Source organism: Notolepis coatsorum, assembly GCF_963971535.1.
Source record: "Notolepis coatsorum genome assembly, chromosome: 5".
Lineage (NCBI taxonomy): Eukaryota > Metazoa > Chordata > Actinopteri > Aulopiformes > Paralepididae > Notolepis > Notolepis coatsorum.
In genome coordinates, this window is record NC_140169.1 from 18,321,945 (window position 1) to 18,466,123 (window position 144,179).

A 144,179-nucleotide genomic window follows, 5' to 3' on the forward strand; every position below is an offset into this window, starting at 1 on the left:
TCTCGACGCCAGAAGAGGCCGAGGCCCTCCTACTCAAGCTCCGCGCCTCCCTGATCAAAGGCGGCTTTGATCTCCGGCAGTGGGCCAGCAGCGACCCTCAAGTACTGCGCAGCCTCTCCCCAGAGAACAAGGCAGCAAGCAGCGAGACCTGGATGGCGACCATCCCAGGTGAAGCCCAAGAAATGACATTAGGACTAGTCTGGCGCTTCAAAACAGACTCGCTCCATTACAGACACACACCCCTGACCAAGGAGCAGGGAAGGTCGATTTCACTACCGACCACCAGACGGAGTGTATACAGAACACTCGCCAGACAATATGACCCGTTGGGATGTATCTTACCTTACACCACCAGGGCAAAAATGATTGTGCGAGAGCTGTGGGACAAGGACCAGGGCTGGGACGACCCCATACCCGACCACCTTGCTTCCACATGGAGAGAGTGGGAAAAGGAACTCAACTCGCTCCCAGGTGTCAACATACGCCGCAGCTACTTCCCACCCACAGTGCGGCTGGAGACGTGCCAGATGGACCTGCACGTCTTCAGCGACGCCTCAGAAGTAGCCTACGGCTCGGTGGCTTACTTGCGGGCCCGAGAGGAGGGAGGAGAAATACATACCGCCTTCATCCTGGCTCGTTCAAGGATAGCCCCCCGCAAGCAACAATCGATCCCGCGTCTAGAGCTCTGCGCAGCCCTAGTAGGAGCGCAACTCGCCACGTTAATCCAACGTGAACCATGACCCCACGACTTTGTGAGTTGACTGACCCTTACAGCGGACCTTGAGTGGTAGACAGTGCGGTCAATCTGTCTCTGCTTAGCTAATTAGGTGGGACTAATTAGGGTGCGGCTGTTGTGAAGGATCAGATTAAACCGAATATATATATTTATTTATGGATATATATTTAATAGTATTTGTATATCGTTTGATATCCCTTGTATATTCCTTGTACATATACACTGAATATCCCTTTAGTCTACTAACAGCCCATAATAGTTTCATTCTCTCATTGGACAAGAACTTGGCGCCAGCAGCCAAGCCCCTTGGTTCAAGTTCAATCGTGCCGACGAACATGTCGTTACTAGCCCGGTTCCGCGTAGGAATACGTCTGGCGAAATACGAATGGTACTATTTGTTCACAGCGCATATATATATGGCGCAAGTAAAGTAGAACTTTCTTTTAGTCCCTTAGCCCTTAGTTCTTTACCCTCCAACCTAGTGGCAAGACGTTAAGCCTCACCCACGATACACGTGTGGTGCAGTATGGTCAACTTGGCCTCAGAATGGCATTGAGACATCGTGTGGATTAATAGTTGAATTGTCGTAGTTTGGCACTATACCGTCGAGTGGGACGTATTTCTATTAAGTTAATAATAGTCTATTATGTATGGTGCATCGTTCGGTTAGAGTTATACAGTGAGTAGTACCCCCATCGTTTCCTCGCGTTATCTAGAGTCTTAACCAGGCTGGGCAGACCACGTGTGGTGCTTTCATCCGAGGAGTTCTGGGCAAGGACGAGTGGACCTGCACATTGGATTACCTTACCCGGACGACGGCGAGCCCTACACGGCTTGGATTATCTACTTGCTTTGGGTGCTTTGATTTATGCCATGGATAACAGCCAACACTGGTGAGTGTTGGAACTACCCCCCGAGAGGAGTCCAGGTGAGACGGCGCTCTACCCCGAGTGAGGTCGCCTCACGTCTCTTCGTTGTGGACCGGCAGCTACCGTCTACAAGAGGGCCCAACTGTATTCATCTGTGGACCAAGGTTCTGTGGGCACCGTGTTCAGCACTCTGAATTCTCCCAAGAAATCGTTGGCCAGATGGGATATCGCCAGCGGCTCTCCTAACCCCCCCCCCCCCCTACTGACTTACAACCAGCGGGACCCCCTTTAGTGTATCCAGCTATAATCATTAAGTACCATCGCTATAGTTCCCTAAAGAACCAGGTTGTATACTTGCTTCCTGCGTAACCAGAGATTGGACATTCAATGTTGATTTGCCTACGAATACTCATTTGCCTTACAAGTGCATTCAAATCATAAATGTCATTAAGTGAACGTTGTATATACCCTTTGCTATATATTAAAGATTCGACGGATACATTTGTGTGGACTTGGTTTCATGGTGGGAAAGTGTTCATCATATCTATATCATGTACTGTGTGGCCAGTAGTTAAAGTACATAAAGCGGTAGTGGTTTAATGATACCATACTTATCAATACAGTCAGGGAATTGTACCCCTCAGTTACACTAACAGTACCACGTGTGTATCAACAGCAACGTCCATTGAAGTGAACGCTAATCACCAGTGTCTAAGGCAGACCTGGGCATTGTACGGCCCGCGGGCCGCATCCGGCCCGCGGGATGATTCTGACCGGCCCGCGAAAGATTACATGATAATAAAAAAAAATAAAAAATAAAAAATTTCTTTTTAATTTTTTTTTCTTTTTTTTTACTTTTTTCTTTTCATGTCAACGTTCACACGCACAATATACGCTTAGGAGACATGCTCAGAAGATGTTGGTTCTCTTTGGATCCACCTACATATGTGAACAGACATTCTCAGTCATGACATTTACCAAGTCCAGGTACAGATCCTCTCTCACTGATGAACATCTGGCAGCTGTGCTTCGCATCTCCACCTCAGACATGCAACCTGACTTTGATGGACTTGTTAAAGCTCAACAGAGACTGGATTTCTCACACTGAATGAAACAAAAAAGAACTGAAGAACACTAAAATGTGGAAATATAACAAGTGAAATGGGACACTTGATATATTTTTTTCTTAAATGTTTAATATAGGCATGTAAAGTAAAAAAGGCTACAAAACGGGGACACTTTTCTTTACACAGTTCAGTGACATGTCTTGTTTATTTTTGCTATAAGATGATGTGATGTCTTTAGAAAGCTAAGAAAATCCTTGTTTCAATAGAAACAATAGAAACTCATTATTAATGTTTCACATTTAGTTTATCATTTTGGAAATAAATTCTATTTGAATAAATGATATTTTTGAAAGCTAACCTCACCTTTTAATTGCCAAATAATAACATACACTCTTACCAGGGGTCAAAACAATGCCATTTACTGCTTTTTATATAGAAATAAAATGTATATTATGCATAATTGAGTTTGGAATTTTGGCCCGGCCCCCCAACATATTTTCAGTTGCTCATTCGGCCCCCCGGGAAAAATAATTGCCCACCCCTGGTCTAAGGGGTACCCCAAACAATTTAAGCCGGCTTAGGTTAGGTTTTCTTTGATAACGTGGGCCCCCAATTATTGGTTATTTTTGTTATTGGTTTATTTGACTGTTTGATTCTGAGACTCCCAATGTGTCTACGTTCTATGCCTGGGTTCCCCCAGTACAAGCAGGGTGGTTTAATGTATTGAGCACTCGGTGCCTATGGTGGGAAGAGCTTTCCCTACATTGATTACAAGAGCACCCGGTGCCATATGAGTAAACATTAACGTTGTAATGTATAATCTGCCCAGGCTTCACTAAACGTAGATTTAATTGGGATCATTGTGTGTCTCTTTCTTTGAGTTCCATTTGCTATTTTATTCTCTGGGTAAATATTGTGACGGCATAATTATTTAACCCTTACACCCCATTTACAGAATAGCATTTGAAGGGTCTATACAGGTGGTCAAGGAAGGGTACTGCTTAAAGGGAAGCCCAATAATACTATTGAACTGACAGTCACTGGGTGTGGGAGGGCTGTCGGAGGTACTGAGGGAGTGAGGGTGTGTGGGGAGCTACTGCTGTCCGCCTTGGAAGGCGAGGGAGACCAGAGTACCAGTCCCCAGGTTAGTAATTCCTGGGCCCCATCCACTCCAGCTGCAAGCCCTCCAGCACGACGTTCCGGGCCAAAGACGGGGGTACTTATAGGTCCAATACTATAGTATCCTACTACCCAGTGTCTGTGTACTACTACTCCCACAAGCAGGGATAATCCACCCTTCTACACTAATAAGACACTGCTCAGTGGCTTCCTCTGCTTTGTTAAGCCTAATCCAATAATCAAGAGGATTCTCACTTGCATATGATTTGACTGCATAAAAGTCAGCTAATGGAAGATCTGAGTGAATAATATCACCAAAATGTTGCCTCAGAATGGTAAAAATAACACCCACATCCAAACAATAACACTGCGCATCCAAACTTTGGTGACATCCCGGTCCCTCCCCATTAGTTTGTTCATAACCTCCTCAACCTGTTCAGCGTCAGTACATGTTTTTTTCTTTTTGATATACGTCCTCATGAGTTCCTTCCACTCAAAAACAGAGCACTTATCTGAGCTGTCCCCTCTCAAATAGGGTGGGGCATTTGCATCTGAACGTAACACAAGATTGATTTTGGATGCATCAAGTACAGTAGTACCACATTGGTCAGGTTGGAAAACCTGTTGGGGGTTTTGAGAAGCTAAAACAGGTGAAGACCCTGAGGTTGTGTTCTGCATTAACGTCATTCTAATGGATTCCCCTATTTCTGACCCAATGGACTTGATAAAATTGGCCATTTGGCTGGGGGATGTTTCATACTGTATCACAGGGTGAGGGGACAACCGGGGTGAAAATCAAAGGTGGGGCGTTTCCATCAGAAGGCCCCTCTGTACTCTCCCTCCCACCACTAGGGGAACTTGACTTGAGAACACTTGACTCCCCGGAGTAGACTGCATGACCGGTGTGTACATTAGAACCCCTCTCCCTCTCCCAACAGTCAAACTCCCAGTACCAGGAGAGATCCCTTCCATGTTCAAAGTCTCCATCAAAATGGTACTTTTACAGTATACTTATTTTTGGTAAAACACACAAAATCAATAAGATTGATGAAAGAGACCATAGACCAATATTATTATTGTTCAAAGGATTCAGCACTTTCCAGCATCCTCATGACCAGGCAGCGAATGCAGCATCCTCATGACCAGGCAGCGAATGATGACGTCTCTTCAGGAACAATGGTGGTCGGCTTCTGCTAACCAGTTGATCCGGGTCACAGCACCAGTTTGTAGCGTGATCCGCTCTGCGTTGTGTCTTTAAGGTTTTTGGAAGAATACGCCGACAACAGGATAGCCAGTTTGCGTCCAATTTATTTCTGCGATCTGTTATCAAGCAAACACAGCACAAACAATAATGGCGTGAGCTACAGTCTGCTGCGGGTGCACTCCACCTCTGCTCTCATTTAGTTCCAGACAAAGAGACCGCAAAGAAGCGCGAAATGCGCGTGAACAGCAACTCAAGGTACACTTATTCAGTGTCGTGTACTACAAACATATATACATTTAACTCAGGAGAAAACATATGAAATAATAAGAAAGTGTAAATCAAAATTAAACTGAAATACAAAACAACGATTCATACCTGTTATCAAGCAAACACAGCACAAACAATAATGCCGTGAGCTACCGTCTGCTGCGGGTGCACTCCACCTGCCATTGTTAACAGAATACTAATTATTACACAACGGTACTTTTGCTGTTTGACACAGGACAAAATAATAATCATCACACACATGAAAATTGCAGCACCAAAACTAAAACATAACTCACAATTACAATGTAAACATAGCGATTCAAACAAATATCGGACCACCAAAAATGCGTACCTCTGCTCTCATTTAGTTCCAGTCAGAGAGACTGCGCACTTTCTCAGTGAATTCCCTTGACTCAGAACCGGTGAATCCATTATGTACATTAATTAAAATAAACTAAATACCAAACCAAAAAGATGACCTATAAACTCTAAACCCATTATAAAAACCAAATGGGATTTCGTTTGGAGAATCAGTAACTCAACATAAGGAAATAAATGTATATAATCTAAAAACCAGGAAGTACGGTCCCCCAAAACATTAAAGTGGAACGTGCCCACTTTGCACATTCAAAATAAAAGTGTATCCGTTTTAAACTACTCATTTGAGATGAAAATTTAAGTTTCTGTTTATAATCTAGCATAACAACATTACTCTGCTACACTAGCATAACAACATTACTCTGCTACACTAGCAGCCCACGTGTGGAGCCGGCCCCATACCCCAGAGCCGCTAGCTTGGATAGCTGGTATGCTAGCAGCCCACGTGTGGAGCCGGCCCTATACTTCAGAGCCGCTAGCTTGGACAGCTGGTATGTTAGCAGCCCTTGTGCGGAACCCACCCCATGCTTCAGGGCCGCTAGCTTAGATAGCTGGTATGCTATAGCAGCCCTTGTGTGGAGCTAGCCCCATGCTTCAGGGCCGCTAGCCATCGGCGTATTTAGACCACTATCAGTAGGGCACGTGCCCTACTGATGATCATCTGTGCCCCACTGATAAAAAAAAATAAAAATAAATTTTTTTTTTTTTTTTTTTTTACAAATGTTTTTTATTTTCCCTTTTTTAACATGATCAAATGATCATTTAACATGATCAAATAATTATTATAATATTTTTTACTTCGCTTTGAAATATTATAGTGAAATATTTTGCACTGCATTTATCTTGTTGAAATCCTCCAACAGGCTCTTTTTTGTACGTTGACTGGTTTGCACACCAATAATACAGTGCAATAATAGAATAGTAGAATAGATAGTAAAATTATGCAATAGAATGGCCAGAGTAAAATAGTGCTACAGTACAATCAACAGCGGGGTGTATTAGAAGGCTATGGTGAAGAGGTACGTTTTTAGCTTATTTCTCTCTTTTGATATTTTTATTGTTTTTTTAAAAGATTTTTCACATACAGTTACTTACATTACAAAACACACATTGGGACAGAAGGGGGGGGGGGGTTCCTCCAGTTCATCTATGCCATCATGTCAGCAAAAACAGATCAAAAAGAAAAACAAGCAAAAAAAAGGAAATCTAACCCAGACAGGCACTGCACAGTACTGCACTTGCCTCAAGCCCATTCACATGTATGCATACTTATATATTATTTTTTTTCTATCCAAAGTCTGTCCATACAATGGGGCATTGGGCTTATTAGCTTATTTCTGAAAATATAAAGAGATCTAGCTTCCCTAATGTCCATAGGTAGTGTGTTCCATAACTTTGGTGCATAGTTAGCAAAGGCTGCATCCCTGATTTTCTTTAGACTGTGGCTTGGAACCTTCAATAGACCAGTAGTAGATGATCGCAATGTTTATACTTTGTATATAAGGAGGAGGACCTTGAAATCAATTCTAAATGTTACCAGAAGCCAGTGTAGGTTACTTACTTGTAACTTCGGGTTTGATCCAAGGAGTAAGTTGCCCCATATTGCTCTGTAACATTTCTCTTTTTGTTATAGGACCGACTAGTAGGATTTCAGTTTTGCCCTCATTTAATTTTAGGAAGTTGTTCGTCATCCATTTGTTTATTGCTAAGAGACAGGCGGAAATGGAGTTTATAGCTGTGTGATCATTTGGTTCAGCGGAGATGTACAATTGTGTGTCATCTGCGTAACTATGGAAACATACATTGTGCTTTCTAATGATGTCTCCTCAATGTTCAATGTTCAATGCAATGTTCAATGCAAGTAAAGCACTTTAAACTTTAAGTATGACTAAATGCTTTCTTGACTATATATATAGTAACTGTTCCAAAATGCATAGATTTCTATGTATTTTAGGGGTTTGGGTGGCTAGCTCTTTTTAATATAAATGTCAGATTGTTTTATTTATTTCATAGATTTCTATGCATTTCAGGAGTTTGGGGGGCTGGCTCCCCAAAATAATTAAATAACATAACCCTAACCTAACCCTAAAACCGAAATAAAGTTAAAAAAAAAGATAGTTACAAAATCCACCCATTTTCGCCCACAAACCGGCCAAAACCGGCCAAATTTTTTCCGCGGTCACGGTACGCGCTCCCGCTTCATACTTTTTGGTGCCCTTCTATGCCCTACTGAAGTGCTGGGTCTAGATACGCCCCTGCCGCTAGCTTGGATAGCTGGCATGCTAGCAGCCCTTGTGTGGAGCCAGCACCGGGCTCCGGCCCCTCAATCTCCGTCGCTCGAGGTCTGCTCCACCGGGGGCGGTCTGTTCCTCTCAGCCGGGATGTTCGTCATGCTTTTCCGAATGAAGTCCTCCGCCTCGGATGGTGACTTGAATAGACGGTTGCATGACACAGCTCCTCGGCCCGTCTTCACCTTCAGCTTTGCCGGGAACAATAGGTATACCTGAACCGCCCTTTCACGGGCGAGATCCATGGCTCTGGCAAAAGCTCTGCGCCGTCTCGCTGTGTAGTCACTCAAATCTGCGGCGAATCTGGCCTCCTTTAGTATATCCTGTCTTGTCTGGAACCTCAGGCAGCAGAAAATGAACGTGCGTGGATTTGTACGCTCGCTTTTCATCAGGGGAGCGGCTCTGAAGATCCTGTGCGCTCTTTCTATCTCAGGGCAGGCTAGCTTCGGGAACCGCTTTGGTATAATTTTCTCAAGGAACTTAATAGGCGCGTCCTTCTCAATCTCATCGGGTAACCCGTATATTCTAACATTGCATCTCCTGCCACAATCCTCCAGATCTGCCGTCTTCATCTCGTAAGCCCGCAGCTTACCCTCCAAGGACGATATCTCCGTGGAGTTGGTATCAGCCACCTCCAAGACAGTGGCTAAGCCCTCCTCCACCACGGCTAACCGTGTATCTATGTTAGCTACCGTCTCCTGTAGCGCATCCACCCTATCGGTTAGCCTAGCCGCGATAGCCTCTATTTCCTGACGGAATATAGATCTAATGAAGTCCTTATCAACAGCGTTCAGCATTCCCATCATGGTCTGTGTCTGTTTAGACATGTTTCTAACGTAAAATAAAAGCGGATGGTATAAAAATAAAAACGTAATCAATCTTAATGTGGCGCGGTTGCTGAGCTCCCAAAAAGTCAACCCGCCATGCGCTGCTGACCAAACCGGAACTCCTGCTGCCCCCACACTTGAACACAATTCTGTCTTACTGAAAGAACCTGTTTGTGTATTTTGTCATTAATAATGTTTAAATACTTATACTATCCTATCTGCCTACCTTTTGGATGCCTAAACACTGCCCTACCTCCAAGAAAGAACCTGGTGAACCTTGTGCACTTACCAGGACACCTTTGTAATGACTTGAATCACACAACCTTGGAATAATGACACAGATGAAACATGCTATAAATAAATATAAAGAGTATATCGATCAAGATTGGTTATATATTACATGAAATTCAAGCACAATCTACTCTGGATACAATTATAGGGTTAGGGTTACACTATGGCTGACAAAACATTAAGCAAAATGTGGGGTTCACTCAGGAAGTCCAAAGTGGTAAGGCTCCTGGAAGAGACGGTATCCCACCAGAAATGTACCTCTCTTGTTGGGACATAATTGGATCCTTATTACTAAATATGATTTTATACTCAGTCAAGGAGGGGAACTTCCATAAGAACGACAATATTGCACTCATAACAGTCCTCCTTAAAAAAGACAAAGACCCCACGAGTGCGGTAGTTATAGACCCTTAAGCCTCCTCGGAACCGATATCAAATTGTACTCTAAGGTATTAGCCATCAGATGACAAAAGCATATGACGTCTTTAGTTCATCCGGACCAAACTGGCTTCATAAGAGGCTGCTTGATCACTGATAACATAAGACGAATACTGCACGTACTAGATGCTGACAAGGACAACACCATACCTAAGGCGATGCTGTCCCTGGATGCAATGAAAGCTTTTGACAGGCTGGAATGGTTGTATCTATGGGCAGTATTAGAAAGGATCGGGTTAGGTAAAGGTTTCATTGATATGATTAAAGTAGTATACAAAGACCCATCGGCCATGATTACAACAGGTATAATCACCTCCGGAATCTTTCCGGTATCACGCTCAGCTAGACAGGGTTGCCCTCTTAGTCCCGGACTATTCGATCTATCATTAGAGCCTTTAGCACAATATATAAGACAATCCCAATCCATAGAACCAATCGTAATCAAGGGCACACAACATAAAATTAGTTTATATGCGGACGACGTAATACTGTTCATGCAAAACCCCAACACCACATTGCCTCATCTGCTCGAGTTGATTGAGGACTTTGGAGATTTATCAGGATTTAAGATAAATTGGCCGAAGTCGGCTTTCCTTCCACTTAACGCCCCTGCAAAAAAAATATAACCCTCCCAGTAGAGATACCTATTGTGAGGTTTCGCCTGTTCCCTGGACCTTTAATTCCCTGTCTCCTCACCTCGTCAGCCCCCACCCTTGCAATGTTTTACTCTCCTCTGCTCTTCACTAGCCCCCACCCTTGGACTACCTTTCGCAGCTGTTCATAGTTTATGATTAGCGCCCCAGAGGGCTTTAAATAGCTGGACCTCCCCTCCAGTGCTGGTCGGGTCGTTCTGTATGCTGGTTCGGTGTTCTGGACTCTTTATCTTTATCTGTGTTCAGTGTTCATGGAGTCCTGGACGTTACCATCACCTGCCGCGTCTCCGGCGTGAGACGACGTGCCAGCCATCACCACCTGTCGCCGTTTGCCTGGAGTGGGACACCGTCTGCGCTCTCTAATCCTCTACGGGAGGTTTTCCAGTGTTCCCACTCCAGACGTCAAGCCGGTGCGCATCGCTTCCTATTCCACGGGAGGATGCGTCTCTTTGCCCCGGTCCCCCGGGACCCCGGTGTTCCGCGCTGCCCGTCTGCAGCATCCAAGGGGGGATCTCCGTGCCAGGCCGGGAGTGGTGTTCCCACTCCAGATGTCAAGCCGGCGCGCTCCCACTCCAGAGACGTCAAGCCGGCGCGCATCGCTTCCTATTCCACGGGGAGGATGCGTCTCTTCGCCCCGGTCCTCTGGGACCCCGGTGTTCTGCGCTGCCCGTCTGCAGCTTCCGAGGGGTATCTCCGTGCCAGGCCTGAAGTGGTGTTCCCACTCCAGACGTCAAGCCGGCGCGCTCCCACTCCAGACGTCAAGCCGGCGCGCTCCCACTCCGACGTCAAGCCGGCGCGCATCGCTTCCTAGCTCCACGGGAGGATGCGTCTTTTCGCCCCGGTCCCCCGGGACCCCGGTGTTCCGCGCTGCCCGTCTGCAGCATCCGAGGGGGGATCTCCGTGCCAGGCCGGGAGTGGTGTTCCCACTCCAGATGTCAAGCCGGCGCGCTCCCACTCCAGACGTCAAGCCGGCCCGCATCGCTTCCTATTCCACGGGAGGATGCGTCTCTTCGCCCAGGCCATCCGCAAAACAAAGACTGGTTACTTTCAAGAGCAGTTTAGTCTCAGTAGCTCAAACCCAAGCAGGTTTTGGAAAACAGTTAAAGAGATGGAGAACAAACCCTCATCCTCCCAGCTGCCCACCTCCCTAGTAACTGGGGATATGGTAATTACTGGAAATGAGCGTGTGGCAGAGGCCTTTAATAATCACTTTATTAAAGCTGGGGGCCTGTTTGAGTCCATGGCACCCCCTGCCCCACCATCCAACCCATGGGCGGAGTTTATGGGGGTGCAGGGGGTGCATTGCACCCCCTGGTGGCCGGGGGTGAAATTGCTTCTTTTTTTTTTTTTTTTTTTTTTTAAATCAAGATTATTTTAATTTTAATAAAATTATAATAATTGTGAGAAACAAATCTGAATTCTATTATGTTTTGTTTTACAATACATTCATTTTATAGTAGTAATCATGTCACATTATAAGGCGAACCTTCTGTAGTGTGGCAGTGAAAGGGTTAACGCGCGGCCAAGCACCACCATTCGCAGCAGCAGCAGCAGAATGCCCCGCGCGATAGTACATTGTAACGCTTGTACAAAGCCACTTATTCTGAGATGATAATTAATGTATCTGGATAACCAATGCACGGATTTTGTCGAGGCAGGTAGCGTTATTTCTGGAAAATTGATATCTATAGTCTGGTATATTTTTCGTCCACGAAAAATGGAGGCTGTAATAATTATTATTGCTCGAGAGTCTCTATGAATAATAATAATTAGAGCCTCCATTTTTCATGGACGAAAAATATACCAGACTATAGATATCAATTTCCCCGAAATAACGCGTATACCTGCCCCGACAGAATCCGTTCATTGGTTATCCAGATACAGATGAATTAGCATCTTAGAATAACAAATAACACTTAAAAGACAAATGCAACATCTTTTTCTTTTCTTTTCTCCAGCGCGACCAGCACATCTTTCGTTGGATTGGCATGTCTAATAATGCTGTTATTAGAAAATGTGAACTTTTGTTTGTACAGCCTTTGACAACCTACTGTATGCATACGTGTGCGCGGCTGTGCGCTTGGCAGAGTGTTGCACAGTATTTTGTTATTTTTGTATGTCATGTTTGGTACAGTAAAGTGGTCTAGTGGAGCAGCAATATACTTGTTGTGGTCTTTTTATTTTAGTATTTCCTTCTTTATCTTTGTCACTTTGTCAATGATTAAGAGTAAGTCAGTTAAAAATGATCCCCCGTAGTGCTGTGTGTGTGAGTGTGTGTGTGTGCTGCTGTACTACCTAAATAAAATAAAAAATTAGGGGTTAGGGCATTGTAAAAACGCTAAAATAATAAAATAAAGGTCAAAAAAATCGTGCGTGCACGCTGCGCGTGCGCACGGGTATCGTTCGCCAAGCAGTCGCACCCCCTGGCGTCAAGTTCAAACTCCGCCTATGATCCAACCCCTTGCCCCTCAGTCCTACAGCGCCACCTGCCTCACCATCCAACCTTAGTGCCCCATGTCCAGCCACGCATCGCAGTTTTGCACTGCAGGAATTTACTGAGAAGGGGTACTCAGCAAACTCGACCCCAAGAAACCTCCTGGCCTTGACGGGTTAGACCCCTTTTTCTACAGAACTGCAGCCCCCATCATTGCTGAACCTATTTCCCATCTATGTAACCTGTCCCTGCATACAGCAGAACTGCCCTCAGCTTGGAAAGCAGCCTTGGTACGGCCCCTGTTCAAAGGAGGAAACAATACTGACCCCAACTGCTACCGCCCAATCTCAATTTTACCCTGTATAGCAAAAGTGCTAGAGAGGCTAGTTTGCAAACAACTCACAAGCTTTCTAGAAATCTACAACATACTTTCGGAAAACCAATCTGGCTTCCGCTCAGGGCATGAGACTGCTACAATGAAAGTCCTCAATGATGTCCTCAACGCCCTTGACTCCAAACTCTACTGTGCTGCCGCCTTTATAGATCTGGCTAAAGCCTTTGACACTGTAGATCATGAACAGCTTTTGAAGAGACATTGGTGTTACTAATCACAGTGTAGCATGGTTCGAGAACATACCTCTCTGATTGCACTCAGTCAGTAAAATCTGACAACCTATTAACCCAGTCCCTATCCATCTCTAAGGGGGTCCCCCAAGGCTCCTTACTAGCTCCAATCCTCTTCTCCATCTATATAAACAAGTATAGGCCATGTTCGCTGGAAACTCCCTAATTCACCTATATGCTGATGACACAGTCCTGTACACCTCTGGTCCCTCCCCGGTCCCCGGATGCTGTCCTGAAAACTCTCCAGGAGAGCTTTCTAAAAATCCAAGCTGGTTTCTCCGCCCTTTGCATGGTCCTAAACACCAGCAAGACCAAATTTATGTGGTTCGGCCACAAGGGTGCCTCCCAGACTGACACCATTGTAGCCGCCAATGGCAAAAAGCTTGAACTGGTCACCTCCTATAAATACCTGGGAGTGTGGATCGACACCAAACTCTCCTTCTCTGAACACCTAACTAAACTGCAGGCCAAAGTCAAAGCAAGGCTTAGCTTTCTGTATAGGAACTGTTCCTCCTTCACTATATCTGCTAAACCCACCCTGGTCCAGATGACTGTCCTGCCGATATTTGACTTTAGCGATGTAATCTACCGATTGGCCCGTAAAGGTGATCTAGAGCGCTTAGATATCCTATGCACTCCGCCATTCGCTACCAATACCCCCTACAGGACCCACCACTGCGAGCTATACTCCATAGTAAACTGGCCCTCCCTGGAAATGAGATGCAACATCCACTGGCTGGCCTTTGTTTATACCTTACTCACCTAGTCCACCCTCGTCCACTCCCGAATTACCACACCCGGTCAGTCACACATATCCTGGTAAACGCCCCCCATGCCAACTCCTCACAAGGCCGTTCCTCCTTTCAGTATGCGGCAGCTGATAGCTGGAACACACTACAAAAAACCTTAAATATGGAAATGTTTATTTTAGTGCTGTCAGGCGATTAAAAAAATGTATCTAATTAATTACAGGATTTGTAATTTGTAATTTGTAATTAATGAATCTAATTAATCACATTTTAATCACGTTACCATTTTATGCCTGATATTCTATATTCTATAATCATATTTCAAATTATGTGTCCGGATGGCAGAATTCAGTACTGTATCTACAAAACCTTCTGTTTAATCATCTTCCATCTATTAATTTGCTTAGATTTTTCAGGTCTGGTCAATTTGAGCATAGTGTTATTCACAGTCAAAGATCAAAACAATTTAATTGATATTCTCATTTGGTTTATTACAATTTACTCAAGCCTAGTAACAGACACAGTATTTCTAACACTGGGAATACATTCCCTGAGATCCATAGATGTCCCTAGAATCAGATACCAAGAACATGCTAATAGACCATATAAAAAAGTCAGTAAATGTGTATTCTACGTTCTTATGGAATGAATGAGATAAACAAAAAATGTAATTTTTTTTTAATTCGTTTTTAGTTAATTTTCATAACGTGATCATTTGCTGTGTAATTAATTAATCTAATTAACGCGATAAACTGACAGCCCTAGTTTATTTCAATTAGATTGTTTAAGGAAACTTTAACAAACTCCCTAGAGCACACATGTAGCTGCTTCTCCGTGAGCTAACATCATGATGCCACTATTGTTCTGTTGTCTGTCAGTTCAGTTGTTGCTCTGTATGTATGTATGTCCTGCCTTTTTAATAATGTTCCTTTTGTAGTGCAGAGAGATGAGAGTCGGAGACGGTGGCTTGAGGCAGAGCGAATACCATTTATTAAGCACAGAAATACAACATGCTACTGCTACGTTGCTTGCAGTCGACTCTCGGCACTACACTGGTGACCCCGACGTTGGTCTCGCTGAGGTTTCAGAGACCAAACCGAACATGGCAAACAATGCCGTTATTCTTCGATTGCCGGAGTTTTGGGAGCAGTCTGCGGCAGCATGGTTCGCTCAAACAGAGGCGCAATTCGCCCTACAAGGGATTAACGACGACGCCACGAGATATTACCACGTCGTCTCGAGCCTCGGGAAAACTACAGCAGCTACAGACTTTCGAGCTGTCGCGATCAGAGCGAGCCCGACGCCTGTTCGATATACGAGGCCTGGGGGACAGCAAGCCTTCGGAACACATGGAGATGATGCTAAATCTGCTAGGTACTGAACAGCCTAATTTCCTGTTTATCTAACTGTTTCTCAGGCACATGCCGCCACACGTGCAGACGGCACTCGCCAATACAGCGATCACTGATCCCCGTGCGTGCTTTGGCAGAAGAGGCAGACCACTTCTACCTAGCCACTCGACACTTAGCCCCGGGGCTAATGGCCTCGACACGCGGTTACGCACCGCAGGGGGGAGGGGCGAGGAAGAACAGAGGCACCGCTGCCGCAGGCCTGTGCTTTTACCATGCACGTTACGGCGCGAGGGCGCACGTTCCGGCTGCTTTTCATTAGAGACACACTCTCCGGTTGCAAATTACTCTGCGACACCGGAGCTCAGAGGAGCGTCCTGCCAGCAACAATAGAGGACACCGCCGGCGACAATAGAGGTCCAGTGGCGGCCGCCACTGGGGGGCGCTAGGGCGCCGCCCCCCCTCAGGCCCTGCCCTGGTTATATGAGAGAATAACAAGAAAAATAATTTTTTTGTTTTTTGTTTTATAGCCCTATAAATAATATAAACATGTTTAAAATGAATAATATTTACTCATTTTAAGTATGTTTGTGTTTCCAATGCACAATATAACGTTAATAAATAAAATAATAAATACTTGTTTTCTTGAACAGGAAGTGACTCCCTTTTTTTTTTTTTTTTTTTTTTTTTAATTTCTCGGCCCGGGCTAGACGCGATAGCGCTCTGAGTGCGCGTCACTGTGTGATCGCTGTATCCGTAGCAGCCAATCAGTGCGTAACGCGTTGTGCGTTGAAATATGACTATTATGTTGGAATCCGGGCGCGATTTGAAGCGGTCTAGGCAGCAACTTCAAGAATTTCTGTAGCCGCATTTCGCGGAGACGCTCTCTGATTGGCCGACGCCAGTATTTTTTTCCGTAGCAGCATTTCGCTGAGACGATCTCTGATTGGCCGAATCCACTTTCTAATGTTCCAATTCTAGCTTATTCTAGGTTGGTGGTAGATAGTTGTTGTTGTTGTGAGATGTAGCTGTTTGTCTTAGAGCGTGACTGCAAGTTCTTTAGACGGTTAAGCTTAGGCACTCTTTCAAAGTTGGTTAAGGTTAGAGTTTGTCTTAGAGCATGGCGATAGAACGCCAGGTAGTTTGCAGTCTGTTCGACGCGGAAATGGACAAAGAAATCAAACTACTTGTTGTGTGGTGCTAACTGCTAACAGCTGACAAGCTATATGGCAGTCTGGACAGTGGACTGGATATACATCATCAACAGCGGATTATACACTTTATCAAGAACAGTCTGGGGAGTCGGGACAACAGTGAGTGGTGGACCACGTAAACAGTGAGTTAATTCGGTCTCTCTCTCGCTCTCTCTCTCGCTCTCTCTCTCTCGCTCTCTCTCTCTCTCGCTCTCTCTCTCTCTCTCTCTCTCTCTCTCGCTCTCTCTCGCTCTCTCTCTCTCTCTCTCTCTCTCTAATTTCGCCGCGGGTAGAGCATAACCACTCAGACAATGAATGGTAACTTGTTTAAAATGACAATATATACAGATGTGTTTCTTATTGAATCGATCTGAGAGAGAGAGAGAGAGAGAGAGAGAGAGAGAGAGAGGGAGAGAGAGAGAGAGAGGGAGAGAGAGGGAGAGAGAGAGAGAGCGAGAGAGAGAGAGCTGTGCGTGTTTGTGTTGGGCTATTGGAAACGTGGTTGCATTTGACTGACTGTGATCATATATTGATCGATGGCAATGGTGATAATATTCGCCAATGCGTGCCTTGTACATGTTTGCAAAATGTTTGGTATAGCGCCCCTAGTGGCGAAGCATCCACGAGCCGCCACTGTAGAGGTCCACGCCTGGCGACCGCCAACGATACCCCTATCCGCACCTACGGTATGAGAACCGTGGAACTGTGTTTTGGGGGCCAGCGGTTCATGTGGGACTGCGTCACGGCCGACATTTCGTTCCCACTCCTCGGGCGGATTTCTTTGGTGCACACGGGCTCCTTGTGGACGTTAGACATGGCCGCTTGAGAAACGTGCAGACACAGGCTTCGTTTGAAGGTGTCCGCGATGAGGCGACATACAGTGGCCTTTTGACGGCTTTCGCCGACCACAAACCCCTCACGTTTTCTGAGTCAAAGGTAGCGGAGCCGTGGTCGGCACGACAACAGCACCAGCTCAAATACGTTTCCGAGTGCACCACTTATATGCAGCACGTCACCGAGAAGCCCAAAGTAGTCGCGGACTGCCTCTCCGGAGTCGTCATCGGAGCGGTGCAGCCGGACCTCGACTACGTCAACAGGGGCTCGGATCCAGGCCCTCAGGACTGCAGATTCCAGTCTACGCCTGGAGGACGTCGCGATTGGTGACTCAGGTGTGACCTCTCCACCGGACATCCTAGCCCACAGGTCCCTAAGGACTGGCGAAGGCTCGCCTTTGAGGCGGGGTACAACCACGACAAGATTAAGCCCGTCCACATAGACGTTTCCCAGCCCTTGGAGCTGGCCTTTTCCCCCCGCCGAGGCCGGCCGCCGTTACCCCGGGACCCGCCAACGACTGAGTGACCTCGTCGACGTCTGTGCCCCCGGGTGTCGGGGAGGACGCGGGCGCTTGCACCGCCCCTCCCTCCTCGCCCCCGGTTTCCCGCACATGCCGCGGCCGGGTCGTTGTCTCTCCCCGCCGTAGAGATTTTGACCATGGGTGAATTCTGGTGGGGCTTGTGTAGTGATTGTAATGGTACATAATTCACCCACGGAACTATTGTTAGTTCCGCCCGAACATTCTGGAACATTTGTGATGATGTCATAGCCGAACATTCTAGAACATCGAACATTCTGGAACATTTGTGGTGATGTCATAGCCGAACGTTCTAGAGCGTTGGTGATGTCACCGTATGATGTCATGACCAATGTTCTAGAACATTTGATATTCGGCAATTCTCTCAGAGGAGTCAGTCGACTGCAAGCAATGTAGCAGTAGCATGTTGTATTTCTGTGCTTAATAAATGCTATTCGCTCTGCCTCGAGCCACTGTCTCAGACTCTCATCTCTCGGCACTACACTTTGTGTTTTATTTTTTATTATTTTATCCCCCATCCCATAGGGGGGCTTTTTACCCCCAAATAGGCCGTTATTGAAAATAAGAACTTGTTCTTAACTAACCTGCCTATACAAATAAAGGTTTGGTGATCATGTTGTCCTTGTGTGAATAGTAGTAGTAGTAGTAGTAGTAGTAGTAGTAGTAGTAGTAGTAGTAGTAGTAGTAGTAGTAGTAGTAGTAGTAGTAGTAGTAGTAGTAGTAGTAGTAGTTGTAGTCATAGATATCTATAGTCTATGGTAGTAGTAGTAGTAGTAGTAGTAGTAGTAGTAGTAGTAGTAGTAGTAGTAGTAGTAGTAGTAGTAGTAGTAGTAGTAGTAGTAGTAGTAGTAGTAGTAGTAGTAGTAGTAATAGTAGTAGTAGTAGTAGTAGTAGTAGCCAAGACAAGCTGGATGTAGCCAATTACTTAAACATCTTCACAAACATAGCCACAACACTGGTAAACAAACTACCCTCCCACTCAGGGCATTATGGGGTAGAACACATAGTAGCATACTACAAAAACCTAGGGGTCCACAAAGACGACTTCAAACTTGAAATGGTAACAACCGATGAGGTACTCAAAAAATTGAGCGCCCTCCAACCTAACAAGGCCACTGGCCATGACAACATCCCCTCCAAATTCCTCAGAGACGCAGCAGCCGCCATCACCCCAGTCATCACACACATAATAAACCTCTCTATAAAACAGGGGCACGTCCCCAAGGACTTCAAAATTGCGAGAGTGACCCCTCTGCACAAAAAGGGCAGCAAATTAGACCCAGGCAACTACCGCCCTGTTTCTATTCTTACCTCCATCTCGAAAGTCATGGAGAAAATTGTCTACGAACAGGTCGAAAAGTACCTGGCGGAAAAAAATCTAATCTACGAATTCCAATCTGGCTTCAGAACGTCCCACTCCACTGACACATGCCTCCTCTATTTGAACGACCACATCAAACAAGAGGTGGACGCGGGCAAATACTGCGGCATGGTCATGCTGGACCTACAAAAGGCCTTCGACACTGTCAATCACTCCATTCTAATGGACAAGCTAAAAGCAATTGGTTTTGATAGCTTATCAGTGAGCTGGATGCAATCCTACCTGGAGGGGAGAGAACAGATGGTAGAGGTAAACGGTACTTTATCCCCCCCCCTCACAGTGAGCTGTGGTGTTCCACAAGGAAGCATACTAGGACCGCTACTCTTCCTAATTTATGCAAATGACATGTCGTCAGCCTGTGACTGCAACTTGTTCCTGTTTGCGGATGACTCAGCCCTGCTGGTCTCTGACAAGAACAAGTTGCAGGTTGAAAAAACCCTCAGCTCGGAACTAGGCAAAATCTGCATATGGCTTGCTGATAACAAACTATCATTACACATGGGCAAAACAGAGTCCATTCTCTTCGGTTCAAATAACAAACTCAGCAAGACCGATGGCTTCTCAGTTACAGTGGGTGACAATATTGTCACAAGGAAAGACGAAATTACCTACCTGGGTTCCATCCTAGAGGCAAATCTTTCCTGTGACAAAATGGCATCCAATGTAATAAAAAAAAGTCAACCAACGAACTAGATTCTTGTACCGGATCTCCTCTCTGGTAAACAAGAATACCCTGAAGACTCTGGCAGGAGCACTCATTCAAGGGTACTATGACTATGCATGCACCTCATGGTACCAAAGCACCTCAAAGGCGCTTAAAACAAAATTACAAACATCACAAAACAAACTGGTCAGACTACTACTTGACCTGAACCCCAGAACCCACCTCACCCCTGCCCACTTTGACAACCTAGGATGGCTTAAAGTAGACGACAGAGTACAGCAACTTGCAATGGGCCTGGTCTACAAGATACACTATACGACCGGGGTGCCCATGTACATGTCAAAATACTTCCCAAAGGTCAGTGAATACCACAACCACTACACCAGAGGAAGCTCAACAAATCATGTTAAACCCAGATTCGGCTCAAACAAGGGACTAAACACGTTTCGCAATTATGCCACAACAATGTGGAACGCCCTGCCCAAAGCTGTAAAGGAATGTGAATCCCTGCTCACATTCAAAACCGCTCTTAAAGAGCACCTACGGGAGGCTGCAATTCGAAACTGGCCACCATAAATGCCCAAAACCCCCACAACCTCCTAATAGACAGTCTCCTCCCCACCGCATGTATATATTCCCTCCCCGCCGTATGTATATTTCTCTCCCACCCACCCACCCCCTCCTAATGTACAGTCCCCTCCCCATCATATGTATATATACTCTGTCAGGATCTAGGGGTAACAGTACTGTTACCTTTTTCTGTGTTAACTCGAACCTTAGTAAGAGTACAGGAGAGTGTTATCTTCACTCTAGGGCCGAAGTGGTCATGTACAGTCACGTAATTATTAACGTACTGTCTGGACTCCGGGGTAATTCCCTCTTGATGTGTGGTGGTGACAATAAACCACTGGAAACCGTTATCTTCAGGACTGTGCATTTATTTCCATTATATTCTTCATATCATGCTGTTGACTAACGTTACATATCTCACAACAAGCTACCTGCTTCTGTTGTTCTTCCTGTGTACACACTGTCTCATCACATTATTCGCTCCTTGCGTAGCTGACCTGTATGCGTGGGTGCCTCCCTCTTAAAGGAACAGACCATAATCTTATAACACTACCCCCACTCTGGATGGCAATTAACAATTAAATATAATAACATTCCAGCACCCCTATGACTACACACAAAATATCCTAAACAGATTACATAGACTTTTTTTCTTTTTGAACACCCCTTGAGTCTCTGGAGTCCTTTAGGGTCACAATGCCCAAGAACGTCTCCCCTTGACGGAGTAACAGTCCATAAGAAACAGTCCATAGGAAACAGTCCATTATAATCCTTAAGATAGTTGTTTCCCTTGAGAACAGGGTGAAATTGTGGAAGGTAGTGCAGTGTTAGGAATTTAAACAGTCCACCTCCTTTCAGTGCTTCTGAGGTTCCAACACACTCTGAAAAAGAAGCATGAAACACACCTACAACGCAACGAATACAGCCCCAATATAACCACAGCTCTAACTCAATATTAAAGGCAACCTCCCAGTATCCTCTCTAGCTTCTAACTGAGTAAAACACCTGCTTCACCTGTTCACCCCAAAATAATTGTATGGTCTCACTTTTCTCACCGTAAACAAGATCACCACCAAAGTAAACTTACTCATGATGCCACAGTGCCTCAAGTGTTTTTCTTTAACCAAAACAATACAAAGTCTTTCAAACAACAAACTCCTTTCAACTATTTTTTTCTTTAAACAGGAGTAATATAACCCTTTTTTTTTTTAGTAAGTCACCCACTCTCCATATTTATCTGGAGGTCTCCTGGTCCTGCTAGACCTGCCCCTGGATGTTTGGCACTGAGTGGAGTCCATAACCGTTGCTTTTTGAGTATGTTGCACTGCACTACCCCCACTAGCATGAACCTCCTCTGTACTCGAGGAGACTTGGGCTGTGTGTGGCGAAGAGGGGAAAGCAACAGGGCTCAAGGGAATGTCTGTAGATGACTCTGCTTCCTGTCCACTATCACTCCCCGCCGCCGTATCCGGAAACAGATTAGCCAGGAACAGATCAGAGTCGATGAGGCTGGTATCTGGAATGGGTGGTAGAACCTCAGCAGGGTTCCAGACTTGTGCTTGTTCGATGACCCAGACATTATCCAACAGGGTACGGGAGTGGTATGGTTTGAGTTTGTCATGGTGCACTACTTTGACTTTTGCCTTAGGCCCCTTTTTGATGCGGTACACCAAGTCGTCCAGTTGGCCTAGGACAAAGTATGGCCCCTCGTATGATGGCAAGAATTTCCTCACCTTATCTCTTACTCTCTTGGTGCCTTTTACTAGGTGCCAGACAGCATCACCTGTGTGGTACAGAGTGCGGCAAACGTTCTTGTCATATTGCTTTTTGGCCCGTTCCACAGACTGACCTAGGGCATCTCTGGCGATCTGGTAAGCAAGCTCCAGCCTTTCACGGAGCTGAGTGACATACTGTGGAGGAGTCTGGGCACTTTCATGGCCGGGTGGCAGACCAGCCACCAGGTCAATTGGCTCAGTCACTTCCCGCCCAAACAACATCATGTTGGGGGTAAACCCAGTGGAGCTGTGCTTTGTTGCCCTATAGGCCATTACAGCATAGGGAATCATGATATCCCAATCCCAGTGGCAGCGTTCAGCTGTTGTGGCTAAGATATTTTGCAGAGTGGCATTGAAACGTTCAACCTGCCCATCAGACTGTGGCCTGAAAGAAGTGGTGCGCGTCTTCTCTATTCCAAGTAGTTCACACATTTTCTGAAACACTTGTGATTCAAAATTGGTGCCCTTGTCACTGTGCAAAGTCTGAGGTGCTCCAAAACGACATACCCATTCAGAGGTGAATACTTCAGCGACAGTTACAGCCTGCTCATCTGGTAGGGGATAGGCTTCCACCCATTTGCTGAAGTAGTCTTGAACTACTAACACATAGCGACTATGACGATCAGTCTCGTTGAGGGGGCCCATTATATCCAGAGCCACTCGCTCCATAGGTGCTCCAACGCGGACAGTGCCCATGGGGGCCTGGGGTGTCTTAGAGGGCCTGGCTCTGGCAGCACAGCTAGCGCATGTGCGGCACCACAGCGTGACATCTTCTCTCATACGATACCAGTAGTATCTTGTCTGCAGACGGGTGAGAGTCCGATCCACTCCAAAGTGACCCCCCACAGGACCATCATGCATTTGTCTCAGGACATCTGACTGGTACATACGAGGTAGTATTATCTGAGGGTAGAATATGGTTTCCTCTGCACAATAGAAGCGTCGCACCAGAATACCTTCTTTGAAATACAGTCTTTTCCACTGACTCCAATATGTTTTGGTGGCCGGGCTATGAGGTGAGATCTCCGCCCATGAGGGACGTTCTGTTCCCTGTTCCAGCGCTTTCCTGATGGGAGTGATATCAGGGTCAGCTATCTGAGCCTCCCTCAGCTGCTCAACGGTCCAACCGTGGAATAATTGCGCCTCTGTAAATCAAATCAAATCAAATTTATTTATAGGGCCCGACAACACACGTTAATGTCCCCATGGGCCGTACAGGTCTTCTTTAAACAAGTCAAGAAGACAACATAACAATAAGTCAAGAACAGAACAAGAACACTAGATGAATGCAAATAAATGAAAGAATGCAAGCACTCCCAGACATACCCCACGCGAAGGTAAGGAAAAACTCACTAAAACCTAACAATAGGGAAAAAAAGCTCCACAGGCAATGTGGAGGAGAGAAACCTTAGAAGGGCCGTTCAAGGGGGGATCTCCCTTCTTAGATGTCGGTGATAGTAGTGTTGCAGACGGACAGTTGGTAAGCATGCACTCATGTGTGTGGTGAAACACAGATGAGTGCATGCAATAGCAACTGTACATTTTGAAAAATTTAAGATAGAGCTAATAGCGATAGCAACTGAACATTTTGAAAGATTAAAGATAGAGTTGATAGCGGATCTATTTGAGGCACAGGGGCGGCGCAAGAGGGTCACGTCCTCCCCGTCTTAGTCACGGGACATTCAACACTCCGGTCGTTGCTCAGGGACAGCCGGAGACAGGGGGAAGGGGGGTGGCGCTGTGAGTCTCTGTGAGAAGAATCCTTTCTTCAGTTTGTGAATTTCCATCAGACCTTAAGTCCTCCACACCTGTGCTTCCCATTCCAGGGGATGGGGAGTCCACTACCCCCACTAAGCTCAACTCTATGGGATGAGCTTCAGTAGTTCCTGCTGTCACACTACCGCCCAGGTCACACTGCACAGCCTGATGTCTTGACTTTTCCATGTTCAACAACGGGTCTGGCACTTTGCAAGGGCAGAACTGACGACAAGGCCTTCTAGACAGAACATCGGCATTGCAGTGCTGCCGTCCCGTTGTTGAACATGGAAAAGTCAAGACATCAGGCTGTGCAGTGTGACCTGGGCGGTAGTGTGACAGCAGGAACTACTGAAACTAACCAAAATGCACAGTCCTGAAGATAACGGTTTCCAGTGGTTTATTGTCACCACCACACATCAAGAGGGAATTACCCCGGAGTCCGGACAGTACGTTAATAATTACGTGACTGTACATGACCACTTCGGCCCTAGAGTGAAGATAACACTCTCCTGTACTCTTACTAAGGTTCGAGTTAACACAGAAAAAGGTAACATTGGGGGCTCGAGTCCGGGATATGAAAAATCCTGATTTCATCAATGAGTTGTAAACTATGGACACGTATAGTTAGCTCATGCTAATAGACGCACGAGGCAATTTCGTCAGTCAATGAACTGAGTTGAGAAGATGACGGCCCATGGAAGTAACGTTGACGGGGAAATGACCAACTATGAAGAGCAAGTGATCAACTACTCTAACCCATTCATGTTAACCCCCACAACTACAACCATGTACTCTCAGTCTGATGTCGCTAACCTGAGACGTGAAATGAAGTACCAACATGGACAAAGCCTCAACCCGTTCATAACAGAGGATCAGCTGCCCCCTACTGGTGCAATGTCAAACCCATTTACTGCACGTAATAAGCCATTGATAATGGCCAGTGACAATTACCCACATGCTCATCTGTCGTTGTCAAGCACAAACCCCTTTGCTCATATGAATGATCAAAGTATGAGAGACAGTGGCATTGAAATGCAGCAAAGTCATTATGGAACTGAGCCTCCCCATATGAATATGTTGTATGGACAAATGCATTCAATGACCATAGGAGATGCAGCTACCCATAACATTAACCCCTGCATTGCTGCTAAACCAGCAGCCTTTATGGAGAGCACACCTATGAACAATGTGACAGTCTATTCCCCACATATTGAACCTGCAACCCTGCTTTCCACCCCTGTGACACCGGGTGTGTGTTCCCGTCAGGTGCAGCCAGAGGGCGCTGTACACCACAGGCAGAGTACACCGGTCCATGGAGGTAATGAAGCTGTGACTTATGGCTATGATCAGTCCCATCGCAGGCGAGCAGGCTTCCATCCAAGTGGCCGGCTGCCCCGGCGTGTGCAGTACAACCCGTCTTCAGACAGCGAGGACGACAGTGTTCAGCGAGAGAGGATTCCTACACTACAACCGGGTCAGTATGATGGCACCACACCATGGAAGGACTTCTTGCAGCGCTTTGAGAGCTGTGCTGAGGCTAATCGCTGGTCAGAGAACACTATGGCTGTCCAGTTGAGGTTCTGTCTCATAGGTGCAGCAGGAGCAGTGGTCCACCGCAACCCAAGGTCAGCACGCTGGGACTACAGAGACATTGTTGAGGAGGTGGAGGTTGCTTATGGCCCATCATCAGAGTATGCAGTGGCTGTTGCCATCGAGTTAAGGCAACGAATCCGCCTGCCAGGTGAGGCACTACACATCTTGAGGGACGACATATATGAGAAAGTGTCTATTGCATACGCTGACCGTTCTGAAAAGGAGCAGGATGCAATCAGTGTTGAGGTGTTCACTAATGCTATGGGGGACGCCAACATTATTCAGAAGCTCCTAGAAGACCGACCTCGCACATTAGCCCAAGCTTACGACATTGCTCGTCGTTATGAAACTACCAGGAGAGCAGCTACCAGCGTTGCACAGCTCATGCAGACTGGAGCACGGAATGTAGCTGAGCGGAGAACCAGAATGGCTATGGTGCGCGATTATGCCCACTCTGATGAAGCTGAGGGAAATAATGGTGCAGCACCAGCACCCACAAAGCAGAACCAGAACCACCCCGCGCAATACAAACAAAGGAGACAAAAAGATACAAATTGGGATAGCATCCGCTGTCACAACTGCTCGGGTATTGGACACATGTGGCGTAATTGCCACTCTCTAACAAACCCAACTAAGCTGCAGGCGGACACAGTTTTGAATGTCTCCAAAAACCAAAATGCACGCAGAGGGTCCAGTGGTAAAGGTGAGAGCCCAGAAATGTGTATCCACCTGCTGATGTATGACATGGAGATTTGTGCCATCTTAGACTCTGGGGCAGGGAGAAATGTGCTGCCTTTGCGATACTATAATTCTATCCACCCGGAGGTCAGACCACCTATCCAGCCATCAACTGTACAGTCCCTGCATGGCATTGGTCCTGGGAATGTCCCTGCTTTGGGTGAAGTTCACTTACCTGTTCAGATTGGCAGCCAGACTGTGGGTGTAGATTTCATACTTGCCGACCTGCCAGGCAGTGCTGAGGCCATCCTGGGCCATCCATTCTTAGAGCAGTCAAGAGCACATCTGGACTTTGGCAACCGAAAGATTGTGTTGTTCGGTGAACAAATACAATACTTCCATCCGGACAACAGGCCGAGAGCACATGCAGTAAGAGTAGCTCGCACCACAGTTCTAGCACCAGGACGTGAGTACATTATACCGGGAAATGCTCATTTCCGGACCCCTGTGAAAGGAGAGGTGATGCTATGCCCTACAAAAGGCTTTGTTGAGAAGCACCGATTGCTGGTGGCCCGGGTCTTAGTAGGAGCCCAGCCCAGTAAGAGTATACCAATCAGAGTATTTAACCCAGGAACCACTGATGTTACCATCAAGAAAGGAGCTGTAGCAGGGTTTCTCCAGTCTGTTGAGATAATGGAGCCCCCTACCATCCCGGACGAGCCCCCAATGTTACCTTTTTCTGTGTTAACTCGAACCTTAGTAAGAGTACAGGAGAGTGTTATCTTCACTCTAGGGCCGAAGTGGTCATGTACAGTCACGTAATTATTAACGTACTGTCCGGACTCCGGGGTAATTCCCTCTTGATGTGTGGTGGTGACAATAAACCACTGGAAACCGTTATCTTCAGGACTGTGCATTTATTTCCATTATATTCTTCATATCATGCTGTTGACTAACGTTACATATCTCACAACAAGCTACCTGCTTCTGTTGTTCTTCCTGTGTACACACTGTCTCATCACATTATTCGCTCCTTGCGTAGCTGACCTGTATGCGTGGGTGCCTCCCTCTTAAAGGAACAGACGATAATCTTATAACACCGTTTAAATGTCACAAATGTATCAGTACTAAATACCTATATGTCCCTATGCCATAAATGTCGGAAACAAGACAAACGTCTTTCTCAGGTCTACATCCCCTTAACAATTGTATGTATTGAGCCGTACTGTATTGTACCCATTCTGCAATCTGTTAAATAAAGTTTTCATTCATTCATTCATTCATTCATTCATTCATTCATTCAGTAGTAGTAGTTTTAGTCATCACACAATACAATGCACAATAATTCCAGACTGTAAATAAGGTAAACGTTCTTTGTTTTGGCAATTACTGAAAAGGTACAGGCTGAAGCTTAATGCTTATATGCCTGTCCTATATTCGTATGAAAAACGAACTTTCTATCTGATTGTGCTTGATTTGAATGATCTCACGCAGAGCAGACCTATTGGACCTTTGCTGCTGTGTGATTCTCACCACGCCCCCATCAGGTAGCATCACGTCACCACACGCTGTGGTCCTAGCTTTCAATGCTAGCTGCTGTGCTGTCACTAAATGGAAACTGTTTACTGTTAGCTACAAGGTGAGCAATGAGCATATCTTATTGTATTGCATGTCACTCACGGCGGGCTAGGGGGAAACCCTATCTGGTGGGATATTTTGTCCAGCTGGTGACGCTAATACGGAAATATCAGAGTTTGACTTTGATTGTTTTGCAGGAACTTAGCTTACGCTAACTAGCTAACGTTTACCCAGTAATGATAACTAACGCATGCTAATGTTACACCCCAAACCACACCATCGATTCCCCATGCTAACTAGCTAACGTTAGTAGCGCAGGTAAAAACTGCTTTTACAATGGTACAATTATAGTCCGTTTCCTTTTTGGATTTCTAATCATCTGACTGGCCCTGAATTGTGTCATCGTCACACTAGTTGTACAGTGGAGGTCTACTCTGAAAAGTCAAGCCTTCCCGTTCTTCTAATTCCTACTTGAAGGTTGATTGATTGCTTGATTGATTGAATGGGTACAATACAGTACGACTCAATACAAACAATTGTTAAGGGGTTGCAGACCAGAAAAATACTTTAGTCTTGTTTACATCAGGGTCCCCCATTTTCAATTCATCATGACATTTTACATACAAGAGAAAGAGATCATAAAATATATACATTCGAGGGGGAAGAAACTGTGCAGCAGACTTCCACCTAGGCTTAATCAATAAGTCAACTTTATTATCCGACAGTGGGGAAATGTATTTGGCTACACCATGCCATACAAGGAACATCAACATACATACTAAATAAATAAAACCAGTTTAGTACTGCCATTTCCCAGTGCACTCGTAGAAGACTCAAGTGTCCCTCAGTGGCGTTTACAAAGATGTAAGTCCATTTGCTCTGCTTGAGACTTGAGAGCTCATTGTCTCTGATGTCCATGTGAATGTGCCTCCTCAGCTGACCATGCAATGGATGTCACCAAAGATTTGTGTAACCCTATTACCCATGAGTTTGGTATAAAGCTCTTCCACTGAGATAAGGTCCATGACCTGACCGGTCCGTCTTACTGCTCCTTTCAGTTTGGTCTCGTCTCATGTGTCCTCATGAACACGCATATAATGCCAAAGGATAGGATGTGTTGGAGAACATCATTTTATAGAGTAGTTCTATGAGGATTTTGTCCAGATTAAAATAGTTGTATATAAAATACTGGTGCTGTTGAAGTTTGCTGTATTTTGACTGAGTATATTGGGTGAACTTGAGTTCAGTTGGTCATCAATCACCAACCCAAGGTACTGGTAGCCTACTTGTATTCACCCTTTAAATTGATTCCCATCAGATGGTTGTGGGGGCCTTTTTAAAACATTGACATTATCTTAGTTTTTTGTTTTATAATAATTTAATTGAAGTCTTTATTTGTCATGTAGATGAACACACACACACGCACACGCATGTATTGGGTCGCCGATGAAATGCCTCTGTGCTTGACCCATCCTGTTGTCCTTCCCCCCAAGGGTAGCCAGGAGCAGACATGGGCTGCAGCGTGGGCCGCGCCTCGGGGACCAATCCAACTGCTCCTGTCCGTCTTTGTCAGGGACGCTACAGCATTAGCAATCTGTTCTGCATGTTTTTCCATTGGGTTTATCTATTTTTCTGGAGGGGAAACCCTTGTGGGCACAGGGGGAACATGCAAACTCCACACAGTAAGGCCCGGGAGATACCCCACCTGGGTACCTGGCAACCTAGTCTCCAAGCGGGAATCAAACCCAGGACCTTCTTGCTGTGAGGCGACCCTGCCGCACACTTTTTACATTGATTTCCAAAAAGTTGGAATCACACCATCCAGGAGAACTTGAAGGTGGCATCTATCCATAATGTGATTATTGTACTGTATACCTGTATGTCATGTATTGTCATAAATGTCATGATATATGATCTGTATATCTGTATGGCCCCCGTAAATGTCCAAAACCCCCCTCCCACCCACCCACCCCCTCCTAATGCACAGTTTCCTCCCCCTCGAGTCGTATGTATATATTTTCTGTTAGGATCTCTGTTTAACAGTACTGTATATTTGCATATCTTGTATGTCACAAATGTAACAGTACTGTATACCTGTATGTCAGAAATGTCATATCTGTATGTTGCGTATGTCATTATGAATTGAAAATGGGGGACCCTGATGTAAACAAGATGAAAGTCTTTCTCTGGTCTGCATCACCTTAACAATTGTGTGTATTGAGCCATACTGTATTGCAAAAGGGGTTTGGCAGGGTCTACATATGATTACTGGGTACAAGAATAAACAGTCAGCTCAGAATGTGGACCCCCTACTCCCTGACAAGCTTAATGAATTTTATTGCAGATTTGATGTGCACTCAGGTGATCAACCTAGGGTAGCTGATAGAATGGGTCCTGTAACCCCCCCCCCCCCCCTTTGTAGTCGAGGAACACCAAGTCAGAGCCTTACTCCGCAAACAAAATGTTAGGAAGGACGCAGGGCCAGACAATGTGTCTACTTTTACCCTGAAAAATGGTGCTGACCAACTTGCTACTGTTTTTACAGATCTTTTTAATTGGTCTCTCAGTCTCAGCACACTTAAAGTCCTGGCATGCTATAAATCTGCCATAGTCATACGTACCTGTGCCCAAGAAATCTAGCACTGCTTGTCTGAATGATTACAGGCCTGTCGCTCTGACCTCTGTCATTATGAAGGTGTTCGAGCAGCTTGTCTGTGATCATTTATCTAGTATTGTTAAATTAGACATGTATCAGTTTGCTTATCAGCCCAACAGGTCTGTAGGGGATGCTGTATCTGTGTTTACACACCATCCTGCAGCACCTGGAGGCCTCTGCCACTTATGTACGAATTTTGTTTATTGATTTTAGTTCAGCGTTTAACACGATTGTGCCTTTTAAACTATTTGAAAAACTTAAATTGCTCGGAATTGATGAGTCTGTGCTATTTTATTCTAGATTTTCTCTCAGACAGAGAACAAGTGGTTAAAGTAGGTAATTTGTTCTCTATATCCAGGACCTTGAACACCGGGGCCCCCCAGGGCTGTGTTCTCTCTCCTCTGCTCTACTGTCTATACACTAATGACTGTGCCTCCCACTCTGATTCTGTCAGATTTTTTAAATATGCGGATGACACAACAGTAGTGGGACTAATTAAGAACTGGGATGAATCGGCCTATAGAGCTGAAGTCGATAGCTTTGCTGTATGGTGCAAGGAGAACGACCTGCTTTTAAACATCTCTAAGACAAAGGAAATTATAGTTGACTTCCGGCGCGGGGAGGCAGTCCACCCTCCTCTGTACATAAACGGCCAGCAGGTGGAGAGGGTAGACGGTTTAAAATTCCTTGGCATCACCATATGTGATAATTTAAAATGGGAAGTTAACACCAGCCTCTTAATTAGCAAAGCCCACCAGAGGCTCCACTCCCTGCGCCAGCTTAAAAAGTTTGGTGTGTCCAGGGAGGCGATGCTCAGTTTTTATAGAGCCACTGTGGAGAGTGTCCTTACCTTCTCAATGACTGTGTGGTATGGAAACACCACCGTCCATGATAGGGGACATTTAGAAAGAACTGTACGCACAGCGTCAAAAATTATCGGCTGTGAGCTCCCCTCTGTGGCCTCCATTTATGCCACACAAATCCGGCGGAAAGGGGAAAAGGTGATCAGGGACCCTTCCCACCCTGCTTACGACCTCTTTAACCCCCTTCCCTCTGGCAGAAGACTCCAAAGTCTCAGGTGCAGGACATCCCGTTTTAAAAACAGTACATATCCCGAGGCTGTCCGTCAGCTGAACTCAAGTACAAATGTACAGGCACTTTGCACAACAAGGGCTATGTAACTGAGGGGTACAATTCCCTGACTGTATTAATCAATATACAGGGGATATCAAACGATATACAAATATTATACATGGGATCTCAGGCAATAAATATATATATTCGGTTTAATCTGACCCTTTGTAACAGGCTAGCACCAGCCAACATGCACTTTAAGGCAATATGCACTTTAAAACTGGAACACTGAGCAATTTATTTTAGGTACTGTAGCATTTTTTCTTTTTAATTGTTTGTGTAAAACTTTTTATTGTGGGGATTGTATTCTTGTGTTTTTATATTGTATGTTTTTAACATTGTCTGTACTGTATGTGGCACCAAGACAAATCCCAATCAACCGTGTTGAAATGGCAATACAGTTTCTATCTATCTATCTATTGTACCCATTCTGTTAATAAAGTTTTCAATCAATCAATCAATGTTTGTGTATTAGGCAAATCCAAATCTCTGTATCAATGACGCTACATTATATCTTTTCAGGAAACGGAGCAGTTGACACCTTCAGTGAAAGCCTTCGAGGCCAGAGCATCACGTGATCTGCTCATAACGTAAAGGGAGCAGAAACGGACATTGAGGAAGTGACGACAGGGGGAGGACCGCTCCTGTGACTGGAGGATCTGAAGAAGGAGGAAGTGACGAGAGGGGGAGGACCGCTCCTGTGACTGGAGGATCTGAAGAAGGAGGAAGTGACGAGAGGGGGAGGACCGCTCCTGTGACTGGAGGATCTGAAGAAGGAGGAAGTGACGAGAGGGGGAGGACCGCTCCTGTGACTGGAGGATCTGAAGAAGGAGGAAGTGACGAGAGGGGGAGGACCGCTCCTGTGACTGGAGGATCTGAAGAAGGAGGAAGTGACGAGAGGGGGAGTACCGCTCCTGTGACTGGAGGATCTGAAGAAGGAGGAAGTGACGAGAGGGGGAGGACCGCTCCTGTGACTGGAGGATCTGAAGAAGGAGGAAGTGACGAGAGGGGGAGGCGTTACCTGTGCCTGTAGGATCTAAAGAAGGAGGAAGTGCCAAGAGGGGGCAGACAGATGGCTGGTTTTCTGGATAATTTCCGCTGGCCGGAGTGCGAATGCGTCGACTTGGGGGAGAAGAGGAACGCTGTGGCGTCGATTGTCTCAGGAGTTCTGGTTAGTGGTCCGAATGTGTCTGCACGATTTGACCATTTTGCAATAGAAAAATGCAAAACTGCAATAGAAAAATGCAAAACCTTTTCTCAAGTTACTTCCATCTCTGAAAAACACTTTTATTCATGAAATACAATAAAATCTTATAAATAAAAACTTTAGTGTACATGTTTGACAACGTAGAGAGAGAGAGTGTGATGTAATAGGTTTGAGTTTGAGCGTCCTAAGTTGCCTTAGTTGATGATGTCACACCAGGATGTCATTGTCAATACAGAGTTGGAAACGGGATAAACGAATAGCCAATAAATGTGAAGTTATCTTTGCCAAATTGAAATGCCAAAACGATATGATATATCCATATCTTTGCGAGGGCCTGTCCAGTGAACTTGACTTAGTTTCAGTAGCTCGTCACACGAAAGATCAATGGGGCCCTCCTGCTCAGACGGTGTGTGTCTGGCAGCCTGTTGCGTCATGCAATAATTGGCTCCAGTAAAATTTAAAATATTTCAGAAATTGTTCAATGAGCCCTTATATGTGGCTACAGATGATGGGCTTCAAATAATTCTTTGCAACAGTCTGTTCCTCCAAAAAACCACCAAGCAGAGTAAATACCCCCAAGGGGTATTATACCCCTCTTAGGGCTGGGCGATATAACGATAACGATAATTATCGCGATATATTTTAATAATCGATATCGAAAAGGGATTTTTTTTTTTTTTTTTTTTTTGTGACCTGCAACAGGGCAGTTTTAAAACCAGAGACAGTGGACAGACTTGTCTTTCTTGCCTGCAACTTAAAGTAATGGCTTTGCTTGTCCAAATGACAATACTGACCAAATTGAGATTTATTTTTCTCTTGTCCATTTATTTTGTTTGCTTTCTAATTTAAAATACAGTTTGAAACCGTCTGTACACAGTAGGCTATGTGTGCTAGCAGAGCTAGTCTCCAGTCACGAGTCACGGTGCACATGTGCAGTGGTTTGTTCACCAAAAAAGCACCAAAAGATAGAAAAGAAACTAGTAGAGCCAGAACTGTTCAACTCCCCTGGAGCCACAGCCAGCAGGTGACGACAAAGAATTGCTGCAAAATAAACATACATCTGTTGTTTAAAAACTTATAACAATATCGATAATATCGAATATCGAGTGATATGATATTGTTATCGATATCGCTATCACAATATCATTTTTGGCCATATCGCCCAGCCCTACCGGCTCTCACTCCGCTCCAATCACAGACGTCGTCTACCCAGCCTCTTCTTGGTCTTCCACTTCCTCTCTTTCCATCCACCTTGCCCATCACCACCTTCTTGAACATCTCCCCGCTGGATCCTCTCAGAACGTGCGGCCCACACAACTCCATCTTTCTCTTTTTTAACCTCTCCAGCAGCTGTCCTCCTTGCATTCCTGCTCTTCTCAGTACCTCCTCATTCTTATTCTTATCCTTCCATGTTATCTTCAGCATCTTCCTCAGCGTCCACATTTCAAAAGAGTCTATCATCCTCTTTGCCTCTTCATTCAGCGTCCATGCTTCTGCTCCGTATGAAAAGACTGACATAACATACGTTTCCAAAATCCTGGGCCCTCATTTATCAACGTGGCGTACGCACAGATATGTGCTTAACCCGTGCGTACAACCATTTCTAAGCAAAGTGTGGGATTTATCAATTTGAACGTGAACTTGACTTTGTGCTTATGTCTACGCACAGCTCTGAGCATGCTTAGCTGACGCCCAGTGGTAGAATATCGTTACTACGGCATATGCGCTCCTCAGTTCATGCATTAGTTTCAACGCGGAAATAAGCTTTCGTGCATTACTCCTGACACTGGCGCGTGTTCTGTATGAACCGTAATTCATTATAGTTCATTGTGAAATAGCGACAGTAGTGTAATTATAATGAATTACACTATGATACGGCGGCAGTTACGCAGAACACCTAGTGTAACTGCCGCCGTGTCATAGTGTAATTCAAGTTAAGCTTCAGTATGATGTCATATAGTAGAACAGGCTAGAACCTTCCAGAACTGCGCTCCACAGTGTATAAATAGAGAGAACTTACAAGGGTTCTCTCTCATTTCTCAACCACCATCAACCACCTAGCCCCTTTCGTGACTGTGATGCACCGAGTGAATCCACAGTCACTTGCTCCTCAATAGGAAACCAACCTAGATTTACCCTGAATGACTGGTTCTGACCGAACCGTTCGTTATACAAGAATCACAGAGACGTTTCAAAGGTACTCACAGTTGCAGGAGGGTTTCGGACAGAGATACAGGATGGTTTGAAAGCTCGGCGTTGCTAATAAACATTTTAAATATTTTTTTATAAACTGGTCAACACTGCATTATTTCCGGCGTTGTGTGCATGATGCGTATGCGCTGTGATCACATCAGGCAGCCAACGCCGGAAATAATGCCGTGTTGACCAGTTTATAAAAAACATTTAAAATGTTTATTAGCAATGCCAAGCTTTCAAACCATCCCGTATCTCTGTCCGAAACCCTCGTGCAAATGTGAGTACCTTTGACATTTCTCTGTGATTCTTGTATAACGAACGGTTCGGTTAGAACCAGTCCTTCAGGGTAAATCTAGGTTGGTTTCCTATTGAGGAGCAAGTGACTGTGGATTCACTCGGTGCATCACAGTCACGAAAGGGGTTACAGAACGCCCACCTCCACCAAACGCGATTAAATATTGTTTCAAATAAAAAGCAACATACTATTATTTTGTGTCATGTTTCCAAATAAGATTGGCCACAACGAAATGCTTTCTACTTCAATTTGTTGGTTAGAATAGATTACCTCGCTCCGTTGAAACTTCACTGAGACTAACAGTAAAAGACAGTATTTTAATAATAATAATAATAATAACAATAATAATAATAGAGCTTCATTTTATATAGCGTCTTTCAAGAGACCCATGCAAGGTCGCTTTACATAGATAGGGGGGGGGGAAATAACAAAGTAATAAACATAGTGGACAGAATGTAAATATGATGATGGGATTCAAGTTCATGTTTGTATTTATCACATAGGCAGGCTACACATGGCGTATAGGCTACATCATACATGGCAGTGAGATTCATTGTTCTTGTATATGCTCTCGTATTATTGTTTATATAGGCTACCCAATACTGACATCAAAATAGATTGTATGCCTCTAGAAATCATATGCAGCAGGTAGAAAATGTACGGAAAATCCGTCGCGATTTGGAATACAATTGAGGAGAACTTTAATCCCTGGGTATTAATCGAACAAAACGGAAAAAGGCAGTCATATTCCAGCATGGGCTTTATTAGTTAATATGGTCTTTAAGAGATATCATATCCGACATCACCGTACGTATACATGTCTGTCAGCCTGTCTCGTATTTCTCCATAACACGCAATTCCCTCGGGTCAGTCCATTATTTCACATCCCATGGGGGTGTTTCATGACCATATATGGATAATCGGGGCGGTTCTGGTATGCAAATACTTAAAACCATGCACGAGCTCAAGCTTAGGAGCAAGGTGATATTTATGAAGACAGGTGTGCGTAGGACCTGTTAGGGGTGGACAGTATGGTCTAAAATTTATATCACGGTATAATTTGAAGCATAGACGGTAACGGTATATATCACGGTATCAGTGTTTCCGTTAGAATAATTTTTTTTGCCTGATAGGCAGGCTATATAAAGAATGACATCCTCAAGGCATGTAGATTTATAATATTTTAACTTAAAACTAGGCTACTTTTGCGTATAAAGTCATTATATTCCAAATAAAATAAGTCCCGAGTCCGTGCTGCTCCCATTGCAAACAGCCGGGCTGGATGCTGGATTTTGCTAGAAGCATATGTAGCTGCAGAGCCGCAGAGCCAGCGGCGCTTTCAGGTCTGGTCACAGCTTTCAGCCGTTGGGTGGGGGGGCGCTGTTGAGCGGACCTGACCTGAAAGCGCCGCTGGCTCTGCGGCTCTGCAGCTGCATGCTATTCGCAAATCCACTGCTGCAGCCGTCCTCCCGGCTCCAGCTGCAGCCGTCGTTATCATAACACTACACGCATATCATAATGTTTACAGCAAACTGTAGTTGATCACCAGGTATGTTTTATTAACGTAGAATAATTCATATAAGAAAAACGATAGGGACATCTCTTACCTTTCTCCACTGGTTAAAAATGCCAGGAACTGAAATTGAAACTTGCTGTGCGCCGCTGTGATATGTGTTTATTATGAAATGACAATTGCTTGTTGACACGCCCACTGCGCGAAGCCTCCTAAATAACTTTTTCCAGTTTGCACATATCTATTATCTATGACTAATTCTATCTATTTTTAGGGGCAAATGCGATTGAAATAGTCGCGCTGTGGTTATATGACGTCATTGCTATTTTAGAGCTGCTCTACCGGTTACACGGTATAGTCAAAATCCATACCGTAGAGCAAATTAATACCGTTTATACCGTATACCGTTTATACCGTCCACCCCTAGGACCTGTGTACGCACGTGTGATAAATCCCGTTTTTTTTGTGCGTGCACACATTCAAAATTCTGTGCTTACGTATGAAAATAGAATACTTTCTACGAAAAATTGATAAATGAGGGCCCTGGTCTTCGTTTTCCAACTTATGTTTCGTCTCAATAATTCTTTATAGTTCCAGAATGCGCTCTTTGCAATTCCGGTTCTTCTCTTAATGTCCATGTTAGCTCTTCCCCCTTCACTGATCCAGCTTCCAAGTTACATTTTCTCCATCCACCTGTATTTTACAATACCTGTCCTAAATTAATCAAATCAGCTTTATATGCTTGGCCTGGAAAGTCCCCCCCCCCCCCCCCCACATTGTGCGTCACCTTGTTTGTAGAGCTATATCTATATTCTATATTATAGCTATGGATACAATACTATGGTCATTTGACAGTAACTATCTTCTGTCCAAGATGCAAAAAAGAATGCATTTTCTCATGAATACGTTTGCGCGTTATGCCGTGGTGAATATAAGTATAATTTCGGAATCATCCGGGCTAAATCCTGGGAGGCTGGCTATAGGACACAATGTGAATTCTACTAAAAGCATTGGCGTTTCGTCCCTGGACACGCTACTATTTCCAAATCAAATGTATATAATAGGTATTATGTTTCATCATGAAAGGGGGGGGGGTCGTTTCTGATGCTTTGATTGCCAGTAACGGCATTCGTTATTACCACAACACACGCTGATTAGCTGGATCGGTATGAAAACATAGTCCTTACCTGTGGTCAGGGGTATTCCAAAAAGAATATTTCAATTGTTTGATCGCCATCTGGTCCATCTGATGCATAGCTGTCAACATTGGGATTTTAAAATAAGGGAGATTTCCCAGCGAGAGAGGGTGGGTTTCAAAGTGCAATAGTCACTTTTGGTGAGTTGTTTCTATACAATTCACTTATATGACATTTAGGTATGACACAGGACTACAAAAACATTTAGTATAGAAATGTGTCAACAGACTAAAGCAGGGAACCACAATATTTTGCATACAAATTATGCTGAGCAGAATGTAATATCATAACTGTCTATTATTGTTCTTGCAATTGAGCCAATTTTCCTTACTGGTTCTGAGGTGTGTGTTCAACAGAATGTAGTATCAAAAACACGTTCACAAAAAGTATGGGTTACTGAATGCTGAACTGCACTGTTATAATCACTAAGCCATTATAAGACCTTACCTGTGTCCCTGTATCACTTGTCTCTGCTGCCCTTTGACTAAAAAACTTCCCTATGTCCATTTTACTTTTTTTTCTGGTGGCATATTTGAGTTAGTCACCTAGTAAAAGTGAGATAATTGACAATATCAAAACATGCTAGGGCATAACAAAAAATATTGTTTGTTTCCTGTTGGTTGTCAGTTAATGCCATGGGTAGGTAGGGAATTTTTTTTTTTTTATTATTATTCTTTCCCACGGCGACTATTGATAGGGAATTTCTTTATTTAATTAAAATGTTCACAACAACATGGATGCATGTACGCTGCCGGCATGTTTAATATCCATAATACTAAAGGTTTGACTAAGATTTCTATGAAACTTTATTCTAAAAAAAGAAAATCTTTATTTTTTCTTTTTTATTTTTTTAAACTCATAAAATATATTGGGTCACACCTAAATCGGCAGGGTCGGTCGGCAACCGGAAACAAACCATTATTTTTTTAGGCCTAGGGTTGTACCGAATAGTTCTGTTGTGGAATATTTAAAATGAGCCATGACAGTAAGCTGTAGAAATTGAGATAGGGTCAGTTATAGTATAGACAGGGCCGCCTGGGAGAAATGCGAGGCCCTGTGCGAGATTTAAACGCGATATATATATTATATTATATATATATATATTATATATATATATAATTTATTTTTTTTATTTTTTTTTTTTTCATACAGTCAACATATTCTTAAATAATAGCGCTGCCCGAGGCTGGGCATGATACAGTCAACATATAGCAAGAGAGAGAGCGAGAGAGAGCTCCCGTTCTACAGTCAATATACAGTGTACAGAGAGAGAGAGAGAGAGAGAGAGAGAGAGACACATTGGAAAGAAATTGAAATGCTATTTGGCCCTAAACAGAGAGTACACAGTGGCAGAATACCTGAGCACTGTGACTGAAGATCCTTGACTAGGTACAGACTCAGCGAGCACAGCCTAGCCATCGAGAAAGGCCGCCATAGGCAGACTGTGTGTGTTAGAAAGAGAGAGAGAGAGAGCATGTGTGTTTGTCGTGTGTGTGTGTTAGAGAGAGAGCATGTATGAGAGAGATAAGCAAAGATATTCAACTTTTAATGGAAGAACAAAACAGAAGGAAAAGATAACTTCACAAAGGCAACATGAATATACATAGATCCAAAAGGACAAAGATCAACACTTAAATCCAAAGAGAAGAGGGTCTATACCAGAGAAAACAAAGCAGCAAGGAGCCAATGGCCGACATCAGCTAAATAGGCTAGCCAGGTACTGACACCAGGCCACACACAGCTTTGGCCAACAGCCCAACGCTACCCAAGCTACACAAACGACCAAGACAATTCACACACAGCACATGTCGTATCTCCAAATGTTGTGAAGTAACATATGTTTTGCCTGGAAAAAAACATCGTTATTAACAAAACATTCGGGAGGGGAAGGAAGGAAGAGTGGGGTAATGTCATTACATTTTCATTCATCTTACCTGCACCAAGGAACGCAGGGCGAAAGGCCGCAACACAGGTCTCCACGTTGACGAAAGGCCTCTCGCTGGCGGGACAAAAAGAAGCTATGGCCGGAGCCTTGTCATGGTGCAGGCCCGACTACATCTTCTGTCAAAGATGATGTCGTAGTCAGAGTGCCAGAACCCCCTGCTATTCTCACGGCTAATGTCAATGGTCGTAGCACAAGCTAACAGCTAACTCTAGGCTAACTGATAGCATCAAACTAACGTGCGCAGCCGGCAGCTAACGTCGTAGCTAAACAGCTAACTGGCTAACAGTTAGCTCAACCCGGCTATCGCTAACCATTAGCTAACGCAGAAGCAAGCTATGCGGCTACCACTGAAAAACTGTACAACATGAGAAAAGCAATACAGGTGCTGACACCAGGCCACACACCATTAGCTACTAGTACTACAACAGCTAGTCGGCCAGTTTGGCTCCAGAGAGAGAGAGAGAGAGAGAGAGGGATCCACGGCGGGAATAGAATAGAGTGCATTAAAAACGCACCAAACGTCCAAGAGGATGGAGACAACCGCGTGGAGTTGACGAAGTTCATCTGCCGAAGGCCCATCCTCTTCATCTTGGCTGCACGCGCTGTCTCTAGGTTAGCTAGCTAAGCTAGCTACTAGCCGACATCATCATGGCTATATCCCGACTGAACCACACTTAATATTATAACGTAGCTAAAGCTAACTAGCTGTCCCTGTCTTTAGCCGGGATGGCTAGCCTGACTGAACTGTCTAACATGCAACAACTTTCATCTTCAGTCCATCTGCCGAACGATGTCCTTTTCATCTTGGCTGGCATAAGCTCCAATGCTGCACGCGCGAAATAGTCAGACGCTAGTGATGGGTCGGTCATGAGCGACTCGTTCATAAGAGCCGATTCATTGCCGTGAGTCGAATCGCTCACGTCTGGCAATGAGTCACCCCCCCCCCCCCCCCCCGGCACACACACAATGAACTCAACAGATGCTCCTGGCTGTAACCCCTCCCCTCATTGAAACCAATTCTGCTGCCTGCAGAGCCTCAGAGCCAGGAACGTGTCTAATGTGAATTATATAAGCATATAAGCAAAACTAGATTTTAGGTCTGTGATGAAAAAGGGCCTCGCGGGAAGGGGGGCCTCGAAAAAAAAAATAAAAAAAAAAATAATGATAATAATAATAATAAATAAAAAATATTTTTTTAAATTATTTTTTGTGCAAGGCCCCCCTTCCCGCGAGGCCCTGTGCGACCGCACTGCTCGCACACCCCCTGAGGCGGCCCTGAGTATAGAAACATCGTTTATTAACACTTTGAGTGCCAGCAGGGGGCGCCAGAAATAGCGCTTGAGTGCCAGCGCTGTAGTCAATGGGAGGGCGATCACATTTGCGAACACATAAACTATATCTTAAATTATGGCTATGTGTCTAATACGCCTGTCGCTTATCAATGACTTGTTTCCAGTCAACATTGTCGAAACGGATTGTTTTTTTAATCGGTTCATTTCCGTTTTATACCATTTTGAAAAACTCGTTTTTTTAAACTTCCAGAAAAAAAAGATTTTGCAGGAATCGCGCTTTACTGGAATACACAAAACACGGAATTTTTCTGCCTATTTATGAATAGTTTTCAAATAAACGCTAGATTATCGATAGTATATGTGTACTTATGCACGCTAGAGAAGCGGGCTGAAAAATCGATTATCTTATTTCCTGATCAGCACACACACACACTCACAGCCACACACACACATATGGGACTGAGATATAGGTGAAAAAAACTCTGATTATCCCAAGACTGGTAAAATAGATTCCTTACCTCAGATCAGATGTTCTCCAAAAAGATTATTCCAATTCCTGATCGCCATTCCAAATATCGATTGCGTTTATTGATCCAACGCTGTGTACTGGTAACACATATTCCACGCTGTTCTGAGGGTGGGCAATGACTGGGATCGTCTCCGGTTACATGCCTGACAAGTAAAATGTGGATTCTGGACTATTTTTTCCCCATCCATTTCATTCAGTCCAATCCAATGGGTGCAATACCATCCGGAGAGACGATAGGGAGCGGTATTTTCTCTGTTCGAGCTCAGACAGATCCCCACTGGTAACGTGAGGCTAGATTGATGAAAAATGAATGGAAATCGATAATAAAAAAAAGAATGATTAAATAACGAGATTTCTCGTTCTTGGCACTCAACACATAGCATGAACTAACAAGATTTCTCGTGGCTGGCACTCAAAGTGTTAACAGAGCTCAGGTTATAATCAGACATGCTAACGTTTGACCAGAAAGTGAGCGTGATCAGTTTATAATCAGAGACATCATGTTGTACACACAAAGCTTCTGACCACAAAGTGACAAAGAGCTTTTGGTCGGACACACATTAAATACATAATTGAAATGACATAAATTAGACACCAGATATGACATAAAAGGTAAACAAGAATTATGCCCCAGTTAGAATGAATAACAAAAGACGGGTCTAGGCTTATGTTATGTCTTTCACACTAGAACTAGAAGAGTAAAGGCCAAATGCCATATCTCCTAACCTTGGTTCGTTGTTAAAGAGACTGTCTCTTAGTGCTGTAGTCAGAATTATTATTATAATAATTTTTTTTTATATATATTAATCTGTATTATAATTATATTAATCTCACCCATTAATTAAGGCTATACCATTACTAAACACTCAGTAGCTTTTATGCTATACTTAGTTACCACTGTATTTCTTTCTTTTATCCTCCATCTTTTTTATGCTCCAGATGGATAAATCCTCTTCATTTTGCTTGTTTATTATATGTAGGTATTGCTGGCTCAAAGTTTCATTTACACGTGAAGAATTTTTCTTGTTTTTTTTCTCCAAACACAAGTGCCATGGGGCCCCTAAGGGGGTTTCCTACAGTCGTTTCATTGCATATCATCCATTTGAATTGCGGTCGCTTTGGTTGAGTACAGTCATTATGTCAGCCCTCGGGGGGCTCCCTACTGGCGGGGGCTCCAGGCCCTCTTCACAGCCTTTTTAGTAAGAAGGGCAAAATACGGGAAATTTACAGGAAAATATTGAAACGGGAGGACGGCGGGAAAGAAGGGTCAAATAAGGGAGAATCCCGGGAGAAACAGGAGGGTTGACAGGTATGATCTGATGTCCATCTGGTCCACGACATAATCCAGCACAACACATCCATCGATTGTCTCGAAAACGATTCAATGTGATCAAGTGAAGCCCTAGGCTTCCCTGTACTAAAAAACTGCGCCCGGAGCGGTTTAAACGTAACACCCGGTCTGGAACAGGGTTTACTGCACTCTCGATACTGCCTACTAGCAGGATCTGGCCGGTACTGCACCCTCAGTGTCCCAGTATGCCAGGGGTAGGCAATTAAGTTTGGCTGAGGGCCAAATTTTTTCCAAGCCATTGTATGGGGGGCCGGGAACAAAAACAATGGCTAATTTAATATATTGATAGTGAAAAGATTTTAACTTTGACTGTGACTAACCACCTTATAACTAAGACATACATTTGTGGCAGAGGCAGAGAATGGACAAAATAAACTAGCTGCATAGGTGGCATAATAAACTGTAAACGACATCAATCAATCAATCAATCAATCAAATCCTTTATTTAACCAGATAAGCATCATTGAGATTAAAATCTCTTTTTCAAGAGCGATCTGGCCAAGCAAGGCAGCAGAAAGTTTCAACATAAAAAAGAACATCACAATAAAATACAGATAAAACATTTACATCAAGCTCCAATTTCAGGCAAGTTATCAAACAGGCAAATGATCAAACACAGTTGCACTGACCAAGGGAACTGAGTTCGTAGGATTTTAAAATGGCTTTGAATTCTCCGAGGGTGACCAGTCCTGGTAATTTTAGGTCCTCCTGTATCTTGTTCCAAGATGAAGGAGCAGCATATTTAAAAGCCCTTTTTCCCAATTCAGTTCTCATATGGGGAACTTCCAGTGTTAGAACAGCTTGAGAACGAAGGGCATACTTATATTGCTTTGTGCACAGAAGCACACTTAGGTACGAGGGAACCAGTTTAAGCAGAGCTTTGTGCACCAGAGAGAGCCATCGAGAAAATCGTCGTATTTGTAGAGATGGATAACTTGCAATGGTATATAGGGTGCAATGGTGCACTCGATTTCCACATCCCGTGACAAAGCGTAAGGCAGAATGGTACACAGTATCAAGCTTTCTAAGGTACTGATAAAGTGATTCTCACTTTAAGTGAAAAACAGGACCTGTTTCTGAAAAAGAAGCCGAGTTTAAGCTTCAGCTTTGACTAGGGCTGGGTGATATGGCCTAAATATGATATCACGATATTTTCTGACCTTTCGGCGATACACGATACACATCACAATGTTTTTCTTTTTTACCCCAAACAATTCATTATGAGGCTTACCAAGACAGTATTTGAGTTTGCAAGCTAACATTAAAGACAAAATAAAATACCCATGCATTTAGCATTTTTATATTATATATTAGATTTAGATTATTAGATTATATATTGCATATATTTAGCAATGAGATATTATATGATTTAGATATGAAATATGATGAATTGAAAATGGGGGACCCTGATGTAAACAAGACTAAAGTCTTTCTCTGGTCTGCATCCCCTTAACAATTGTATGTATTGAGCTGTACTGTACCCATTCTGCAATATGTTAATACAGTTTTAAATCAATCAATCAATCAATTAATCAATCAATAGCATTTTAGCATTTTTATGAAACTACTGTATATATGTATGTCGCTAAATGTTTTGATGAATTGAAAATAGAGGACCCTTATGTAAAAAAGCCGAAAGTCTTTTTCTGGTCTTCATCCTCCTGTACTGTATTGTACCCATTCTGCAACCTTTTAATAAAGTTTTCATTCATTCATTCTGACGGAAACATAATCATTTTGATTGACAGTCGAGTCTGCCAATTACGTCACACCGCTTGCCCCCGCCCTGCTGTTCTTAGCACCAATCGGCAAGCGCTATTTTTTTGACTTCCTGAATGTCCTGTGTGCTGAACAACAAAGCTACTAACATTAGCTCCCCGCGGCCGTCGAGTAGGAGACCAGTGCTCCACAGGATGACTAAATGAGGCATAATGATTTTACTACAACGAATGTTATAATAAAAGCCTTTCCATACATCTGTCTGATTGAAAACTTTATTAACAGACCGCGGAATGGGCATATCTCAGCACGGGCTGAGATATGAACGAGTAACGTGTGGACAGATTGACGCGACACAATCCTCTTGGGCAAAACATCACGATATCCACGATACGTTGAAAAAGTGTATCGTTAATGAACTGTACCCGATATTTATATAATATCGTCATATCGCCCAGCCCTAGCTTTGACACAAGTTTGTCTATGTGAGATTTAAACGTAAGGTTCTCGTCCACTGTAATGCCTAGATATTTGTAGGAAGCAACCCTTTCGATGTCAGTCCCTCCAGCAGTAACCAGTGTGGGAAGATCAGCTGGGAGTCTCTTCCCATTTGAGAAGAGCATAAACTTTGATTTGCCAGCATTTAACACTAGCTTAAGCTGGGTAAGATGTGACTGAACAATGTCAAAGGCAGATTGCAAGAACTCCATCGTTTGCACAACACTGGGAGATGAGCAATAAATTACTGTGTCATCAGCATAGAAATGGTAAGCAGCATTAGACAGGTTGATACAAAGATCATTTACATATATGGAGAAGAGTAGAGGTCCCAGTACGGAACCTTGTGGTACACCCTTAAGTACATACACATTTGCACTGAACATTATACCTTTGTCTTTTTGCCATTTTATTATAAAACCAGAGACAAGCGCCTCTCTCTTATCGGTCTATCTTACATTACGCGCAACCAGCCCGTCTATCCGACAGCCCTTTCTGTGGAGCGCACTGGACTATTGAGAAACAATAGGAATTTTCGATTGGTTCTCCCAGTCCACGTGACCATTTCTAGCATTTCCATTGGCTATAGTGAGACATAGATATATGATAAATGGATAGATACAGCGGAATTAGATGCAGTCCAGAGAAAACAACCAATCTAGATATTTCAAGATTCTATGCTTTACATCTGTGCATTCTCTGAGAGATGCACACAATTTTTAGATGACAATCGATTCCGATACAATAAAGCAAGTCTTTATCACAAACAAATCCAAAGATAGTTAATGTTTTACAAAACATGTCTAGTGTTGCGCCCGGCTTTAGAGGGTTAAAAAAGCCGAATTGTATTTTTTATTTAGTTAATAAATGTCTTGTTGTAATTCCTTACCTAATGTAGCGCATCTTCTTGAAGCAGATTCAGCTTTTTTTGCTCTGATTTGACTTCAGTTTAATTGCATTGTTACTGTTCACATGTGTGGTGCCATCAGTCATATATAAGTAAAGATAAAGTAGGGCTGGGCGATATGGAAAAAAATCATATCGCGATAACGATATGATAATGTTATCATATTTCTCGATATCGATAATTATCGAAATTGTTATAAGTATAATTCTTTTTTTCTTTTTTTTTTAAACAACAGATGTATGTTTATTTTTCAGCAATTCTTTGTCATTGCCGCCATCTTTAGTGTTACATCCCCTCACACTCCAGTTATCAGGCTGCAGCTGGTTTAAAAGCTAAAGTAAACCGGCTTCTCTGCTGGCTGTGGCTCCAGGGGAGTTGAACAGTTCTGGCTCTGCTAGTTTATTTTCGATCTTTTGGCGCTTTTTTGGTGGACAAACCACCGCACATGTGCACCTAGGGTGACCAGACGTCACGCATTGCGCGTGATTGCACAGCATTTCTGTGTCTTTTCACGCGTCATGCAAATTGAGACCATGTCCCGCATGATTGGTTGTCATCCGCGCTAACGCCCCCCCAGCCGAATGTGAAGAACCTCTATGCGTCGCGGTAACGTTACTAGTATCTGACCGCGAGTGACACCGCATCCTGGACATCCAGGCGACATGACAACAAGTCCTAACGCTGTTGCGCACGGAGGATCCGTTTGAGCCTGGCGCAACAAACCCAGGCAAGGGATACATGCGCGCTACGGATCAGATCAGTTCCACACACTGCTGTTACAGTATCTCCGCTGCTCAGCATGAGAGAATAGCGCTTGGTCCAAGTTTGAAAAGGGGAAAGTAATCCCAAAGGGTTTAGATTGAAAACGAATGATAACCATAAATAAGATGCGAGTAGCCTTTCATGTAACCGGTAACCGGTAAACTTTTGTTAAACTAACAAACTAATTAATGGCAGTAAACACACACAGACACTTTACTTTGTGTCAGAGGGGGTTAGTCCAGAATCTGTGGGGGGCAGAGTAAGAGAGAGGGGGGAGAGCTGTGCATGTGCGCGCCAGCGTGTGTGATAAGACTGCGGGTCCAGACCTATAATCATAAGTAAGTCTGGGTGGTAATTTTATTTATTTTGAGTACTTAACACCCATTAGAGACAAAAGGGGAAAAAAAGAAAATATGAATAAGGGCAAAACATATTAGGCTTGTGGTCATTTTAATGAGGACAGTAGGAGGCGACAGGGACAGTCGGCGGGGGGGGGGGGGGTGTCCCTCATTGTCCCTCACAAACATACCATTTGTCCCACATTTGGTTTATTGGGATCTGGTCACCCTATGTGCACCGTGACTCGTGACTGGAGTCTAGTTCTGCTAGCACACATAGCCTACTGTGTACAGACGGTTTCAAACTGTATTTTAAATTAGAAAGCAAACAAAATAAATGGACAAGAGAAAAATAAATCTCAATTTGGTCAGTATTGTCATTTGGACAAGCAAAGCCATTACTTGCAGGCAAGAAAGACAAGTCTGTCCACTGTCTCTGGTTTTAAAACTGTCCTGTTGCAGGTCACAAATCTTTTTTTTTTTTTTTTCGATATTCGATATCGATTATTAAAGTATATCGCGATATTTATCGTTATCGTTATATCGCCCAGCCCGGTATTATGATGAAACATAATACCGATAATTAGGGATGCACGATAATTATCTGCCCGATATCAGCAATTATGACATCATCCCGATAAAATTATTGATAGCTCCGATAATATATAATGGATTGGGATGAAGGGCGTTTGTTTTTCTGTAGGCTCCTCCCGTTTTACCAGTACTGTGGTACGACTGATAGCGTGTGGTTTAGGAAGAGGGAGTTTTTCACAAATCCAGCACTCCCTTTCTCATGCCTGGCTGTGACGACGTAGTCACGTAACTTTCAGAAGCAGCACGGATAGTAAACAAACATGGTGTCGGTAGTGTGGGACTTTTTCAAAGTTTCAGAGGAAAACAAGTTCGCTTGCTATTTGTAACAAATGCAGAAGTTCCACGAGGAGGGAAAAGGGCAACAAGCTATAACGCATCCAACCTAATAAGTCACCAGAAACATCACCGCTACGATGGTGTGTTAAAATCCGACGACGACGCGCGAGCAGCTAAAGCTGCTGCGAATCCAAAGCCAGCTGCAAAGGAACCGGCGGGGCTTGTGCCTATTGACGAGGCGTTTGCAAAATTAAAGACGTTTGACAGAGATGACCCAAGGGCTCAAGCGATCTCTAACTTGATCACAGAAATTATGGCACTTGACTACCAGCCCTTTTCCCTCGTCGAAGACAAAGGATTCTGTCGGCTACTTCGTCATTTAGAGCCCAGGTTCATAATTCCAAGCCGCTGTCACTTTGCAGAGGAGTGTTTACAAGCCAAGTATGATGAGATCGCCTTACTCCTTCATACTCTGATAGACAACGATGCCCGGCACATACGTTTCACCGCGGACATATGGACCTGTGATGTTAACTTTGTTTGGTTTATTTAATTATTTTTTAGGCATGCTGTCCTATAAATGCCAAGTAATAGTTGTTACATGGACCACAACAGTCTCCTCTCCTATAACGTCAAATGTTTTATCTGCTGACAAAGCACAATACCTGTTGGTTTTTAGTTCACTCATTGTTCAGGGAAACACATTAATGACATTGTGAATTTTGTGATTGACTCAAATTATATTTATTTGGAAAAATAAATATGGTCACTTTATTTGAAGAGTCAAAAAAACTGTTCTTGGCTTTGTTTTGTTCATAGTAGTAACGCTCATGTCATGATAAATCTGGTTAGGTCAAAACTACAGGAATATACATAAAAAAAATAGAGAAATAGCACGATTTATAAGGAAATGCAGTAAAGCGATGTTTGCCGGAGTTCCCTGTGATTACACAGGATCATGAAGTATCCTTCTTGGCTTCATTCATCTCTATCTAAATGATCGTATAGTTTTCTATTATCACCCTTCTCCTGCATTGGTTAGGTAGTTCTCAGATGTTCGGTTCAAGTGAGGGGAGACGGACAACGTGGTCAAAATACAACTGCGGTGTTTATTAATAAAACCACAGCTTTAGGAATCAACAAGTACATCGTCTCTTTGGTTCAATCTAATTGTCTCTTTCATTCAATCTAATCGTCTCAGGTTGTCCATGGCAACAACGAGTCCTCTCTTAGTGGTTTGCGGGTCTGGTTGTCAAGGCAACCTGGTCTCCGTGAGTATCGGTGCTCAGCAGAGAGCGCTCGTTTTTCGTATCGGCGGAGTCTGCTATGAACCTCGGCTCGGTCATCTGGTCTCAAATGGCTCTCTGGGTCATCGGCTCTTCAGTAGCCGGCTTGGCGAGTCTCAGGCTCGGCTCTCCAGGGATCCTTCTCCGTCTCCTCTGAGTGTCTTGCTCGGCTCTCGAGTTCTGTGTGGCTCGCCTCTCAGGGGTCCGTCCCCTGTGTGTCTCCGGGTCTGTGTCAGCGCTTCCCCAGGTCCCTTCTGGGTGTGAGTCCCTTCCGTGTGTCGCCATCAGCCCTTTTTATCAGAGCGAGAGAGAGAGAGAGAGAGAGAGAGAGAGAGAGAGAGAGAGAGAGGGAGAGAGGGAGGGGGAGACCCTGCCTGCCTATTCACGTCCATGATCTGCCTTCCTTATTTGGTCACCCCTTGTAGCCAGCTTGTCTGCGGGTCTGGTGACAACATGTTACACAATTTAGGCTGACACAACCGTTTGGGTCTTCTGACAACGGTTTTCACAGTTTGAATCTGCTGACACTTAACTTGATGAGGGGATCCGTTTCACTGAATAATACATCCTCATGCTTGTGACAAAATGTTTACATAGTGTAACTAGGAACCTTTAATAGAATACTTTGTTTCCTGATTAAATCATGTGACCAATATTTGTATAGTTTTACCTTCTAGTATTTAAGAGTTTTTATTCTTTATTGTGACTAAGTTATTCTAGTAGTTCTGTCCACATTTTACTTTATTAGTTTTCTCTATATCCTTAAGGTCTAAAAACCGTCTAGTCTAACTATTAGAGTTAATGTGTAACTGGTGGCATTCTACTGTGTAAGGGGAGATTTCCAAATAGTCTGTGTCACCTTTCTGACCTCTGGGTCTTCGTCAGCAGCTGCCGTGTTGTAACCTGAAATTCCTTCCTTAGGGTAAATATGACCTTTTTGATCTCAACGGTTATTCTGAGTTTTGGTTTAGTTCCTTCTAAGATAATGATCTCCTTCCTTGTCTCATACCACTTACTTTAAACAACCTCGCTTCCTGCCAGCTGGCCGGGTGAGGGGCCATTGTCTCTCAACCTCTTTAGCCTGGGGCCACAGAGATAACTTCACATGGTGTACTCTAAATGGCCCTTCTATCAATCAGCATTTGTCTTTCTAATCATTTTCCTTGTACATTTCACTTGCATTTATTCATGTTTTCATTTAGAAATATACGACAATCCACCCTTAGGGGGTTTAATAACCCACTATACAACATTAATTTTCTAAATTAAACATGTTAAAAATCATAATCATAATTTTTGCTAATATTTTTCAAAATTTCAAAAAAATCCAAAATTGACCCAAATCGAACTACAAAACCCCTTTCCATCTGTACAGTTACAAAATCATCATTTCACCTACCTTTTCCTCCTCTCACAGTTTATACACATTATCAGTTATTATTATGACATCCAGTCTAAGAAAGCTGTTCCTGTTTTTACAAGAAACACTCTTTCAATAATAGCTTTTTTGTTTAGACTATTTTATCCATGTAATTAGCTTAAATGTCTATTTTGTGTAATGGACTCTGCAAGAAAAGATTAATACATCCTACCCAAAAGATTAACACTCTACACATCGAGGGAGATTCAAACAAGCAACATAAATTATTTCTTCTCCTTGAAAAGACCACTGAGGCCTCAATTATTCTTCGCTTTCATCCCTGTCAGTTATCCCTATTCCAACCTCCTAAGGCCTTTACTGCTAACTCGTTTTTAACCGTTTTCTTCTTGTTGTATCTTGTGCTAATCACCGCCTCTTCGTTGTATGCATGTAGATCTCTGTCCTGCTCCGATTCTCCACAGAAGGAAACGATTTTCCCTCTGTCCTTTTTGCATTTTGGATTATTATGTACAAACACACAATAGATTGGAAACATTTATTTTCGCAGATACATTTTTACTGTTCTGCATTTTGACAATACATTTTTCTCCAAATCAATTATCTATGTATTTCACAGCTTCTTAAGTTATTTATTCAATCAAATCACCTTTGTCTCATTTGGTTTTGTGCTGTACTGTTTTACTAGATATGCAATATCTCAAGATCAACACAACTACCACTTCCACCCTTGACAGTGGAATATCCATTATTTCACTATCAAATACCTCGTTTCCCGACAGCTCCTCGGTCCCGACAGTCAGCTCTAGACGAGGCCAATCACCAACAGAACCTATGTGCATGGTCAACAAACCACAGTCCCTTTAAACACACATCACACACACTCCGCCAGCTTTCAACAAGCCGGTGCAGAGCCTCCCATAAGTCAATCATCAAATTCACATGTCTGCACTCTACATGAACACTAACTGGCCAATTTGCGACCAAAAACCTACAGAGCTTCCTATAGACAGAGAAATATGTTTCCCCAACACTTACCATAACCCAAAAAGTGACACAACCCTCCAGATTCTACATCTGGAGTCTTAATGAGCGGAAAACAAACCATGGACCAGCTCCCGTCCATTCTCAGTTCCCAGCTCATTATATCAGACTTCCTACCAGTCCCGCTGTGTCACCACCACCTGCTATCCCTGACCGGCGAGAGATCCCCCCCAGCCAGCCAGTTTCCTATTAAAATATGGAGTACCAAACAAAAACAAACAAATTAACAAACAAAAAATTGTGAGCGCCTACATGCTACACACCCATCAAACAGAACTTAACAATCATCTAGAGGCATAAATACCCCCGCAAAACTAAGACAGCAAAATTAGAAATCCAAAAAGAAATAAAATAAGTAATGAAATAATAATTGTGGTTTTTTATATATATATATTTTTTTTTTTTTTTTTTTTTCCTTAATTCAACTTTGACCACCCTTTGATCAAGTATTGTAATCACTACTATAAATAGTCCTTTGTTTCTAACTCTGTCTAATATTAAATGTTCCATTGTTCCTGTCTAAAGCCATTAATTTTGTTAGTTTGATTAATCCATGCAATTTTTCCAGTTACTTCATCCCTCTATAGCCCCAACTTACCCTGGTTAGTCTTCCAAACCATTCTAGTAACTTGCACACCTAATCAAACCTTATCTATGTATCCTCATCTCTATCCTTATTCTAATCAGTCTAATTTTCCATTTTAATTTATCAATAACTCTATTTACTCGAGCACCCAAAAGGCTGTTTGTGCATTTCCGCTTTGCTCTTAATTAACCTATGACCTATGCAGACACCTCCTCTGAAAATGTCCCAACTCTCCACATTTCCAGCAACTCTGTTCTCTGATGGACTCTCGCCCTCTACCGGACTTTTGCTGAGCCCTCCACCCTTTGTCAAATGACCGAGCGAAATGGCCAACCTCCCCACAATCCCAGCACACAGCCGACGCCGGCCATCCCAGGGGTTCCAGTTTACCACGACTCCCACAGTCTCTCGGCTGGCCTCCCACAGTCCTCGCCAGGTCCACCCCTCTCCTGTCCTCTGGTCGCATGTCCTGTTGCCTGGAGGAGAGAGGGGCATACCTGTCCTTTTCTGCTGCCTCTCCTCGGGCCTTCTCTTGTTGGGAGGGGCCTGGAAACTCACCCCTCCTGCGGTTCTGTTCACCCTGTCGCGGCCCAGTTCCCTGTCCGGGCAACGGGGCACAGGGCACTCTTTGATCCCAGCGGCCTAGGTCAGACGCCCGAAGCATGATCTCAACAGCTGTCGCTTCTAGCAGCGCAGCCTTTCTTGCCAGTTCTCGTTCCAATCTCTGAGTCTCGTGTGCGGCTTGACCGATCTCCAGCTGTGTCTTCATCAGATCTCGATGAACTGCCTCGTGTTGTTCGAACGCTGTCACAAACGCTCTCTGTTGTCTATAGTATGCTGCCTCTTCCCCCATCTCAGCACTGGCGGTTTGACGTCCCATCGCTGGGCTCCGCCTCTCATCTTGGCTTTGGTGCTGAGGGCAGGGTGGACATGGGAAACGGGTGGGCTGTAGAAACTGTTCGTGTATTCCATACCTGCTGTCGGTCTCAGTTCCAGCCATCCGGCCAGAGTGGACTTCGTGGGACTGCTGTAACCTCAGTCTCTTTTTCTGCCCCTTGGTTAAACTGCAATCGCCTGCAATGGACACTCCAGCTTGAATCGGTTCTGGTTGGAGTAACACCGTTGTCACTGGTTCACTCCCCTGTATTGGAACCAAAGTCAACATTTCAAGTCCTTCTGTCGTACTGGTCACATGAGAGAAGTCCATATTCCAATCTATCAGATCATAATCACTGGTAAAGTCTATCTGGGAAATGTCTGCAGAGGCTCTCGGCCTTCTCCCCCCAATGGCCTGATCACTAAGGCCCTTTTCCATATTGTCGTTGTTGTTATTCTATTATTATTGCATCTATCGCTTCAGTTATTCCTATTAATGTTCCACTAAGGTGAACTTCCTATGTTACTGTCATTCACTTCACTCTTTCAAACACTCCTGTAACACCGTTTGAAAAAACAAGTTCCTCTGTCTTTCACTATTACCACTTACTTGAGTTAAAACACTCACACTGTCAAATCTTTACTGTGCAGACAAGGATTGATAATTGGCTTATCATTCATACTTATACCAAGGCTCATTACAGCCGTTTTCCCTAGATGGTTATGGAAATCGTCCAGAGCTCCTGTTCAGCCGAGCACCTGTACAGAAAGAAAGCAAAAACATCCAGACTTAATACAGTGGCATTTCCCTATTATTCCCACTCTTCGTTATGCATTGGAAATGTCGGGCAACACTATACTAAAATATTTAGAGAGACACAGTGTGATTTGTTTGAAAAAATAACGATACAGCTTATCTTGTTTTTTGTCCGTTCCCTCAACAGGAACACTGGAGGTTTCCAATCCCCTGTGTGCTCTCTCCACCTGATTTTCTGGGAAATACAATCATTAGTCCCCTTCCTATCCATTGTCTAATAATCCTTTGTAAACCTGGTCCTTCATCTGATTCTAATCTCTCTTTGCTTGATGAATCTGTTCATCCTAACCTTATTTCTTACTTTCAAATGCCCGATTAGCGTATCGACTAAATGTATTATTCCGATTAGCGTATCGACTAAATGTATTATTCGCTTTCGCTTCACTCCTCATACATCAATTTCATTCACTCCTTACACACACTTGTACCCCCTCACAACACTTAATAAAAATCAATCAGTGTTGCTACTGCTACCAACCACCAATCAGGGAAAACAATAAACTTTTAGCAACTTAGGTCACTAAAACCCTGACCGACACATAGTACAGCTGGCCACGTTAATAAATTCATGGACACTCGCACTATGCCACCGCAATATTCCTCAGACCCTTGAATACACAAAGAACCGTCAACCTACAGCCCAAAGCGTCCTCCCTTCAGTTTCGAACCTGAACGGAAACACCCCAAGCCTTATCACACCTCAACCTACCACCACCTGCACCTAGACAGGCCAGCCCATCCGGTATCTACTTCACATACACAATAACAACGCAGTTCAAACAAACCTACAAACCCACAACCCACAACATACGCCGCAATCTAGGGAAATACAAGGAGAGACCGAGGGGGGGGCGGAGGGAAGAGAAAAAAGAGGGAGGGATACAGGGATACAGCGACTAAGGGGAGGAAGGGGGGGGGGGGGGGCACACAATGCAACATTAACTATTACCAAAACCGTCTACACTCAATCAGCAGAATACCCCGTATCGCCTGGTCCCGTTTACCCACAGGACTCCAAACACATCACCATCATCTGCTGCCAACTTTAACTTAAATCAACCTTAACTTCAATCAGACCAAAAGAACGACCATGAATATTCTATTTATCCTTATTATTCATGTTTTAGCAAGTAACACTATATTAATATAACCAACACTCCAAGCCCACCATAAAGGCAACAACAAAACTCCCTTTGCGCACCTGTCATCCCACAAAGTCAAGCTGGGAGACAGGGATGGAGCGGAGGGGGGCGGGGGGGGGGGGAGGGGGGAGGGAGAGAGGGAGGGAGGGAAGGAGGGAGAGAGGGAGGGAGGGAGGGAGGGAGAGAGTGTGAACGAGGAAGGAAGAGACAGAGGAAAACGGGGGGGGGGGGTGGGTTCACGCCAAATCCCATCACAAAACGCCGCTGCTCTCACTTCAACCATACTTGGCCCATAACAAATACAGATTTATAATCAAACAAGTATACACATCCATCATCAATAACTGAAAAAAACCGAACATAAAGAATTCACAAATCCCCACAGATGGCCGCTACTCAAAACATCATAATCACAAACTCTTCTCCATTGCTCCCCGTTCACATGTGTGGAGTGGTGCAACAATCAAAAAGGCAACACTGCCCTCTACTGGAACGTTCGCTCATCACCACCAACGCACCACAGTACTCACCACTTCCTGTAGGAGGCGCCCACGCCCTCCCCCGCAAGTGCGTCATCACGTAACGGTAACACCACACCCAGACGGGAACTCGACGTTCCACCTCAACCATAAAACAACAATTCCCAGAATCCCCTACACCGGAAGTCCCTGTCCACCGCCTCTCTAAGATCCCGCGCCAGCAAAGAGTAGCAACACGCGAGATTCCCCGAGAGTTCAATCATGCTATATTGTTAGCACAGGTAGCTTAGCATCTTAGCCTCGTTAGCTCAGTACCGCTAGCTCCAGCTTAGCTTAGCATCCAACATCACCCCTCCTAAACGGCCCCTTTTCCTGTTGATCCGAGCGGCACAACACATCGCGACGTTTACACAACCCCAGCTATACCCCGTAACACAACTTTAATCCTATTTAGCCCCCGTTCACAGAACATATATCATTATCCTTATTCTAGTATGCTCTCCCGATTTGCCCCGCCTGACCGAAATACACAGTATATCAAACGCACCCCAAGCTCCGACGCTCCCTAGTGACGTCATCAGCTCCAAAATCCCAGTTTTCTTTGATCGTTACTACATTACTTTTAGACTTCCACACCACCGTTTTGACAAATTTCAACGCACACTTCACATCATCTAGGTTCAATCACACATGCCATTCATTCAATTCACTCGAAAACGCAACACAGCGTCCACACGTTAGTCGCGTCGCGCCAGCTAACACTGGCAGCTAAATAAACGCCTCTTCCCAGACAGGGGTGCGGTTTCCCCGTTGCAGCCTTGGCCACCTGGTTCATAATAATACAAAAAATACCTTGGCATTCACTCAGAGCTCCTAACATTCATCCATTTAACCACATATACTTAGCAAAACAATGTCTCATTCATAAGCATACCAATCATTTGTACACATTCATCCTAAACGCATTCCCTCACTTCTTTCACACAATTTTTTCCTATGTTCTAATCACATGTGCAGTATCTACTTCCAAAGTGCTTCATATATCTACTGAGTCCGCGTTGCTATACCCCTGAGAAACCCACTCCATTCATGTATAGTAGCCCGTGAAGAGTTTTAGTAGCGCCCATTGCGGCTTGTATCGGAGTGTTATATGGCCAAATCGTGTGTTCGACCGAGTCCCCGCTACCCGTAGAGCCCCTTGTCGGCTTGATTTCTTCTACATTCCCTCATTCCTCCACGCGGCTGATGTTCTTCAGATATCGACCTTAGCCAATCTGAGCCTAAATGACGTCGGATTAGAATTGGTAATTCGCTTATGGAACGTCTTCCAAAGTTCATTACTCCGTCGTACCGATTCTAAGTGTGGCTTCTATAGCATCCTAGCCCGAACCCTATCCTCTTCTCATCTCCCTGTTCTCTGTTTCTCTTCGCGGAACCAGGCTATCCCTGTACTTCACCACGGTTCTCTTATTCTACTCTTTAAGATCTGACTACTCCTCTTTACCCTTTAATGAACCACTACGTCACGCACAGTCCCACTTCCCGCTATCTGTGACTAATCTCCGTTCTACTGCTCCTACGCCGGTCCCCTCAAATATTTTACCTAATCCCTAGCCTATCCCCTAAGCTGATATAACTAAATACAGACATCTATTCCCTCTCCTCACTTGGCCTTGTACCAACTATAGGCATCCTAACTGAACATCCCCTAACCCCTACGCTTCCTAAGTGCAGCGCCGGTGTGTGGCTGAGACCAGAGCCAGGTTGTGAAACCTGGACCCCGATCCCCTCCAACACCAACTTTATCCTGGTCCATTTACAACTCATTCCCAACCAAGTAATAGCAACCCCAACTTGTGAGACTGCTTCGACCATTTACCAATTTTAATCGCCATTAATACTACTTACCTATCCCCACTGGTCACGGTCGAAATGGTGACGATCCTCAGTCCTCAGTCGTAGAGAGCATCGATGAGGGGGAGAGAACCCCTCTGTGTCCTTGAGAAGTGGCCGCCGTCGTTGTCAACCGGTTCTGGTCGAATGCATCCGGGTCACGACACCAATTGAAGTATCCTTCTTGGCTTCATTCATCTCTATCTAAATGATCGTATAGTTTTCTATTATCACCCTTCTCCTGCATTGGTTAGGTAGTTCTCAGATGTTCGGTTCAAGTGAGGGGAGACGGACAACGTGGTCAAAATACAACTGCGGTGTTTATTAATAAAACCACAGCTTTAGGAATCAACAAGTACATCGTCTCTTTGGTTCAATCTAATTGTCTCTTTCATTCAATCTAATCGTCTCAGGTTGTCCATGGCAACAACGAGTCCTCTCTTAGTGGTTTGCGGGTCTGGTTGTCAAGGCAACCTGGTCTCTGTGAGTATCGGTGCTCAGCAGAGAGCGCTCGTTTTTCGTATCGGCGGAGTCTGCTATGAACCTCGGCTCGGTCATCTGGTCTCAAATGGCTCTCTGGGTCATCGGCTCTTCAGTAGCCGGCTTGGCGAGTCTCAGGCTCGGCTCTCCAGGGATCCTTCTCCGTCTCCTCTGAGTGTCTTGCTCGGCTCTCGAGTTCTGTGTGGCTCGCCTCTCAGGGGTCCGTCCCCTGTGTGTCTCCGGGTCTGTGTCAGCGCTTCCCCAGGTCCCTTCTGGGTGTGAGTCCCTTCCGTGTGTCGCCATCAGCCCTTTTTATCAGAGCGAGAGAGAGAGAGAGAGAGAGAGAGAGAGGGAGAGAGGGAGGGGGAGACCCTGCCTGCCTATTCACGTCCATGATCTGCCTTCCTTATTTGGTCACCCCTTGTAGCCGGCTTGTCTGCGGGTCTGGTGACAACATGTTACACAATTTAGGCTGACACAACCGTTTGGGTCTTCTGACAACGGTTTTCACAGTTTGAATCTGCTGACACTTTACTTGATGAGGGGATCCGTTTCACTGAATAATACATCCTCATGCTTGTGACAAAATGTTTACATAGTGTAACTAGGAACCTTTAATAGAATACTTTGTTTCCTGATTAAATCATGTGACCAATATTTGTATAGTTTTACCTTCTAGTATTTAAGAGTTTTTATTCTTTATTGTGACTAAGTTATTCTAGTAGTTCTGTCCACATTTTACTTTATTAGTTTTCTCTATATCCTTAAGGTCTAAAAACCGTCTAGTCTAACTATTAGAGTTAATGTGTAACTGGTGGCATTCTACTGTGTAAGGGGAGATTTCCAAATAGTCTGTGTCACCTTTCTGACCTCTGGGTCTTCGTCAGCAGCTGCCGTGTTGTAACCTGAAATTCCTTCCTTAGGGTAAATATGACCTTTTTGATCTCAACGGTTATTCTGAGTTTTGGTTTAGTTCCTTCTAAGATAATGATCTCCTTCCTTGTCTCATACCACTTACTTTAAACAACCTCGCTTCCTGCCAGCTGGCCGGGTGAGGGGCCATTGTCTCTCAACCTCTTTAGCCTGGGGCCACAGAGATAACTTCACATGGTGTACTCTAAATGGCCCTTCTATCAATCAGCATTTGTCTTTCTAATCATTTTCCTTGTACATTTCACTTGCATTTATTCATGTTTTCATTTAGAAATATACGACAATCACTCTAAAACTATACTCATATTCTTACTTACTTACTTTACCCCGTTTGGGGCATAGGCCGTCAACAAGGGTTCTCCAAGCATCCCGATCCTGAGCCAACCTCTCCAGCTGGCCCCAGGTGTGTCCCATCTTCTTGGCATCATCTTCCAGGTCTCGGCGCCAGGTGTTTCGTGGTCGGCCTCTCTTTCTTTTCCCTTGGGGGTTCCACCTGAGAGATTGTCTTGTGATGCTCAGGGATGGTTTACGGTTTATACTCATATTCACCACGGTATAAAACGGAAATGTATGGATGAAAAAAGTATCTGTTTTTTGCATGTTGACCGGAAGAAACTTACTGACAATCGACGTTATTAGATCCATAGCTATAATATTTAATATAGGTTTAGCACTGCAAACACCGGAACTTATCCCCATTGAACAGAGTGCTGGCACACAACGGTCCAACGCCCATAGCGACCTCTGGCGCTGAACCTGTTAATGGTTGGCGCCCAATAACGTATATAAACGTTGTTGGCCGTGAAAGAGTTAAGAGACAGTGCCGATCACTAATATCGGAGTACACATTGACTCACAAAAGACAAAAGACTAGACATGGCCTCCGCGATTACATGTGCAGGATGTAGTGAGATGTGTATTGGAATACTGAGTGTCTGCCTCCGTTGATGAAGGGGCTCATTTTTTTTATAAAATGTTTGCCAATGCGCAACCCGGGTTGCGACCCGTAGTGAGAGCCGCTGATCTAGTTTATGCTGTCATTTTGGTTGCTAGGACCTTGTATCAGTTTGGGAAATGTATTTGTGATGCACCTGAATGTGTGACTCAATGTTGTGTCCGTCTTTCCCCTGTGGTGTTGACAATGGTATCAAATATATAGATGTTTTTCAAGGTATTGTGTCAAAGTTAGAAATTCCAGTATCGTGACAACACCACTATGTAATGTAGTTCAACATGCTCTCTCTATCTCTTTCTTTCTCTCTCTCAGTTCTTCACAGGCTGGTGGATAATGATCGATGCAGCGGTGACCTACCCTTCTCAGGAAGTGATGAACCATGCCTTCCACACGTGTGGAGTGTTTTCCACTATAGCTTTCTTCATGTAAGCAGGGTCACAACACACAGTAGGGCCAGGCCAGCGCAATACGCCTTATAGGTGTTGTGAATTGACCTAACTCAAGCCACGCCCTCACCAACTTCAACAGTGGCTATTGAGGGAGTCTTACTCATTAACTTCCCAACTAAGATGACTGCTGCCGGTCCGGTGAAATGACTCATTAAAAATAGTTTCAGTTTGGTCACACTACTTCAAGGTCTTTGTCTAACGTCATTGGAACGTTGGGTTGTCCTTGTCTAAGGAAATTCTTAGTCGATTTAGAATTCTCATGGAAATAAGTCATTCAACAGGACAAAAGCATAAAAAACAGCTACTGCACGTGAGGGGTGTTCCTCAGGGATTTGCGTAGCAAAATGAGCAGTTAAAATTAGGGATGTCCGATATTATCGGCCGATATTGGCATTCAAATGTGATATCGGAAATGATCGGTATCTATTAAATTTTTTTTTTTTTTTTACCTTTATTTACCCAGGCAAGCAAGTAAGAACTAATTCTGATTTTATTTATTGTCAAAAGTATGCATAATGTTGTGTTAATTCCACGACAAGAGATATGTTAATTACCTGAAATTATTCCGTTTTTTGGGGGGGGGAAACCCTGCATATATCGGTATCGGTTGATATCGGTATCGGAAATTAAGAGTTGGACAATATCGGTATCGGTAAAAAAGCCAATATCAAGCATCCCTAGTTAAAATAGTTTTACTTTTACAGTGTTGCATGTTTCAGGTAGATGCGCCAAAAGCAAATACTGCAAACTAAACAAACTACCAATGAAGATGTTGTGGTTTGACCTGTGTAACGGATGCAAATGTATTGGCATCTTAATGACCGGTGACTTGGTTATTTAAGCATTGGGGAACAAAATCCAACTTCATGGTTATTTAAATGTCTTAGTCCATCACTTCTACCAGACTAGTAGCTTTGTCTCCCCCTTGTGGATGAGCCCAGTTAATGCAAGGGATCTGGCAGAGCCAGAGTAGTGTGAAATCGGAGAGCTTGCGTACGTCATGAACTTGATTTTTTTATCAACTTTTTCTCCCCATTTTCTATTTTTCTCCCATCCCAATTTCGTATTATCCAATTCTTCCCTCCCCTGTCTCGAACGTTGCTAGACCATGCCTCCCACTGGTCAGCTGCAATGTGGACCAAGCCTTGCATCACGTATCCCCTCCGGTACACGAGGAGGCAGCTGTCGCATCTTTTCACCTGCACCGCGATCTCTCGGCGGCGAGGAGTAACGCGTGGGAGGCTCACGCTGCCCCCGTTGCTTCCTGATTCTGCTGTACAGGCGCACTAACCGACCTGTAGGAGTCACTGTCCACAACATCCGATCCCCACCCACCGGCTTTCCCACCCCCTAATACTGCCAATTGTATTAGTATGAACGACCAGCCAAGCCGGAAGCAACGCCGAGAGCTGGGCTCGAACCCAGCATCTCCTACGTTAGTTGCGTTGCCCACTGCGCCACATAGCCGCCCTGTACGTCGTGAACTTGTGTTAGCGTTTGTGTGCCTTGCAGTGAGTATAAATCTGCACTTCTGATGACTTTGTTGACAAAAATTATGGCTTGATGGACTACTAATCAACTAAGAAAGGTCACAGTCCAATTGGAATGACGAGGATTCTATTTTGATATGGATTCTCATTGAAAACGCATCCTAACTGTGTATGTTACCGTGTGTGTTTACTTCTCAGGATCAATGCTGTGTCTAACGGCCAGGTGCGAGGGGACACTTATGGAGAGGGATGCCTCGGCAGGACTGGTATGTTTTTTTTTTTTTTTTTTTTAACTTAAATTTTTTATTAACAGTTATTTAGACAGACAGCACTTACAAAAAATAAATAATAAAAAATGAAGAGACTAGTATCACAATAAAAACAAAAAGAAAAAACAGTGTACATAAATATTTACATGGGTATCACATGGTTAGTTGTCTGGTTCCCCTACTGTTGTTTTCTAGGTATTTGATACAAAGGCTGATTGTGTATCTCCCTTAAACAGGCATAAACAGGTAATTCCTACTCAAAGACAATAAATGCTGACTAAGGTTTGTATGTGTGATCTGGGTCCAGAGACCCTCCTTGAGTTTCTTTCTTCCCTTCTCCTTCGTCCTTTCTTTTTTTTTCTCTTGTTTATTAACTTTCACTTTGCCTTTTGTTTCACCCATACACAAACCACATCATCCCTGAATATTTAATATCACACCGTTAAACAGACATAAATAATAAGGTATAAAAGCATTCAGCACTTGTAATATCCCAAAAACAAAATAGAAAATATTAACTAAAGTACAGGTGTGTGACATGGGTTCATAGACCCTGCTTGAACATCTTTCCTCCTTTACCCTTCGCTCTCTTGTGTTGCATTTGGTTCTTCCTCTGTGATGTCGTTCTCGTTCCTTTTATAATCCTCCCACTTTCCCCATCTTTCCCCAAATTTCTCTTCCTGTAACCTCAGCATGTGTGTTATCCTTTCCATATCCTGTATTTCTTCCACTATTCCTACCCATTTTGCTATTGTCGGTGGGTCTTCCTTGTACCACAGTCTCGTTATTGCTTTTCTGGCCGCTATCAACATTATCTTTATTAAATATTTGTCCCCCCCTTGTATTCCCTCGTGTGTCAGGTCTCCTAAGTAAAGCACCAGTCCTGTTTGTGGTATCCCGTATCCTAATATTCTGATCATTGCTTCCCCTATCTCCTCCCAATACCCCTTCAGCTTCTGACATCCCCAGAATATGTGCGTGTGATTTGCCCCCTCCTTCCCACACATCCTCCAGCATGCTTTTTGTGTTGGTGCATATTTTCCCTTCAGCTCTGGGGTTATAAAGAATCTGATTATGTTTTTCCATCCAAATTCTTTCCATATTCTCGATCCTGTTGTTGAATGTTGTACCTCGCATATGTTCCCCCATTCCTTCCCTGTTATTTCTATCTCTAGCTCTCTCTCCCATTTCTCCCTTATGTAATCTGTCGTGTGTCCCTTGCTGGTCATTATAGCCCGGTATATTGCTGATATTACTCTTCCTTGCCCCCCTTCGTATGCCCATACTATCATCTTTATTATTCCATTCTGTTCCTCGTCTTTGGCCCCCCTTATTTCTTTGTTGTAGTAGTCTCTAACCTGTAGATATCTGAAGTGGTCCCTGTTTTCTAGTCCAAATTTCTCCTTTAATTTTTGTAGTGTCTGTGTTGTGAAGGGCCAGATTAAACCGAATATATATATTTATTTATATATATATATTTAATTGTATTTGTATATTCTCTAATATTCCCTGATATCCCTTGTATATTCCTTGTACAATATGCATTGAATATCCATTCTAGCCTACTGAACATCCCATAATAGTCTCCATTCTACTATTGGTCGAGACCTTGGTGCCAGGCTGCCATACCCCTCAGACCCAGTTCAAACGTACCGCAAGTCCTAGTTCCGCGTAGGAATCTGGCTACCGCACCACTAATGGGACTATTTGTTCATAGTGCGTATATATACTGCGCTACTAAAGTAGGACTTTTTTTCAGTCCAGTTTCTTACCCTCCAATAGAGTCACAGACGTAAAGCCTCCCCGCGACGCCACGTGTGGGAGTAAGGCCAAGTTCGGCTTACCATCGGTATTGAGACATCGTGTATATTAATATTTGAATAGTCATATTTGGCACTATATCGTCGAGTTGGACGTAGTCTATTAAGCTAATAATAGTCTGTTAATATATAGTGCTTCGTGCGGTGAGAATACTACCGTAGTCAGTACCCCATCGTTTCGGGCAGAGAACTGGCTGCTTATCCAGGGTGGTTGACCCCACGTGAAGCTGCACCCGAGGAGCCCCAGAGCCGACGAGCGAGTGGACCTGTATACCGGATTATTCTACCGACGACAGCCCGCCTTCCCAGGCACGGATTATGCTTTGTATACGTTGATTATTCCATGGATAAAGACCCCCGACACTGCCGTGTGTTGGAACCCCCCCCCCCTGGAGAGGACGCAAGGTGAGGAGACGCTCTGCAAGACGAGGTCGCTTCACGTCTCTCCTCTGTGGACCGGAGGACGCCGGCCCACAAAGAGTCCATCTGCTTTCATCTGTGGTCCAAGGATCGCCGGCGCATTGAACGGCACTACAGTGGGTTCACCTGGGATACCCTTGGCCGGATGAGGCGGCCGGACTCTACCCCCCCCCCCCTTCCTACTCCTGTCGGCTTACAAGCGACCGGATTAACCCCCCCTAGTGTATCCAGTCTATAGTCATTGAAGTATCATTGCTTTTATTCCTTAACTATTCCAGGTCGTATATGTACCACCTGCGCCTTCAGAGATTGGACATTCTCTATTGATATACCGACGAATACTCTTGCCATAAAAGTGCATACTAATTCCCATTCATAAATGTGATTGATTTGATTAAGTGCTTGCTCTACACACCATCGCTGTGTAGAAATAAAGACCTATTTCTAATTCGTACATTTGTGTTGGATCCGTTTCATCTACGTGACAGTGTTCATCATAATATATTTATGCCGAGTACTGGGTGGCCGAATATTAAGTACAAAGGTAGTGGTAGTAAGTATCATATCTAGTAATACAGTCAGGGAATTGTACCCCTCAGTTACAATTGGTCCTTCGAGCCGGAGGGTAATCAGTGTAATATTAATATAGTGTTATTAATATTGAAATGGCCTATGATGAACACTCCACGAAACGATCCTCCTAACCAACGCCCGCAGCGCGAACGACGGCTCCCTCAGTACTTAGAGGCTTACGCTGTCAGTCAACAACCTAGTCTTCTACTAACAGTAAACGCGGTAAAACTAGAAAGTAAAAGTGTCTAACCCCAACGCCCAGACTACCCCGACCATAGATGCCCCTACGGGTTCTAATGTAACTGACCAAGTTCACGGTGGGGACCAGTGGGAACCAGACATGACTTCACACCCCGCCAGTACTGAAGAAGTAGTCCCCGATGAGTCCCGGGAGGAATACAACGCTACCGAGACAGAACTCGGCACGGAAGAAGACGGGGAGAGCACCGTGGAGATAGAGCTCCAAGGCTCCGCAAGGAGTACCCCGAGGGAAGGCTCCCCTATACAACCGCCTTCTCCCAGCGAGGCAGAGAGGACCCTACAGCAGGCCTTCCTCATCAGCCTGAACGCCGCTGCTGAACGCGACCGACTGCAGATCCAGCAGCGGAGCGAAGAAGAGCATATACGTCTAGAAATAAGACGCATTCAGAGGGAAGAGAATGTGGCCCGAGACCGAGCAGACAGCCAGCGAGCAGCTGCTGGTGCTCTACGGGACGCAGAGCGCGACAGACAGCAAGCGCAACTAATAGAACAGCTGATCAGACGGACAACACCCTCTCCCTCCGCCAGAGGCTCCAGGAACTCGTCTAGACACACCTCCAGGGCGGCATCCCCTAGCCGAGTAAACAACCCTGAACTTGACCAACAGACGAGGTCTATACCCCCCACAGACCACCTCCCCCCACCGGTCCAAGCGAGACCTAGCAACCGGGAAGGAGCAGCATATCCTGTGGAGAGGCTAAACCAGAGACTACAAGCACTGGATGACCTAACTGAAGACGAAGAGGAAGAGGAGGAGAACCACGCCCGACGACAGCACAGTACTCCACCGGACCAGGAGGTCCGGTACAGCCCAGGCTATACTCCCGCGGAGCTGCGCTACAGACCCCCGACTCTATACACGGGTGAGCACGACGCACGACCCGCACCGAGGAACAGCACCTGGACAAGCGGGCCATGGTACACTGCCAGTACCAGCCCATACCAAGGAGCGGGAGGAGACTCGCCCAGGAGGCCTCTCCCCCAACGCTCGCCGATGTATCCACAGTCAGCGTCATACATTGGCACGCCTATGGTACCCGACTTCACCCAAGAGAACCGGGCCCAGTATACAGAACTCCGCATGTGTCTGGAGACCATGTTGGTGGATGTATTGGATGAACGCCACAAATACGCCATCCTACTGAAGCACTTAAAGGTACCCCGCGCACATAATATAGCGCTCGCCTACGCGACCTCCACCACCCCATACACAGCAGCGCTGGTAGCATTGGACCAGAGGTATGGGCGCATATGGGATTACGTGATCCAGGAGATCCGACACATCGACCGCTTACCCCCAGCAATAGACAATCGAGCACTGGGCGACCTGTCCATCAGAGTGCAGTCCCTGGTAGGGATGTTGGGAGCGCAGAGAGAGAAGGGGAGGCATGAACTTTACGCCAACTCAAATGTGGAAAGGATCTTGGAGAAGCTGCCGCCCGCTCGACAGGAGCGTTTTAGGCGACAGAGAGACCACCGAGACCCGAATGGCCCCGAACCGAACCTCCTCGATCTAGCAGACTTCCTGGCGAGAGAAGTCAGCAGCCTACGGCTAGATACATTCGGACGGAGCACCCCTGGCTCCAGAGAAGGAACCAGACGACTAAATGATGGAAGAAGATCGGTGACTGTGATGCACCAATCGGAGTCAGTACCGAGCAGCAGGAGCCACAGTACCCCCTCCAGAACGGAGAAGTGGAAGATAGTGTGCCCCTACTGTGAGAAAGAACACTGGCTAGCGCAATGTGACTCCTTCCCCAAGCTGAACGCGAAGGAAGCAAGTCAATGGATAAAGTCCAACAAGCACTGTTTTCGCTGTGCGCGCTCACACATGGCAGCCGAATGCCGCTTAAAGAAAAGGTGCACCAAGTGCGATGGAGCCCATCTGGACATACTTCACGACAGTAACAGACGGCGCCCTTCACCCGCACCATCCAGCAGCAAAGCGAGCGTCATGTACATCGATCCCGCCAGCAGCAGTGGAGCCCGAGTACTCCTAAAAGTAGTGCGTGTGACACTAAGCTACCAGAATAAAGTCCTGGACACTTACGCCGTCCTCGATGACGGGTCCGAGAAGACCCTTCTGCTCGCCTCCGCTGCGGCCCAGCTAGGGCTGCGGGGAAGCGAAACCCAAATGACAATTCGGACAATAAGACGAGATTTGAAGACGATAAAGGGCGAGAATGTCTCATTCTCTATCGCAGCAAGCGGCCAGCCTGAGCGACGGTACCAGATTACAGACGCTTTCACCAGCCAAGAAATAGGGCTGTCGCGGTACACATACCCCGTCGCCAAGCTGATGGAGAAATATGCACATCTGCGCAAGTTACCGATCCCGCTCATAGACAATGCTATGCCGACCCTGTTGATAGGCTCCGACCATGCAGACCTCATTGTCCCGATAGACCGGGTTCATACCGGACCCCGAGGCTGTCCTGCAGCAGTCGAGACCCGTTTGGGATGGACTCTCCAAGGCCCGCTCGCCAAATCTCTCAACCGAAGTACAGCCACTAGATGTCTCCACTCCCGAGTCACAGAGGGAGAAACCGCACTCCTGCAATACGTAGAGCGGCTATGGACCTTGGAACAAATGCCCTTTAAGAACGGAAAGAAAGACATTCGCTCTAAAGATGACATTTACGCCATTCACCTCCTCGAGACAGGGACCAAGAGAGTCCCGGTCAACGGCGTGTTGAGATACGCCACGCCACTCCTGCGGCGAGAAGGAATGCCTACTTTCCACGCCAAGACAGACGCCACAGAACGGTACCTGCTAAACACGGAGCGGCGCTTAGCCAAGAACCCCGCCCAAGAGAGTGTATACCGCGCTGAGATTGAGAAGCTCATCACAGCGGGACACGTCACAAAGATGGACATTAAAGAGGCTGACCAGACCACTGAATCGTGGTACGTGCCTCACCACAAGGTCCATCACAACGGTAAAGACCGCATAGTATTTAACTGCAGCTACCAGATCGGATCCCAAAATCTGAATAAAGAGTTACTGCCCGGTCCCACACTCGGCCCCTCCCTACTCGGCGTTCTACTCCGCTTCCGCCAGGAAAAGGTGGCCATCAGCGGGGACATTAAAGGAATGTTCCTGCAGGTGAGATTAGTAGAGGAGGACAAGCCCCTGTTACGGTTCCTATGGAGAGAGAAGCCAGGAGATGAGCACCCAGCCATCTACCAATGGGAAGTCCTCCCCTTCGGAACGACGTGCAGCCCCTGCTGTGCTACATTTGCACTACAGAAACATGTAGCAGAGGACCCAGCAGCGGACGAAGAGGTCCGACACAGCGTAAAGAACAGCTTCTACGTAGACAACTGTCTACAAAGCCTTTCAACCCAGGAAGAAGCCGAGGCTCTCCTGATTAAACTCCGCGCCTCATTGATCAAAGGCGGCTTTGATCTCAGGCAGTGGGCCAGCAGCGATCCGCAAGTACTGCGCAGCCTCTCCTCCGAGGACAAGGCAGCCAGCAGCGAGACCTGGATGGCTACAATCCCGGGAGAAGCCCAGGAGATGACCCTGGGATTGGTGTGGCGATTCAAAACAGATTCGCTTCACTACAGACACAAGCCCCTGACTACGGAGCAGGGAAGGCCGGCGGCGGCGCCGACCACCAGACGGAGTGTGTACACAACACTCGCCCGACAATATGACCCGCTAGGATGTATTCTACCGTACACCACCAGGGCAAAAATGATTGTACGAGCATTGTGGGACAAGGACCAGGGCTGGGACGACCCCATTCCCGCACACCTTGCATCCACCTGGAGAGAGTGGGAGATGGAGCTCCACTCACTCCCAGGCGTTAATATGCGCCGAAGCTACTTCCCACCCACGGTGAGGCCAGAGACATGTAAAATGGACTTACACGTCTTCAGTGACGCCTCAGAGGTCGCATACGGATCAGTAGCCTACTTGCGGGCCCAAGAAAAGGGGGGAGAGATCTACACAGCATTTGTCCTCGCCCGCTCGAGAATAGCCCCACGCAAGCAACAATCTATCCCACGTCTAGAGCTCTGTGCAGCCCTAGCCGGAGCGCACCTAGCCACGCTCATCCAACGTGAGCTCACCATACCGGTGTCTAGAACAATCCTGTGGTCAGATTCCACGACAGTACTCGCCTGGATCAAATCGGACTCATGCAAGTACAAAGTCTTCGTGGGAGTCAGAGTCACCGAGATTCAAGACTTAACCGAAGAGTTAACCGGAGAAACAGAGTGGCGCTACGTTGATACAAAACAGAACCCAGCTGACGTCATCACCCGGGGGATGCCCCTAGATGACCTCACCCGTCGCAATGTCTACAGTGACGGCCCAGCATTCCTAAAGCTCCCGGAAGGAGAGTGGCCCACGCCTATCCCGAGGGAAGCCAGTCAGGAGGAGGCTGAGAATAAGAAGCCTGTGTTCTGTGGATTGAGCACTGTTATCTCCGCAGACCCCAACACACTCCTGATGGGGCGGCTAGATCCTGCATTACCCCAGACAATGTACCGGCCTGAAGAAGCGAACGGCCGACGAATGTGGAGGTACAGCCAAGTATTAGCCGACAAGTTTTGGAGCAGTTTCCTACTGCACTACCTACCGTCTCTACAGACCCGCCAGAAGTGGGTAAAGGAGAGAGACAATTTGACAGAAGGAACAGTCGTCATGATTATTGATCAATCACTGCCCAGAGCTATGTGGCCGGCCGGCCGCGTAAGCAAAGTGATCACCGGTGCCGACGGCAAGGTCCGAGCAGCTGAAGTGCTCGTCCAGGGTCGCACTTACACCCGTCCCGTGGCGAGGCTCATAGAACTGCCCCGACTCCCAGACACAATCGATGATGACCATGACCCTATAACCCTATGACTTTGTGAAGTTGACTGACCCCTACAGCAAACCCTTATGTGTAAATAGACAACGCGATTAATCTGTCTCTGTTTAACTGATTAGGTCTGGGACCAATCAGGGGGTGGCTGTTGTGAAGGGCCAGATTAAACCGAATATATATATTTATTTATATATATATATTTAATTGTATTTGTATATTCTCTAATATTCCCTGATATCCCTTGTATATTCCTTGTACAATATGCATTGAATATCCATTCTAGCCTACTGAACATCCCATAATAGTCTCCATTCTACTATTGGTCGAGACCTTGGTGCCAGGCTGCCATACCCCTCAGACCCAGTTCAAACGTACCGCTCAACATGTACGAACAAGTCCTAGTTCCGCGTAGGAATCTGGCTACCGCACCACTAATGGGACTATTTGTTCATAGTGCGTATATATACTGCGCTACTAAAGTAGGACTTTTTTTCAGTCCAGTTTCTTACCCTCCAATAGAGTCACAGACGTAAAGCCTCCCCGCGACGCCACGTGTGGGAGTAAGGCCAAGTTCGGCTTACCATCGGTATTGAGACATCGTGTATATTAATATTTGAATAGTCATATTTGGCACTATATCGTCGAGTTGGACGTAGTCTATTAAGCTAATAATAGTCTGTTAATATATAGTGCTTCGTGCGGTGAGAATACTACCGTAGTCAGTACCCCATCGTTTCGGGCAGAGAACTGGCTGCTTATCCAGGGTGGTTGACCCCACGTGAAGCTGCACCCGAGGAGCCCCAGAGCCGACGAGCGAGTGGACCTGTATACCGGATTATTCTACCGACGACAGCCCGCCTTCCCAGGCACGGATTATGCTTTGTATACGTTGATTATTCCATGGATAAAGACCCCCAACACTGCCGTGTGTTGGAACCCCCCCCCCCTGGAGAGGACGCAAGGTGAGGAGACGCTCTGCAAGACGAGGTCGCTTCATGTCTCTCCTCCGTGGACCGGAGGACGCCGGCCCACAAAGAGTCCATCTGCTTTCATCTGTGGTCCAAGGATCGCCGGCGCATTGAACGGCACTACAGTGGGTTCACCTGGGATACCCTTGGCCGGATGAGGCGGCCGGACTCTACCCCCCCCCCCCTTCCTACTCCTGTCGGCTTACAAGCGACCGGATTAACCCCCCCTAGTGTATCCAGTCTATAGTCATTGAAGTATCATTGCTTTTATTCCTTAACTATTCCAGGTCGTATATGTACCACCTGCGCCTTCAGAGATTGGACATTCTCTATTGATATACCGACGAATACTCTTGCCATAAAAGTGCATACTAATTCCCATTCATAAATGTGATTGATTTGATTAAGTGCTTGCTCTACACACCATCACTGTGTAGAAATAAAGACCTATTTCTAATTCGTACATTTGTGTTGGATCCGTTTCATCTACGTGACAGTGTTCATCATAATATATTTATGCCGAGTACTGGGTGGCCGAATATTAAGTACAAAGGTAGTGGTAGTAAGTATCATATCTAGTAATACAGTCAGGGAATTGTACCCCTCAGTTACAGTCTGCATTTCTCCCTTCTCTATCATTTTGCATATTGCTGTTGCCCCCCCCCCTCTCCCACCTTCTGAATCCATGGTCTAACCTCCCTGGTTTGAATCTCTTGTCATGTGCTACCCATCTCAGGACCCCTGACTGCTTCTCCAATTTGTGTGTTTTTACTACTCTGTTCCATATGGTCAAGGTGCATCTGGTGATTGGATCTAATAGTCCCTCTTTTTCTTTAAATAGTTCCCTATCCCCCACCAGAGCTTGTACCTTGTATCCCTCCCCTTCTTTTTCAATGTCTTTCCATCTTGCCTCATATCTGTCGTTACACCACCACGTCACTGCTCTCAGTTGTGCTGCATAGTAATAATCTTGTAGGCTGGGTACTGCCATCCCTCCCTCTTCCTTTGGTAGTTGTAGTGTTTTATATCTGACCTGTGGTCTTCTCCCCGCCCATATGAACCTCGATATCAGTCTGTCCCACTCCCTGAATTGATTCTGTGGTATTTGTATCGGTAGTGACTGGAATAGGTACAGTAACCTTGATAGTATGTTCATTTTAATGACCTCTATTCTTGAATTGAAGTCCAAGGGCATTACTGTCCATCTCTCTAGGTCTCTCTTGATGTTCTGATTTATCTGTGTATAATTCGCCTCAAACAGTTTCTCCACCCCTCTCGTGATGTTCACCCCTAAGTATTTAATCTTGTCCATGTCCCATCTTATCCCGTACTGTTCTCTAATTTCCGTCGTTGGAGAATAGTTCCATGCTAAGGTCTTTGTCACGTTTAGTTTGTATCCTGAGTAGTGGCCATATTCCTTCAGTAGATCCATCAGTGCCGGGAAGCTCTTTTCTGGTTGCCTCATGTATACTATCACGTCGTCTGCAAATAAGCCTAGTTTATATTCCGTTCCCTTTATCCTTACCCCCTTGATGTCCTCGGTCTGCCTGATCAGTTGTGCCAGTGGTTCTATGAAAACGGCGAAGAGCGTCGGTGAGAGACAACATCCCTGTCTGGTAGCCCTCTCTAATCTGATTCTATCCGTCAAGCTGCCATTCACCTTAACCCTCGCTGTCGGCTCTTGATATAGCGCCTTGATCATCTTCATCGCCCTCCCGTTCAGTCCGAACCTCATCAATGTTTTATATAGAAATGTCCAGCTCACACTGTCGAGCGCTTTTTCTGCATCTAGGCTAATCAGTACCGCGCTACCCCCTTGTTTTTGTATCTCCTCTACTATGTGTAATGTCTTTCTCACGTTGTCCTGTGTCTGTCTCCCTTTAATAAATCCGGTTTGATCTTCATCTATAATGTCTGGCATAAACGTCTCAAATCTTTTTGATATTATCGATGTATACATCTTGTAATCTACGTTGAGTATGGACACAGGTCTGAAACTACTACATAATTCCCTATCCTTCCCTTCCTTCGGTATCGTGGTGATTATGGCTTCCTTCCACGAGGGGGGCATTTTCCCCTCTTCCATCGTGTGTCTGAACGCCGCCCCTAACATGGGTGCTAATTCAGTTCTAAATGTCTTGTAGAATTCCGATGGGAATCCGTCGCTCCCCGGAGACTTGTTGTTTTTAGCTCTACTAATTGCATCTTCCAGTTCTTGTTAACTCTTCATTCTGTTCTTTCCCTATCGATGGTAACTCTAGCTTCTCCAGATATGTTTCTATTTCCTCTTCTCCCGCTGCTTTTGGCTGTGTGTATAATTTCTCATAGTATTCTCTAAATGTCCTCTCTATTTCAGCTGGGTCCCTCAATATTTCATTAGTCTTTGTATCCCTTATTGTGTGTATCGTGTTCAACTTCTGTTGCGTTCTAATTCTCCTAGCCAACAGTCTGGTCGCTTTTGGTCCCCCTTCATAGTACGTTTGTTTCATGAACCTCGCTTCTTTTCTATTTCCGTCAATAATTCCCTATTTATCCTGGCCTTTACTACTTTGATTTCTCCGAGCGTTTCCTGTTCTTTTGATATCTGGTGTCTCCCCTCTAGCTTTTTTAGCTTCCCTATCAGATTGTGATATGTCTCCGTTCTGGCCTTCTTCAGCATTGCTGTTTTTTCCATCAATTTCCCCCTTATCACTACCTTCAGTGTGTCCCATAGAATGTTCGGGTCTACCGCCCCGTTGTCATTTTCTTCCTTATATCTGGCTATCTCCTCCTTGATCTGACTCACCACCCCTTTGTTATTTAATATTCCTACATTTAGTCTCCAAATCGTGTTCCTCCGTCTCCCTTCTAGATCTACTGTCAGATATATGGCACTGTGATCCGATATGTCCGCCACTCCTATACTGCTCTCCCGTGCCCTGTAACTGTCCCCCGTCGTCATCAAAAAGTAGTCTATTCTCGCATACGTCACGTGTGGGTGTGAGTAATGTGTGTATTCCCTGTCCATGGCGTGCATCTCCCTCCAAACGTCTGTAATTCCCATTTCCGTCATCTGAATATTCATATATCTACTGATGGGCGCCCGTCCTTTTCTAGTACTCGTGGTGTCTAGGTCGTGATTCAGTACTACGTTAAAATCTCCCGTACATATCAATATCCCTTCTAGTTCCATCACTATCATGTCAAAAATGGTCTCATATAAATCCCTCTCACTCTCTGGGGGTGCATAAACATTTACTAACGTAACCATTTGGCCCTCCATTTTCCCCTTCACCAAAACAAACCTTCCCTCCTTGTCTCTTACTTCCTTGATCAATTCAAATTTGACTGTTTTTGATTAACGTGATTACTCCTCTCCTCGGGTTTTGTTCAAAGGAACTATAGTATGCATTTTCATATCCAAATCTCTTCAGTTTCTCATGACCCTGTGCTACCAAATGTGTCTCCTGCAGAAAAATCACTTCCATCTCACTTTTTTTACATTTCAACATCACTTTGCCCCTTTTTATCGCATTATTCATTCCATTAACGTTTAACGACATCATTTTTATACCTTTAACCCTTGTCATCTTTCTTCTTCTTTCGTCTGTCAGTCCCCCCCATGTCACACTCATTCCCCCCTCCGGTTGGAGCCTCCGCTCTCTTCACCGAATACATATAATGATTAACATAAATAAAAAACATAAACTTTACATAAAGTGCTCCCAAGGCGTTCGGGGGGTCCCTGTGTCCCCCCCTGTCCCCTGCTGGTGGGTGAGGGGTAATTGCCCTCCTAGCGAGGGGCCCCCTCCTGACGGCTTGGGGGTTTGAAACCCTTGCCCCCAATCGCTCGTCATATTTGTCCAGCTTTCTTACTGTTTTTTTTTTTGCTTTCGAGCTCCTGGTCAAAAGCGCTCTGTCCTTCCTTTTGATCAAAGACCCTCTTTTCTTGGTCCCTCTCAATGTGACTCATATGTTTCATTGTCCCTCCTTCCTCCCATATCCGTGTGCGGTGCCTCCCGTGTACCCCTTATTATTTTCTTTTCCTCTCCTCTATTTTCTATGTGATGTCCATTTATCCCCTTAATCCCTCCCAACTGTGTTACTCACAGCGTGTTTCTATGTATCTGTTTCATTATGGTCTGTGTCTCGCCTATCAAACCTAGTTATATTTCCATTTATTTCCTCCATCAGCTTGTGTATTATGTGTCCATGTATACGTTACGTTCATTTCTATATCCTGCCTCTACCTGGGAATGTGTGCTTATGCATATGTTATTTCAGTTTCTATACTTTGTCTCTATTTGAATAGTTTTTTCAATCTCTTGTGCGTGTACTCATCCGTTCGTCTCCTCCCGCCTCCTCTCCGTCTGGCCTCCTCATCCGTCTCCGTCCTCGCTCCGTCACGTTTCACCTCCTCTCTCCTCCCTCCGGTTTCGGTCTTCCACTCTGATCCACCTGCGGGCTCCTTCCAATCTCTGCTGCAGGCTCCGCGTCTGTTCCTCCCGCCTCCTTCCTTCTCCGTCCTCCGCCATCCTCATCCCTCGCCGTCTCATCTCTCGCTCCGCTTCTCGTGCCGTCGCGTACATCGCCGCTCCTTCCTCCCAGTGAATCCTTAGCGAGGTCATGGGTGACTGGAATCTCATTCCGTTTTCTTTCAGGGTTTTCTTCAGTCCCGCGTAGGACCTGCGTGTTATCGCTACCGCTGTCGAGTAGTCGTGATCAAATGATAGTCTTTTCCCTTCGATTTCAATCTTCTTGGTCCACGCGGTTCTGAGCACCAATTCCTTAACCTCGAATCTCAGAAAGTTAATAATCACCGCCCTCGGAGGTCTGTCCGGTTGTGGTCTCGGAGCCAACGCCCTGTGGGCCCTCTGTATCTCCATTTTTTCCAGTCCCGTTTCCTTCATTTGTTCTTTGATAAGCTTTTCCACATATAGGGTCACCGATTCCCCTTCGACTCCTTCTTTCAGTCCCCATATTCTGATGTTATTTCTCCGTGACCTCCCCTCCATGTCCGACATCTTTGTCTCCATCTGTTCTTGTTTCTGAATCACACATGTTAATACCTCGTGTATCTCCGTGTTCCATTCCTCCGCGTGAGCCGCCCTAGTCTGTAACTCGGTCACGTTTCTGTCCTGTCCCGCCATCTTCTCCTCCACCCTTTTGATTTCTGTATTCATTTCACCTCTGAAGTCCTCCTGTTCCTTCCTCAATTCCTCCCGTAGCTTCCCAATATCATTCCTTATCGTGTCCGTGTTCAGTTTTATCGCCGCTGTTATGTTCTCCAGTATCCCGGCCTGCATGTTCACAGCCCATCCTGGCATTCCCGTGTCTGCCTCGGCGGTACCTCCCCCTTCTTTCGCCTGGCTTTTCTCGGCTTCGCTCCGGGGATTCTGTTTCTTCGGATTCTCTCCTTCTCGTATGTTCTCCATTTCTATTTCCTTCACAATCGTTGTCTCTTCCTTACTTCTCGTGAGCATTTTCCTTTTTAATTACTTTTCGGGTCTTTTTTTATCCGTTTTTTCACTCATTTGACCAGGAGCTCTTTCGCACGTGTGTTACCCGTCTGCTCTCATACCGGAAGACTCGACTGGTATGTTTTTATTGTGTTTATCGTATCTGTATATGTGTGTGTTGTAGGGCTGGGCAATATATAATTTCTCTGTTTATATTGTGGATATTGTATTGCGAAGTTGTAGAGTCATTATACACAATTGTCGTGATGTCTTGATTTCTCAAAATAATTTTTGAAAAGCTAGAATATCAAGTGAAAATTTGTTTCAGTTTATTGCATCACACTTCTGATTACCATGGAGTACAATATGAATAACGGATTCATGGATTTGATTATTTCACGTGATTTTCCATTCCTAAGCAGATATTGTGATATATATAGAAAAAGAATCCCTCTGAATATTGCGATAAATAATAAAAAAAAAAACTAACCTTCGTACCGTCTTTTACTATTATGCACTTTGCTACTAATTAATCTACTCTGACTATATTACTACCTACTATGCTAATATGTCTCTACTACTATGCACTCAAGACCGTAGCACTCAAGTTGACACTGTTTGACGAACAATGTTACCTTAGCTGCCAGAGTTGTACCCTTCCTGCTGACTTGTTGTACAGAACTTGTCTTTGGATAAAAGCGTCAGCTAAATGACTAAATGTAAACGTATAATTTTCTTTCCATATCACTAAGTCCTAGTGTGTGTGGTTAATAGTGTAGTGGTTAATAGTGTAGTGGTGTAATTATTCTGTCACTCCCTGCAGGAGCTCGTCTCTGGCTCTTCATCGGCTTCATGATGATGTTCGGCTCGCTCATCGCATCCATCTGGATCCTGTTTGCTGGATACGTAGCACCAAGTGAGTTTCTTTCTTCCTGTCCTGTCCATCCAGCCATCTGTCTGTGTAGCAAGATGTGTAGATATGTGTGGGAATTCTCTTGAAAAGATGAGACATGTAGTGTGGGTGTACAAACACGACATGATAAATCCATGAAACCAAGTGTCCACGTGTTACGATGATGGCAGGAAGTCATGATTTTGATCAGTAAACAAACACACCTAGACCTAAGTTTTTCAGTCGTTTGGAATGAGGACAGTGTATACTCACAACAGGAACAATTGTATGGAATAAGCACGTAATTTACATGGTTCTCACCGACAGCCCTGCCTTTTGGTATAAATGTAAACGGCAAAATGGTTACAATTAGGTTGCTCTCGGGTTCTCCCTGTGTAAACTGAATACCGAAGAAGGAGATCGAAAAAGCCCTCTCTCCTCCAAGCTGAAATACCCAAAAGAGACCCAAGATCCTCTCTCCTCCTGGCATAATATGACCATACTGTATGTTATCACCCTCTCCCTTTCTGGCACCTAAAGTTCAACACAACCTCTGTTCTCGTAAATTATTTCCCCTGCGAGAGACGCCATCTGGATACTATCTAGTCTAGCTAACTAAAATGTTGACACTTGACGTAATATCAAGTCAGAAGTAGGGATGTCCCGATCCGATCACGTGATCGGAATCGGCGTCGATCACATGCTTTTCAGAGTATCGGGGATCGGGAAAAAATAATAATAAAAATCGGCAGTCAAAAAAAGAAAAATTTTATTCAACAAACATGACCATGTCCACGTCTTAAACTCATACGGAGGCCTTAGTTTTGGTTTTAAATTACATATAATATATCATCATTAATGTATTTATTGTCACACAGAGCAGAATAATTATCCACAACAAACACATTCCCCTTTAATTTTCACCGTTGCAACAAACATTCCCTTTAATTTAGACGCTACACGCTACACGCGAGTCGCGACCACATCACAACAACAACACGTCGCTCCCGAAACACGGTTAATATCCACTGACTTGAGCAGCTAGACTTAATGTCAGAGGTTTGGAACTAAGCATTTTAAAATAGAGAGTCAAGCCAGTTGCAATGTTTGCAAGGAGGAGATTCCGCGTGGAGGAAAAACTCATGAAGCAGCAGGCTGGAGGCGAAGTTTTCAGACTAACTTTTCAACTGGAGGATAACGTTACGTGACTGAGGATTATCATCGGCGTTTCAGACCAGAATGGACCATTACGTAAGTCGAACACTGAATGTATACTCATGTGCAAACATATATTGAAACTTTTAATATTTCTCATATGAAGCAGAAGCACATTTCTCAGGGTGAATGTAATAACAAAAGCCTCCGCTCTCGCGCCCTATTATAGGCAACAGATGGGCTTGTCTCACTCTGCCAGTTTCTGACAAAAATGCGTCAAAATTGATTACTAATGTGAAAGATCGGATCGGAAACGATCGGATCGATAGATATTTAAAATCATATGATCGGGATCGGATCGGAAGCAAAAAAGGGCGATCGGGACATCCCTAGTCAGAAGTAAGAATAACAAGATACATAATATTCAATCTATTCTTCCTAGGCCAGCTCCTATCTAGGTCTGTCTCCCTCAAAGTCTGCCCCCAGAAGAACAGCTCTGTCTCTCCTTGAGCTCTTTTGATAACACATGGGTCTGTTCTAAAACAAAATAGTTGTATTTACGACTGACCCATGCCCCACATCCTGGTGATGGGTTCAATCGAAGGTCTTGAAGATGGAGAACACCCCACCCGACACCTCGAAGCCTTTAACTTACGATTTAAGTGTCCCAGCTTCCCAGAGATGAGATAGTAAAGGATATATAGGTTGAATCAACCTCCCCAATGAAGGTCTGACTATAACATTGTTACCAACCTCCCCATGTGATGTTAGCTGATGACTGATTGTGTCTGCAGTTTTCCCATAAAAAAAACTTCCACTTTCTGCCCTTCCAGATTCCAAGCTGTTTTTGGCTGGGCTCCGCCCATACTCGCAATGCGCTTTGAGTGACAGTCACCCACCTGCACTGGCAGATAACTTTGGGGGAGAGAGAGAGAGATAGAGAGGGAGAGAGAGAGAGAGAGCGGGAGAGAGAGGGAGGGAGACAGACAGAGACACGAGAGCACAGAGCGAGCGTGTGAGCGGCTCAAGTCGCGAGTGTGTAAAAAGCAGGGGGAGAGACGGAAGAGAAATCACTCCGAGACTCGCACCGTATGAGCCTCTCTCCTCCAATCACAGTCAAGCATTCTTACACGTCACAGATTGACATAAATTCAGAATGGCTTGGTTTAGTGGGGGAGGTTCTTGTCTCAGCTGAACTGGAGGAATGGGACTGGGTAGAAATCTCACATCTAGTCAGTGTTGGTACAACCCCACATTGCTAGAAAACAATGCAAACCACTGGAAAAGGCCATTTATAAGATAGGGGAAATGGCCATGCACATAACCCATTTCATATCTCGTGAACGGTTTGTCGGAGAGACATTGGAATCAGTAGGGATATCCTCTTTCATTGGTCTGTTTGCTATGCCCCCTATTGTTAAGCCCCGCCCCATTTAAGTATCTTTGAATCGTTTGTCGGAGAGACTCGTGAGAGGGGTCGTCGGACTTGGCTGGAAGATCCTCTCCCGTTGGCCGGCGGTGCACAGGCGTCACCCACACTTTTACAATTTCCCCCGCGGAATTGTCTAGTTATTCTTTACATTATAAACAAGGCTATGATGTTGGGATGTACTTTCTGTCTGCAGGGAAGGACGTGGCTCCTGGACTCGCTGTGTTCTTTCAGAATGCCTTCATATTCTTCAGGTAAAGGGACATTTCTCCACTGCTTTTTATGAATTATCACATAACATTTCTCCACATACAATGACTACAGTACCCTGGGAAATTTGTGAAGCATGTCTCAGTAGTACTAATTTATATATTTTATACCACCCGTTTAACCCATTGCTGTTGCACTTTACTGTTACATTTGCACTCTGGTTGGATGCCAAACTTCTTTTCGTTGTACTGTACTTTGTGCTGTATAATGACGATGCATTTTAATCTAATCTTGTCTCCTCCTGTAGCACTCTGATCTACAAGTTTGGACGGACCGAAGATTTATGGGCCTAGAGTCTTCATGGTGTGGCGTATCCGTGGGTTCACATACATATGTGTGAGCACCTACACACACGCTATATAACATGTTTTATTACCTGTTGTTTTTATAGAGAAACCTGTCGATCCTTCTAAGCCAATTATACATCACCCAGCATGCAGTGTGGTAGCTGTTGTTAGGGCTGCTGTGATGAAGAAATAATTGGGATTACCGATTTGTTATTGTCTTGTTCGGCTTAAATCCAAAGTGGCCCCAGATCAGTGGTGTCAAATGTCAGTGATATTGTTCACTGTTCACTACATTGCAATTGTAATATCGGAGCAAGGGAAGTGATGATCTGTAACCTTCAAAAGGTTTGCACACACCGCATTCCTAAGTATCTAACCTCTCCATGTCCTGCAGAGATTTTGGCTATTTAGCGTCTAAAACGGTGATCATTATAATAGAAAATAATCATGATTATCTCATAATTGCAACTATCTCATATAATCATGATCACATGATTCATGGGTTATTGCAGCAGCAGCAGCCCTAACTATTTTTGCTACCGTGTCTTTTTTGTCTCCATAAAATGGAAATATTTTCAGAGTCAACCCAATCTGCCAAGAGACGAATAGTTGCAGTTCCACTAATTATCAACAAATTTGCTGTTTAAATGCCTACTTTGACTGAATTTCCCTGTAGATTTTCACAGGACACTGAAGCTCAGGCACATTTGCATACATTTCAGTTCATACTATGCTTTTCTCTTGGCCTTGTATATATTTTTTTATGTTCAATATGAATTGTTTTAAAAGGTGTAAATTCCTTTGTGTAGCCATGAAATGAGTCGCCAATTCAATTTTGGTACAATTCTGATTTACCTGTCAACTATAGTATTAGTTCATTTCATTGCCTGTGCTGTTCGCAATTTAGGGGAGGGGCTTACAGTGTAATTACTGTACTGGGTCTGGATGACATAAGTAACTTAATCAGTACTTGAGTTGACCTTGATTGCCTTCCCTTTGATAGTGTTTTCGCTTTTAGGATTTGTAATTTATTAATGTAAATACTTTTTGAAGTGGATGTGAATGGGAAACAAAGCTCTTTCGGTGTATCTACTTTAGCTGCTCAGTCCTTTTTGTTTTAATACATGCACTGGATTATACAGTATCATCTTTAGACAGTATTACAAGTTCTTTACCTAGGTAGTAGAGGAGTTCTTTGCCTATGTGTCATTCATATTACAATCAGTTTCCTGTTTCTAAACGGGTCCCTGTTGATCTGCCTCAGGATGAAGCATTTGTTTTATATTTTTGCAAAAGTGTGTCTGGTCAGTTTTTGTTTTTAAAGCTGATTGTAATATCCATTCCTATATATACAGACCTACCTATCATTTATACCAGAAAAGGGACAGAAATATATTTTAATTTAAACATGGGTATTATAGTTGCTAGTCCTCTGTAGCTATTTCACACTAGTTCAGTATTCAACAGATCATTCTGTAATTGACCATTATGGATTCGCCCTCAGAGTATAATATCTGCATTCAGAGAGAGCATTTTTAATTGAACACAATGTGCCTAGTTGCACCGGAAGCATTGATCCACACTGGCAGTAGAAATGAATTAAAAACATGGGATCAGATTTTCCCTCACCTTCAAACTAGTCTTTAACCCTTTCACTACCACACCAGACGGGTAACCATCTCTCACCAAAAAGATCCACCTCGTCGTGTCCTGCCTCTAGTCCAATCGGAGGGCAGTTTTAGGGGTGGGTGTGGCATGCCTCTTCTTGATGAAAATGCATCATCTGAACCCCCCTCCCTGCCTCACCAGAAAGATTATAACAAATGCCCACTCGGTGTAAGGGCTAGCTATGTAGCTATCTAGCTGTGTAGCTACAGTATGTAGCTATTTTGCACCATAGTCAGACTTCCTGTCATATCTGTCAGTAAGCTGACCATGTAGTAAATTTTAGAAAGGGAACACTTTTTCTTCTCAAAACGATACAGAAAGAAAGGATGCAGAAAAGGGATTTTGGCTGAATTTGAAGCGGTGCATTGGAGTTTTTACTTCCTCACGCAAAGTATAGTTTTACGTATTGCAGTGAAGGCGAGCACGAAATCACGCAGACAGGGAAGCGCACAAAGGTTTGCATGTCAACAGGAAAGAAACATGAGTAGATTCTCACCATAATCACTGAAATAACAAGAGAAAGGTTTAAGAGTGAATCTGCCTCTGGCACAGATCCATGCACAATCAAGACGTGCTGCACAAGTGTTTTTCAAGTGCTTTTTAGCAGCTAGAGGCAGCTTTTGTGTTGTTAATATCTTGGGGAGATGCAGCTAAAGTCATAGCTTGATCTGACCTCTCTCCACACTATGTTAGTGCTGTGCCGGAGCAGGTGAAAGTCTGACCTCTCTCCACACTATGTTAGCGCTGTGCCGGAGTAGGAGAAAGTCTGACCTCTCTCCACACTACGTTAGCGCTGTGCCGGAGCAGGTGAAAGTCTGACCTCTCTCCACACTACGTTAGCGCTGTGCCGGAGCAGGTGAAAGTCTGACCTCTCTCCACACTATGTTAGCGCTGTGCCGGAGTAGGAGAAAGTCTGACCTCTCTCCACACTATGTTAGTGCTGTGCCGGAGCAGGTGAAAGTCTGACCTCTCTCCACACTATGTTAGTGCTGTGCCGGAGCAGGTGAAAGTTGACCTCTCTCCACACTACGTTAGCGCTGTGCCGGAGCAGGAGAAAGTCTGACCTCTCTCCACACTATGTTAGCGCTGTGCCGGAGTAGGAGAAAGTCTGACCTCTCTCCACACTACGTTAGCGCTGTGCCGGAGCAGGAGAAAGTCTGACCTCTCTCCACACTACGTTAGTGCTGTGCCGGAGCAGGAGAAAGTCTGACCTCTCTCCACACTGTTAGCGCTGTGCCGGAGCAGGTGAAAGTCTGACCTCTCTCCACACTGTTAGCACTGTGCCGGAGCAGGTGAAAGTCTGACCTCTCTCCACACTATGTTAGCGCTGTGCCCCACAAAACGTCCCTGCACCATCTTCCGTGAGGGAGGGAGTGATCCCAATTTGCCGCGTGTAGCTGATGGCAGCCGTCTTGCATGCTATCATAGCATGCAAGACGGCTATCATAGCATGCAAGACTGCTATCATAGCATGCAAGACGGCTGCCATCAGCTACACGCGGCAAATTGGGATCACTCCCTCCCTCACGGAAGATGGTGCAGGGACGTTTTGTGGGGCACAGCGCTAACATAGTGTGGAGAGAGGACAGACTTTCTCCTACTCCGGCACAGTGCTAACAGTGTGGAGAGAGGTCAGACTTTCACCTGCTCCGGCACAGCGCTAACAGTGTGGAGAGAGGTCAGACTTTGCTATGGGAAATCACCTACATCATCAGTAGGCAGAACGACGTTGGAGACGGATGTTTTTTCACTTCTCTTCAGATTTATTGGCGTTTGCTTTTTATTCACCGCTTCCAACAAATGGCATGGGCTGAATTTAAAGCGTGATTAGCGTTTCTACTTGCTCTGCGTCATGTTTGTAACGAACGCTTCTATTCTTGGACCACTAGTTCTATCTGGGGTTAGTTTATGTATTGCATTGAAAAGGCACATGCATAGTCAGGAAGCAAAACCGATAGTCTCTTACTACATCGACTATTTTGTCCACTTCCATTATGGAACCTAAGAGATCAACATGTCTGCTTTTATTCATGCTTACAACAAATAGCCTGGCTGCACTCTGGACTTGGATGCAGGGGTGCAGTCGTAATATGGGCGAAGGCCAAACGCCCGCGCACGCGCGCGCACACACGTTCCCTCGGTTGCGCACAGAACAGATGATACACCTCGTCTCATCCTTCCAGTCGAGAGATCAAGCAACCCCCCACCTACAGGGATTGTATTTGGTTGTCGGTATCCTATTATTATGCAAAGTCTAGGTGATGAGTGCCGGCGACAAGTCATTTTTGTGTCGTCGCGCCGGCACTTACCACCTAGACTTTGCATAATAATAGGATGCGCGCACTTCGGCCTCAGTGACGAAGCCCAAACGTCGTTTAGGGCCTAACAAAAATAATAGTTGGTTTCAGGTTGGTTGTCAGTTTGGCCATGGGTAGGTAGGGAATTTTTTTTATTTTTTATTTTTTATTATTCTTTCCCACGGCGACTATGGATAGGGAATTTCTTTATTTAATTAACCCTTTCACTGCCACACGACAGAAGGTTAGCCCTTTACTATCACACAACCGACGGCGATGCTCCATCATTAGCATCATTAGCTCCGCGGATGCGGAGCTAATGATGCTAATGATGGAGCATCGCCGTCGGTTGTGTGATAGTAAAGGGCTAACCTTCTGTATTGTCACAGTGAAAGGGTTAACCGGCTGTCGTGTGGCAGTGAAAGGGTTAAAATGTTCACAACAACATGGATGCATGTACTCTGCCAGCATGTTTAATATCCATAATACTAAATGTTTGACTAAGATTTCTATGAAACTTTATTCTAAAAAATAATTAATATATAATTTTTTTTTTAAACTCATAAAATATATTGGGTCGCACCTAAATCGGCAGGGTCGGTCGGCAACCTGAAACCAACCATTATTTTTGTTAGGCCTTGACCGCGTATGCCCAGCACTGCACCCCTGCTTGGATGGACTGTGTGAATGAAGTCATTGTGATGAATTTCAAAAGGGTGACAGACACACCTTGAGAGATCCATGTCTCCATCGAAGGGAAGTCATTTATTTCATGGGGTGTTTGATATGCAAGCATTATGTAGTCCTCCTGGTCCCAAAACATATCGCTCTGTTCTTGTTATATTTTAAAATGACTGATGTTCAATACTTGGTATGTATGCAATCCACTGTAATTAAAAGGGAAATTCCAAATGGCGTTGAGTAATGGTTGTTATTAAAGTTATAGAGTTTCAATATTGTATTGAAAATATTATTTTATTCAGAAATTCACAAGACACAGAAATAAATACAAAAATAATACAAATATCCAATAGTACATTCTTTTCCGACTGAACTCAAAGGTTCATAAGATAAACTATTGGAGGCAATCTGGGCAAGCAGTAACTGAATGTCGGAGAATACATTAAAACTGTGTTCAGAATTCTGGACCCCTAGCTCTTTCCTTCACCAACGATGTGGATTGGTAGAGTCCTCTTGGCACAATCCATGCCATTCTTCACAAAACCAATCCGAAAACCTACTTTGGGTGCACTTCATTGGTCAGTAAGGCAATAACGTTGAAGCACAATCTGATGTTTACATTACTGATGAGGGATAACAGCACTTTGATATATCAGTATTTTGGCGTTACCTTAATTAGTGTGAATAGTTTATGAATTAGAGAATATATTTAACCCTTTGGTCCCCAAAAACGCCTTACCACGTCATTCCCCGCCATGCTCATTCTGCCAAAGACGCCGTCCCACGTCTTTGAGATCAATATTCCAAAAATCTGTGATCGCAATCATATTTCTCCCCCGGAAACTTGAGATCTACTGTTGATCCCCTCTCAACTCTCCAACGGTTCAAGAGCGCCATCTGGTGGCCGATCGGCGGATCGCTCAAACCCATGCCTCCCACAGGCCGGCTGCAATGTGGACGAAGCCTTGCATCACGTGTCCCCTCCGGTACACGAGGAGGCAGCCGTCGCATCTTTTCACCTGCACAGCGCGATCTCTCAGCGGCAGTGGTGCAGTCGTAATATGGGCCAAGGCCAAATGCCACGTGCATACATGTTCCCTCGGTTGCGCACAGAACAGATGATACAACTTGTCTCATCCTTCCAGTCGGGAGATCAAGCAACCCCCCACCTACAAGGCTTGTATTTTGGTTGTCGGTATCCTATTATTATGCAAAGTCTAGGTGATAAGTGCCGGCCGGGGTATACGGCGCGACGAGTCATTTTTGTGTCGTCGCGTCGTATACCCCGGCCGGCACTCATCACCTAGACTTTGCATAATAATAGGATGCGCGCACCTCTGCCTCAGTGACGTAGCCTAAACGGCGTTTAACCGCGTTTGACCACCACTGCATGCCTGCTCAGCGGCGAGGGTCTGCGTGGGAGGGTCACGCCGCCCCCATTGCTTCCTGATTCTACTGCGCAGGCGCACCAACAGACCTGTAGGAGTCGCTGTCCACAACGTCTGATCCCCACCCACCAGCTTCCCACCCCTAACACTGCCAATTGCGTTAGTATGAACGACCAGCCAAGCTGGTAGCAATGCAGAGAGCTGGGCTCGAACCCAGCATCTCCTGCATTAGTGACGAGCGCCTTGCCCACTGCGCCACTTAGCCGCCCCGGAAGCCTGAACACTTAAGGCAACCTACTTGCGTTCAGCGTCCCACGTGAGCACGCCTAGCACGCCCCACGGCAGCGCCAGAGCGGAGCGGCAGAGGCGTGCAGGTTGCCGCGGCATTATGCAGCCGTAATCCCCCCTGTTTTAACATCGACGGTTAGCTCAACTCGTTCGCCGCCTTGCTGTGGAGCCTGGTGACAAGTTCGAATCACTTCATTTTTTTTTTTTTTTTTTACGTTTGTTTAATTTATCATCTCTCTATATAAACGTGCATTCTTTCGCCGGTTAAGTTTAGGCATTCTTTCGGAGTTGGTTATGGTTAGGGTTAAGTTTAGGCATTCTTTCGGAGTTGGTTAAGGTTAGGGTTAAGTTTAGGCATTCTTTCGGAGTTGGTTAAGGTTAGAGTTTGTCGCAGAGCATGGCAATAGAATGCCTGTCTTTCTTTCGCCGGCAGCCTATTTCCGCTCTGCGGCTCTGAAGCTCTGCCGCGGTCACATGGGCGTCGTGGCCAATCAGAGAAACGCTGAACGCAAGTAGGTTACCTTAAGTGTTCACGCGCCCCGGAAGCCTGTATTCTTAACCCAAACGGTGCATGCTTCCGCGTTCCCGTTTTGCGCTCTGATTGGCCACTGATGTTTCTGGTCGCACCAATCGTGTGACGGCAAGTTCTTTCCCCGGTTAAGCTTAGGCACTCTTTCGAAGTCGGTTAAGGTTAGAGTTTGTCTTAGAGCATGGCGATAGAACGGTTAGGGTTAGGGTTTGCTGCTGGTCGAGGCGGAAATGGGCGCATCACGCGATTGGGCGCACATGTCACATGACCAGAAACGTCAGTGGCCAATCAGATTTGCAAAACGCATGAACCGTTTGGGTTAAGAATAGATGCGCCCCGGAACACTAAAGTCTTGACCTCAAGTATACATCTCACCATGTGGCCACTCCTGGTTCATCAAAACCTTTAATCTAGATCAAAATGATTTGGGTAAATCAACACCTTCTCTGCAGTCCAGGATCAGAATGATCACCGATTTTCAGACTGTTTGAAGGTTGAACAATAAATTAGATCCAAATATCCCAAAACCGAAAAAAGAAAAAAAGGCTTGCCATGTTAGAGCATGTTTTGAATGAAACAGTAGTGAACTATGTGCATGGATTAATATCCTGAATCAAAGCTATCCTCGTTTTCGCTTTGAAAAACCCCAAAGCAGTATTTCATCTTGATTAAATGGTATGATTGGATTACGAAATCCAAAATTTCAGCATCAGGATTCCTTTTAATCAGTTTTGAAAAACCCAATTCACAGATTTAATCCTGTGTGAGAGGAGCCAGACGGGGCACCAGTAGACAATCTGGCCTCATCTGTTGCATCAGGTTCCCTCATATTCACTGTGAGCCAATCACAGACCTCGACTGGACTGCTGCTGGGGATGAGCTGGTGTCCTTCAGGAAGAGACTCTGAGAGGCACTAGAGAAGCAGAAGAGAAAGAGGTGGAACATAACAGGTCAAGGTACAGTCCATGGGTGCTATTATGTACTTCAGTGGAAAATTGTTCTAAAATGACACTGCTCACAACAAAGTCTGTGGGTTATCTTTAGTAAGTAACCAGATCATGATTTCTGGAAAGATGCATTGCTTTTGAGTTTTTCAAATGTATTCTTTGGGGGCATTTTGAGCGCCACAAACTGAGTGCCATTCAGCTCCATTATATATATTATATAACAGATTACTACATTTCCAAATCGGAAGCCGTGGATGAACAGAGACGTCCGTATACTGCTAAAGGTACGTGACACCACATTTAGAGCTGATGATCTGCTGTTCAGCCAGGACTAACCTGAATAGGGGAATCAAGCGGGCCAAGCACAGCCACAAGCTAAGGGTTGGAGAGCACTTCAACAACTCTGACCCCCGACGCATGTGGCAGGGCATCCAGGCCATCACAGACTATAAACCCACCAACAACTCTCCCCCAACCACTGATCCTTCCCTCCCTGATGAGCTCAATAACCTTTATACCCACTTTGACCGGACAAGTGACACTTTCACTTGTCTGAACATTATGTATTTATGGAGTAAACACTATCTTTTCTGTGTATGAATGAATGAATGAAAACTTTATTTAACAGATTGCAGAATGGGTACAATACAGTACGGCTCAATACATACAATTGTTAAGGGGATGCAGACCTGAGAAAGACGTTTGTCTTGTTTCCATCAGGGTCCCCCATTTTCAATTCATATAGACATTTATGACATACACAACATACATGACATTTATGGCATAGGGACATATAGGTATTTAGTACTGATACATTTGTGACAAACGGTATTCAAATATACAGTACTGTTACCCCTAGATCCTGACAGAGTATATACATATGATGGGGAGGGGACTGTACATTAGGAGGGGGTGGGTGGGTGGGAGAGAAATATACATACGGCGGGGAGGGAATATATACATGTACAGAAACCATACCTTTATGGCTGCGTTCATTGTTGTTTCCATGGACACTGAATAAACATGGCTGTACAGACGCCGTGAAGTGAAATTATTATGAACATAAAACACATTTCCGGGTCTTATTAGTAAAGTAGGCTAGAAATATAAGGGGAAACAATTAATGTTATTTATTCAATATGTTCAGGGAAAATTATATGAATAAGTAACAGCGGTTAGTTGACTTCCTGTTTGGGCAGAGAGGTTTGACAATGGAACGTTGTTCAATTCTCTGCGCGGGACGTGTGACTCTTACCCTGAGACATAATACATTTGAAACTAAATGTATGAAATGTTAAAGATATGAGCCCTTGAGCAGCTTTCTGTACCTCTGGCATCTCATGATGGGGCCGCATGAACTCTTTGATCGTCTCCGTTTTGAAGATGAGGATGTATGCAACGAAAACTATCGAGACTCCCATGATCAGAACTGCCAGGATAATTGCCACATACTTGGCATGTATCGTTGCTTCTACGGGGGGAAAACACACACAAAACAGAAGAGAGATGAAAGCAGTCCGTCGAGACAGACTATAACCTTTTAGGATTTTAAATCAAGTTAACCTTTTTTAAACTGATTAAAATTAAATTAACTGATTAGACAACCAGAAGTAATTATGCTTTATGTAAGGTAGTTGCCTATACTCAATTTATACCTACCAAGCGCTTATTCTCACCGCATATATATCTATCCGCTCCCGTCTGTATTTACCTGCATAGTCCTTTTAAATATCTGTAGATAGTACTATATCTATCTGTACGTATCCTACTCTTACTAGTTACGCTGCTGGCCAGTATGACAACTACCATGCTGTCTTTATACCTGTATCACTGTACATATTGGTATTACAACTCTGTACATACATCTGATTAGCACTACACCCAGCAGTACTTATTTGTATATTTTGTACCCAGTTAATCTCCACATCGTATATTGCTGTTGCACTTTACTGTTACATTTGCACTCTGGTTGGATGCCAAACTTCTTTTTGTTGTACTGTACTTGTGCTGTATGGTGACAATACATTTTAATCTAATCTAGTTGCAGGCTTCATCATCTGAAAGGTTTGTGACCTGATTGAACAAAGGGGACGATCACCATAACATCCAACCCACACCAATGGTACTATCCCTCTTCCCTCTCTCCCACCAGCTGAGTCTTACCTGACATGGGGATGAGTTCACACTGTGCACAGCTAGCTGGTCCAACACGTTTCAGATAGTTGGTGAACTGCACCTTTACACAGTAGCGCACCCTCTCCTCCACGTGTCTGATGGCCACCGATGAATGAACGTCTCCAAATTCCTGCCAGAAAAGTGTATGAATATTACCCAATATATTCTTAAACCAGCATTTTTTCAATATTTCTATTCTCCACGGAAAGCAAACGCCTTTGAGTCTCGTGGATCAGCAAGCAACAGTACTGCTAGCTTTTAGGAACCGCATCCATTAAGCAATAGAATAAGATCACACGGTAACAAGTAAGGTGCCGTGGTGCAGTGGTTAACACTGTCGCCTTACAGCAAGAAGGTCCCGAGTTTGAATCCCGCTTGGGGACCGGGTTGCAAGATACCCAGGTGGGGTATCTCCCTGGCCTTTCTGTGTGGTGGTTGCATGTTCTCCCTGTGCTCGCAATGGTTTCCCCTCCAGAAAGAGATAAACCCAGTGCAAAAACATGCAGAACAGATCGCCAACACACCAATCCCTGACGAAGATGGACAGGAGCACTTGGATTGGTCCCGCCTGTCCTTGGGGGGGAAGGTGCAGAGGACATTTCTTCGGCGACCCAAAAGCATGTGTGTGTGTTTATGTGTCGCCCATCTCGCATGTGTGTGTTCGCTGCATTACAATGTAGCAATGTGTGCTACAAATAAAGACTTCTTCAAATCCAGTTTCCTTTCATTCATCATCAAGCTGTCAATACGTTACATTTTTCATGGTTTTGCTGCAGAAATAATGAATGGGTTATCAAGTTGTGGGTAAATACAGGGAGACCGTGGCATCTTACCGTCAGCAGCTCCCCTTCCTTGCCATAGCAAACTCTGTGTGCCGCGTCGTCTCCATGTCGCTCTGCCAGACTGTGGTTGCCGCTAAGATTGACAGTCAGGGAATCTGGCCGCGGGATTAGACTGAATTTAGGACTACAAGAATCACCTGGATGGAGGGACATATAGAATAAATAGGAGGTTCAGTGAAAATCTAGATTTGTCTCGCAAGGTTGGCGTGCAGGAAGTAATGCCACTTAATCAGGCCACTGAGAAAGGCTTTCATAGCCCAAAACTAGCTAGAAATGACAAAAATAAGATAAGATATTCCTTTATTGATCCCCTTGGGGAAATTCAGGTGTCATAGCAGCATGTTAATTTTGAAACAACACTATGCAATATTACACTTACTGTAGACTTCTGTATATTTTATTCTATTCTTAATTAATAATTTGTTTTTATTATTTTTGTATCCACTTTTTCTCCTCCTGTTTTTCTGTGTTTTTCTCCCATCCCAAGCAGTGGCGAATCCTTATGGAAGCCAACGGAAGCCAGGCCTCCCTATTAAAATATTAATTAATATCAAATATGAAATATAAAAAAAAATATATATATATATATAATTTTTTTTTAATATAGTTTACATTCTTTTTCATCTGTGCATCTGTGTTATAATTTTTTTTTTTTTTTTTAATGTCTCCCTCTTCTCCTTCTCACTCCCTCTAACACACTGTCAGACTCACTATGCCCACTGCAGCTATAGAGGAGAGGAGGCAGGGGGTAGGTCTCTTTCTCCAGCCTCAACCATGTGATTCATGTATCTAGAGTCCAAAACCGATCCTAGCCAATCAGATTCGAGCTGACTGCCACACCTTAAAAGTTTAAAACGGGGCTGTGAGAAGAATCCTGAGTGTGGCCTCCCCTCTGCACACCTCCCCTCTGCACTCTGAACATTGTATTAACCCGTGACTGCTCCCACGGGCCGAATATTACCCCGATCCTCGCGAGATTAAATCCACGGGTACCTCTCGGCGTGCCGAAGCTTTTCCTACATCACTTCCATCATCGAAAACGAGGGGAAAAGGTCGGCTCGCGACCCTGAAAATGTTGCGTGATTTTAAAAACGCTGTATTACCGTACTTTTCGCACTATAAGCCGCACCTGACTATAAGCCGCAGCAGCTAAATTGAATGATGTGTACATATATAAGCTGCACTGGACTATAAGCCGCAGGTGTTTTAATGTTTAATTACCATAATATAATTAGCATTGGGACACAATACTGTCGGACAAATAACAAGAATTAACTCATTTACAAGTTGTATTAAGTTTAGCAAATAAGGGAACAGATAAATAACATTTCAATGCAGTCAAAAAAGCAATATTTAGATTTTTACATTTTCGGGTTTGGTCACGTCGAGTCACATATAAGCCGCACCGTTATATAAGCCGCAGGGTCGAAAAATGGGGGGAAAAGCCGCGGCTTATAATCCGAAAAGTACGGTAAGTGAGCCTATTATGGGATCCACGCAAGCTTTCTATCGTGGAAACATCTGGGCGTCCCGCAACTTTTACTCATTCACATGTAGCCCCGAAAATGCTTAGAAAAGGAAAGCCGCAAGCGTGGAATAAACTCGCCGAAACGGAAAAGTGTCCCACGGGCGCGCCGTGATTCCGATCCGCGTGAAAATATTTTTCTCGAATTTGCTCCCACGCGGCGCGCAAAATCGTGCAAGGAAAAATCGGACCAAAAATGAACCAATGCTCCAGCAGTATTAATGACCCTGATGTAAACAAGACAAACGTCTTTCTCTGGTCTGCATCCCCTTATACAATTGTGTGTATTGAGCCGTACTGTATTGTACCCATTCTGCAATCTGTTAAATAAATAAAAATAAAGTTTGACTGGCCGCCGAGCCATACTGTAGTGTACATGATGACTGCTTGACTTAAATAAAAAAAATAAAATAATAATACAAATATTTAATAATTTTTTTTTTAATCATTTTCTTTTGGCTTCCCCTGTTATTTTACCCACGCGACGCCACTGATCCCAAGTTAGTCGTTATGCCAATTCCCCCCTCCCCTTCCTGGCCTTTGCTCGCATGTGCCCCCCACTGGTCGGTCTAGGGAGCCCTGAAGTCTATCAGATGCTTCCTCCAAGACATAGGAGACAGCCAGCAGCATCTTTTCACCTGGCAGCGCGGACTCTCATTGGCGAGGTGTAACGTGTGGGAGGTCACACTACCCTCACCATCTCCCTCCCTCGCTGTGCAGGCGCCCTGACCGACCTGTAGGAGTCGCTGTTTACAACGACCAGAATACCACCCCACCGGCTTCCCTCCCGCTGACTCTGCCAATTGTGCCAGTATGACGGCCGGCCAAGCCAGAGGCAACGCTGACAGCCGGATTCGATACCAGTGTCTCTCACGTTGGTGACAAGCGCTTAGTCCGCTGCGCCACCCAGCCGCCTAGGCAATTTGTTTGGTTATTCTTATTCGTGACTTTGTTCTGTCTAAATGTTTAATGTGAGCGATTTGTAGTGTCAAATTTCCCTCTGGATAATTAAAGTATTTCTATTCTATTCTATGTGGGAGGGGTAGGGGAGGTACAGGTATGAGCAGGGTAATAGTAAGACAGTAAATATAGGCAGTAAAATTATAATACAAATTTAAATACATATTTAGCTGTTTGACTTAACCAAAAAGCTTTATACAGTAGAGCCCGATATTGGCCTATCACAAATATATCAGTATTGTCTTATTAAAACTTTATTATTTAAAGTTTCAAATGTGCTTTTAATTGTCATGTATAAATTACATGTACATTACAGTGAAATGCTTGGTTTTGTATGAGCCCCTGAGAATGTGCTTCATGCAGTAAAAAAAGGTAAGAGGAATAAAGTCCCAACACTATACAAATATACAATATACAAACTAAAGTACAACCTAAGTACAATGAAGTAGAAATGCAGGCAATGAGGTACAAAAATGAGGTATGGATGTAGTGCAAATCTCTTTAATGAATAGATAACATAATGGTGTAGTGTTTAAAGTGTCTAAAGTGAGTGTTAAGGTTGAGTGTTTGTTTAAAGTGAATGTGTGCAATGAGTGTAGATGGATGGGTTGATGCTACAGAGTCATTGAGCATCCTGACGGCCGGGACAGAAGCTCCTTCTGAGTCTCTCTGTACTGGTCCTGACGGCCGGGACAGAAGCTCCTTCTGAGTCTCTCTGTACTGGTCCTGACGGCCGGGACAGAAGCTCCTTCTGAGTCTCTCTGTACTGGTCCTGACGGCCGGGAGCCAGTACTACCAGTATTTACAGAACATAATGCAGAGAAAGATGCTTGGGGTAATTTAGAAAGGACATCAGATGTTTTTGCCAGTGACTTCACTCAAAAGTGTGGGGATTATGTATCGATCCAAGAATTTTGTCAACCAAAGGTCACTTCTCATCCTCTACCATGCACTTGTAGTCCCATATTTAAATTATTGTCTGGAAGAATGGGGTAATACTTATCGTTCCAATATATCACCTCTTTATATTCTGCAAAAAAAGGCCATTAGGATTGTGTACAACACTAAGTACAACCAACACTCTACCCCATTGTTTTTACAAGCATCAGCTTTTAAATTATGGGACTTGATCAAAATTAAAACTGCCGAAATCATGTTCAAAGCTTCACATAACTCTCTTCCAACCCCCATCCAATATCGGTTCACTGAGAGGGTAGGAATCAGGATTTATAATCTTAGAGGGAAACAGAAACTCCAGCAACCGGGTGTAAGAACCACTCTAAAATCTATGTGTATATCTGTTTGTGGAGTAAGATTATGGAATGGATTGGACGAGGACGTTAAATTGAGTAAAAACATATACCAGTTTAAAAGAAAGTTAAAAAAAGGAATATTGGAAAGGTATAAGGAGGAGGGTGAACATGATGTTTGGCATTAAAAGGAGTATGTATATAAAATATGTATTGACTGGTCAGACTCATGTGTGTCTTGTTGAGATGTTGGGGGATGTGGGAAGCGGAGCTGTGTTACATGTTGTATGTAGAGGGTGATGGCCGGGGTGTGGGGAATGGAAGTTCACAGGCTTGGCTTCTTCCATCCCACTTTTCGGACCATGGGTGGGGTCTGTTGTTGCTGTTGTCTATTGTTTTGTGGTGGTTGTAGTGCTGTTTTGTGGTCATCTTGTATTGTATAGGTTGTATGGTTTGAAATGAACAAATGAAACTAATACTGACACTTGTTTAGTTTAAGAATAGGGGGCAGGTAACCATAAGATTTATTCTTCTTCCTGCTCCTTTTGCCCATGGTAGAACTATATTTATGATTTTGTATGAAAACTGTATGATTGTATTGCTTCCATGTGGCAAATAAAAACTCTGAATCTGAAATTACGTTTTGTTTCTAAATATAAAGATAAATTCATCATTAGATTAAACTATTTAGAAAAGAAGCAAACTAGTTTGGTTCCAGCTCAAATATAATTCAGTTAATGTGTTACACTTTTTTTTTATTTATTGATCAAATGTTTTACAGGTGGCTGAGGGTGGAACAAAAACCCAATTATTCTCCCCCAGAAAAATATAGAAATTCATTGCAACCTTGTTTTCTCCATCTCTCTCACACAGGTAGAAATACCCTAAGAATACTATTAGAAAAGCTCTATGGCCGCAGGCTCGTTACCCGTTTGGCTGCAAGCTTCAATGGGAACGGAAGCCTGGCCACGTTCCTCCCCGGCGACACGCAGCTCCACACAGCCGTGCTTCTCTTGTGCCTGCGTGTCCGCGACGTCACACAAGGTGAGCCTCGTCCGGACGCAGTGGGGGACGTCCTGCCACGCTTTAGAGTTGAAGCTGAGGACAAGAATCAAGAAGATCACTCAAAAGAAGGAATCATTCAAGCCTCATTATCCATGAATTAATGTCAATGAGATTTTAATGTATTGTCATTATACAGCACAAGTAAAGTACAAGGAAAAGAAGTTTGGCATCCAACCAGAGTGCAAATGTAACAGTAAAGTGCAACAGTAATATACAATGTACAGGTGATTAAACTGGGTATCAAATATATAAATGAGTACTACTGGGTGTAGTGCTAATCAGATGTATGTGCAGGAGTTGTAATACCAATATGTACAGTGACAGGTATAAAGACGGGTAATAAGTCATACTGGCCATGTGCAGGTATGACAGGTGGATATATATATATATATATATGGTAAGAATATATATGTATATATACAGTGTTGGAGCCAAAATGCCCTTCTGTTTATTTACTTTTATTTTAACTCACGGTGCAGAGGTTTGGCATTATCAGTCACCATGGCAACCACCACAGGGGGTGGTTACCCATATATACTGATCAGTGGGTGACGAGCCCCAGGTGCGCAAGTGGAATAGCCATACAGTTTTTTGACCGTGTCTTGTCGTGTTCGAGATGTGCCGTATTGGTCGGCGGTCAGTGTTATTAGTAAAAAGAGTTTTTGTATATATATTTTGGTTGATAAGTCAATAAAAGGATTGGCATATCGAAAATTATAAGAGCTCTCTGGACATTGAATTCTTTAAGCACGCGTCTAACTCAAGCCAGTCCACTTGCCCCTCGCAGTAGGCTTATGTAAAGGAGTCTACATTAGTCAAAAACTAAGGCTCTTCGTTTGAAATGGACAATTGCCTTTGTTACTTATTGGAAGACGAGGTTAATCGCGCTCGGCGCTCAAGATTCATTCAAACAGCTGATCAGCGAGACAGCGCGCTCTGCGCTCAAGATTCAACAGCTGATCAGCGGGACAGTGTTTTGATTTTTGAGGCCGCTGAAAGACATTAGTGACAACTGTTTGGTTCACCGTTTCGCTTGGAATTGCGCGGAACGTGGACAATCTGGACCAAGCTGCCCAGCACCGTCGGGGAGCGGACGGACCGGGAGGACCTGCCCCAGCACCATTTGGGGGAGCGTACGGACCAGGAGGAGCTGCCCACCACCGTCAAGGAGCGGACGGCATCACCTGCCCCAGCACCATTTGGGCGAGGGAACGGACCAGGGAGCTGTCCTGCGCGCAAGCAGTTTATTGAATAGCGCTCGGACAAAGAGCGCTGTTTGATGTTGAATAGCACTCGGACAAGGAGCGCTGTTTGAAGACTTTTCGAAGTTCAAAGAATAAAGTCAAACGGCCCCGACAGCGCTGCGCAACGAACAGGTATGTAGCGCGCTACCGGTATATCTTATATGGCCATATAAAAAACAAATGTGTGCACACAGGGTCAATTGAGAAAAATATAAAAAGGGAAAATTCCAATGCATTGGTGGTATATGATTGTGCAACCCGTTCGTGTGTGTGTCAAGGTTTGGTTAGAACGTCATGTGATGATTAACTGTGGGTTTGTTTATTGTGATTTAACCAAAGGTACCGTTTCATATTGAATCTGTTGGTCTTATATTGCTGATATGAATTCTGATAAAGGTGTTCAGAATCCAACAAAGACCAGCGTTATGGTTGAAAAGCCAGCCACGGCTGAAACTCATTGTAAAGAACCTTCATTGGTTGAAAAGTCACAGCCCACACCCACAGTGGCTGAAACACAGTCCGAGGTGGACACAGGTCAAATCACACACAATGTTGATACCGATCAGCAGGTCACAAAACGCAAGAGTAAATTAACACCAAAAGCCCTATCGGATAAAATTGACACATTACATAAATTACATAAATCTAAATTTAACAAGGCTTCTAACTTGCAAAAAACGATTTTGGGATTAATGCAAAGTGGATGCAAACAGGAGGTGCAATGCGCATTTATGCAATATCTCCACATATGCAAGGAAGCAGAAGCAAACCAGGAGGCTCTGTTGCCAATAGTACCTCCTGAGGAAAGGGGAAAACATGACATTTGGTTCAAAGCCAAAATGATCAATGTCAATGACTTTATTGATCACATGAATGCATAGACAAAAATGACCAAACCTGTGGAAAGTGTTAATGAGGATGAGGAGGACGTGCAAAATCTAATTAATCCAAATGACAGCATTTCTAATGTGGGAAGTAAAAAATCTGCTCACAAAGGTCACACAAGGTCTGGTACCAGCAAGTCCAGCAGGTCCAGCAGATCTTCTACCTCAGCAGCTCGCTTACAGGCCGAGGCAGATAGAGCTTCACTTGTGATTCACGCTGCAGCGTTAAAGGATAAACACGCTCTGGAGGAGCAGGAACAAATGCTAAAAAAGGATAAACACGCTCTGGAAGAGCAGGAACAGATCCTGAAACACGCTCAGGAAGCCAAGGAACAGATCCTGAAAAAGGATAAACACGCTCTGGAAGAGCAGGAACAGATCCTGAAAAAGAAAAAGGAAACGATGGAGCTTGATGCACAATTGGCAGCTACCAACGCAAGAATAGCAGTATTACAATCCCCCAGTCACCAAGCTCTTTCACTCACACAGTCCGATGGAATGGACTCCTACTACAGGAAAGGAACAAGGTTGAAGGAATCCTCAGTCACTCTCAATCCTCGGGCAAAAGAATATACATCACTACCACAGCAACCATCTATGCAACCACCAGAACTGCAGCAACCATCTGCACAGCAATCATATGTGCAACAACCACCATCACCATGGAAACCACAAGCTATGCAACAGCAACAAGCACCCATTCAACAACCACCACCCTGGCAAATACCACAAGCTATGCAACAGCAACAAGCACTCATTCAACAACCACCACCCTGGCAAATGCAACAACCTATACACTTGATGCAGCCAACACCCATTCAACAGCCCCCATTTTGGCAAAGACAACAATCTATGTTGTTACAGCCAACTCCCATTCAAACACAACCGCCATCTTTACAAAGACAACATGTGTCTTGGGATGGAGCACAGGACAATACAATCCACATGGAAGCTCCTGTGCAGCTAACGACCCCAACTGTAATTTCACCCCAAAGCAATGAAACCTCAGTTGTCAACTTGTATGTAACCTATTAAAAAGGCAAAATGAGATAACAGCAATGCTAGTGGAGCAGCAAACCACTCACTTACTGCCACCAAGAGAGATTCCATATTTTGATGGGGATCCTCTGCAGTACAGAACCTTTGTCAGAGCCTTTGTTCATTGTGTGGAGAAGAACACGAGAAACAGAGGTGATTGTTTGTACTTCTTGGAGAAGTACACCAGGGGTCAGCCTAAAGAGCTTGTACGTAGCTGTCAACACATGGCTCCAGACAGAGGCTATGATATGGCAAAGTACCTACTTGAACAACACTTTGGAGATGAATATAAAATCACAGCAGCTTACATGGAGAAGATGCTCAACTGGCCGCTAGTGAAGGCTGAAGACATAAAATCTCTTCAAGCCTATGCTCTTTTCCTTCGGGAGTGCTGTAATGCTATGGAGAATGTCCAGTACATGAGGGAACTCGATATGCCAGCGAACATGAAAGTATTGATTTCAAAGCTTCCATACAAGCTCAGAGAGAATTGGAGAGTCTCTGTATGTTCGATAATGGAAAAATACCATCGCAGACCACAATTCATGGATATTGTCACATTCATTGAGCGCCAGGTAAAGATTGTCTCAGACCCAGTCTTCGGAGACATTCAAAATACACCACCAAGTACAGGAAGTAGACCTATGAACATGAACAGAATGAAGTCACAAATTAAACCCAAATTCAAAGGAGACAGTTTTGCAACCACAGTTACTACCATCGAAACCCCTGCAAAGCAAAGAAATGAATCTGCTCACAACACCAACACTTGTGTATGTTGCTCTAAAAATCACACTCTGGATCAATGTCCTCAGATGGAGGAGAAGACACACAGGGACAAGATTACTTTTATAAGGCAAAAAGGAATCTGTTTTGGCTGCCTTCGCATTGGACATCTTAGCAGGAATTGCGAGAAGCGCTTGACTTGCAAGGTGTGCAGCCAAAACCATCCCAGTGTTCTTCATATTAATCAGAAGGAGAGAGCAAGCAACACAAACCAGCCAAAGAAACCTTCGGTGAGTAACGCACAGATCTCTTTGCAAACATGTGGACAAACAGGGGCCGGGAGCAGCAATGGGACTCTGTCAATCTTGCCTGTACAGGTGAAGTCCAGCAAGGGAGACAAAATCATCACAACATATGCATTTTTAGATCCAGGCAGCACTGACACATTTTGTTCAGAATCCCTAATGAGAAGGCTGAACCTTACAGGAAGGAAAACACAAATCAGCTTACATACCATGGGTCCAAAGGCATCTGTGTCCAGCTACATACTGACAGACTTGGAGATCTCCAGCCTCACTGGGAAACAGTTCTATGACCTGCCCAAGGTCTACACCCAGAAGAGGATGCCTGTAACCACGAGTAACATCATTAGCCAAGAGGAGTTGGCTAAGTGGCCATACTTAGATGGGGTTGCCCTTCCTCTGATTCAAGCTGATGTGGAGTTATTGATAGGTACCAATGCCTCCAAATTGCTTGAACCTTGGGAAATTGTGAATAGTCATGGCAATGGGCCATATGCCATTAAGACCCTATTGGGGTGGGTCGTTAATGGTCCCCTATCAGGCTACAGTGAGCAGCGGAGTGAGAATGTCAACCCCGCTGCTATTGTTAATAGGATCTCTATAACAAATCTGGAGGAGTTGCTGAACAATCAGTACAACCATGATTTTAATGAAAGGTCATCAGAAGACAAAGAGGAAATGTCGAGGGATGATATGAAGTTCATGGAAATCATGACTGATTCATGCAAACTGCAAGATGGACATTACACCTTGGAGCTTGCCTTTAAAAGGAAAGAAGTGTCTCTGCCAAACAATCAGTTTGTTGCTAGGCAACGCATCCTTGGACTGAAAAGGAAGTTTGGGAGAGATGAGAAGTTCCACCGAGAATACACCAACTTTCTCGACGACGTAATCAGTAAAGGATATGCTGAACGTGTTCCTGAACATCAAGTGGAACGGTGTGATGGAAAAGTGTGGTACATTCCACACCATGGAGTGTACCATCCCAGGAAGGGCAATCTGCGTGTCGTATTTGACTGTGGAGCAGAGTATAGAGGAAAATCTCTCAATAAGGAGCTTCTACAAGGCCCTTACCTCACCAGCACCTTGTTAGGAGTCCTCACACGTTTCCGGCAAGAACCTGTAGCCTTAATGACTGATGTTAAAGCGATGTTCCATCAGGTCAATGTGGCACAGAAAGACAGAGATTTTCTTCGGTTCTTGTGGTGGCCTGACGGCGACGTATCCCAAGAACTGGTAGAATATAGGATGACTGTGCATCTCTTTGGGGCAGTGTCTTCTCCTAGCTGTGCTCGTCATGCCCTCCGAAAGACAGCAGAAGATAACCACAACAGTTTCCCTGCTGAGGTACTTGACACGGTCAACAGCAACTTCTACATGGATGACTGTCTTAAGAGCTTGCCATCAGAAGAGGAGGCTGTTAAAATGGTCAAGGATTTGACAGATGTTTGTCAAAAAGGAGGCTTCCATTTGACAAAATGGATTAGCAATAACCGTGGAGTGCTGCTATCCATCCCAGAGGAAGACCGATCCAAGAATTTGCTTGACTTGGATCTCGACAGAGACCAACTGCCAGTGGAGAGGGCCCTTGGACTTCATTGGTGTGTTGATACAGACACTTTTAAGTTCAAGTTGGCACTCAAAGAACAGCCTCATACTCGACGTGGGATTCTATCGATGGTCAGCTCAATCTATGATCCTTTAGGATTTCTTGCCCCACTCACACTTCCAGCCAAGCTCATACTGCAAGATATGTGTAGGAGGAACTATGGATGGGATGATCAAATTCACCCAATTCTCCAACAGCAGTGGACGAAATAGTTGAGAGACCTGGAAAGAGTGATGGCATTCAAAGTTGAAAGATGCCTCAAGCCGGCAGATTTTGGAGAAACCATTCGTGGTCAACTACATCACTTCTCTGATGCCAGCGAAAGTGGATATGGCACTGTGACCTATCTGAAGATATGGAACAACAGCAACAGGTGTCATGTCTCTTTTCTGTTAGGTAAAGCCAGAGTTTGCCCACTAAAGCAAGTCACCATTCCACGCTTGGAACTCACTGCAGCTGTTCTTGCTGTTCGTGTGGACACCATGCTCAGAGGCTAAATTCAGCTTTGCCTTGAGAAATCTTGTTTCTGGACTGACAGTACTTCAGTTTTAAAGTACATCAGAAATGAAGACAAGAGATTTCACACCTTTGTGGCAAATAGGATTTCTACCATCCGAAGAACATCTGAAGTCACGCAGTGGAGGTACATTCATACCACTCACAACCCTGCTGACAAAGCCTCAAGGGGAGTTACGGTGGATGATTTGCTGACCAACAGAAGTTGGATTGAAGGCCCTGAGTTTCTTTGGAAACCAGAGGAAGAGTGGCCAGATAGTATCTTGGAGTACAACATTGCTGCTGATGACCCTGAGGTCAAAAAGGATCTCACCATCAACGCAGTAATTGTCGATGCACCAAGTGCCACACACCAACTGATCACCTACTTTTCTGACTGGAAAAGGTTGAAAAGGTCCGTTGCTTGGATCCTGAAATTACGAAAGACTCTATTGGAGATGAGTCGTAAAAGAAGCCAACTGAGTCATGAAGATGCAGACAAAGTGGAACAGGAAATGCAACAAAGTAGAGCTGCATTGGGAAACCAGAACTTAACACCAGATGATCTTTCTACAGCTGAGTCTGCCATCATTCGCTTCACTCAACAGCAAAGGTTCCCTGATGAACTTGCTGTGTTGACATCTGGAAAGGGTGAAGTAAAGAAAGACAGTCCCATCTATAAACTGGACCCCATTCTGGAGGATGGCTTGCTTAGAGTTGGAGGGAGGTTGAGTAGGGCAGCAATGTCTGAGGAATCTAAACATCCTGTTATCCTCTCGAAAGACCTCCATGTATCGACTCTCATACTAAAGCACATCCACGAACAGATGGGTCATGGTGGGAGAAACCATGTTCTCTCCAGATTGCGCCGAAAATATTGGATCACTAGTGCCAATGCAGCAACAAGAAAGGTCCTGTCTGACTGTGTCTTCTGCAAACGCCATAGAGGAAAGTTGGGTGAGCAGAAGATGTCAGACTTGCCTCTAGAGCGAATCGTTGCTGATCTTCCTCCATTTACCAATGTTGGAGTTGATTATTTCGGCCCGATTGAGGTCAAGAGGGGACGTTCCTTTGAAAAGCGCTATGGAGTCATTTTCACCTGTATGGCAAGTAGAGCAGTCCATTTGGAAGTCGCTTATTCATTGGATACAGACTCCTGTATAAATGCTCTACGCAGGTTTGTTTGTAGAAGAGGACCCATCTCTCATTTAAGATCGGACAATGGAACCAATTTTGTTGGTGCTAAAAGAGAGTTGAGGGAAGCTCTCGCTGCTTTAAACCACAGCAAAATACAATCAGCTTTTCTGGAAGAAGGAATTCAGTGGAGCTTCAACCCACCAACAGCTTCTCATCATGGAGGTGCATGGGAGCGCATCATACGGATGATTCGACGAATACTAACATCAGTTCTACACCAGCAAACCTTGAATGACGAAGGATTTCATACAGTGCTGTGTGAAGTCGAAGCCATTCTTAATGATCGCCCCATAACTAAGTTGTCTGGAGATCTCAACGATCTGGAAGCTCTCACTCCCAATCACATTCTCACAATGAAAAGAATTCCAATCTTGCCACCTGGATTGTTTGAGAAGTCTGACCTCTACCTCAAAAGGAGATGGAGACAAGTCCAATACATCTCAGACCTTTTTTGGAAACGCTGGCTGAGAGAATACTTACCTTTGCTACAGGAGCGGCAGAGGTGGAGTAAGGAGAGACGAAGTCTTGTCCCTGGAGACATTGTATTGATCGCAGACGCTACAGCTCCACGTGGTTCCTGGTTACTTGGAAGAGTCCTGGAGACCTATCCTGACAGGAAAGGACTGGTGCGTTCTGCACGAGTGAAGACAAAAACGAGCACACTGGATAGACCAGTAACTAAACTTTGCTTGCTTCAAGAAGCTGCAATTTAAAGCTTCTAATTCAAATAATTGTTTTTTGAGTTCTTTTGTATACATTTATTGGCTCCATTATGTAAATATTATTTTGAATTGTTCCTGGCCTCCTGCCATTCTCAATTAGGGGCCGGTGTGTTGGAGCCAAAATGCCCTTCTGTTTATTTACTTTTATTTTAACTCACGGTGCAGAGGTTTGGCATTATCAGTCACCATGGCAACCACCACAGGGGGTGGTTACCCATATATACTGATCAGTGGGTGACGAGCCCCAGGTGCGCAAGTGGAATAGCCATACAGTTTTTTGACCGTGTCTTGTCGTGTTCGAGATGTGCCGTATTGGTCGGCGGTCAGTGTTATTAGTAAAAAGAGTTTTTGTATATATATTTTGGTTGATAAGTCAATAAAAGGATTGGCATATCGAAAATTATAAGAGCTCTCTGGACATTGAATTCTTTAAGCATGCGTCTAACTCAAGCCAGTCCACTTGCCCCTCGCAGTAGGCTTATGTAAAGGAGTCTACATACAGCATTATTGTACATGCTATTATACAGAGTTATATGCAGGTGTATACGTAGGTATATAGGAGGATTATATGCAGACAGATATGGATATGTATATATATATATGCTGTAAATATATAATGTATATATGCAGTATATACAGCACTATTGTACATGCTATCATACAGAGTATATGGGTAGACTATAGTATGAGGTGGGTAGTTAAGATTATTATGATCACAGTGTAGGGCAGTTGTAGTCAGTGAAAGCAGTAGGTAGGTATAATTTGAGTGGTACAGTATAACAGAGCCTAGGGCAGGGGTGTCAAACTCATCTTTAGTTAAGGGGCCGCATACTGCCCACTTTGATCTCAAGTGGGCCGGACCAGTAAAATCATAGCATAATAACACCATGCATAATGACAATATTTCTTGTTCAAGTGTAAATAAGTACAAGTACATTCAGAAAATGTTCAGATGTAATGAGCTATCTTTTTACAAAACATTAGGAACAAACTGAAATGTATTAAGAAAAACAAGTGCAATTTGAACAATACTGTGCTTCAGGTTATCATTTACACGTGTGCATTACAACTTACAGATCACAGTGGATCTACAAAGGAGCAAAACATTTGTATTTGGAACTGAAAAATATAGTATTTGACTTTATAACAAAAGAACCTTCTCTAGATCTAATAATAATTAAAAAAAAAAAGTATGTACTAATATTTCCACATCTGTGTAGTTATCTGTCCATCTGAACTGACTCAGCACAAAATAAACAAACAAACGTGGGAGCTATTAAGTAAAAATGTTAGGTTACCCCCCATGCCTTGTAAATATATATTTTTCTTTTATCCACTTTTTCTCCCATTTTTTCTATATTTTCTCCCATCCCAATTTCGTATCATCCAATTCAACCCTCCCCTGTCACGAACGCTGTTTCTTGCCTCCCACAAGCCGGCTGCAATGTGGACTAAGTCATACATAGCACAAGTCCCCTCCGGTACTTGAGGTAACAGCAGTCGCATCTTTTCACCTGCGCAGCTCGATCTCTCAGTGGCGAGGAGTAACACGTGGGCGGTGGGAGGCTCACGCTGCCCCCGACACTTCCCGATTCTACTGCGCAGGCGCACCAACCGACCTGTAGGAGTCGCTGTCCACAACACCCGATCCCCACCCATCAGTTTCCCACCCCCTAATACGGCCAATGTGTATTAGTATGAACGACCAGCTAAACTGAAAGCAATGTGGAGCGCTGGGCTCGAACAGGCAAGCCCAGCATCTACGTCATTTGTGGCGAGCGCCTTGCCCACTACGCCACGTAGCCGCCCGCCTTGTAAATATAGTTTATACATTGAAAAACATTGGGGCAGTGCATGAGCCAGTGTTCCACCAAACCAAACACTTAATATTTCAACAGTAAGTTTTCATTTTCACAGAACTGTATTCTTACATGAAGTAGGTCAATTCACTGATGAATTTGCTCCTGAAATTTGACATATTTTAGCCTTCACAAGTGCATCAATATCAGGCTTAAAATCCTGAATAGCAGCCAATTTAAGGATATCATTAAAATGCTCATGTGCGAGCCTTGAGCGCAGCTTTGTTTTAGTGATGTGCATTACAGAGAAAACCTGTTCATAAAGGTAGGTAGTCCCAAACATGCTCAAAACTTTTGCTGTCATGGCTGTCAATTTGGGGTATTCAGGCAAAAGATACCGATACACGATTTGCATGTTTTCACAAACTCACCCTCACACTGTATGTTTTATATACAGTCTATCTATGCTCTTATGGATACAGTGCGACCCCCAGTGGACTGATTAGGAATAGCAGTTACTTTTATTATAAAGTAAAGTTTTATAGAAATGCAATGCATGTCTTCCACACTTAGCAAAGTCATCCGGCGGGCCAAGCTGGATCCCCTAGCGGGCCTGGATCGGCCGTATGTTTGACACCCCTGGTGTAGGCAACAGAGTGGTACAGTATAATAACAGAGCCTAGGGTGTAGGCAACAGAGTGGTACAGTATAATAACAGAGCCTAGGGTGTAGGCAACAGAGTGGTACAGTATAATAACAGAGCCTAGGGTGTAGGCAACAGAGTGGTACAGTATAATAACAGAGCCTAGGGTGTAGGCAACAGATTGGTACAGTATGGTAAGAGAGCCTAGGCCGCAGTGGTGCCCAACCAGTCGGTCGCGATCGACAGGTAGATCGCGGGGTGATTTCAAGTAGATCTCGATTAATAAAATGCGATACATTTCTTTTCTTTTTGTGCAAAATCAACTCTGCCTCTCTTTGTTAACTACAACAAGTGTAACTGAGGGGTACAATTCCCTGACTGTATTGATAAGTATGGTATTATTAAACCACTACCTCTTGTACTTTAACTTCTGGCCATCCAGTACATGATATAGATATGATGAACACTTTCCCACCTGATGAAACGAAGTCCACACAAATGTATAAATCGAATATTTTATATAGCAAAGGGTATATACAACGTTCACTTAATGACATTTATGATTTGAAATGCACTTGTATGGCAAATGAGTATTCGTAGGTAAATCAACATTGAATGTCCAATCTCTGGTTACGCCGGGAGCAAATATACAACCTGGTTCTTTAGGGAACTATAGCAATGGTACTTAAATGATTATAGCTGGATACACTAAGGGGGGGGGGGGGGTCCCGCTGGTTGTAAGACAGTAGGAGGGGGGGTTAGAAGAGCCGCTGGCGGTATCCCATCTGGCCGACGATTTCTTGGGAGAATTCAGAGTCCTGAACACGATGCCCACAGAACCTCGGTCCGCAGATGAATACAGCTGGACCCTCTGGTGGACGGTAGCTGCCGGTCCACAGATGAAGAGACGTGAGGCGACCTCACTCGGGGTAGAGCGCCGTCTCACCTGGACTCCTCTCCGGGGGGTAGTTCCAACACTCAGCAGTGTTGGCCGTTATCCATGGAATAATCAAAGCACCCAAAGCATGTAGATAATCCAAGCCGTGGAAGGCTCGCCGTCGTCCGGGTAAAGTAATCCAATGTACAGGTCCACTCGTCCTGGCCCGGAGCTCCTCGGATGCAAGCACCACACGTGGTCTGCCCAGCCTGGTTAAGACTCCAGATAACGTCAGGAACGATGGGGGTACTGCTCACTTTATAACTCTAACCGAACGATGCACCATACATAATAGACTATTATTAGCTTAATAGAAATACGTCCAACTCGACGGTATAGTGCCAAACTATGACAATTCAACTATTAATCCACACGATATCTCAATGCCTATTCTGAGGCCAAGTAGGCCTTACTGCACCACACGTGCGTCGTGGGTGAGGCTTCGCGTCTGTTACTTAGTTGGAGGGTAAAGAACTAATGGACTAAAAAAGGAAGTTCTACTTTACTTGCGCCATATATATATGCGCTGTGAACAAATAGTACCATTCGTATTTCGCCAGACGTATTCCTACGCGGAACCGGGCTTGCCACGACATGTTGGTCGGCACGATTGAACTTGAACCTAGGGGTATGGCTGCTGGCGCCAGGTTCTCGTCCAATGGTAGAATGAAACTATTATGGGCTGTTAGTAGACTAAAGGGATATTCAGTGCATATTGTACAAGGAATATACAGGGGATATCAAACGATATACAAATACTATTAAATATATATCCATAAATAAATATATATATTCGGTTTAATCTGATCCTTCACAACAACAAGCAATGCTGTTTGTTATTTAAGATGAGGTCAGATTTGTGTTCATTATGCTGCTTTCATAAAGCCTCAAATGACGGCTTACAATATACAATTTTGGCTGGTAGCTCTCGGCTAGGTGGTAAATTAAAAAGTAGATCTTGGTTCAAAAAAGGTTGGGCACCCCTGGCCGGTGTAGGCAACAGAGTGGTACAGTATAATAACAGAGCCTAGGGTGTAGGCAACAGATTGGTACAGTATGGTAAGAGAGCCTAGGGTGTAGGCAACAGAGTGGTACAGTACATGTAACAGAGGCAATGGACAGCTTTCTAGATAACGGTTCTATTCACCTTAGTCACTTCACCGCCCTATTGGTCAAAGCAATAAGGGGTATGGATGCCGGAGTTAAGTTCCATGTTAAAAGGAGGGGGGGGGGGGGGGGGGAGTAGAGTGTTGCTCTCCACTCCCTTAATAACAACTGCCAAGGCACCAAACCAGCTACAACTGTACCGGGCAGCTCCTACGTGTGAACATGTGTGTGACGTTGATGGAAAAAGGCCACCGTTATGTCCTCTAGAAAACAAGACAGACGTGGTTTCTACATTAACTCATTCCCTCCCGCATTAAACACTACTGTAGTTCATTTGCCTTTTTCTATAAAATGGTATAGCTACATTGGAAGTGGTAACTCTTTTACACAATCACAATAAGACGTACACAACATATCCACACAGGTAAGAGGACAACATCACAGGGCAGATATAGATACAATAGGCCTAAACTCACCTGCGGTATTGAACAGTGTATGTGACATTTCTGTGATCGGGAGCAGGGGTCCAGCTCAGTAATGAGTCAGCGACGTGGACATCTTGTGGTGGAGGCAGGTCATTTAGTCGTGCGTTGCCAGACCTATCTCCACACTGTGTGTCAGCGCTGCTCCAGCAGCAAAGCTCGTCAGCCCATACTACTAGAGATGACAAAAGATAGAACAATGAATAATATCATTACTAGTAGTAGCTTAACCCAAGGGTTTTTAGGATAAAACACAGAGGCCCTCTACAGGAAGGGACAGAGTGGGTTGTTTTTCCTGAGGAGACCCCCCAGCGTCACAAACTGAACAAGCTGGATGAGGAAGGCTAGCTCTGTGGTGGGAGTCAAGCTGCTCAAACTAGAGGTGACACACACACACACAAAGTAATGACAGAGAAGAAAAGGGTATCTGCTTGTCTAACTCCAGGGTAGATGGCAAATAACAAGCTAATTCTCCAAAAAAGTTGGCATGTTCCTTTAAGGTTCAAGATCAAATATGGGGGCCCTTGTCTTATATTAACAATGCCCCCACCTTGTACATTTACAGGACAATGTATTGATTGATTGAACATTTTATTAACAGATTGCAGAATGGGTACAATACAGTATGGCTCAATACACACAATTGTTAAGGGTATGCAGACCAGAGAACAGAGAAAGTCTTTCGTCTTGTTTACATCAGGGTCCCCCATTTTCAACTCACCATAACATAATGACATATACAGATACAGTACTGCTACATCTAGACATTTATGACATACCAGATCTACAAATACAGTACTGTTTGTGATACAAAAAGAGTCTAAGAAAGAGAGTATATACATTTGAGGGGGAAGAAATTGTACATTGGAGGGGGTTGGGTTTGGACATTTACAGGGACCAGTTTCGGATTGCAGTCTTCCGTAGGTGCTCTTTTAGAGAGGTTTTGAAGGTGGGTACTACACTGGTAGTGATTCACATTGCTTTACAGCTGTGTAAAGGAAAGCAGGCCTTTTAAACTGAAACATGCCTCTCTGATGCACACATTTGCTCTCTCTGACTTAAATGTTTAACTGCTCTCAGGAAATTCTCTCTCTCAAACACACGACTAAACCAGCGATTCTCACACTGTGGGCTGGGGTGCAAGCAAATGGGGAGAGCCTGCTCACACAATAGACATTTTCTGTTTACTTTTCACTCAAATCTTACGGCATAATGCTACACTGCTACAGTGACATATATACCGAATGAATCAGCTAAATCTGAGGTTTCTGAATATATTCATTATTCTACCTCACCCAGAATCACAATAGGAAGGTGGGAAGCAGTTACTGACTGTAGCCACTGTGCCAAACTCACAAGCCACAACACAGCTCAACTCAACCTGCCCGGAGCTCCATACCTGGTCAGGAGCAAGGTTTATTCTACAAGGTGAAAGTCAGTAAACATATGTGTCTGTGTTGGTGATGTGCCTTTTCAAGCCTTTCCATCAGTTATCCAGAGTGGCACAGTGCGCGCATTTGTTTGATCAATCCAGGTGTTTTGTTTTGTCAATCAGGGTCCCTGCTAGGATTACCCTATTCGGACTCTGGTCAACTAACGTGTTCTGATTGATTGATTGAAAATTTTATTAACAGATGGGTACAATACAGTACGGCTCAATACACACAATTGTTAAGAGGATGCAGACCAGATAAAGACTTCCGTCTGGTCAACTAACGTGTTCTGATTGATTGATTGAAAATTTTATTAACAGATGGGTACAATACAGTACGGCTCAATACACACAATTGTTAAGAGGATGCAGACCAGATAAAGACTTCCGTCTTGTTTACATCAAGGTCCCCCATTAGATAGACTAGTACTGTTACCCAGCTAAGAAGAACGAAACTGAACTCTTTATTAGTATTTACCTTGACCGGCGACTTGAATCCAGAGTAAAATGTACAGCATTATGTCAATTCAGACGGCGTAATAAATTGACGATCAAATGTTAGCAGCATTATAACCATTGGTAATATTGATCTTCAGTTGTCAACTTGTCATCGACCCTAGTAAAGACCCACACAAGATGTAATGTCAGCTAACTACTAGCTAGCCTCTGTGGTAACTCTTCCCAGAATGCGCAGTGAAGCACTGCGGTCAAGTGAGTCGTCTTTTGCTTTTGCGTGGTCAAATCAGCCGCTCTTGTTTTTCGAGTGCGCAATTAGTTCCAGGTTTACGGTAATGCATTCAAACAACCCTGGGGCGCTGTTGTAATGAACCGACGTGACTTTTGAACACAGTCTCACAAGTAGATCTTACAGAAATACTTAATATGACATTGAATGCGCATCGAATCAATAGGACGTTTAGTCGAATCAATAGGACGTTTCGTATGTGCAGTATTATTGAACATCGAATCAATAGGACGCGCAGTATATTCGACCACTAAAGCTACAGACAATTCCACAGAGGAACACTTCCGGTGAGGATTTCAAAGTAAAGGATGGCATGTGGTTAATTTCTATTATTTCATAAGTAGTTTATTACACTGCCATGTTTGTACTTAATACTTCTCAAGACTACTTGCACAAATAATATTAACTACTTTTACTGTGTACTTTGAGTAATTTGAGTTTCAAAGTCCTTTTTATAGAACAATGAGTATTTTTGACTAACTTTGATGTTGGATAAAAAAAGATTTTCCCATAAGCAGTTTATGAAACTGCCATGGTTGTACTTAGTACCTCTTAGACTACTTGTACAAATTATATGAAATATTTTTACTGTGTACAATATGACAAAGCTACATTAGCTTGGAAAATAGCAATATGGGGCACTGAATTAGCACACCCCGCGGTTCCTCCACCTCACTCTACGCCGCTGGGAGACTGATGGTACATGTCCACCAGATCAGGCCTGGAAACCAAATTATACCTTGAGGCAACACAAATTGACCACTTGGAGAGAGGTTTGTGTGTGTTATCTGCTGGTGTCCTCTTTCACACACCAACATCCTGTAAGTCACTATTAAAATATGGGAAGCAGGGAGAAGCAGGTCGTATGCAATACATAACTGACCAATGAATACCAAAAGGTAACTACATTATAGTGATGCAACATGGGGTTTTCCCAGAACTATAAATCTTCTACCTATAACTACCTAAAAAACATTTCTATTTGAAAAACTGAAAATGTATACATAATATACTTATTTTCTGATATTATTAAACTGGTGTTTGAGGCGAGTATGCTACAGACTATAGCTACATGTAATAAAGTTGACATGAATCTAATTTTGCCAAAATTATTCTCTATTGCACTTCATTACTTCATCATTTCCGATGACAAGATGTATCAGATTTGATGGTGACTCATTTCATTTTACAGCTACAGTGTGACACCTGTGAAAGATGGTTCCATGAGCAGTGCCTGGGGATGAATCAGGACCAACTCCAAGAAGCCAGGAAGCAGAATAATTAAGAAAAAGGGGGGAAAATCTGTGTTGACAGTCACATGGGGAGCAATAACTGGTCATGACGACGAGGTCTTCTTTAGCCTTAACTGGCGTGGTTTATTTCATATGTACATTTGCACCACTAGACCTGCTCTCCATGAGAGCTAGAGAGAGAGAGAGACAGAGGGGCAGGGAACAATCCCTTATACCTGATACCTGACGTCAGTTACAATAGCTGCGTCTCCTTACGCCTATAGCGCCCTCTTACTGTGGAACAGTTAAAGTGCAGTTACATGCAAACATATTAATACTGTACTTACACTTAACAATCTGTTTGCCTGTTTTTGTCATACATACACAATCACTGAATGAAAGTATCTATCTATCTATGTTTATTGATATTATATGTGTAAATAGTAATTTTGTATTTCAAATACATCATGCTAATTTCAAAGATGCTTGTATGTGTGTGTTTATTGCAACATCAAAGCAACCTTAGGTAAGTTGAACATCAAAAGCCAAAACAAAAGTTAAAAAACAAACTATAAAAACTCTAATATTGGCACGTGCTACTACAGTTATACTGTTTTAAAGGTAAAAGTTAAAATATCTTCTTGCAATACATCCAAAAATTATTTTCACTGTGTTCCGTGAAATTTTGACAATGCAGTCTAAAAGTATAATGAACCAACCCTGTTCATTTGTGCTAGATAATCAAAAACAAAACCTGTCATTCCACAACTACATGTTCATGACTTTTTGCTAAAACTATTGTATTGATTCAATCATTTAGAATTGCAATGTCATTGTGAAATAGAAATGTTCATCATATTTTTTTATTCAGCACAAAATCAAGACAGTACAGATATGCAGATATACTTTACAACACGTTTAACATCATGTCTGTACCGAGACTGCTATGCTTGGGGAAGGGCGTGGGGGAAACATAAAAAGAAAAAGAAAAACAGGTACACCAGAATTTGCAGATAAAAAAATACAGTACTGTTTGAGTCCAGAAAAGAGAGTATATACATTTGACGTAAAAAAGACGTACATTGGAGGAGGTTGGGTAGGTGGGGTGGAGTCGGTGGGGGGGGGGGGGGGGGGGGGGGGGGTTTGGTTAGGCGGGGTGGGTGGGGAACACTGTACAAGCAAAACTGTACATTGGTAAGTATTACTGGTGAGATAAATTAAAAAAAAATTAAAGAAAATGACAATCAAATGGGAAATAAGATATAAACTAATAAGATGAAAATAAATATAATGCAGTGCCTTTATAGCCCTATACGCTCTATACAAGCCCACTTTATATCGAACTGTTCACCTTGCAACCTGATCAGATGAGTCATCCTCTCCATGTCCTGAATTTCTTTAACTTTGTTTAGCCATTGGTTATGTGTTGGGGGACTGGGCTTCAACCAATTAATTGTGATAATTTTCTTGGCAGCAGTTAACAGTATTTGAAGAAGATACACACTTTTCCTTCCCTCAATGCCCTCCGTTATGACTCCGAGGATGGCAGTTTTGAAATCTTGTGGGATGTCCATGTCGAATACTTTTTTTTACATCCCTGAATACATCATCCCAGAAAGAAGTGACATAATTTTGGGCATGTCCAGAAAATGTATGGTTAATTTGTTCACCACATCCCCTCCAGCATTGGCTTGTGGGAGTTGTACCTGCTTTAGCAGTCAATAAGGGGGTCTTGAAAAACATACTAATGACCTTCCATTTATATTCTCTCCAGGAGTTAGAATTAGTCACCTTATGTGCTTCAGTACAAACATCGAACCACTCCTCTTCTTGTGAGATCTCCTGTTGGAGCTCAGTCTCCCACTTCAACTTAATGTATAGCGAGTCGTTGGGGTTCATTGATATTAGGTTTTGATATAATTTAGAATGAATTTTTTGTTTTGAAGCATCAATTTGTATATTAGCTATAAAGCGTTCTATTGGAGAAGGGTGTCGAATTTTTTGTCCCAATCTTCCTGGTTTTCAAAAAAAAATCTTAATTGGAGACATCTGAAAAAGTCAGTACTAGGAAGGCTAAACTCCACTCTGAGTTGTTCGAAGGATTTAAGCTGGCCGGAGTGAATAAATTGGTAAACAAATTTCAGACCCTTTGTCCTCCATCCACTGAATCCTGCATCGAGAGTTGATGGTGTAAAGTCCCCAATGAAACCAATTGAGGTCAGGCCCGATGTTAAAGGCAAACTGAACTCTTTCTGGACCGCTCTCCATATTTGTATCGTAAATCTGGACCATACACCTATTGAGTCCTCCCTTATCTTATGTCCAGAGAATAATAAGGTAGTAAGTTGTTTCTGTGTAGATAAGTCTTTTTCCATTTTTAACCATCTTGATGACAAATCATCTGTGATCCAGGTGTGCAAGGGTCTAAGTTCAGCAGCCCAAAAATTATATTTGAGGTTAGGGATGGCCAAACCGTCAGCAGTTTTGGCCAGCTGTAATGTTTTGAAACGCACTCTAGGTAATTTCCCCTGCCATATTAAACGTGAGAGTAATTGATTTAGTAAATTTAGTAAAAGTGTGGTTATCAATTGGGATGGGCAGCATTAGAAACGGATACAGTAGTCTAGGGAGTATGTTCATTCTGATTATTTCCACCCTCCCTATCAAGGAAAGAGGCAGAACAGTCCATCTATCCACGTCCTCTCTGATCTTATTGATAAGCCTCGTGTACTTGGCTTTATACAATTGGTCAAATGTGGGTGTTATGGTATGCCTAAATATTTAATACCAGTACTTGGCCATTTAAAAGGGAAGAGGGATATGGCCTGTTGAGAAATGTTCCCCCCAATAGCCAGTGCCTCTGTTTTGTCTATGTTAATTTTATATCCAGAGTAATAACCAAATGTTTAAATTTTACTCATACGGCATGGAATCGACCTCGAAATAGAAATGTTAATTAAAAGGAAAAAGGAAAAATCTAAACCCAAGTACTAAGTACAACCATGGAAGTTTCATAAACTGCTTATGGGAAAATATTTTTTTATCCCACATCAAAGTTAGTTGAAAATGCTGATTCTGAGGACTTTGAAACTGAAATTACTCAAAAAGTACACAGTAAAAATATTTCATATAATTAGTACAAGTAGTCTAAGAGGTACTAAGTACAACCATGGCAGTTTCATAAACTGCTTATGGGAAAATCTTTTTTTATCCAACATCAAAGTTAGTCGAAAATGCTGATTCTGAGGACTTTGAAACTCAAATTACTCAAAAAGTACACAGTAAAAATATTTCATATAATTTGTACAAGTAGTCTAAGAGGTACTGAGTACAAGCATGGCAGTTTCATAAACTGCTTATGGGAAATTTTCTTTTTATCCCACATCAAAGTTAGTCGAAAATGCTGATTCTGAGGACTTTGAAACTGAAATTACTCAAAAAGTACACAGTAAAAATATTTCATATAATTAGTACAAGTAGTCTAAGAGGTACTAAGTACAACCATGGAAGTTTCATAAACTGCTTATGGGAAAATATTTTTTTATCCCACATCAAAGTTAGTTGAAAATGCTGATTCTGAGGACTTTGAAACTGAAATTACTCAAAAAGTACACAGTAAAAATATTTCATATAATTAGTACAAGTAGTCTAAGAGGTACTAAGTACAACCATGGCAGTTTCATAAACTGCTTATGGGAAAATCTTTTTTTATCCAACATCAAAGTTAGTCGAAAATGCTGATTCTGAGGACTTTGAAACTCAAATTACTCAAAAAGTACACAGTAAAAATATTTCATATAATTTGTACAAGTAGTCTAAGAGGTACTAAGTACAAGCATGGCAGTTTCATAAACTGCTTATGGGAAATTTTCTTTTTATCCCACATCAAAGTTAGTCGAAAATGCTGATTCTGAGGACTTTGAAACTGAAATTACTCAAAAAGTACACAGTAAAAATATTTCATATAATTAGTACAAGTAGTCTAAGAGGTACTAAGTACAACCATGGAAGTTTCATAAACTGCTTATGGGAAAATATTTTTTTATCCCACATCAAAGTTAGTCGAAAATGCTGATTCTGGGGACTTTGAAACTGAAATTACTCAAAAAGTACACAGTAAAAATATTTCATATAATTTGTACAGGTAGTTTAAGAAGTACTAAGTACAACCATGGAAGTTTCATAAACTGCTTATGGGAAAATATTTTTTTATCCCACATCAAAGTTAGTCGAAAATGCTGATTCTGGGGACTTTGAAACTCAAATTACTCAAAAAGTACACAGTAAAAATATTTCATATAATTTGTACAGGTAGTCTAAGAAGTACTAAGTACAACCATGGCAGTTTCATAAACTGCTTATGGGAGAAATGGTTTTTATCCCACATCAAAGTTAGTCGAAAATACTCATTGTTCTATAAAAAGGACTTTGAAACTCAAATTACTCAAAGTACACAGTAAAAGTAGTTAATATTATTTGTGCAAGTAGTCTTGAGAAGTATTAAGTACAAACATGGCAGTGTAATAAACTACTTATGAAATAATAGAAATTAACCACATGCCATCCTTTACTTTGAAATCCTCACCGGAAGTGTTCCTCTGTGGAATTGTCTGTAGCTTTAGTAGTCGAATATACTGCGCGTCCTATTGATTCGATGTTCAATAATACTGCACATACGAAACGTCCTATTGATTCGACTAAACGTCCTATTGATTCGATGCGCATTCAATGTCATATTAAGTATTTCTGTAAGATCTACTTGTGAGACTGTGTTCAAAAGTCACGTCGGTTCATTACAACAGCGTCCCAGGCTTGTTTTAATGCATTACCGTAAACCTGGAACTAATCGCGCACTCGAAAAACAAGAGCGGCTGATTTGACCACGCAAAAGCAAAAGACGGCTCACTTGACCGCAGTCCTGAACTGTTTCCTCTTGCACAAGGATGGCCCCCAGAGGAACACACGCAGAAGCATCCAGAGACATGTTTCCTTCTTAGTGCATATCAGGGTTTCCTCTGGGAAATGATCTACTCACCTCACCAGTACCTTTAAGAGACCACAATCACATCACCCCAGTGAGTCCTTCATAACCTAGTCACCAGTAAGAGACCACTGACCCCGATGTAAACAAGACGAAAGTCTTTCTCTTGTCTGCATCCCCTTAACAATTGTGTGTATTGAGTTGTACTGTACTGTCTGCAATCTGTTAATTAAAGTTTTCAATCAATCAACCACATCACCCCAGTCCTTCATGCTCTACTCACCAGTACCTTTAAGAGACCACATCACCCCAGTCCTAAGTAACCAGTGGTGCAGTCGTAATATGGGCCAAGGCCAAGGCCAAACGCCACGTGCACGCGCTCGCGTACACGTGCATGTGCATACATGTTCCCTCGGTTGCGCACAGAACAGATGATACAACTTGTCTCATCCTTCCAGTCGGAAGATCAAGCAACCCCCCACCTACAGGGCTTGTATTTGGTTGTCGGTATCCTATTAATTATGCAAAGTCTAGGTGATAAGTGCCGGGGTATACGGGCCGCGTCTATATTTATCCCAGCCGAAGAGTGCGTCGCGTTTCTCTGATTGGCCATGACGCTCATGTGACCGCGGCAGCGCGAGAGAGCGGCAGTGCGGAAATAGGCTGCATCCTCCATGTCAAGAAAGACAGACAGGCATTCTCTGTGACAAACCCTAACCTTAACCAACTCCGAAATAATGCCTAACCTTAACCCTAACCTTAACTTAACTCTAACCTTAACCAACTCCGAAAGAATGCCTAAACTTAACCAGCGGAAGAATGCACGTTTATAGCGAGAGATGATAAACGTAAAAAAAAAAAAAAAAAAATTGAAGTGATTCGAACTTGTGACCAACCGCACGGCAGGCTCCACAGCACGGCGGCGTACCAGTTGAGATAAGCGTAGATGGAAAAACATTGGGGATTACGGCTACATAATGCCGCAAGCTCTGCCGCTCCGCTCCGCGGCTGCCGCGCTGCCACGGGGCGTGTCGCAGCCAATCAGGGAAAACGCGGAAGCACTCTGCAGCACTCTTCGGCTCCAATTAAAGAATCGGCATACGGGCCGACGAGTCATTTTTGTGTCGTCGCGCCGGCACTTATCACCTAGACTTTGCATAATAATAGGATGCGCGTACTTCTGCCTCAGTGACGAAGCCCAAACGTCGTTTGACCGCGTATGCCCAGAACTGCACCCCTGTAAGTAACATAAGTGTATGTTACTTTGTATATATTGTGTTGATAGGAGTGTGTTACAGTACTTTGTTGTGTTGATATGAGTGTATGTTACAGTCAGGGGGTAGCTTAGGATGATTCCAAGGGCCCAGCACTGGGGGGGGGGCCCACATTTTTTTTTTTTTTTTACTAGACATCACTCAGGTGTATTATTGATGCTCTCATTGATACTATGTTTGTTTCTGAAGTGTGTGTGTGTGTGTGTCAAGTCAAGAGTTTTAATTGTCACGGCATACAGGTATACAATGAAATGCGGGTGGTCTTGCCCGCAACGATGTGCAATACAGTGGTACATATAATAGAATCAAAAGAAGAAAACAACATTGTGCAGTAACAGGTAGCAGGTGTGTGTGTGTGTGTGTGTGTGTGTGTGAGATATATAGAGAGAGGGGGGGGGCTTTGGTAGACTATTGCATTGGTCCATTCATTGAAGATGAACGCAATGCGACATCCTTTACTAGGCTCACCCACCAACAGTGCAGGTGCTGAACTGCTGATCCGAATGTATAGGTAAAAACCATATTATGCGTTTTCATCAATAAAAAAATGGCCAAAAAAATTCCACTCGCACGCTCACATTCACTGGGGGCCTACAAATACATTCTTTCATGGGGCCCAGAATCTGGAGCTACACCCCTGGTTACAGTACTTTGTATCTATTATATTGATGAGTGTATGTTACATTATGTGTTGATGTGGACTGCGTGTATGCTATGGATGCATATATGTTATGATGAATTGAAAATGGGGGACCCTGATGTAAACAAGACGAAAGTCTTTCTCTGGTCTGCATCCCCCACTTTGGCGACCACACTCTTGCGGCGATTTATGCCTCAGAGGACAGAGGTTTGTTTACAAACCGATGTACTTTCTAAGAGCTATATATATAATTTATAGTATTGCTATCTGTCCATTCTCATTGTCACTTGAGTGCATAAACCGTGCCTTCATAATGGCTTAAAGAAAATAAAAATCCATCGGTTGGTTGTCATTTTATAGCGTCGTGAATATAAGGTTTATCACGCTTTTCGTCTAGTCTTTTTTCCAGGAAGCTAGATAATAGGCTAAACGTTGGCGCCGTTATATCAAACGCCATTTCTGCTGTATATATACGAATGAAATAAAACAAACTGCGTAGCATCCGGACTATTACAGAGCATCTATGGATGAAATGGGGGCGGCGGGGAACGCCGATTAGTATTATTTATTAGCAATATAGTGTGCGTTCAATCAGCCATGTTCACTGATCGATCACGTTAGGTTTTAAAACAATGTCCAATCCAGCTGTAATTTGGGGGAATAGTATCCTACCGTCAGGCCATGTGATCGCCGGCAGCATTTCTTCATTAGTCATCGGATTCTGGTAGATCGATATGTCCATTGGCTAATCATAAATCCCATTATTCCAGGCTGAAATATGCGTTCGGTAACGTGATCAAAGATGGAGGGTCTTCGTTTGGAATCGAGGCTCATATGATACAACGGCATGCAAATGTCTCGATTCTGATTGGCTGAAACAGTCCATTTACACGTATGTATCTGTCACAATCCACGCTCCTGGTCCCAGGACCCGCCCACAACCGAATCACATCACTCCGCCGTGCGGATTTTTCGGAAAAACAAGATGGCGGACAATAATCTTTAACAAATGGATATGTTGATGGCGTCATAACGACTAAATATAAAGCGATTCTGTCACGGCGAATGTCTTAGTCCTTTAAACAATGTTGGATGATGTAATTGATGGGTCCTGAGTCATTGTAGAACAAAATAAAAACCGCGCGAATTGATTGATTGATTAATTTGCAATTTTCTTTTCTTCCCCTTCCTTGCCAGAGCTCAATCTCTCACACTGTCTGGCTTCCAGACACACTCACTCGGTCGCATACACACCCACACACACACACACACACACAATGTCTTAGTTGCTTAAACAATGTTGGATGATGTAATTGATGGGTCATGAGTCATTGTAGAACAAAATAAAAATCGCGCGAATTGATTGATTGATTAATTGCAATTTTTTCTTTTACCTACTTTCAATAGAAGCATCTAAGAATGAAGTTCTATAGAAAGTAGGTCTGCATCCCCTTAACAATTGTGTGTATTGAGTCGTACTGTATTGTACCCATTCTGCATCTGGTAATACAATTTTTAATCAATCAATCATTCCAATAACAACCACTAACTTCATAATTAAAAACTAAAGAAAAGTTGGATGTCTTAGTTGAAAGGCAGTTGGATGTGTTAGTTGGTTGGATGCCTTAGTTGAAAGACAGTTGGATGTGTTAGTTGGTTGGATGTCTTAGTTGAAAGACAGTTGGATGTGTTAGTTAACACTTTAATCGCCGAAGACGCTGGGCAGCGTCTTTCCCCGCCATGCTTATTCTGCCGAAGACGCTGGACAGCGTCTTTGATATCAATATTTCAAAAATCTGTGATCGAAATCATATTTCTCCCCCGGAGACATGATCAGTGGCGGCTGGCCACTAGGGGCGCCGCACCCCCTGGTTAACCCTGGTTAAAAGAGAGTAGAACAAGAAATATTGCAATAACGCTCTGAGTGCACTGTTTCATCGCTGTATCCGTCGCAGCCAATCAGTGTGTAACGCGCTGTGCGTTGAAATATGATGTATTATGATGGAACACGGTGCGTTTTGAAGTGGTCTAAGCAGCAGCGTCTATAATTTCCGTAGCCGCATTTCGCGGAGACGCTCTCTCTGATTGGCCAACGCCAGTTTCTGTTGTAGCTGTTGTGTAACTTGTGTTGTTGTGATGCAGCTATTTGTCTTAGAGCGTGACGGCAAGTTCTTTCGACGGTTAAGCTTAGGCACTCTTTCAAAGTTGGTTAAGGTTAGAGTTTGTCTTAGAGCATGGCGATAGAATGCCAGGTAGTTTGCAGTCTGTTCGACGCGGAAATGGGCAAAGAAATCATCACAGTACTTGTGTTGTGTGGTGCTAACACTTGGCTAACAAGAAGCTATATGGCGGATGCAGTCTGGACAGTGGTCTGGATATACATCAACAGTCTGGGACTGTGGGACAGTGGATTATACACTTTATCAAGCCCTCCTGCCCTGGACGTTTCAACTAAACAGTGAGTCTCTCTCTCTCTCTCAACACAGCGATGCTGTATTCCTGTGTCTCCGAGAAATGCGGCTACGGAAAGTATTGACGGTGCTTGCTGAGATGATAATAGCGCTTCAAAACGCGCTGCTGTGTTGTGAACTATAACATTAATTTCGCTGCTGCTGATGCATAATTAATGGATGAATGAATGAATGGTGAGTTGTTTAAAATGACAACATATACATGTGTTAATTATTTTATTGGATTGGGGGCGGCTACGTGGCGTAGTGGGCAAGGCGCTCGCCACTAATGCGGAGACGCTGGGCTCGCCTGTTCGAGCCCAGCGCTCCACATTGCTTTCAGTTTAGCTGGTCGTTCATACTAATACACATTGGCCGTATTAGGGGGTGGGAAACTGATGGGTGGGGATTGGGCGTTGTGGACAGCGACTCCTACAGGTCGGTTGGTGCGCCTGCGCAGTAGAATCAGGAAGTGTCGGGGGCAGCGTGAGCCTCCCACGCGTTACTCCTCGCCACTGAGAGATCGAGCTGTGCAGGTGAAAAGATGCGACTGCTGTTACCTCAAGTACCGGAGGGGACTTGTGCTATGTATGACTTAGTCCACATTGCAGCCGGCTTGTGGGAGGCAAGATACAGCGTTCGTGACAGGGGAGGGTTGAATTGGATGATACGAAATTGGGATGGGAGAAAATATAGAAAATGGGAGAAAAAGTGGATCAAAAAAATTATTTTATTGGATTGATCAGAGAGACAGAGAGAGAGATTGCTCCAGAGCATTTATTAACGTTACATTTTTAACTCGACCTAACGTGAACCCCCTGCGACCACCCAACAGTAGATAGTACGGGCCGCCACTGGACATGATATGTACTGTTGAGCCCCTCTCAACTCTCCAACGGTTCAAGAGCGCCATCTGATGGCCGATCGGCGGATCGCCCAAACAGGAAGTGATGCGGATGAAGTGGTGCTCACCCATATTTCGTCCGGGAACTCGCTATCGTTAGCGGGACTCCATCTTGACACACTGGATATCGATCGGTTGCAAATAACTCGATAAACAACATGATTTGGACGTATATACTATACTATTTTTTTAAACCTACTTTAGAGGGCCTAAACTTAACCAGTTGGAAACCAGGCGTACAGTAATAAAATTAGCAATCAACCAATCAATCAATTCAATAGGCCATTCTCACTTAAAACAGCGCAACACCCAGCTCTCTCTCAGTCTGACTCTCCTCCGCCGTTGCAGACAGGAGTGTGTGTGTGTGTGTGTGTGTGAATGTGTATGTGTGTGTGTGTGTGTGTGCGTGTGTGTGTGTGTGCGTGTGCCAGACAGTGTGAGAGTGAGCTCTGCAGTCAGGGGGAAGGAAGAAAAAATGTAAAAAAAATAATCAATCAATCAATCCGCGATTTTTCTTTTGTTCTACAATGACTCATGACCCATCAATTACATCATCCAACATTGTTTAAAGGACTAAGACATTCGCCGTGACAGAATCGCTTTATATTTAGTTGTTATGACGCTATCAACATATCCATTTGTTAAAGATTATTGTCTGCCATCTTGTTTTTCCGAAAAATCCACACGGCGGAGTGATGTGATTCGGTTGTGGGCGGGTCCTGGGACCAAGAGCGTGGATTGTGACAGATACATACATGTAAATGACCTGTTTCAGCCAATCAGAATTGAGAAATTTGCAGGCCGTTGTATAATTGGTTGGATGTCCTACTGAGAACAATTGAATGCACTTCCGAGCTGCTTCCACATGGAGGCAACTTCTCTTTTTTTTCTTTTTTGGGAACTACTTTTTCTGGCGGATGGTTTTTTCAATAAATCTTCAATTAATGTGTGTTTATTGTATAGCAATAAGGTTGGATGAATGTGGCAGTTGTATAAAAGCATTACACCACTTGCAGTCGTGATTTGTGAAAAATAAACCATGCCTAGGGGGGTCTAACGACCACCCCTAGGCATGGTTTATTGTTCACAAACCACTCCTGCGTGTGATGTAATGCTTAAGTAGAGGACTATGGTTGTACTGGGTAGTTCACAGCTGTTACTTTAGTGGCCAACAGTAGAGGACTATGGTTGTACAGGGTAGTTCACAGGTGTTTAGTGGCCAACAGTAGAGGACTATGGTTGTACTGGGTAGTTCACAGCTGTTTAGTGGCCAACAGTAGAGTTTGATTGATTGATTGAAAACTTTATTAACAGATTGCAGAATGGGTACAATACAGTACAGCTCAATACACACAATTGTTAAGGGGATGCAGACCAGAGAAAGACTTTCGTCTTGTTTACATCAGGGTCCCCCATTTTCAATTCATCAGGACATATATGACATACATGACATACAGATAGTCAGTACTGCTACATCTATACATTTATGACATACCAGATTTGCAAATACAGTACTGTTTGTGATACAGAAGGAGTCAGGAAAAGGGAGTATATACATTTGACGTAGAAACTGTACATTGGAGGAGGTTGGGTGGGGGGGGGGTTGGGTACACTGGGATATTGACAACCATACTGGGTAATCTACATTAGAGGTGGTTGGGGGGGGGGGCACACTGTATATACAAGCAAAACTGTACATTGAGGGGGGGGGAGACTGTACAAACAAACAAAATTGTACATTGGACTATTGACAAAACCATACTAGGTAAATGACTGTACAGGAGGACTATGGTTGTACTGGGTGCGTGTAGCTTTATGCCAAGCAAGCAGTGCAAAAATTTACCGTAGTGGCATGCAGTAATGCGCCTTTCATTTTCCGCCGCCCAGCGCCCAGGTCGCGCGGAAATAGGCTGTCTATTGCCATTCTCTTTGACAAACTCTAACCTTAACCAGCTCCTTAACAACGCCTAAACTTAACCGTTCTAACCTTAACCAACTCCGAAACAATGCCTAACCTTAACCTTAACCTTAACCATGCCTAACCTTAACCATAGAAATTATATTGCCATTCTCTTTGACAAACTCTAACCTTAACCAGCTCCTTAACAGCGCCTAAACTTAACCGTTCTAACCTTAACCAACTCCGAAACAATGCCTAACCTTAACCTTAACCATGCCTAACCTTAACCGGCGAAAGAATACACGTTAAAAAAAAATCACGTTAAAAAATATTTTCGATGGGATTCGAACTCGCCAGCAAACAAGCCATAGGATCCACAGCCATGTGTCCTTGCCAATTGAGCTATTGCTAGATACTGAATAAGGGGCGGTGACTTATATATATTGAGCTCCGCTCGTGTCGAACCAAGGCAGGATCTCATGCGCATGCGCGGGCACCTCGCGCGAGCACGCCGGCGCACGCACGCACCTGAGCGAGCACGCCGCCGCCGGTGCACGCACGGTAGCATTTGTCTGAAAAGAAGGGCGCTTTACCGCACTAGCGTGCGGTGACGAATGCGGAAGCATTTTTGCACTGCTTGCTTGGCATTAACGTACAGGCGTACTGCGTGGTTCACAGGTGTGTCTGTGAGCAGCCCTCCCTCCCTCCCCCTGCAGCCACTCCCCCGGGCCGTGGCTGTTAATAATAATAATAATAAAACACCATTCAATAAAGTCTCTTCTGTGTACTTTCTAAATATACTGGATGGCCTATTGATGTAAAATAACTTATTTATTAAAAGTAATTATTATATATTAATTTGATGGACAAGTGATTTTGTTTGCAGATGATTCTTTTGGAAGAAAATGTAAAACTGTGTTTGGAAGAATTGTTAAGGGTTTATTGCAATAAGGGGTAAGACCCGATAAGCATATTTCTTCTTCATATTCCTTTTCGGACAGAAGACCGTTTTGTATATTATTTTTATTATTTATTTTTCTTTTCACAGCAAATTATCTTTGTATTTTTTTTTTAAATATTGTTATTTCTTGTTCATATTTCTTGTTAGAAATAAACCATTCATAGTGTAATATAACTGAAGTTGTTAGTGTAAATGAAATAACATACAAAACTTATTTTTTTACCCAAGGCTTTTACTTACAGAACTTACTACATTGTACAAAAGGTCTATTGAATACATTCTACACATTGTTGGAAAGTAAATGATAAATGTACATAGACAAGAGAAGTCTGTGCTGTAAGGATGGGGCAATATCGCTATTCACTCTATAGCTGTGCGGAGAAAATCCACCTTAAAACAGAATTATTCCTAGGCTCTCAGTCTTGTGAATGACTAAAAGTTGGAACCAGGAGAAGCGAGAAAGATCTGTGATGTCGTCAAAAGACACACACAGGAGCTGCTCCATAAACTATGAATGAGAGGCTGAGTCTGTGGTCACATTTAATGATGGAACCTTTACACCAGTAGTGCCAACGGTCCCCAGTCTGCTATTTCACAGAGCAGGGTTAGCAAGTTAGCCGGATAACTTTGAAAACTATCTAGATTTTAATTGAATCTATAAATTTCAACTTGAATATTAGGTTTAGCAATGCATCATACATATTGATAATCAAAGATCTTTGTAATGTAATGCGTCTTACTGCGTAATCGAGCTTCATGAAATGTCCTGCTGGGCACAGGTTGACTCTGATTCTCGACAGAATCACATCAAGACTTGACAGAATCACATGAAGTCTTCAGGTGATTCTGTCAAGTGAGGTTTTCTGACCTTCATGTACAATAATCTATATAAAACTAGCCAAGCTCACAGGATTTGTTTTACAGTGGATTTTCCCTTTTAAAAACTAAGGGTGTATATGAAGGGTGCTCTTACGAATACAAGACGAATAAATTAAAACCTTCTGAGAGCTATGGCAAAAAGAATTGCACTTACTTTGTTACTTAAATACTTAAAATGCGTTATGGGTATTACTAAGAAATCATCAACTTGTGAAACAGCTCTTCAATAAATTTTAGTACACAGACTTCTCAGTGGGAGTCAGTTACCATGCCTACAATGTAGATACAACAGTAATACTTAATATCAGATAGGCTGGATTTATACAGGAAGAGAAAATCTGACCTCTAACCCTTTCAGGTGTACGTTTATGGAACGTTTTCTCAGAATTCGATGACTAGACGATTTCAGTGGAATTGACTATTTACTATATTCACACAATGGCCATGTTGCTTTTATGTCATGGTCAGGTTGGATTCCTTTCCACCCTTTCCCCACCCAAGGTGGGAGCAAAATGGCCACCATGTGAATATGGACAATTGTGTTGTTGGGGAACAGCTTGGACTGCAGTTGACTGACAGGAAATCAAATGTAGTCCATTTAGGAATGTTTATGTTGTCAATTTGAAACAGTCTATAGCTTCTCGATGGCCTGCATTATTAGAATGTTAAGTCAAAATTAATGAATGTCAAAAATGAGAGATATGGTTCACCTGAACACACAGGCCTAGAGATCAGATTGTCTGTTTCTGTGTAAATCCAGCCTAAATCACAGATAATGTTCTTGCAGGGCAAATCTTTGCAGCTCAGGCAGTCAGTTTAATCAGCAAAAGCATTTCCCCCACTTCTCAGTGATAATAATACGAAAATACATCAGCATTGAAATCTGCCTCTGCGTATTGTAACAATACTGCCCGTCATCATTTTCAAAATATATATAAATCTACTTCATATCTACAGTACAGCCAGCAGATGAGATAATAAAATACTCATAACTTGATATCTAAAATACTTTTGACAGTTTATAGGTCACAGTTTATTGATCGTAACATTGAGGAGTGGCATAAATTATAACAGCTGAGACTGATAATGGTGACACAATACAAATAAAAGTGAGTGTCAGTTTCCATGACGACAAACTGAGACATGGCCGCCACGCTGTAGGGTCCAAAACACCAAGTATGGCTTGCTTTTCAATTTCACTCCGTTTTGTGTACCGAAATCATTTAAACTGAACGCTTATTGTGCTAAATGGCCACAACAAAATGCCTGCAGGTAGGAGCTTTGATGTCAAATGAAAGCAAACATTATCCTTTTTAAGATAACTAATCCTGCAAAATTGTTAGCTAGATTGTACAGTAGGTAGTACTTATACAACTGCTTTAAAGAAAAGGTCAAAAGGTATATAGTAAATTCTACAATTCTTTAAGTCTACTGTATATGAACAGTACTGTGGTTACTGCAGTACTGTTGTTACTGTATAAATGTTCTCACACAGTGGATAAATTAGTGATATAAAAACAGAATAGTTCAAAGCTATAGGGCTGGCTAGTCGTGGACAAGAATCTCAATGATAGGATCTTTTTAGAATACAAGTGGGCTTTAACCTTTCTGTGGCTGTTTCAACCATCAACTTGTCCAGTTCTAAACCAGCTGCTGTTCATTAAAACCATAGTGATATTACCTTTCAGTGGCATCTCCAGCATTCTCAGCTGAGATGATTAAAATACATTAATCTATATAAGGCAGGTAGTAACTACAGTGTTTTCGTACAAGATACCTGGTTTAAATTACTATCTAAACTGGATTCAATTACTTTTCTTGGATTGACTGATCTTGTCTGGCACAATCGAACTAACAATTAAGTTTAAGCCCCACCCACCTTCTGCACTCCCAGGCAGGCAAAAGCACACGCTGCAAGTATTATAATAATTTTGATGAGCAATTGACCTATGTCTAGTATGAAGACTTCAAATGCTGGTTGGTTCCCAGAGATCAGAACTCATGCATGCCTGCATGCTACAGTATACTGTCGTTTGCAGTCATCCTAGTCTCGCACAGCCAGACCTCCGTTTCATCAAGCTTCATGATGGGTCTGGGGAACATCAGTACAAAAGACAGTTTAGAAAAGGGGAGGAGACACAGTGGTCATCATACCGCTACAACCAATCAGGAAGGTGCAGGAGGCGGGCATTTCTTTCAAACTCACAGCCAATTGACCCATTTCAAGCCTCGCCCTCTTTTCTGGATCCTCCAATCACAAGTTTGTCCATGGGGAAGCAACGTTTGTGATTGGAGAATCGAGAAAAGAGTGGGTTTGAGATGGGTGAATTGAATGGCGGCACTCAGGACTTCCAAGGTCTCATTGGCCCACCCAGCGAGAAGCTTGAGGAGACTGAGGTCTGGCCACACAAGATCACAGTCATGCTGAAAGGAATCCGAGCCACGACTCGGGGCGATTTAACAGTGAAACGCAAGACATGAGACAATAATTCAACGCTGGCGCTCAATCTTTCGGTTGCGCAAACAACCAGAACACGATGGGCCCGATAAAAACGAGAGAAAGGACAATGTAAGAATAAAATGTCAGTAAAAGTGAAGTAGTTGTGCCCACAGTATATTTGTCCAGAGTCCAGTTCAAGGTCCAGTGTCCCTCGTTATTCCAGTGATTCTTCAGCATCCAAGAGACAAACAACAACAAGATAAAATATTCCATATCCAGTGGCTGCAGTCAGTCCCGGTTCCAGTGTGTGTGCAATGCATGTGCGTGTGTGTGCATGTGTGTGTGTGTGTGTGTGTGAGTGTGCGCGTGGATATTAGAGTGTTAAGTGTGCTATAGGGAATGTACAATACTGGACCACAAGAGTTTCTCCATCCAGTGTTAGTTCAGCCTCTCCGGAGGCAGCGTGTGCTCTGTGTGGCTGGACAGGAAAGCTCATGTGGAGCAGGGATCCAGTGTTAGTTCAACCTCTCCGGAGGCAGCGTGTGCTCTGTGTGGCTGGACAGGAACGCTCATGTGGAGCAGGGATCCAGTGTTAGTTCAACCTCTCCGGAGGCAGCGTGTGCTCTGTGTGGCTGGACAGGAACGCTCATGTGGAGCAGGGATCCAGTGTTAGTTCAACCTCTCCGGAGGCAGCGTGTGCTCTGTGTGGCTGGACAGGAACGCTCATGTGGAGCAGGGATCCAGTGTTAGTTCAACCTCTCCGGAGGCAGCGTGTGCTCTGTGTGGCTGGACAGGAACGCTCATGTGGAGCAGGGATCCAGTGTTAGTTCAACCTCTCCGGAGGCAGCGTGTGCTCTGTGTGGCTGGACAGGAACGCTCATGTGGAGCAGGGATCCAGTGTTAGTTCAACCTCTCCGGAGGCAGCGTGTGCTCTGTGTGGCTGGACAGGAACGCTCATGTGGAGCAGGGATCCAGTGTTAGTTCAACCTCTCCGGAGGCAGCGTGTGCTCTGTGTGTACCAAGTACCAACACAACAGATACAGGTTCTTTAAGTACCAACACACCAGGGATCCAGTGGTTAAGTATCGTCAGTAATCAAATAGACAAAAGAAGACAAATAAAAGAATGCAAAACGAGGAACTTCTCTGAAGGAAATCTTCAGTGATGCAGTGATAAGAGAACAAAATGGACCACAACGTATCCACAGTGGAATGCAGTGTAAGGGGGGGGGGGGGGGGGGGGGGTGCTTCTATTCCAGTACCGTGAGAACATTATGTCTTGTTTTTGTATACTGTGGGTGGTGCTGGCGGGAAGTGGATACAGAAGAATCAAGAGGCAACCAGACTTTTATCTCAAATCAAAATGACTCCCCCACAGTAAAATACATACTTAAATAGTAATTTCATCTTGTATTCAGTCTTAAAATCAGATGTTTCTTGAAGATAAGAAGGACAATTAGGTTAGGGGGTGATTTATTATTATTTTTTCTTTTTCTTTTTTAACATTTCTAGTTCTCAGAATTAATCTCATGACCCGCCCTTATTTCAAGATATATTGCCGAGTCGAATTTTCACATAAAAATGATCTCACCATATTGGCAGCTTTAAAGATATGATTTAAGGCTGAGCACAACAAAACCACTTATCTTAGACCTCCTTTCCTTCTCCACTGAAATCAACTAGGTGGTGATCCTCTATGACCTCCCTGTGTCAGAGCCTGTAGGTGGTGATCCTCCATGACCTCCCTGTGTCAGAGCCTGTAGGTGGTGATCCTCTATGACCTCCCTGTGTCAGAGCCTGTAGGTGGTGATCCTCCATGACCTCCCTGTGTCAGAGCCTGTAGGTGGTGATCCTCCATGACCTCCCTGTGTCAGAGCCTCGTCCACCAGGTCACATCTAAGGGAGTCGGGTTCAGCGGCAGAGAAGGAGACGACGGAGAGGAGGAGGCGGGAGAGGCGGAGGTATGGAGAGACGCTCGAGTTACTCCTCATTCCTCCTCAGAATTCGAGAGGTCAGGTCACCTCTTTCGGGGGGGTGGGGGAGCGTGTGGAGTATGAAGGAGGTCTATAGGAGGAGGTATGGGGCAGAGGGGAAGATGGGGAGGTCACTCCTCATTTCCCCTCAGAGCTCAGTTGTCAGGAGACCTCTGGGTTTGGCTCCATCCTCTGAGGCCGGTTGCTGAGCCACAATGCTGTCAGGTGTAGAGGGGTGGTGGGGAACACACCAGGAATATGGGTAAGAGAAACATGTGGCATAAGTATGAAGCTAATACGAACAAAATTACATTTTCATTCATCACTGACTTTTAACTCAACTCCTAGACCAATCAATTCACTTGTTGTAGTGTGGAGGGAGGGACTAGGCACATTAAATGATTAAAGGTGTTATAGATATTTATTTTATGTAGAGTATTCATAGAAAAATAATAATACATTCACAAAGCTTTCAGAAAGGTGCGGAATAAAAGTAATGCCCCCCCCCCCCCCCAACATTGCAGGCATGTATCCCCTCCCTACTCCCCATTTCCCCACGTGGAATGCACCCGATTGGATAAATGACATGCTGGCGCGCTAGTTATCTATAGCACCTTTAACAAAAAAAAATTTCTTTTTGTCATTACAAGAATTCAAAGAATGTGGTCACAGTATGGTACATTTGTCCACTCAAACAGTGAACCTGAACATCCAGCACCAACACGCCTACTGGAGGAACATGTACAGTATGGTGTCTGCTAGGGGCTTGGGTCCTATTAGAGGTGTATTTGTAATGGATCTTACCTGGTCGCGATGATGTTATGGGATTGAGCGAGGTGGGGGTGGACTTGGGCAAGAGCACCCCCTTCGGCTGGGAGGAGAGGGGTGACCTTAGCAGTGGGGTCAAGGTCTAGCAGGCCATTAGTAAACACACCAGGAGGCTGCAGTAGAACAGGAGGGGGGGGGGGGTGAGGGCAGTCAGTCTCTACACAGCTACTATACACGCTGTTCATACACATGACCTACATCAGGAGCTACAGCTACTATACACGCTGTCATACTTCACTGCCTTGTATCACTGTTGACCTAAATATGTTATTTAATTGCAAAACCATGTCTTTAAAAAAGTTATACATATGTAACAGGTACAACCTAGTACCTGCCACGAAACTTCGACCGCGCCTTGAGTGGGAGTCGAACCCCGGGCGTCCGCACGGGGGGAAGCAACACAAACCGCTGCGCCAAGAGAGGAATTCCTCCCTAAGCGCTGAGCTTGAATGCCTCTGGGGAGTGAGTTTTACTTCCATGCACCGTAGTCACACTATCGCGGTGCATATCCGTTACACATATAAAAGAAGGTTTTGCTGAAAGGAGAGACAGCCAGCCAGATACAGTAGGTAAAAGAGCAGGTAGGTAAATATACACAGGTAAAATACATGCAGATTGCATGATATAGATAAAGACACAGCATACAGACAGACAACTAAGTAACACAAAGCAGGTGACCAGACAGACAGACACAGACACAGACATAGAGACAGAGACAGACAGAGGCTACCACTCACAGCAGTGGCAGGAATGATCCAGCGAGGTGTGATGAGAGGTTTGGGCTGCTGCACTGGTGGCAACTGGAACATGACAAGAACACAACAGGTACATATTGTTTAAGTAACACAACAGGTACATGTTCTTTAAGTACCAACACAACAGGTACAGGTTCTTTAAGTACCAACACACAAGGTACAGGTTCTTTAAGTACCAGCACAACAGGTACAGGTTCTTTAAGTACCAACACAACACATGTTCTTTAAGTACCAACACAACAGGTACAGGTTCTTTAAGTACCAACACACTTCCGGTTTAGCGTTAGAATGGAGTAAGTCGCATGTGACACAGCTGCTCACCCGTTATTTTTTTTATTGTTTTAAAAACATATTTATAAACCATTAATGCGTTTAAAACTTGACGCATATATCAACTGAGATTATCAACTAACTATATTGACCAAAAGAATCGAGATGTCACCAAAGAAAGACACAACGAGACCAAAACCAGTCGCAGAGGACCCGCCTAAGGAAGCAGGATTCGTGCGGCAAATAGCAGAGAATATAGACGTGACAGTGGCCGCTTCAAGTTCAACCCCTTCAAATACCTCCGCGGACACCGAATATATCATCCGGAGAATGGAGAAAATGGAGAATACAATAACCCAAAAAGTAGATGCTATCAAAGAATCTATCGAAGGCAAAATAGAAGCGCTAAGAGCGGACGCCGATGCACATATTAAGCGCACCGAGGCACTGGAAACAGGTATGGAAGTCCACCAACAAAATTTCGTTCGAATCTACAAAGACGTGGATGATATCAACGTTAACCTAACTGCTGAGATGAAGGGAAACTACAAAGAACTCAATACGGAGCTCAACGATATAACGATGGAGCTTAAGCGAATCAATGAAGAACAGAAAACCAAAATATTCTAGATGGAATATCAAAAACGCAAGCTGAATATTCGTATAGTCGGTCTGGACGAGTCGGTGAGCTGCGCACACCCTGAAGAGTTTGCCACAGAATTACAGAAAATCTTGGGACCAGAGATCCTTCCTAAAGTACCAGAGGTGGAACAGTGCTACAGATTGGGGACCCGATCCAGTGACAATAACGTTAAGCCCAGAGTGATATTGGTTATCCTGCGCCAAGTCAGAATAAAAGAAATGATTATTCGTGAAACTCGCAGGATGAAAGGCAATCTGAAATACAAGGATATATCAATACACTGCTTTGAAGATTATTGTTGTGAGGTAGTGGACCTGCGTGCCAAGTTCAAGACGGTGATGTCTCAACTCTATCTGGAGAAATACAGACCCCTATTAATATACCCTGCAATACTTTGCATCGTCGATAAACAAGGAGCAAGGGTTTTCCTCAACTCGCCTGAAGATGCAGCCAAATACATGTCTGCACAACACGCAGGATAGTGTATAAATGGCCTTTTAATCTCTGTTATGCATGGACACCATATAGTATAAACTTTAATGAACCGATGATTTGGGACAGAGAGACCTACGAGCTCAGAGTTATTGAATGTTTTCCCCGTCGGGCTTCTATTATTGCGGACATATTGGATTCAAAATTGGAACACTCCAGAACATACTGGAACATTCGAACACTGTAAAAACGACATATTGGAATAATCTAGAACATCTAAAGCATTCTTTGATATAGGGAACATTCTGGAATAACAGCAATACGTGGCCAGACATACTACCAGAAGCCCTTCGGGGGAATAACCAACAGCATCTAGCTGCAGAACCACAGAACCATCACAGCAGCGGCCGGCTGGAATAACATTCTTCACAACGGATCATCGCCCACCCCTGGCCAGGGGAAATGCTGCATATACGTATTTAAAAACTGCTTTTTATTAATTGGAAATATTTCCACTACTTCTCCAATTTATACTTTAGATGTTTAAGCATAGCAAAGCTCTTTTAAGATCTAAGTTAATGTTCTCTTCCTTTTACTTGTTTTTTTTCTTCTGTTTTCTCTGATTTATTGAGGCTCTCTTTTCAGTTCAATACCTCCATATTATTCATGGGTTACTATAAATTACACAAGTTCATATAAAATGTAAGTGATTAGGGCATGATAATTGAAGCATATTTTTGGTCTTTATTTTTAGTTTTATCTTATTTTAATTTTTATTTAACGGGAAAGTGGCCAAGCCACAGTCGACATTCTACTTATGGTAGAATTTAGAGTGTTAGATCCTATGGTATACATAGGAATGTTAAGGATAATTGGATCATTCTGGGATATCCGGTGGTGTAAGGGAGGGAGTCATACGCAAAGGTTGTGTTCATGGAACACAATCCTGTACGACTCTCGGTGGGAGGGGAGGGAAGGGGATTTTTATTTGTATATATGTATGTTTTTAAGCTCGGCTCTCAACGGGACCTCACTAGTTGGATGTATATCTATTATTGCCTCGCACTCCAGAAGCATTACCAAAAACTACACTACAACATGTATAGATTATGGCTAGTTTGAATATAATGATCTGGAACACCGGGGGAATAAATAACCAACTCAAACGCAAAAGCGTGCTCACACTGATGAAAAAAGAACATGTGGACATTGCTCTGCTAAGCGAAACGCACATTCTAGAGAAAGACATAGATAAATTAGCGGACAACACATATCATAATATTAGTCACTCTTCTATTGGTACGAGAACTTGGGGTGTAGCCATAGTCGTTAAACGTAAGTTGAATATTGTATTAAAGGGAGTATGGTCTGATGTAGAAGGTCGGATAACTATAGCTAAGATTGTACATAAGAACAGGAAAATAGCGTTGGTAGCGGTATACGCCCCAAATTTGTACGAAGAGGATTTCTTCACTACACTAACCAATGCAATGTTAGACATTCCCGATTACTCATTTATAATAGGTGCGGATTTTAATGCCATCTGGAACCCAAGGATGGACAAATCTTACCTCGCCTTTTCCAGCGAACAAAAGAATTCATCTAAGGCATTAAAGGATTGGTCGAAGATTACAGGTGTAAATGACTTATGGCGATTACTTAATCCCACGACCCGAAAGTACTCTTGTCGATCTGCGAGACATAACACATTATCCAGAATAGATTATGTCTTTGCATCACAGAGACTATTTGATAATTATGAAGTGGAAATGATACCCAACGCACTATCAGATCACTGTTATTTACTCCTTAAAGGAACATTTGGTATACTATCCTCCCGAGCCCCAAGATGGCGATTTAACTCGATGCTGCTTAATAACAAGGAATTCATTACACAACTCAAAGAAGCTCTTATAGTATTCCAACGGGAGAATGCAAACTCGGTGCAAGACCCCAGAATAATATGGATGTCGGTAAAGGGAATGATCAAAGATTTCACTGATAGCTTTTCCTCCAAAATGCGCAAGAATCAATGCACAAAACTGGCTGAGCTGGAAACGCTTTACTCAACGTTATTTAATTCTCTAAAATACAACAACTCAACTCGACTAGAGAATCAAGTTAACGTACTAAAAATAGAGATCAATGCCATATACAGACAACAATCGGAAATACAAATACGCAGCACAAGACAACAGCAGTACTCCCAAGGTTCTAAACCTAGTCACCTATTAGCCATGCGATTAAGAATTAATGCAAAATTTGCAGATATAACTACCATTAGAGCACAACAAGTACTTGAAACAGACCCTGTAAAAATAAACGATACATTCAAAGAATTCTACTCCGACTTATATAAATCAGAAACGACCTTCGATCAAAACAAAATGGACACATATCTTAATCAAATTATTCTCCCTAAACTTTCAGAGGATGACGCTAAACAGTTAGAAACACCGATCACACTAGAGGAACTCAAGAAGGCCATATCCGAAATGCAAAGTGGTAAGGCTCCTGGAAGAGACGGTATCCCATCAGAAATGTACCTTTCTTGTTGGGACATAATTGGACCCTTATTACTAAATATGATCTTATACTCAGTCAAGGAGGGGAACTTCCATAAGAATGACAATATTGCACTCATAACAGTCCTCCTTAAAAAAGACAAAGACCCCAACGAGTGCGGTAGTTAGACCTTTAAGCCTCCTCGGAACCGATATCAAACTGTACTCTAAGGTATTAGCCATCAGATTACAAAAGCATATGACGTCTTTAGTTCACCCGGACCAAACTGGCTTCATAAGAGGCCGCCTGATCACTGATAACATAAGACGAATACTGCACGTACTAGATGCCGACAAGGATGACACCATACCTAAGGCGATGCTGTCCCTGGATGCTATGAAAGCCTTTGACAGGCTGGAATGGTCGTATCTATGGGCAGTATTAGAAAGGATGGTGTTAGGAAAAGGATTCATTGATATGATTAAAGTATTATACAAAGACCCATCGGCCATGATTACAACAGGTACAATCATCTCCAAAATCTTTCCGGTATCACGCTCAGCCAGACAGGTTGCCCTCTTAGTCCCGGACTATTCAATCTATCATTAGAGCCTTTAGCACAATATATAAGACAATCCCAATCCATAGAACCAATCGTAATCAAGGGCACACAACATAAAATTAGTTTATATGCGGACGACGTAATATTGTTCATGCAAAACCCCAACACAGCATTGCCTCACCTTCTCAAGCTGATTGAGAACTTTGGTGATTTATCGGGATTTAAGATAAATTGGCCGAAGTCGGCTTTCCTTCCACTTAACACCCCTGCAAAAAAAGATATAACCCTCCCAGGAGAGATACCTATGGTAAAACATTTTAGATGCTTGGGAGTGGAAATATTCCCCACCATAAGACAAACGGTGAAGCACAATTACACAAAAATCCAAAACAAAATCAAAGACGACCTTGATAGGTGGGCAAAACTTAAAAACACAGTACAAGCATGGATATCAATAGTTAAGATGGATGTACTACCTAGAATCAACTTCTTCAGTTCAATGCTACCGTTACCCCCTCCAGAGGGTTACTGGAAAAGATTACACTCCTCCACATACAAATTTATTTGGAATAACAAACCACCACGTATAAAAAGATCCACCGCACAGAGAAATAAAGCAGATGGTGGCATGGCATTTCCAGATTTTTTCCAATATTTTAAGGCGTACACATTTGACCCCCAAGCATTAGTATCCTGGAGAAAATTAGAAGAAAACATAGTAGCCCCACATAGACTGAAGGACATAGCATACACTAAACTACCAATCAAGCACTGTGAACGGAAATTTGGCCCCATAATTACTCATGCGATCCGGATATGGCGTGAAACACAAAAAAAAAATCCTAACCCACATAAATGGCACAATCATACTCCCTTATTCAATAACAATGCACTCTTAATTGAAAAACGACCTATAAGATTCCCTATATGGGAAGAGCAAGGCATACACTCATTAGGGGATGTTTTTAACAAACAGGGTTTTTGTAGTTATGGAGAAATATGCAAAAAATTTAATCTCACCAAGTCCACATGGCTTTTTTACATACAGTTACGGCTATGTTTGAAGTCTCACAGTGTTCCATTAGACATACCAATTGAACACCACAGATACCACAAATTCTTCTATGAAAGAGAGACATCGAGAGGTTTTGTTTCAGATTTGTATCATCAATTACTAACATCCTCGTATGAAACCCTCCAACTAGACTCTGCCTGGAGGAGGGATATACCAGACCTGGAAAATGACTGATTGGCAAGGAACCCGGACCATCAACAAATCAATCTTAACTATATTCACAGGACATACTTGACTCCTATAAGACTGAGCAGAATGGGTCTTAAACAAGACTCCAAATGCTCCCAATGTACAAATGGGGACGAAGGGACATTTATGCACATGTATTGGGACTGCCCACCAGTTAAGACATTCTGGAAAGATGTGACCCAACAATTATCAAAACTCGTATCTTGGAATATACCTGTACACCCCTCGGTATTACTATTGAATGATGTTTTTGAGTTTGCAGTAAATCCACAGCTAAAGAGATTGGTTTTATCGGGTATCACAGTAGCTAAAAAGCTGATCGCATCACGCTGGTTTCAACCGGAAAAAATGTGCCGGAAAGTTTGGTTTCTTACATTTGCCCACCGGCGCAACGCACCACTTTGCCGAACTCTAGCGGCTCGGGTGTGATTAAAAAAATAAATACAATATATATAGATAAGAATATATAAGAACACGTACAGTACTTGTGATGAGAAGACAACAGCTGTTATGTAAAGTCTATGGTATACAGTGTATCTACTAAGATAGAGTTAGCTGACAATTAAAGCCCTATTTGTTGCCTGTCGATTGCCGCTTCAGGCGACAAAATCCGCTCAGCGGTTCTCGAGTTACATGCCGATATGTGAGGCGTGCGCCAAAGTACACGGCAGACTTTTTCTAAAAATGTTATTACCACCCGCGACTCCCGGGGCTCTAGCTCAGTCAATCATTTGGCTAGAAGATTATTGGACATGGTTGTAGCCAATGAGAGTGGCTTTCCAATGATACCCCACGTGGGGATCTGCAAATCAGGAATCTAGGTGAAAAGTCACTAGCGAAAACAGGACGAGAAAAAGCCACAGAATGCATTGGAGTCAATGAGAAAACTGAAACCGGCAGAGCTTTTTTCCCTCCCAGTTTACCAAAATCGCTCCTAATCACTAATTTCTGAACGGATTTCTATGAAATCTGGACATGTACTACATAAGACCTCAGGCCATGGACCCAGGGTGTTTTCCAGTTCATAAAATGTTTTGGAAATACTATATTTGGATATTGCAACAACTACAGAAAAACGATTAACAAGTAACAAGTTTTTCTACAACTCGAGTTCAGAGTCAGACCTACAGTATGTTACTCTATTTCATTAGCACTAAAAGTGATCTTTCTTTATTGTATCAGAAACATCAGAATGTTATCTTTCATAAGAGACCAGGCTTATGCATGTGCTATAAGTATAAAGTATAGTATTATGGTTTGCAAAAAAAAGTATGCAGTCCTCAAAAACGAAAAAGAAAATGGACACTTTTTGGGGCGCCTGTTAACACTTCCGGCGCCAACAGCAGAGGGCGCTGTGACCCTTTAGCGCCAGTGCTTTATCCAATGTAGGATATGACTTATTTGCGAGTGGTTAAAATATATCTTAAATTATGGCTATGGGTCTAATACACCCGTCGCTTATCAATGAGTTGCTTGCAGTCAACATGTACAAAACGGATTGTTTTTTCATCGCTACATTTCCGTTTTATACCGTTTTGAATAAGAGTATAGTTTTGGTGATTTCTAGTAATTCCAGAGAAAGACGCAATAATAGCCCTTTAGTGGAATACACAAAACACGTTTTTCGGCTGATTTATGAATAGTTTTCAAATAAACGCTAGATTATCGATAGTATATGTGTCCTCATGCACGATACAGAAGCGGGCTGAAAAATCGCTTATCCGTGCCTTGGTTCGGCGCCAACGGCACGCACACACACACACACACACGTTGTGATCGCTGTGAAAGAAACATCTGATTAACCCAAGATTGGTAACATAGAGTCCTTACCTCACATCTGATGTCCTGCAAAAAGATTTATCCAATTCCTGATCGCCATTCCAAATCTTGATCGTGTTTAGACTTCCGGTTTACGCTCAGTTCGGATGGCGGCGTAGTTTTTCCGAGCTCTGTGACCACTTCACTTTTATATTGATTACGACGTTAATTTACGACATACTTTCACATAATACATCGCAGAGATAGCAAAACAAATATCGAACAAGAAGGGGACATTAAATGAGATGGACGTTGAATGTATCAGGTCTTTGTTCCATGCTGAGCTCGATGCTAGCATACTCCAGCTATCCAACAGACTGAACTCGCTCCAGGAGGAGGTAGCTAGCGTGACCACACGGCTCTCTATGGTGGAAGAAGGGATGGCAGAGGTTGCGGTCGTGGCTGAAACCAACGCCACAGAGATCTCGGCGATTGAAGTTAAATTCATTTTTTATGAAAATAAGATCACGGATCTGGAGGACCGGAACAGGAGGTGTAATATTAGAGTTTATGGATTGCCCGAGGGCATTGAAGAAGACGCGCCGATTTCATACCTAGAAAAGATGATTCCTCAATGGTTTCCGACCATTAAAACACCGGAGATTGAGCGAGCGCATAGGATTTTTAGAAATGGCCCCTCGGATAAAGCCGGACACTCACGCACTTTTATCTTTTGCTGCCTGCGGTTCCCTACAAGCTATTTTACGAGAAGCAAGAAAACATCCCCGGAAAATGGGCAACTATACACTGAGATTCGCCGCCGACTTCAGCAACCATACCGCCAGACGCCGCAGGGCCTTCTCGAAAGCCATGGGGATTGCTCGTGAGAGGGACATAGAAGCATTCCTAATTTACCCTGTGACTCTGAAAATCAAGGTAGGCCGCGGAGTTGTGTCCGTCAACCACCTATTCACATCGGCGTCCGAAGCGGAGCGGTTCCTCAGACGCGACATGACGACGACGTCCACCCCGTCCGAGGATGGTGAGGCGCCGAGCACCGGGGAGTAGCAGAGCTTCGGGCCTGGGTTAGCTTAGCGCAAGCTATGCTGGCTATCGGGCTCTATCAACTAACGATTTCGTTCCATTCTCCTAACACGGCCTTTCTATTCAACAGAACGGTAACATTCATGGTATTATCTACGCTATATATCTCCGGAAATGGGTATGTACATCGACTATTTTTTAATATAATTCAGACGACTTGTGCTTTTTGACGCACTAGTCTTTTTTTTGTCTATTGAACTTCGCAACTGGACTCCGCATTGACTGTTATGCATACTATCTTTTTTCAAGTTTGTATTTGGACGAACTGTACTTCATAACTTTCACTCGAACGAGCTATATGCTAACGTATCGGCCGGTCGGGAGGGAAGGATCTCTCTTGGCGGAGCTATCTATGTGAATCGGGCTAACAAGCCTAATTACACTATGCTCATGGCATGCCGGCTAACCAGCTCTCCTAGCTAACACTACCTCGCCACGTGTTTACTGTGGCTCTTTAGCTACAGTTGCACACAGACTCTTTTTTCAAGTATAATGCGGACGACCGGCGCTCTTTAACGCATTGGCCTTTTATTGTCTGCTCTAGTTCATCTCAGACGAATTGTGTTTTAATATTTCTGCTGTTACCGTTGGCACTTTAAACTGCGCATTGAACGTTGTATCGATTTCCCCTCTCAGTTGAGTGAAATGGGTTCTACTTTTCTGATTTGTTACAATATACCTTACAAGTTATTAGTATGGTTAAGATACATATTGTTGCTGTGGTTGCTGTGCTCGGTCAGGGTTGACCAACTGATATTTGATCGTTACCTGGACAAGTATTTTGAAGGGGGGGAGGGGGGTGGGAATGGGGGATTGTGTGGTTTTATGTTTTTCTTTCCATTCGAATCGCTCTGTTTTATGTTTGTTCTCACGCTCACGCTCTGATCTCAATAGGACCTTAACAAATGGTTATATAACTGCTATGGTACTCTACTCCAAACGAATTACATTCAGTCATACTGCAGCCTTTTTAGACTATGGCTAATTTGAACATATTGATCTGGAATACAGGGGGTCTCAATATACCACATAAACGCACAAGTGTACTAATGTGGCTAAAAAGGAAGGAAGTGGATTTTGCATTACTGAGTGAAACACGTTTTATTGGCGGATAACACAAGACTGGCAAATAAATTATACCATAACATAAGTTATTCTTCTTTTGACACCAGGACCCGTGGAGTAGCCATAACAGCGAAGCGGAAATTGAATATAAAAACTGTTAGATGTGTGGTCCGATGCAGAAGGTCGAATTACTATTGCTAAAATAGAATGTTCCAACCGGAAAATTGCGCTGATTTCTGCTTACGCCCCTAATGTGTATGACGCTAACTTTTATGCTGTTCTCACTGCAGCAATGCTGAAACTACCTGATTACTCATTAATAGTAGGAGCTGATTTTAATGCAGTTTGGGATCCATTGATTGATAGGTCCAGTCACGCTGAATCCCCTAATCAGAAGCAGGCTACCACGGCCCTACGAGCCTGGTCTAAGGACACGGGGGTAATCGATATGTGGCGATCGCTCAACCCATCCGCGAGAGATTATTCCTTCTTCTCATCGAGACATAAGACTTTTTCAGGATTGATTGTTTTTTCTTCCCCACGGCTCTTTGATAGCTTTGATGTTGACTTGTTATTACCCATAGCTAGGGCTGTCTTAAATACTTCAAAGCTTCGAAGCTTCGTTCGATGGCACAAGCTTCGAACATTAAAAAAAAATCAAAGTTAAAATAAAAAAAAAATATACATTTTTTTTCAATTTTTTTTTTACTTCGATTTGTGTGTGTGTGTGTGTGTGTGCGTGTGTGTGTGTGTGTGTGTGTGTGTGTGTGTGTGTGAGAGAACTACCCATCCCAGTTAGGACAGCCGAATCCCGTCCAATCTTTCGCCGTCGACTAAAGACTCACTTCTTCAACCATTATCTGAAATGATTAAAAAAAAAAAATAATAATAATAATCTAACCGTGACTAACCTTACTGTCATGCACTTTTCCTAATAAACTAACCTACACTGTAACACGCAACACTTTGATAAACATTGTTACTCAGCTGATAGAGTTGTACCCTTCTTGCTGTCTTGTCGTACAGAACTTGTAAGTCGCTTTGGATAAAAGCGTCAGCTAAATGACTAAATGTAAATGTGTGTGTGTGTGTGTGTGTGTGTGTGCGTGCGTGCGCATGGGGCCATTGGGTGGGGCTGGGGGACAAATACACTGGAGGAAAGTAACCCAGCTCAGCACTGCCCAAATTATATCATCACTATTGCCTGTTTGAAGGATATCATCCTCAAATACATATACACCTACATGCCTTGTAGAATTCCACACATAAGAAAGAAAGATACTGGGATGAATAAACAAAATAGGAAATAAAATTTAGATAAGGTGCTACTGAGATGTTTTGGTGAGTTCTTTGTTTTTTTGTGGAAGTTGCCCTTCTTAAAAATGCATGAACATTCACTGATAATTGGTCTGTAGTGGAGTCTACAAGGTCTACATTGCCGGACCATGTAGAATCCGGACCTTGTAGACTGACATAATTCTGTGCATAGTTTAGTCTACACAGGCCATATTTCAAATAATCTAAATCTTACTTCATTCATCTTAAACATTCTTGATTTGGGGGATTGGTAGTTCCCATGAAATCTGAAGTTGTTCAAACGACAACAGCGATCCACCTTGAATTAAATCACACAGCCGAGTGAAACCTTGTTGGCTCAGTCACGAAAGGGGCTACTTAATTAATTAATCCAACCCACTTTATTTATAGAGCACA

At 43.8% G+C, this 144,179-nt stretch overlaps 3 protein-coding genes across 6 annotated transcripts in view; 1 reads left to right on the forward strand and 2 right to left on the reverse strand.

Annotated features, from left to right (window-relative positions):
- The first annotated feature begins 27,818 nt into the window (after positions 1 to 27,818).
- Positions 27,819 to 83,528, forward strand: LOC311228666 (transmembrane protein 50B-like). Its single transcript, XM_084314600.1, has 7 exons — positions 27,819 to 27,916; positions 32,168 to 32,816; positions 60,445 to 60,557; positions 62,270 to 62,337; positions 77,461 to 77,553; positions 80,310 to 80,367; positions 80,631 to 83,528. Exons 2-7 carry the CDS (start codon positions 32,718 to 32,720, stop codon positions 80,674 to 80,676), a joined length of 477 nt encoding a protein of 158 aa, XP_084170726.1. The 5' UTR covers positions 27,819 to 27,916; positions 32,168 to 32,717; the 3' UTR covers positions 80,677 to 83,528.
- A 3,321-nt stretch (positions 83,529 to 86,849) lies between these two features.
- ifngr2 (interferon gamma receptor 2) lies at positions 86,850 to 111,606 on the reverse strand. 3 transcript variants are annotated; one of them, XM_084314624.1, is made up of 7 exons: positions 111,381 to 111,606; positions 109,465 to 109,642; positions 96,149 to 96,318; positions 91,477 to 91,622; positions 90,632 to 90,773; positions 89,797 to 89,939; positions 86,850 to 88,434 (listed from the first exon to the last, which is right to left on the reverse strand). In XM_084314624.1, exons 1-7 carry the CDS (start codon positions 111,418 to 111,420, stop codon positions 88,267 to 88,269), a joined length of 987 nt encoding a protein of 328 aa, XP_084170750.1. In that variant the 5' UTR covers positions 111,421 to 111,606; the 3' UTR covers positions 86,850 to 88,266. The 3 variants fall into 3 exon arrangements, with proteins under 3 accessions (XP_084170750.1, XP_084170751.1, XP_084170749.1); XM_084314625.1 differs by having other exon boundaries at positions 91,477 to 91,580; positions 109,465 to 109,645; XM_084314623.1 differs by having other exon boundaries at positions 109,465 to 109,645; positions 111,381 to 111,605.
- A 14,722-nt stretch (positions 111,607 to 126,328) lies between these two features.
- epb41l5 (erythrocyte membrane protein band 4.1 like 5) overlaps positions 126,329 to 144,179 on the reverse strand; it is a 293,764-nt gene continuing 275,913 nt past the window's right edge. The window contains exons 25-27 of one of the 2 annotated variants that reach the window (XM_084313933.1): positions 132,846 to 132,908; positions 132,085 to 132,221; positions 126,329 to 128,960 (exon numbers count right to left, since the gene is read on the reverse strand). In XM_084313933.1, coding sequence (XP_084170059.1) covers positions 128,885 to 128,960; positions 132,085 to 132,221; positions 132,846 to 132,908 — 276 coding nt within the window. In that variant the 3' untranslated portion in view covers positions 126,329 to 128,884. Of the gene's footprint in view, positions 128,961 to 130,576; positions 131,499 to 132,084; positions 132,222 to 132,845; positions 132,909 to 144,179 lie in introns of those variants that run through there. The other variant, XM_084313934.1, reaches the window with a different exon arrangement.

What these genes read in the sequence shown, in the direction of transcription:
- LOC311228666 (XM_084314600.1), top strand. Translation starts at nt 32,718, where the DNA reads ATGGCTGGTTTTCTGGATAATTTCCGCTGGCCGGAGTGCGAATGCGTC. An exon ending in CGATTGTCTCAGGAGTTCTG is followed by an intron (nt 32,817 to 60,444) that starts GTTAGTGGTCCG and finishes TCTCTCTCTCAG; the next exon opens with TTCTTCACAGGCTGGTGGAT. An exon ending in GGGATGCCTCGGCAGGACTG is followed by an intron (nt 62,338 to 77,460) that starts GTATGTTTTTTT and finishes CACTCCCTGCAG; the next exon opens with GAGCTCGTCTCTGGCTCTTC.
- ifngr2 (XM_084314623.1), bottom strand. Translation starts at nt 111,420, where the DNA reads ATGCTGTACATTTTACTCTGGATTCAAGTCGCCGGTCAAG. An exon ending in GATTCAAGTCGCCGGTCAAG is followed by an intron (nt 109,646 to 111,380) that starts GTAAATACTAAT and finishes TGTCATCTCTAG; the next exon opens with TAGTATGGGCTGACGAGCTT. An exon ending in TACACTGTTCAATACCGCAG is followed by an intron (nt 96,319 to 109,464) that starts GTGAGTTTAGGC and finishes TCTTGTCCTCAG; the next exon opens with CTTCAACTCTAAAGCGTGGC.